Below are 121,896 nucleotides of genomic sequence, written 5' to 3'. Positions count from 1 at the left end.
AAGGTAAGATCTATCCTGGAGAATGTTCCATGAGCACTTGAGGAGAAGGTGTATTCTGTTGTTTTTGGATGGAATGTCCTATAAATATCAATTAAGTCCATCTTCTTTAATGTATCATTTAAAGCTTGTGTTTCCTTATTTATTTTCATTTTGAATGATGTGTCCATTGGTGAAAGTGGGGTGTTAAAGTCCCCTACTATCATTGTGTTACTGTCGATTTCCCCTTTTATGGCTGTTAGCATTTGCCTTATGTATTGAGGTGCTCCTGTGTTGGGTGCATAAATATTTACCATTGTTATATCTTCTTCTTGGATTGATCCCTTGATCATTATGTAGTGTCCTTCTTTGTCTCTTGTAATAGTCTTTATTTTAAAGTCTATTTTGTCTGATATGAAAATTGCTATCCAGCTTTCTTTTGATTTCCATTTGCATAGAATATCTTTCTCCATCCCCTCACTTTCAGTCTGTATGTGTCCCTAGGTCTGAAATGGGTCTCTTGTAGACAGCATATATACGGGTCTTGTTTTTGTATCCATTCAGCCAGTCTGTGTCTTTTGGTGGGAACATTTAATCCTTTTACATTTAAGGTAGTTACTGATATGTATGTTCCTATTACCATTAATTGTTTTGGGTTTGTTATTGTAGGTGTTTTCCTTCTCTTGTGTTTCCTTCCTAGAGAAGTTCCTTTAGTATTTGTTATAAAGCTGGTTTGGTGGTGCTGAATTCTCTTAGCTTTTGCTTGTCTGTAAAGGTTTTAATTTCTCTGTCAAATCTGAATGAGATCGTTGTTGGGTAGAGTAAACTTGGTTGTAGGTTTTTCCCTTTCCTTACTTTAAATATGTGCTGCCAGTCCCTTCTGGCTTGCAGAGTTTCTGCTGAAAGATCAGCTGTTAACCTTATGGGGATTCCCTTGTGTGTTATTTGTTGCTTTTCCCTTGCTGCTTTTAATATTTTTTCTTTGTATTTAATTTTTGTTAGTTTGATTAATATGTTTCTTGGCGTGTTTGTCCTTGGATTTATCCTACATGGGACTCTCTGTGCTTCCTGGACTTGATTGACTACTTCCTTTCCCATATTAGGGAAGTTTTCAACTATAATCTCTTCAAATATTTTCTCAGTCCCTTTCTTTTTCTCTTCTTCTTCTGGGACCCCTATAATTCGAATGTTGGTGCATTTAGTGTTGTCCCAGAGGTCTCTGAGACTGTCCTCAATTCTTTTCATTCTTTTTTTTTTATTCTGCTCCGAGGTAGTTATTTCCACTATTTTATCTTCCAGGTCACTTATCCGTTCTTCTGCCTCAGGTATTCTGCTATTGATTCCTTCTAGAGCATTTTTAATTTCATTTATTGTGTTGTTCATCATTTTTTGTTTGCTCTTTAGTTCTTCTAGGTCCTTTTTAAATGTTTCTTGTATTTTCTCCATTCTATTTCCAAGATTTTGGATCATCTTTACTATCATTATTCTGAATTCTTTTTCAGGTAGATTGCTCATTTCCTCTTCATTTGTTTGGTCTGGTGGGTTTTTACCTTGCTCCTTCATCTGCTGCATATTTCTCTGTCTTCTCATTTTGCTTAACTTACTGTGTTTGGTGTCTCCTTTTCACAGGCTGCAGCTTCATAGTTCCCGTTTTTTTTGGTGTCTTCTCCCAGTGGCTGAGGTTGGTTCAGTGGGTTTTGTAGGCTTCCTGGTGGAGGGGACTGGTGCCTGTGTTGAGGCTGGGTCTTGTCTTTCTGGTGGGCAGGACCACGTCCAGTGGTGTGTTTGGGGTTTCTGTGACCTTATTATGATTTTAGGCAGCCTCTCTGCTACTGGGTGGGGCTGTGTTCCTGTCTTGCTAGTTGTTTGGCATAGGGTGTCTAGCACTGTAGCTTGCTGGTCGTTGAGTGGAGCTGGGTCTTAGCATTGAGATGGAAATCTCTGGGAGAGCTTTTGCTGTTTGATATTACATGGAGCTGGGAGATCTCTGGTGGACCAATGTTCTGAACTCAGCTCTCCCACCTCAGGCTTGACACCCAGCTGGAGCACTAAGACCCTGTCAGCCACACAGCTCAGAAGAAAAGGGAGAAAAAAAGAGAAAGAAGGAAAGAAAAATATAAAGTAAAATAAAATAAAGTTATTATAAAATAAAAATTAAAAAAATTATTAAATATAAAAAATAAAAAGTAATTTAAAAAAAAGAAAGAAGAGGACAACCAAACCTAAAGACAAATCCACCAATGATAACAAGTGCTAAAAACTATACCAAAAACAAAAACAATAGTGGACAGATAGAACCCTAGGACAAATGGTAAAAGCAAAGTTATACAGACAAAATCACAGAAAGAAGTGTACACATACACTGTCACAAAGAGAGATAAAGGGAAAAAAATGCATATATATAAAAAAAAGGAAGAGAGCAACCAAATCAATAAACAAATCTACCAATGGTAATAAGGTCTAAATAGTAAAGTAAGATAAACATAAAACTGGAAACAAATTAGATGCAGAAAGCAAACCCCAAGTGTACAGTTGCTCCCAAGGTCCACCGCCTCAATTTTGGGATGATTTGTTGTCTATTTTGTTATTCTACAGATGCAGGGTTCATCCAGTTGATTGTGTAGATTTAATCCGCTGCTCCTGAGGCTGCTGGGAGAAATTTCCCTTTCCCTTGTTTGTTCACAGAGCTCCTGGGGTTCAGCTTTGGATTTGGCCCTGCCTCTGTGTGTAGGTTGCCTGAGGGCATCTGTTCCCCACCCAGACAGGAGGGGGTTAAAGGAATGGCTGATTAGGGGGCTCTGGCTCACTCAGGCCAGCGAGAGAGGGGTATGGAATGCGGGGTGATCCTGTGGCAGCAGAGGCTGGCGTGAGGTTGCACCAGCCTGAGGCGTGCCGTGTGTTCTCCCGGATAAGTTGTCCTTGTATCACGGGACCCTGGCAGTGGCAGGCTGCACAGGCTCCTGGGAGGGGGGGTGTGGAGAGTGACCTGTGCTTGCACACAGGCTTCTTGGTGGCTGCAGCAGCAGCCTTAGCGTTTCATGCCCGTCGCTGGTTCCGCACTGATATCCACGGCTCGTGCCTGTCTCTGGAGCTCATTTAGGCAGTGCTCTGAATCCCCTCTTCTCGTGCACTCTGAAACAATGGTCTCTTTCCTTTTAGCCAGTTCCAGACTGTTCCCTGGACTCCCTCTCGGTTAGCTGTGGCACACTAGCCCCCTTCAGGTTGTGTTCACGCAGCCAACCCCAGTCCTTTCCCTGGGATCTGACCTCCGAAGCCAGAACCTCAGCTCCCAGCCCTGGCAGGTGAGCAGACAAGCCTCTCGGGCTGGTGAGTGCTGGTCGGCACCGATCCTCTGTGTGGGAATCTCTCCACTTTGCCCTCTGCACCCCTGTTGCTGCGTTCTCCTCCGTGGCTCTGAACCTTCCCCCCCCCCCCACCACCAGCCATTTCCACCAGTGAAGGGGCTTCCTAGTGTGTGGAAATTTTTCCTCCTACACAGCTCCCTCGCAGTGGTGCAGGTACCATCCGTATTCTTTTGTCTCTGTTTTTTCTTTTTTCTTTTGCCCTACCCAGGTACGTGGGGAGTTTCTTGCCTTTTGGGAAGTCTGAGGTCTTCTGCCAGCATTCAGTAGGTGTTCTGTAGGAGTTGTTCCACATGTAGATGTATTTTTGATGTGTTTGTTGGGTGGAAGGTGATCTCCATGTCTTACTACTCTGCCTTCTTGAAGGTCCCCCCTAAAATGTAGATTTTTAGGACACATTCTAGAGATAGAGGGTTAATTTAAGACAGTATATCAGGAAGACATATTATTCTATATTTGTATGTATCTTAATAACATATCTTTAAAGCATATGAAGCAATAACATAGAACTTACTAATTCCATAGTCTGAGATTTGGATGTGTTTCTTTGAATAAATAATAGAATAAGCAGACAAAAGATAAGTATGTAGAAGATTTCAAGTATGTAGAAGACTTCAAGAATGTAACAAACGAGTATATAATTAATACAAGTTTGTATAATATATGTAAGCTTACTTGTATATATTATACAAACATATATATTACATAAATATACACATAAACACAAAAAATGGGTGTAATGTTATATAACCAATAATTGCAAAACATGTCATCTTTTAAGGGCACTTGGAAAATTTGTCAAATTTGCCAAATTTTGGAATTTGGAAAATTCCCCAAATTTCCAGTTCCAAAATTGACCACATAATGCTTCATATGACAAGCTTTAACAAATCTTTAGGGATTGAAATATTATAAACTGTGATTTCTGGCATTGATATTAAACTAGAACTTAACAGAAAGATACACTGAAAATTTTAAATTAAGTAATAACTTTTCTAAAAAATCTGGGTAAATAAATCATAATAAATTTAATAAAATATTTTAATTTTGGGATAATCAAAAGATACCACTTCAGAACTTGTGGGATGCAGCAAATCAGGGCTAATAGAAAAACTTTACAGCCTTAAATACATTAAAAACAAGATTAAATATAATTACTGGTCCATTGATTCCATACATTAGAAAAAGAACAGTCAATTAAATCTAAAGAAATTAGAAGGAAGAAAAATAATGAGGATGTGGCAAAGATCAATAAAATAATAAGCAGACCAAGGATCAGCAAAGCCAGTAGTTAATTCTTTATAAAGATAAATAAAATTAGTACAGTTCTAGCAAGCTAGGTGGAGGGCAGTGTAGGGAGGTGGTGGGAGGGGAGATAGGGAGGGAGAGGGAAATAGGGAGGGAGAGGGAAGAGGTATAAAATTTCAACATCAGTATCAGTAATGAAAAATTAATATACTTAGAAATTCTACAGACTTTCTAATGATTATTAGGGAATATTATGAACAACATTGTGCTATTAAAACTGAAAATTTAGTAATGAGATAGCTCTTAGAAAAATAATCAAAACTAACAAAATAATAAATAGCAGATATATTAAAGAAACACTGCATAATTTTAAAACTTGCCACAAAGAAAACTTTTAAGCTCAGGTGACTTTACTGGTGAAATATTTCTTCCAATAGTTTTTAGGAAGAAATGATATAAATTCTATAATTCTCTTCCAAAAATAGAAGAGGAAACACCAACATGTCAGTATAATCTTGATAATAAAATTTGACAAGGGCTTTAAAATAAAAGGGAAAATTACATACCAAACTCTTCCTGAACATATATGCAAAAGTCTTTAACACAATATTAGCAAACTGAATGCTGGTGGCATATGAAAAGGATATTATATCCAGGAATGAAAACTTCTGACAGTTTGATGGATTCAGTATATCAAGAAAATAATAGATGCAGAACAATCACTTGATAATTTCTTTAACGAATCATGATAATAACTCTTGGAAAATTAGGAGTAGAAAAGAATTTTCTTAATCTGATAAAGAGTATACACAAAAACTAAAGCAAAGATCATATTTAGTTGTGGAATCTTGACGTTAAATCAGACTTAATTAAATGGCAGACTATAGTATGTTCTTGGATTGGAAGTCTCCATGTTATACAAATGTCAGTTCTCCTTAAAGTGATTCATAGATTTAATGCAATTCTAATCAAAACCTCAAAATCTCAACATTTTTTCTTTTGGTAAAATTGAGGAGATCAGTGTAGAGTTCATATGGTTATACATGTGAAAATAACCAAGGCAAACTGGACAAAGATCAAAGCTCTAAGACTTAAAACAAGTTATCAAGACTTGTTAAGTTCTCTTAATCAAAAATTATTTTATTCATGCAAGGAGAGAAAAATAGATCAATTTACCAGAAAGCTGTGCAGAATAAAGAACCACATGTACACAAACACTTGATTTATGACAAGGGCAGAATTTCACAGCAGCAGGCAAAGGACAGGCTTTTCCATAAGTGCTGCTGAGACAATTGAAAATCTATATGAAAAGTCTTCTAAAACTAATCACAAAAGAGCAGGCATATTCATGGCCTTTGGATATACAAATATTTATTAAATAGGACAAAAAAATACCCTAATAAACAGTACGGAAAGGAAAGCTATGTTACACTTTATAAAAATAAAATTTTTTCGCCAAAAGTCCCCATTATGTGGTAAAAAAAAAAAAAATCCAGAGATTCAAGAAGATTGTACACTATTGTATAATTGAAAAATTGAGCTCTTATCTAGAATATATAATGGTCTCTTATAAGTCAAGAAGAAAAAGAAAAATGGGCAAAATACTTGAACTAGGTACGTAACAAAAGAGGTTAGTCAAATGGTCAAAATAACATATGAAAAGAAGCTTAACTTTATTAGTTCTCAAATTAAGGTAAATTAAATCCATGAGCTCCAACTGCACATCTCGCATAATGGCTGAAACTAAAGACAGGTACTACTCAGGACTGGCAAGGTAGTGGGGGTAATAGAAAGTCTCATGCTTGCTGGTGGGAGTGCAGATTGGTACAGCCACTTTGGAGAACTGATAGTATCTTATAAAGGTGAACCTAGCCAAACCCTATGACTCAGCGTTAACATATCTGGGTAAATAACCATCAGAAAGGCATACACATACACATGTTCATTAAAATTAAAAAAAAGAATGTTCACAACATTAATAGTAATAGAAACTGGAATCTACCCCAATGTTCACCAAAGGTAAGATGGATAAATACATTGAGATATATTAATATAATGGAATACTGTATAGCAATGGATGTGAATGAATTACTTCTACACCAATAGAAAGGTCATATCTCACAAACAGAACATTTAGTGAAAGAAGGCTGAAACAAAAGTGTACAAACTGTATTATTCCATATAAATAAAATTCAAACCTTGGCAGGAGAAATCTCGTGTCAGGAATCAGGAAACAAACTACTGCAGTGGTGAAGAGGTCACGTCTGAGAGGGACACGAAGGACTTTTTGACTTGATAGTAGTGCTCTATTTCTTGGCTGAGGAGAGTTAGGTGGGTGTATTCACCCTATGTACATTCATTGAGCAGTACCTGTAAGCTGTGTGTGCTTTTCTGTATAAATGTTGTACTTGAATATAGACCTTTATTGAAATATTTTTGGAAATGCCTATAATTTGTAATATTTAGAGTTACAGAGAACTGTGGGGAAAAAACTGTTATTGTTTTAAGCAAGGAAAAAATAAAAAAGCAAGATGGTACAATAAAGGCATGGATTTTGGGAACAGGCAGTTTTGAGTTTGAATCCTAAATTTACTGCTTACTAGCGTTATGTCCTTGAATACATTAATTTATCTAATCCTGAGCTTCTAAAAAATGGCTTTAAGGAATGTATGTATCAATTGACCTAGAGCTTTTTCTTTTCCTAAAACTTTTTGTGTTTAGCACTACTTAAAGAGTAAAGCCACTGTAATCCCAGGATGGCCTACTGCCAGTAGATGTGGCTTTGGTGGTTACTATATCTCTGCTTCACTCATTTGGAAAAAGCCGATTTAGAAAAAGTATAAGGCACTTCTTATACCAAAGCCATAACTACTTTGCTTTGCAACCCTTTCTTGTTCATGGCTAGCCGCCTAGACATGCTAAAACATGGCAGCAGTAAACAGACTAATCATTTTCCTATACCAAAGCCTCACTCAGGAAACTCACTCGTCTCATCTGTGCCAAAAGCAAATATTTCACAGTCCTCCCTGCTTTGCCTTTTAGGTGACTCAGAACACCTGGTTGCCAATTGCTAGCTGATGATAATTAGCTTTCAATTATCACCAGTTACATTTTCACCTGTTCAATTTGCAAATTCCTGAATTTTTTGGCCTGTCCTATTAACAATTTCTGATCTCTTCTGTCTTCAGTACACCTGCTCTGTGAGAGTGGGGAAACAGTACTCCCACTGGGGAATTACCCCTTCATCTGCCATCCTGTCCAGTTTTATCCATCTGGTGTTAGATGGATACATGGTCCACAAAGAGACATTTGGAGAGACCCAGGTTCTTAGTCTCAGTCTCTTATGTGCTCTCCTGCTTTTCTGGAATTGTTTCTGTGGTTTTTCTCACTTTGTTCAAAAATAGCCAAGTAATCCTTTATCTCTGTAAATTAGCTTTCTTAAAAAATAAACAAAACAAGAGCCAGACAATATAAGGAAAAGCGAATTTTTAACATTGTGGGGGTCTCCTAAATTTGATAATGGATTAAGAATCAATAAACCAGGGTATAAAAATAAGTTAAAGGAGATAACAGAGTAAGATTTTCAAGAACAGAAAAGCTATCATAGTGAAATTTGTTGGTGGTTATATTTGAAGACATGTCAATTAAACAGAATGTATCCATTAAATGTCTGATAGGTAGTCTTAGAATTAACATGAATTAAAGTGGAATCCTCTAAATAATATAACATCATATACAAGGCAGTGTCACAATATAGGATATCAAACCTGGGATTAAGTGGACCCATGACATTGATTTATGCATTAAATAATGTGAACAGAGCTCATATATAAGGAATTTTAAAATGACATGAAAAATGCTGCTCATAGAAAATAATTTACTTGAATCATATAGTTTACTTTCTATTTAAAAATCATTGTTTAAATTAAAAAACAATAACAAAACTATGACATTAAAAGAAAAGTTTTAAAAAGAAAGAACACATAGCACCTTTCTGTAACATTATAGATATTTTACCTTGCATGTTTTTCGTTTTTACCAACATATATTTACATCATTTTATTTACAGATAATAATAAATATTATACTTTTAATCTACAGTGTGTTTAATGTTCTTCCATGTTTCCATAGTTTTTATTACTTTAATGAATGCAGATTAGTTCATCAAAATAATATATTACAATCTACTAAATAATTCGCTTTTTTGGGGACATTTGTTTTGCATCTATTTCTTAAATTATTTTGAGTAACACTGCAATGGACATTCTTGTCTTTTTATAACTTTTAGTATATTTGTGGGGAATTATGTGTCAAAGGGTATGATTCAACCCTTGTGTCTTGATATATTGCCAAATTGCCTTTCCAAATACTGCTTATCAATTTGTGTTTTCCACTTCCAAATTTTCATTACTCGAATAGTAATGTTTTTAACTCCTTTTACATTTTTGTCAGAAAGAATATATTTTTGCGTTTTTAATATTGGAAAAAATTCACGCTTAATGAAAAAACCTATAAAAACAGGAAATTGTAGAGAAAAACAAAACCAACATTACCATGATTCTGTTGCCCAGAAAATTCTTTAATATTTTGGAATATATTATTTCAGGCTTTTATTGGAAAATATTTTAAAAATCCATTATAATGCTGATATTTTGGAACAGTGAACAATAAGTACTTCATAGTCTAGTTTCCCCAATTACATTTTGATTTTTTTAGGTTTAAGCATCATACCTTATATTTATTTTGAATCTACACAGTACAAATCATAGTTCTATCATGTGAAAGATACCAAAATTTATGAAAAATTGTTGAGGTCCACGTTTTTCCTGGGAGTAGGAATTCACATTTATTGAAACTGTAGACTTTAATATTTTGTTTGTGTTATCTCTCAAATATGACTTATTTATATATTTATCCATTCACTCAAGGGACATTTATTAAGTAGTTAGTAAGACACAAATAAGGACCTGGTCATTCTGTGAAGATGGGCCATAGGCTAGTCAGAAAAGACTTTACTGCAAGAGAAACTTCACCTGAATATTGAATGACAAGTAGGTCTTAAAGAGGCTCAAGCAGGCAAGAGAAGGAACAGTATTTCAGAAGAAGGCACAATACGATTAAAGATTCAAACATGTAAGAGAACCATGATACTGACAGTAGCTTTATATGAGGAAGTAGTGTTAAGAAAGGAGCTGGAGAAGTAAGGACGGGCCATAGCAGAGTGGGCATGATGTGTCATGAGAAGGATAGTTACCTAAGACATTGCAAAGCAGGTATTAATGTAGTAATAGAAAAATACATAACTATATGCAATTAAATAAGTTAGATATTTATTACATCAAATACCAAATTTCCTATATTCCAAAAACATGTTTCATCTAAGCTAGTCTAAACAGGTATATATGGGAATTACTTCTTAAATACCACATAGTCATTGTTTACGTATGCTCACAATCTAAACAATGGAAGCAATATGTTTCATGGACATCTCATGGTAAATACCTGAAAAGGGAGTTTTTGGCTTCATCTCAACTAAAATGTAAGCTTCAAGTCTCTAACCATCAATAAATACTACCACATCTCTTAAACATCAGGTTCTAACTGTGAATATATAATGCTAGGTGACAACCTATTCCCATATAGACCCTTTCACCTTGAAACTAACACTCTGATTATTTTTTTAAATGGCAATAAAAATAAAGAAAATAAAAAAGATAGACTTTATTACTCAAGGATGGTAACTAACCTGAGCTACCATGGGTGGTCAGAGACTGAAAATATACTCAGTACGTGGTCAGAAATTTTAAGTGAAGTAGGTTTGTTGGACCAAAAGATGTGGCTCTGAGTACGTATCAAAATATACACAAATGATGTCATTTGACCCACAACAAGCATTAATGCTGATTCTGAATGATGAAGAGCAAATATAATGGAATTCAGTGCATTCCATTTGTATTTAAGCATTTTGTGAATATTACAAACAGCATGTCTAAGGCCTCTGTAGGGTCCCTCTATCAAGATTTCACTCATTTTAGCTGCCAGGACATGTCTTGTACCAGGCACTATATGGTAATACTACACCTTTCTCACCCCTCAGACTTCTTCAGAAAATCTGTGCAGGATAGAGAAGAATTTATAGTCACTGAAAAAAATTGATTTTGGTTTCTAAGCCTCAGATCTGAAAATCTGAGTTTGTAATTGATTTAGTTTCTTAATTCCCACTCTGTTTTTTTCCAGATTTGGGGATGTTCGTTCTCATTGCAGAATTGTAGTCTCTGGATTTTTATGCACTTGTACCCCACTAAAGTTTTTCATTATAAATACTAAGAAATGTAGTCAACAAGAAGAGTTTATAGAACCTTTAAAGATCTGACATATATCCGTGAGTTTGCTATCTCTATTTATTTGGATAGTCAGTAACTGCTCACATTGATAAGCCACTTGTATATGGACTGCTGACTTCAGTGGTTCACTGATTCTATGATTTATATTTGTGCAATTTGGCACCTATCATGTAGAAAAAGTACTCTATTGTATTCTTAAATTGTCTTGGACTTTTAAAGTGATATGATTTTTTAAATCTTTATTCACCTGATGAGAATTAAATGTACTATTTTTATTTTTATGGTTATCATACTCCTTTTGAAATGAAATTGTTATGAAAGACATATAATTTCTATCATTTACATGTGGAGATAGAGTGAGGAAACCACCCTCCCCTGGAAAATCTGGGTCTTTTCCTCACTTCCACTATGGCTTCTTATTTCCTGATAATTGATGAGTTTATATAAACCACCTGTACTTGTTGCTCTTTTAAAAAAAAAAAAACAAAAAACAAAACCCTCGAGCTGAAGTAGCATCTAAATGTTGAATAGCAAGGAATCAATGATTAAAATTATAGTATTTCCATACTATGGAATACAACCCACATATTGTAAATGTTGGAGAATATTTAATGAAGTGTGGCTTTCAGATGTTTCCTTTTAATTGAACCCAAACAGGATACACATATATCAAAATCAAATAGATTAAAACCAGTAATCAGGATAAAATGTTAAAAAGCAGAGAAAAAAGATACATGTATCACAAGGGAATAAGCATAAGGGAAATCAGATATTTTTTATCAGAAACTATACAAGACCCAAGGCAATGGAATGACATCTTTAAAGTGTTCAAAGGGAAAAAATAACTGTCAATTTAGAGTTCCATCAAAATTTCTTTCAAAAATAAAGTGTAAATAAGGACTTCGAACTCTTTTTAAGAAATTAAGACTTCTATTTTTAGAGAAGTTTTAGGTTCACAGCAAAATTGAGGGGGAGATAGAGATTTCCCATATACTCCCACCCCTTCTCCCCCAGTCTCCCCATTCCCAACCTCCCCACCAGAGTGGTACATTTGTTACAATTGATGTACCTACATTAGCACATCATAATCACCCAAAGTCCATAGTCTACTATGGTTTACTTTCAACATTGTATAGTCGGTAGGTTTGGACGAATGTGTAATAACATGTATCCATCATTATGGTATCATACAGAGTATTTTCACTGTTCTAAAAGTCCTCTTTGTTTTGCCTGTTTATCCCTATCTCCACCCCAATCTCTGGCAGCCACTGATCTTTTCATGTCTCTATAGTTTATTTTTTTTTCCTTTCTAGAATACCATATAGGTGAAAGCATACAGTATGTAACCTTTTTAGATTGGTTTCTTTCACTTAGCAATATGCATTTAAGATTCCTCCTTGTCTTTTCATGGCTTGGTCACTCATTCCTTTTTAATGCTGAATAATATTCTGTTGTCTGGATGTACCACAGTTTATCCATTCACCTACTAAAGAACATCGTGGTTGCTTCCAGGTTTTGGCAGTTCTGAATAAAGCTGCTATAAACATCTGTGTGCAGGTTTTTATGTAGACATATGTTTTCAACTCCTTTGGATAAATACCAAGGAGAGCAGTTGCTGGATTGTTTGGCAAGAGTTTGTTTATATTAGTTAGAAACCACCGAATTATCTTCTAGAGTGTCTGTATGATTTTCCATTCCCACTGGAAATGAATGGGATTTCCTGTTCCTCCACATCCTTGTCAGCGCTTGGTGTTGTCATTGTTCCAGATTTTGATAGATGTGTATCTCATTGTTTTAATTTGCATTTCCCTGATGACATATGGGGAGCATCTTTTCAGATGCTTATTTCCCTTCTGTATATCTTCTTTGGTGAGGTATCTGTTAAAGTCTTTGACCCATTTTTTTAATTGGGTTGTTTTCATACTGTTGAGTTTTAAGTGTTCTTTGTATATTTTGGATAACAGTCCTTTATCACATGAATCTTTTGCAAATATTTTCTTTTTAATAATATGTTTTCTTCTCAATATTCTTTGCATAATTTTATAAATTATTTTGACTTATAAATAGAAAACTACTAAAATAGAAAATAAACAGTTGGGTTTTCAGGGCTGAAATACACACATTAGGTTTTGACCTATTAGGTTTAACATGAGTCCAAGCTATTTCCTCTGGTCTTTTATACAGACATGATCATTTACAAAAATCAAACTTCATTCTCTTAGCCCTGACCAATCTGTTAAAACATCATCAGTTTTTGTAAAGTCTAAACGACAGCACTAGTTTTCAATGGAAATATAAATAAGCCTTGATTTGATTTAACAAAATGATAGTGTTTAGCAAAATCTTACATTTATATATCCTAAACCCAGTATCTAGTGTTTCCAGAAAATCATCTATAGAGAACATATTTTAGTTCATTTCACAGTCTGTTAATTGTGTAACACACTGTAACCATTACCTTTTACCAACTACAATTACTCTTCTAATGAAAACTGATGAATTTAACAAAAAATTATTAGATCGGTTTGATCTAAGCATGAACAAGTGGTTGATGGGAAATGCTTCCTAATGAATATTTCATTACCTTTACCCCTCCCTCCTTCAATTTCATAATTGAATTACATGCCTCAATTTAGTTAAGAAATAATAATTTAAAACATTTAGTGTACAAAATACCATAATATGTAACATTAGCTATAAGGAATTTTCTATTTCAGACCAGAGAAGTTATTGCCTGTCGTTTGGTTTTTATACATCTAGTATATGAAGGCAAATCTAGTTTTTTTTTTCCATAAAATTTTCTTCTTCCTCAGTTTTCTGCCTCCTAAATATCTTTGAAATAATGTTCTCTTCTCTCTTTGTCACTGTCAGTGAAAACCACCATTATTTCTGGCAACCCAATTTTCTGCCTCTCTTTCTTCTGTCTCATTTTTCTTCAATTTCCTATCAGAAAATTCTTTTAAAAAATGCTTAAATCTTGACTTAAATCTTTCAATGGTCTCCCATTGCCTTTAGAATAAGCTGCTAATACCTTAGAATAAGAGATCCTGTGGGGTTTGTTTCCTGGCTACTTCTCAGTGTCACCTTCCCTGTGGCATCCAGTGCTCCAGTAATACTGGACAGTTTGCTGCTCTTCAAACATTTCCTGATGTGCTTGTAGGCTTACCTCTGAATATTCAGTTTTCCCTGCTTGAATTGTTGTCCCCAGACTTTCTCTGCCCCCCACACCACTTAGTAAATTTCCATTCATCGTTCAAGAAGCAAATTTAAACTTTTTTTTTTGTCAGTAGGAGGGTAAGATGTTAAAGTGTGTCATCAGCATAAACTTTATCCTGAGAATACTGTAAAATAACCTATATTTTGAAACCATCCTCCATATCAATTTCCCATTTTTTAAATCTCTACCATGTTTACAAACAGAGCCTTCAAAGTACTTGTAATGAAGAGGACTGCTGGTTAATACCCCACCCATATCCCCTCTTCCTTATCTCTTTACTGCATACCATAAATTCAGAGAATTAATAAAAGTCTAGGAGCAGCCCTCTCAACCTGTTATGGAGGAAATTTGATGTATAAGTGTTACAGTTCCTTTGTCCCTAGGTTGGGGTCTATATGAGGTGTTCCTCAAAGAAGTTAAGATCCTGTAACTCACAGTGATAACTTGCCAGATAATTCATCCTTTATTGGTTCTCTTTCCTTCCCTCTTACATTTGCCTTGACTCATTTCTTGGGATCATCTCCAAAATAAGTTACGTGCACTAAAATCTTTGTCCAACAGTCTACTTCTGGTAGAGCACATACTAAGAAAGACACTGGTAAATACCACTTATACATTGAATTGTTTTTGCATGTCGTAATCTATTAATGTTAGGCTTTGCTAATCAGAATGTCTTAGGAGTTGCAAAGTAAATAATTATAGCTTCTATATAAGTATATAAACTTATGTATAGTTCACATGTACGGATATAAACTCAGAGCATATAAATTCCATTCAAGCTCAAGTGAGAGCAGTTTGAAGATTAAAGAATAGAACAAAATAAACCAAGGATGATGATATAAAACCCATCACAATCTATGGGTATCTGGCATTATCTGACCTATGGGATTCTTCTCTTAGCATTGGAAAAAAATTCCTGAGTCAATTTTAGCACCAAAATATTACTTAGATCTACATGTATTCTTCTTACAATCTTATAACACAGTGTTAGGCTTTGGCTAAACTTTAGATCTGGTTTTCTTATTTTTGTCATTTTATTCTAAGATAAAAATTATTATAAATTAATATAGCAAATCAAAAAGTAAAAGAAAATAAAAACTAACTCTCATTGTTTCTCCCTACGAGATATCACTATTAAAAGTCTGGCATAGCTTTCCATACAAATTTCCATGTGTATAGGATTATATAAATGTAGGCTAACACTGTTCATATCATTTTGTGAACTTCCCTTCCCAGTAAATACAGTCTGAATTTTTCAATGTCATTAAATATTTTTCTATAAAATTATTTTTGATTGCTATAGGATACTCCATTTAAGATTCTTATTTTTTGGTTTCATTTGCTATTTTAAGTGACACATTTATAAATCCTTAAGTCAAATTTTGTAAACTGATAGTTGTTACAGGGCCTACCCATGGTAACCATATCCTGGCTCATAGAATCTTGGGTAATTTTACCACCTGGCATCAGAGAATCAAGTAATTCAATGTTTTAAAACTACTTCAAATGTCTTTACCTAAATTTTATTAGAGATCCCTCTTCTATATGACTCTCATTTCAGAACTAACCCATTCCTGTTATTCTGTTTATTCGTATTCTTCTTTCCCCAAAACATGTATTACTACCTAACTTACTACATAATTGCTCATTTTTAATGTTTATTGTCCATCTCTTCAATAGACTTTAAGAACCATGAATGAGGTTCTTTCATGAGACTTGAGGTTCTTCAACAGACTTTAAGAACCATGAATGAGAAGCATGTGGTGGGTGTTTAATAAATTTTTGAGAAATAAGTACGACTTGAAAAAGGCCTTTTTCACATTGTATAATCTCTAATTCTAGTTATTTCAACTCATTATCATAAGAACCAACATCCCAAAATAATCTTTAGGTTATACTATTTCTTCACTTTGGGGATTTTTGCCCACAGGTTGCTCAGTTGCTAATTTTCTTGTGGGTTTTGGAACTATTTTGATGTATATCATCTGTTCCTCTGCACTAGAAAAATCATAAAATGAAACTGGATGCTTTCAACACAGAGGAGGAAAGGACTGACCTCCAAATGTGGGTGTAGAATCTGAGATGTAAATGAGTCATCTCAAAGCCCAGCATCAAAGTTAGATTATACATGTAGCCATTATAACCATTACAAGGGTAAATGCAAATTATCACTTGATAGGTATCTAAAATCTATTATATGTTGAACTCTATACTAAAGTCATATTTTCCTGTGGAATATCTTTCTAGTAGAAATAAGTACATGAACATTTTAAGGCTGTTACACATTTATTTTCACTTAGATTTTGGTATGTTAAAGATGTTCATATGATTTGGATTAGGGGAGTAAAAAGAAATTTTCATTTAGTCATATTTTGTCTGCTCTTTTAAAAATTTATTTCTCCTGTTTGCTATTTCTGGGGGCAATGCTAGGTGTTTGGAGACAACAAACAACAAACAAAAAACAAAGAAAAACTTTGATAATTTGTTTTATTACTAATTGAGTAATTTACATTCAAGCCAAAAAAAAGTGCATACACAAACTTCAAAGATAAGCCAGATGCTAGAAAAGAAATTTGCAATGCATGGTACCCCCCAAAACACCAAGACCCAGAATATATATAAAGATTCTTACATTCGGCGAAAGACAACCTCAAAGAAAAATGGGCAAAAGACATAAAGAGACAATCTGAAGAAAAGGAAACATGAATGTCCAACGAACATATGAGAAAGTATATATTTTTAATAGTAAAAAAGTGAAAATAAGATATCAGTGAGATACTTTTTCAACTCCAGTAAAAGTCTGAGAGTTTCATAGCTCTCATACATGATGTCAATACAAATTAGTATAACCTCATAAAAAGGAATTTGGCAATATCTAATATAATTGAGGGTGCAGATAACATGCAGTCCAGTAATTCTACACCTAGTCATATATTCTAGAGAAAATCTTTCAAAAACAGCCTGCCACCACCAACATAAGGATATATCTGACCTATGGGTTCACTTGTATCTGTCTGATATCTGAATACAGCTATCACGCAAATAAACCCAGACCAGAAGAATTGTGAGAATTAATAAGTATGGTTTCAAGTCACTAAAGTATGGAGTAATTTGTTTCACATAAAAAAAGCTAGCATATCCACTCATGTCTATGCTATATATAAATATAAATACAAACATAGTGAAAATAAAAAATAAGATTATGTTAACATTTTGCAACAATAATATAGAATAATATTTTCCTATGTGAGGCAAGATATTGAGTATTTGTTATTATCTCTACAGCTAGAGAAAACCAGAAAAATAAGTAGAGAAGTAAATTTCCCTTCTCATTCCAAAATTGTAGCCAGTTTTTGTATCCTGAATGTGGGCTCCTTTGCATCAGAGGATATTTGGGGACCTTGGTATTTTGTGATGACAATAAGAATTTGCTTTGTCTTCATCCACTGAGAGAGGCTAGTTCTTCGAGTTGAAGTGGCTGAGTGCCCAGATCTAAGGAAAAGAAAATTGTGTTAGTTTAGGTTATCCCAGAGGCAGACACTGAGAAAGGAATTTGAGTGCCAGAGGTTCATTTGGAAAGTACAGAAAATAACAATAAGGGAGAGGAGAGGTGGTACAGGGAAGGGAAGGAGACAAAAGATACATTAATCAGCCTACTCTCCCCCAAGGGCAACTGGAGCTCAGTCCTGTAAGGAAACTATAAACTGGTGTGAACACCTGACTCAGTTTCACCTCTGCAACCCTTCTCCTTTCATCTGCTACAGAAGGGTGAGAGAGCTGGAGTATTTACACACCACCTTCAACAAATTGCGGCCTGTTCCAGTGGGAGAGTGGTGTTAATTCCCTGGAATTTCCAGACTGCTATGTAGGAGGAAGCCTTTTCCTGGCTCTGGAAAAAAAAATTCCTCAGACAAAGGGAAGTTCATCAGAGAACAATAAAAGGTCCAAGACATAGGGGCAGGGTCTGATGATGTCTGCTCCAGCGATCTTTCCTGTAATTGGGCAAAGGAGAAATTTGGTTTGGAAATTTCAGAGACTGGTCTACTTGCTCAGAGATTGGAAAGTGGGGACTTGGATGGCTCGGGTTGCCATGGTTACTCTGAATGGAGACCTTAAGGGGCGAAGTAGCGGCTGATTTGAGGTTTGCTTTGCTGGCTCCTCAGTCCACTAGGCTTTCAAGGGTTCATATATTGCAGAGAGCAGGCTCTAAGGCAGCCAGGTATAGTAGAAGGAGAACCAAAATTTCAACCTCGTAAGCCCTTGGAGACTTGTGTATTGTAGGGAGTGGGAATGCCCTGCTGCCAGATATGATTATGGTAAGGTTTTTGTATCATTGGTAAGTGGGGCATAAACCTGAGTGATTTAGGAAAAAAAATCCATCTAAGGTTTCCTGCACCTAAGTGATATGGAACATATTATAACCAGTCTCCTATTGTTAGAAGTCAATACATTATGAATAAAAACAAGATGATTATCTTTGAATTTTACCTGTGTGAGGATGTCTGAGAATTTTCTCTAGGAGAAATCCCTAACTGTGGAAATCTGGATCAAAAGGTGGGCACAGTTTGAGTTTTAAAATATACTGCAAAATTGTCTTTGAAAATGGATATATTGATTTGTACATAGTTCCACCAATGTATTGATAGTTGGAGTTTTAATGATGCGTAAGTGGCATTTTTAAAACATATCTTTTAACTACATACAACAATTCCTAGCTTCCATGTCTTAATCTTCTCTTATTTCACAAAACAACAGAAAGTCATGAGTTATCAACACAAGGGTGTCAAAAGGTGCCAAGTTGTTCTTAATTAGACTAGTTGATTTTCTTCTCACTTTTGAGATATTTCTGGAAACTTTGAAAGAATTTTTTTTCTTTCAGTTATTCAAACTCATTTGCTAAATTTGCTTGCTTTTGTATAATATGAAATTCATATTTAATGTCAGGGCGTTACTAGAATTCTAGTTCTGTGACTCATTTTTTCCAGTTTTAGTCTTTACTATCTTATTTGTTTAGTATGTGTGATAGAGAACTGATAAACAGAATTCCATGTATATTATAAAAACTACTTAGTTGATTTACAGTACTTAAAAACTCCCAGTAAGTAAAATGAAAAGAAGAGAAATTACATCTTTGATAAGATTCAGCTTTTATCAGGAGGTAATATTAAAATTTGCTTTCAGAATATAATCAAGCATTTGTCCAGTTATCTTTAATTGATCTGCTATAAAAGTGAGAGTGCAAATTGTAGATGAAATTGCAATGCATTACAAATCAAAGAGGATAAAATAAAGCAATAAAATAGGATGGAGATTTTTTCATTTGAGCACTCATGGGCTACTTACTGTTTTTCAATATTGCTAGTGAGGGGAAAAAAATTCAATAGCTTAAAATCAACCTGGACTTTAAAATGAAATTAAAAAAAGTTTTTGTAATCTTGGTTACTTTTAACTCAAAATGGGAGTTCTATGACAGGCTGCTTATTACTGCCTTGTCTGACAGGCTGGAGAAACTACTCACTCAGGCAGCATGGGTGAAGGGCTAATTATGGCAATGAGGGGAGAGAGGGGATAGAAGTTAACGAGTCTGAATCTCTTCAGTGCTGTTACTCCCTTACTCTATGTTTCTAACTTAGGCTTGTAAAGATGCCCATTTCCTTTTTAGCCTGAAATGCTCAGAAAAACAGATAAGACCATGGGTTAGGGCATCGCAGTGGCTGAATCTCATCCATCTCTTACTAGCTAAATTTTAAGTTCTAATTTTTTATTGAAGTATAGTTGATTTACAATATTAGTTTCAGATATACAGCACAGTGATTCAGTATTTTTATAGGTTATACTCCATTTAAAGTTATTACAAATAGTGGCTATAATTCCTGTGCTGTATCCTTGTTTTGTATCTATTTTATACATAGTATCTCTTAATCCCATATCCCCACACCTCTGTCCTGCCACTCTCCCCATCCCTTTCCTATTATCCACTAGTTTTTCTTTTTTAAAAAATTTATTTATTTATATTTTAGTTTGACTGTGTTGGGTCTTCGTTGCCGCGTGCGGGCTCTCTCTAGTTGCAGTGTGCGGGCTACTCAGTGCAGTGGCTTCTCTTGTTGTGGAGCATGGGCTTTAGGCCGTGCAGGCTTCAGTAGTTGTGGCGCATGGGTTCAGTAGTTGTCGCTTGTGGACTCTAGAGCACAGGCTCAGTAGTTGTGGCACACGGGCTTAGTTGCTCTGCAGCATGTGGGATCTTCCCGGACCAGGGCTCGAACCCGTGTCCCCTGCATTGGCAGGCAGTGTCTTAACCAATGTGCCACCAGAGAAGTCCCTACTAGTTTGTTTTCTATATCTGTGAGTCTCTGTTTTGCTGTATACATTCATTTATTTTTTAGATTCCACATATGTGATAATAATGTACAATATTTGTCTTTCTCTGTCTAAATTATTTCACTAAGCATAATACTCTCTAGGTCCATCCATGTTGTTGCAAAAGAATTTCATTCTTTTTTATGGCTGAGTAATACTCTAGAGTGTGTGTGTGTGTGTGTGTCTGTCTCTGTGTGTCACAGCTTTATCCATTCATTGGTTGATAGACACTTGGATTATTTCTCTATTCTGGCTATTGTAAATAGTGCTTCTGTGAACATTGGGGTGCATGTATCTTTTCAAATTAATGTTTTTGTTATTTTGAATATAAACCCAGGAGCGGAATTGCTGGATCACATGGTAGTTCTATTTTCAGATTTTTGAGGAACCTCATACTGTCCTCCATAGTAACTACACCAATTTACATTCCCACCAACAGTGCACAAAAGTCCCCTGTTCTCCACATATTCATCAACATTTGTTATTTGTAGACTTTTTGATGATAGCCATTTTAATAGTTTCTCGTTGATATCTCGTTGTTTTGATTTTTATTTACCTTATAATTAGCGATGATGAGCATCTTTGCATGTGCCTGTTAACCATCTATATGTCTTTTTTAGAAGAAGTCTATTCAGGTCTTCTGCCTACTTTTTTTTTAAATTAATTAATTAATTAATTAATTTATGGCTGTGTTGGGTCTTCGTTTCTGTGCGAGGGCTTTCTCTAGTTGCGGCAAGTGGGGGCCACTCTTCATCGCGGTGCGCAGGCTCTGTCGCGGCCTCTCTTGTTGCGGAGCACAGGCTCCAGACACGCAGGCTCAGCAATTGTGGCTCACGGGCCCAGTCGCTCCGCGGCATGTGGGATCTTCCCAGACCAGGGCTTGAACCCGTGTCCCCTGCATTGGCAGGCAGATTCTCAACCACTGCGCCACCAGGGAAGCCTTTCTGCCTACTTTTTTAATTGGGTTGTTTGTTTTTTTGATATTGAGTTGTATGTGCAGTTTATATATTTTAGATATTACTCTCTTATCGGTCATATCATTTGTAAATATCTTCTCCCATCTTGTAGGTTGCTTTTTTTGTTTTGTCAATGATTTCTTTTAGTGTACAAAAGCCTTTATTAGGTCCCATTTATTTTTTTTTGCTTTTGTTTCCTTTGCCTTAGCAGACAGATCCAAAAAATATTGCTGTGTTTTACGTCAGAGTATTCTGCCTGTATTCTCTTCTACGAGTTTTATGATTTCAGGTCTTACATTTAGGTTTTTAATCCATTTTGAGTTTATTTTTGTATATGGTGTTAGGGAATGTTCTGATTTTATTCTTTTACAGGTAGCTGTCTGGTTTTCCAGCACCACTTCTTGAAGAGACTCTTTTCTCCATTGTATACTCTTGCTTCCTTTGTCATAGATTAATTGACCACAAGTGTGTGGGTTTATTTCTGGCTTTTCTATTCCATTCCATTGATCTATGTGTCTGTTTTTGTGCTAGAACCATGCTGTTTTGATTTCTGTAGATTTGTAGTATAATCTAAAATCAGGCAGCGTGATACTTCTAGCTTTGTTCTTTTTTTCTCAACGTAGCTTTGGCAATTGGGGTCTCTTGTGATTCCATATACTTTTTAGGATTAATTGTTCTAGTTCTGTGAAAACTGTCATGGTACTTTGATTGCAATTGCATTAAATCTGTAGATTGCTTTTGGTAATATGGCCATTTTAACAATATTAATTCTCCCTGTTCAGGAACATGGGATATCTTTCTGTTTCTTTGTATCGTTAATTACCTTCATCAGTGTTTTATAGTTTTCAGAGTATAGGTCTTTGACCTTCTTGATTAAGTTTATTCCTAGGTATTGTATTTATTTTTTTCATGCCCCACTTACAGATCATTGAGACAGAAAATCAATAAGGCTACAGTGGTCTTAAATGACACAATAAACGAATTGGAGTTAATAGATATCTATAGGATATTCCATCCAAAAACAGCAAGATACACATTCTTTTTACGTTCCACACGTTCCACATGGAACGTTCTCCAGGATATATCACCTGCTAGGCCTCAAAACAAGTAGGTCTCAAATTTGGGAGGATAGAAATTATATCAAGCATTTTTTTTTCTGACCACAATGATATGAAACTAGAAGTCAATAACAGGAAAAATGAACAGAGAAAAGAACAAACGTATAGAGACTAAACAATATGCTACTAAAAAACTAATGGGTCAATGAAGAAATCAAAGAGGAAATCAGAAAATACCTAGACACTAATAAACATGGAAACAAAACTTTCCAAAATCTACAGCATGCAGCAAAAGCAGTTCTAAGAGGGAAGTTGATAGTGATACAGACCTTCCTCAAAAATCTCAAATAATCAACCTAACATACTAACTGAAGGAATTAGAAAAAGAAGAAAGAGAGCCCAAAGTCAGCAGAAGGAAGGAAATAATAAATGTCAGAGAGGAAACAGAGACAAAAAAAATAATAGAAAAGATCAATGAAATCACAAGCTGGTTTTCTGAAAAGAAAAAAAAACTGATAAACCATTAACCATGCTCATCAAGAAGAAAAGATAGAGGACCCAAATAAACAAAGTAAAAAAATGAAAGAGGAGAAATCACAACTGATACCACAGATATACAAAAAAATCATAAGAGAATACTATGAACAGTTATATTCCAACAAACTGCACAACCTAGAAGAAATGTAAAAATTTCCTAGAACTGAATCAGGAAGAGACAGACAATTTGAATAGACTGATCTCTGTAGTGAAATTCAATTTGTAATAAAAAAAAAAACCAACCCCAAAACAAAAAACCTCCCAGCTAACAAAATTCCAGGACCAGATGGCTTCAAAGGGGAATTCTACCAACATATAAAGAAGAGCTAATACCTATCCACAAACTACTCCAAAAATTGAAGATGGTAGAACACTCCCAGGTTTATTCTACAGGCCACCATTACTTGATGCCAAAACCAGGCAAAGACATTACAAAAACATAAAATTACAAGCTAATATCTTTGAATATAGATGCAAAAATTCTCAACAAAATATTAACAAACTGAATTCAACAATATAAAGGATCATACACCATGGTCAAGTGGAATTTAATCCAGGGATGCAAGGATGGTTCAATATTGATTCAAAACAATCGATGTGTGATACACCACATTAACAAGAGGATGGGTAGAAATCACATGATCATCTCAATAGTCACAGAAAAAGCACTTGACAAAATTCAACATTGTTTCATATAAAAACTCTAATCAAAGTTGGTATAGAGGGAACATATCTCAACATAATGAAGGCCATCTATGATAGACGCACAGCTAACATACTCAGTGGTGAAAAGCTGAATACCTTTCCTCTCAACTTAGGAACAAGACATGGATGTCCACTCTCACCACTTCTGTTTAACATAGTAATGGAAGTCCTAGCCACAGCAATCAGATAAGAAAAATAAAATAGCATCCGAATTGGAAAGAAAGAATTAAATCTATCACTGTTTGCAGATGACATGATACTGTATATAGAAAACCCTAAAGTCTCCACAAAAAGACTATTAAAATTAATGAATTCAGTAAAGTTGAAGGATACAAGATTAATATACAAGAATCTGTTGCTTTTCTGTACACTAATAATTAACTATCAGACAGAGAAAGCAAAAAAAACCCCAACAAAACCCTGTTTAAATTGCATCAAAAAGAATAAATTGTAAATTATTTAATCTCCTTGAGTCTGTTTCTTTGTCTATAAAATGGGAAAAATAATAGCCATCTCCTGGGTAATTGTGAAGTTGAACAAAGACAACAATGTGTGCATTGTCTATGTATGTGTTATGTACTGAGACTTGAAGGCTAGTGATATTATTTTAGTTTGCTGTTGTTGGTACTGTTCTTACTACTACTTATTATTGTAATGCTTTACTTTGGTTGGGGATTAAATCATTTACTAGAAATGAAGGGAACATGCCATAGGATTCAAGTTTCCTAACAATCGCACTTAAAAGATGAATTCCAAATGATTCTTTTTACTACTGTCAGTAGAATGGGCTTTCTCTTAGGTCTGTAGAAGGATTCTTACTAAGAATTTTTGGTAAGGTTTTTATAAGTCTATGTCATTGTTCAGACAATTCACAAATGTAAGTATATAATTCATTCTTAAGAATAGCTGTAATATAAAATAGTTCAGTAGTTACTAAAACTGGATGATAATCAAAATCACATGTGGCATTTCAAGACATACAGAAACTGAGGTCCTGCCCCAGTCCTTCTCAATTAGAGTCCTGAAATGGGTTATCTGTATGATAGGGATCACTTCTGATGGTCAGACCAATGTGGCAACTGCTACTGTATTTGAAGATTAAGTTTTAGAAATGTTATGCCTTTAGTAAAATGGGGTGAATGTCCCCCCTCTTGTTGCATTTAACATTGTGCATATGGATTAATTTTCAGAAATGGTATGAGGAGTAAATGTTTTCTCCCCCTTCCCTTTTACATTGCTAACAGTGTAGACCTTTGAGTTATTCTAGTCTAATTTCCTCCATATGCAAAGATTCTGGCAATCTTGACTCATTCAGCAAATGGAGTATACATCACTGCATGAATACTTTTCATCTAGTTCACAGAAATCCCTCTTCTGGGAGCTAAAAGACACCTCTTTGTAACATTCATAAAAATTTGGGAAGATAATCCTCTGATTTGTTTCTGTGTTTACATTGAGGACTATTATTTAAAAGCCAACAATTTACGTGAAATGCTGGGAAATAAAGTGCAGCTGTGGTTTGTGGGAGAGTGATGTGAGAGAAGTTCAATGATTTTTCTAACCATTGGGTTTCTTCATCCAAACCATCATGGCTTTTTCTTCAGACCAGGTTTGCAAAATTTAATGCCTACTAGTATTAAATATGAGTGAAGTATATGGGGACTCTTGCAAAATGGTATCTATAATTGACTAAGTTGAATTTTTTCTGTATCATTTTATTTGCAGGTTATATATGTAGTGCTAGTCTTTACTTCTCAGAAGGTGTATATGTAGTCTTCCAGTTTTCTTGAAATCCATGGTCCTCTTGGTGATGTTGTATTTTATTTTTAAATTTTGATAGAAAGATGAGTCTAACAAATGTTTAATTTTTCTCTTAACTCTGCTTTAAGAAAACTGTGCAGATGTGATAAATGGCAGCTTATTGTTGCAGTGTAGGAATAAAGACTCAGTGTTTCTGAATCTGATTATTTTTTTTTCCCAAGAGGGCTCCATATTCTTAAGAGATGGAAATTAATTTGTATGAGAAATTAAAAAACATTTTTAAGAGATGGAAATTAATTTAAACAATTAACAATATATTGTTGGTCTACACAGCTTGGACCAATCAAAACACATCTATGGGATAAGATGTGGCTCATCTTGTACCTTCTAGCAGCCTCCATTCTAGACATTTATGTACTTCAAACATAATAAATAACCATGGATAGTGGCATTAACTTATAGTGATGATGTGCTCCTTTTATTACTCTTAATTTTTCTCCTAGAATTCAAAGAACGAGCTTTCCTTGTGTCTTTTCTTTGACTTTGTTCCGCACATTTATTATAACTAGTAAATTCTAGACCATTTTCCAATAGACTTCAGATCTTCTAACTCAACCATATTTAGGAAATAGCAGGTGATAATGCAACTATTTAGTTTCTGTTCAGACTCTGCTATTTCTTGGTGCAGAAAGATGCAGCCCAAATCCCATTTGCAGTGTTTATTACCTCTCAGAATCTGTGAGCAAGCATCTTTCCTGGTCCTTTTACTTGTCTGTCTTGTCTATTGGCTATCCATTTTCCATTGCTGTCCCAGGTTGGCTGCCAGCGGTACATTTCTCAGCCACTTAATAACTTTACTTAGACAGATTTATAAGAATCCAAGTGCTGTCAAGTCCCTGAGATGTATAGATTGAGGCTTTCTTCTTCTCTTCCACCCCTTCCAACTTTACAGTGTAAGTCTGTCTCCTTAATAGCACTTTGGTCTTAATAGAGTGTGTCTCTCAGGGTCCAGCATCAGCTGTATTGTTGGAGCATGGCTTATGCTCATCTTTTCTGCACTGGACTGCAGTTAAATAGGAGCAATTTATTTCTGTTGTTGTCAATATCACATTTCATGAACCTGAAACTCATTACATTTTTTTTTCAAATTACCTTCCTTGGCTTTGTAAGGGCATTTCCTATTTACTACAGATCATTCCTTTAGATTTGGAAAGAACTGAAACTTTTTGTTACACTTCTGATTGGTATAATAGGGTGCCATTAGATTAAGGATGGGCAGGAGAAGGAAAGCACACCTTTTGACTACAGAAACTACACTTGCCATACTAAATCACAAGGATAGTGGTTTTGGAGCTCCTGGCTTACAGTGCAAAGACAGGAAAAGAAAGAGCTCTCACGTTATGATGTATTACTATAAACTTCTTAAAGACTAGAAATGTTTTTTTTCAAAAGGAATTGAAGAACTGTATCCAAGGGGCAGTTAGGAGTACTGTTAAGGACAATGTCTTAGTGGAATACTGGACCCAATTAAAATAGTTTGCTTTTCTTTTTATGCAAATTTTGCATTGCAGTTGGACCCTCTGCCAATCCCTGTTCTAGAGCACAGTGCTAGGTAACTGGACATATTTTTTTCTTCTCCATGCTGGTACTTAGAGGAAACCCTGATATCAGGTGCTGCAAAGTCAGGGCTGGCTGTCTGCCCAGATGGAGTTGGGTAAATGGAATGATTTAAGGATGCAACAAAGTTTCCTGTGCTCACCAATATCTCAATCAGTGTTTTATCAAGATACAACTCTTCTATTGACTGATCAGAGTCATTCCTTGAGTTTGAGGATCCTAAGGTGACAGGGCCATTATTCGTAAAAGAATACAGAAAAAGTTGTAGCATGGAAAAAGTGCTAGACTAAGAATCAAGAAACCTGAGATCTAATTAGGATTTACCAGTGAATGACCCGGCTACATGCAGTTGAGCTAGGTGTTTGAGGTTTTTGCAGTTTTCTCATCTGCATGGATGATGAAGGTCTGTTTTAACTTGCTAGTTCCTATTTTTGTATTTCCCAATAATATTTGGACACCTCTCATTACTGTGATTGAATTTACTACCTCAATGAATTATTATGGAAAAAGTAGTTATTTTGTCCCTTAGTGCACACTATTCACTAACCTATCACCAACACCTAACACAAAGGAGATGCTTAATCATCAGTTTTGAATTAATGGATAAATGAATGCATGAATGAAATAATCTAATCATATTTAGTCTGTCTTTTTTTAAAATGGATTCTATCTTTGTGGTTTGTCTTCTTATTTATTTGTAACTTCACCTTACACTTATGAACCGGGAATGAGCATGCCCTTTTGCTATCCGTCTTACAACCATGGTCCAGAGTCTTAGACAGCCTTATCTAGGCTTTGCTTACCCAGAACAAACAAATCAGTCAATTCATCCGGTACTCTAGACCCTTGGAAGAATTTCCTTGCCAGGCAGGCTGAATTCCCACGAGTGAGAGCTAAAAACCTTAGGGGACTGAGAAGTAGCCACAGAATACTAGTTGTATGGATTAACCCAACAATTAGGCGACTGTTAGTAATGAACTTTTGTACTTCTCAAATTTTCCCGGTACCAATGCTGCATTAGATGTCAAAATACTGATGAGTGTATATTGGTTTTGCAGGTTTTTGTGTTTGGAAGCACTTTTAGCTCTAGCTTTTTCTAATTTCAGAGGGCTCCTTATTTCCAAACAGTAGCTAAGCATGCTTAATGAAGCAAAATACAGTCTCTGTCATTAAGAAGTCCATAATTTTGTTTTAAAACATAAGAAATTGGAAATACTTATAAATACTTATAAATGGACTTTGCAAACTTTCCCATGTTTGCTTTGGGAAAGGAACTATCATAAAGGAAACTTTTTTATTACAGGTTTTTTATTTTTTTTGGTCACTTCTGTAGAGTTAATACCTTTAAATATCAGTTTTCCATGATCTAGAGAGAGAAAAAGCTATTAGTACATGTTGATCTAAGAATCATGAATCATATTGATCTAAGAATCACTGAATCATGAGAATTTAATCAAGATGGTTCTTAGCCAGGCAACTGTAGCATCTCATAAATACAATGAAGTAAGTACAAATATTTGGAAGGACACTCCTATTTACCCTCATTGTCTTATGGTTGAAGAAGCAATGGCTATGAGAAGATGGCAGTTATTACAAGAGTGAATGGGAAAAAACACAAAACAAAAACAAAATTTAAAAAAAATCTATAATTACTGTCTTTCAAGCTGAATATCAATATAATCTATATGTGTATCATACTACTTAATGTCAAAAATTATTATCAATTACTGATCAGAATAAATAGCCAATTATTATTTTTATTGTCATTGTGTACCTAACAGTGTGAAATTTAATCATTGTAAAATATGAAGAACAACTTTGGGTCTCCCTATAACTAACAATCCCAGTTTCTTGAATCCATTTGGGAGGGTTGAGGTGCGGATAAAAAGGGAATAATAGTATCTCATCCAGGTTACTTCTTTACTTACTCTGGTTTTCTCTATGCAAATTGAAATAACTGCAGTATGTGCCTTCACACGTGTAAGAGCCAAGATAGGAAGACCTAGTTGCATTTCTAAGACAACCTTTGTTAGGTATCATTTTAAAGACTTCTATAGGAGAAATTTCTTAACTTTCTCCGTAACATCTCGTGTCGGCAGTCTTTAACTTCTTCTCTTTCCACATCTAAAGGTTCTGGTTCTTTACCTAATTCAAGTGTTTATAGCAAAGGTAGAGTGAACTAGTATGATGTTGTCTTTGATATTGATATTGTGTTGATATCAGCGTAATTATGTTTATTATGCACACATTGATACCATAGCGAATGATAAATAAAAGACCTTGCCAAAGAACAGCAGATTATAATAATGGCAAGTGTTTATTGAGAACTTCAATATGCCAGCAATAGTTCTATGTAATTTATATGGTATCATATCTATTTTCAAAGTAATCCTGTGGAATACTCATTTTCCCTTGTATTTATGGCTGCAGAGACTGAGTGTTTAGGCAATTTGCCAAAAGCTACGGAGTCAGAATTTGAACCCAGGTAGTCTGATGTCAAAGCCTATGTACCACCTAATTAGTTTCTTTCTAGAAAAAATTTTGAGCTTACTGTATTTGTCACAAAAATATTATTAATTTATTAGATTCAACTTTCAGAGTTGCATTTTCTAAACTATTCCCTGGAATAAAAGTCTCATGAGGTAGTAACTCATAGAGGGGGGTCCTTGACTGAATATGTTTGAGAAGTGATGGGTTAATCAAACCAGTTTCTCTTACTAGGCCCTCTCAGGGCTTTTACCATGCTAATGCACATTGTAGTGCCCCAAGACTAGGAGAGTGTACAGCGTTTTCCTCTCTTGGTCACACTGTGGGAAAGAATTACTTTCATACTGATTTTAGTCTATAGACCTGCACTGTCTGATATGATAGCTACTAGCCAAATGTGGCTATTTAAATTAAAATTAATTAAATTAAAAATTCAATGAGTTGCATTAGTCACATGTTAAGTGTTTAATAACCATATGTGGCTAATGGCTACTATATTACACAGTGCAGATACAGAACATTTCCATCTTCACAGATACTTCTGTTAGCATTTATGTTGTTCTTCTGCATTTGGGGCTAGAGGAAAATAATGCTTTGTAGGTTACTAAACTATACAGGTAGACAATTGCTGCACTAAGGTGAATCTTGAGATAGAAACAATGCTTTTTGACTGACTTCCTTTAGTTTTTCTACTACTGTAAAATGAATCTTTTGAATAAAATATAATTGTGTTTATAAATCACTAATTCCTTATATCTATGGCAAAATTCAAAAGATTTATAGGACTTGGAGTTCAGTATTTAAATAGATATAAACAGCAAAATAAAATAGAGGAAAGCAAGCATGAAGAAAGGATAGATTAATAATCTTGAGAGCTAGTAGAAAATGAGAAATATGCCGCATCGTATAGGAATTTCCCTAAATGGTTTAGTCTCTTCCTCCTAAAAGTAGTCACTCAACTTTGCTTTTGGAGAAGTCCCTGACTGGCCTGGTGCCAGTCCCAGCAGATGTTTCCAGCACCATGAAACATGAATGGCATTGCCAGGATGATCCCTTTTCCTTTCACTTAATCTGGCAGATCATGTTCTTTGGGCAGCAAATATAGACTCCAAAATGACCTCATGTACCCCTCAAGGTTTTTAGGTTCAAGACCAAAGAAAACCTAAACTCCCAAGTCCCACAATTATAATAAAGTATTAAGAGTTTCTGATAAACATTTTTCTCACTAAACTGTTCTCCCCCTCTAGCTTTTGTATGCACAAGCTTGATCCTCCAAAAATATATAAGATGTGAGCATAAAGTTGTTAGACGGACTTATCAATCTGTTAGGGAAGCTGTCTTTGTTGATGGAGTCATAACTTATATGTGTAGGTCCCAATTTATCCACTGTATTTCCATGATTCACATGAAAGATATCAACTCAACTAGCTAAAAAAAGGTTTTCTAGGCTTCTGACTTAGAAACAATGATTTTAATTTTATAACTTTCCTTTACCTTTATCAATATTATTTGTATTGTTTTAAATAAATAAATCTTTATCAATAATAAAAAAGAAAAAAAAAATCTTGAGAGCAAGAAGTTGGCTGCAGGGATTCCCCTTGCTGTGTGCTGGATACATAAAATCTAACTGTATGATGCAACTGGCATAGTTATACCTCATACTCCAGAGAAACAACAGTTGTGATACCCAGCTTGAAAAAGCTAATGATGAAAAACAGACTCTCCCATCAAAGTGGCGTTAATAGGGGAAAGGTAAAATACTAGACCTAGGGTTACTTTTTGATACTTACCTGGAATTCTAAAAGCAATGATCTTTAGGGATCAGGCAGGTTGAGGTAAATACATAAAGGGAGAGGGGAATGGTGGTAGGACAGGGATTGGGAGGGTGGGTATAACACAAATAGGGACTTTTCCCCAAATCAATACTTTTAAAAAAAAAATAAATTTATTTTTTAAATTTATTTTTGGCTGTGTTGGGTCTTCATTGCTGTGCGCAGGCTTTCTCTAGTTGCGGCAAGCAGAGACTACTCTTTGCTGTGGTGTGTAGGCTTCTCATTGTGGTGGCTTCTCTTGTTGCGGAGCGTGGGCTCTAGGCACGCAGGCTCAGTAGTTGTGGCTCACGGGCTCTAGAGTGAGGATCAGTAGCTGTGGCACACGGACTTAGTTGCTCCACGGCATGTAGAATCCTCCCGGCCCAGGGCTCGAACCCGTGTCCCCTGCATTGGCAGGTGGTTTCTTAACCACTGCACCACCAGGGAAGCTCCCCAAATCAATACTTTTGATGCTGGTTGCCAGTATGTGACATCTGAATCCTAATTGTTCTAGAATAAATGGAAATCAAAATCTCACATTCATTAAAGTAAATAGGGAAACGATTCTAAATTAGGGAACAAAGGATATATTTATATTGCCATACCTTGGATAACTAGAAAGCAAGACATCGCCACCCTCTGGAGGTAGCTGCTCTGAATTGCAAGTACACCATCTCAGATATAAACCCAGTTTGGCAAGTTTCTTAATTGAATATCTGGAAACATCTGTAATATTTGGTGTTAAATATTATTCACATTAATAAGATTTTAAAATGCTGTGAAGAGTGAGGTTTCAGAGATAGTTATAAAATTGTGGTCAACTTGAAAGTAGGGACAGTGTCTTATTTTAAAATTATTATTTGTATCAAAGTAATACATGTATATTATATTTTTAATGTACATATCTGTAAATATACACATATAATTATAGGTACATATATCTACTTTCTTTTATGGGAAAATGTAATATTTGATCCAGTCATCAATATTTCCAAGACCCCTTCCCAAATTTGCAACTTCATATGGCTAAGTAATGTGTTTCTACTCATACTACTTATTTGTCAATTTTACATGTAAAATTGACTTCCTATTAGAGAAGATAAGATAGCCCTCTTGCATCCAGTTGTTTAAATCAATATTCAACATTCATATTATTATAGCTATGTAAGTATGTTTCCTGCCCAAATGTATATTATAGATTGCATTTCTGTTTTTTGTTCAGTTTTCCTGTAATTATTGTTTTCTTTGCTCAGGTTTCTGTCATCATCACTTATTTTTACCAAATTTTCCATCAAAATTATAAATATTTTATGTTAATCCAAATTTATTAAAATTCTGCCCTCTGCCCTCTCCCTTGCCCATTTCCTTGGAGACATCTCTGTGGAATCCCTCCATCTTTCTGCTCCAGTTTGGACTGGATGTTCTCCAGTTGTCATTCTGGGACTTGCTTATTCTATTCCCCTGGTTGGAGCATGTGTGTTCTGTTTCTGGTATTCAGTTTTCCTCCTTGCTGCTATATGCCCTCATTTTGCACAAGCTGTGCATCTTTCTATAGTTTCTAGAAAAAGAGAAGATGGGATTTTGTGTGTATGATCTTCTAAACCATAAAAATCTATATTACCCCATTTATTGAGAATTTCTTTAGTTTTTCATTAATGATTTACAGTCTTACTCTGAGATCTTGCACATTCTTTATCAGATTTATTGCTTTCTTTTTAATGATATAATTAAATGGTGTGTTAATTTTTTCTAAATATTGCTTGACACTATTTAGAAATACAATTGACTTTTAAAAATTGAATCTGAATTCAGTGGGCTTTTAAAATTTATTATTATTAATACCAATAATTCAACCAGAGCTTTTGGGGGGATTTAAAATATAGTTTATATTGTCTGTAGATAATAACAATTTTATTTCTTCCTTTCCAATTCTCTAAATTTTTTTTTAACTGCCATTCTATATATACCAGTTAGCAACCAATCCTTTCATTTTTAATTCTACACCTCACCAATCCACTAAGCTTTTAGTATTTTCAACGTGAATTAACTGCCTTTTACAGTGGGGGTATGGAAAAATAGATAATGTTGAATAAAACTGATGATAGTGGAGTGGTGTATAATGTATAAAATAAATTAATGTGTTTAATAGAATAAATTTCACTGGAATTCAACTGTATCTTTTTTATTTTTGTGTTCACTGCCTAGCCCAGTGCCTGCTATGCATCAGATAATTATTTTGTTGACTAAATGACTCTTTAAAAAGCTTGCAAGGGTTATTTTTTAAAAATTTTGTGAATATTTTAAATAAGAATAACATTAAGAATTAAAATTATGTATTTGCATAAGTACTTGTAATCACCCTACATAACAAATATTCTAAGTTTAATTTTAGGGACTATTTAAGTTATAACTATTTCACTGGGTACAATATGAGTCTTCACTACCATGAACAAAAATTCATTGAGAATGTCAAAAGTTCTAGACTCTGTGAAAAAATTAATGTAGGCAAATCCTGGAATGTATTAATGTAGGCAAATATTTGGCAGTTTTAATGAATCAAAAATACATTCTACCAACAGTCATGTGAACCCTACCTAGTAGAGTTGTCAGAGGAACTACATATGGAGGAAGTGGAGCCAGGAATATAGAAAATTGGAACTCTTAACAGTGAGCAGGATAGCATCAATATTACCCTCACAGTCCAAGAGCAAACTTCACTGAGGTTTGCCACTCTGTTTACCCCTAACATACTCTTCTACCCTACAGAGTTCCAAAATTTCATCAATATTCCAAGTATGTTTTCACTTTTGGGTAGCTTTTCCCTTCCCTTGCATATAACCTTGCCTGATTAAATACTGTTATTTCTTGATGTTTCCATTTAGATACCACTTTCTCTGAGAGCTTTCCCTAAACCTCCAGGTTAGGTTCAGTGCCTCTTCTCTGTAAGTTCGCACAGAACCCAGTTGACATTTATCACACTACATTAAAACTGCCTATTTACTGTCCTTCTTACTACCCTCTAAGAGGGTGGAGACTATGTCTTTTAAAATGTTAAGTCCTCAGTGCCAATTACTAAGAGGTGACTCTATAAAACTTACTGAGTAGGTGACTGAATGTTTACTGAGTATTCATCTATAAACATGACACAACTTGTAAGTAGGCTTTTGGTTTAATGGACATAGCATTTTAGAGTTGGAAGAATACATTATACAAGTAATTACATAACGGGTCGTTGAATTACAATTTTTATAGGTGCTATAAGGGAAAATAATGACAGGAGTATACACTTAAAACAGGGAATCTTGGCCAAATTGGGATTGGAGAATTGTCAGTCTGTGATGGCTAATCCTACGTGTCAACTTGGCTGGACCACAGTACCCAGATATTTGGTCAAACACTAGTGTAGATGTTGCTTTGAAGGTATTGTTCGGATAAGATTAACATTTAAATCAGTAGACTTTGAGTAAAGCCAATTACCTCTTCCACATATGGGTGGATCCCATGTAATCAATTGAAAGCTTTAAGAGAAAAAGGCTGAGGTCCCCAAGGAAGAAAGAATTCTGCTTCCAGAATGCCTTTGAACTCAATACCACAACATCGACTCTTCTTTGAGTCTCCAGCCTGCTGGACTGCCTTGCAAATTTTGGAGTTGGCATCCCCCACTATTGTGTGAGCCAATTCCTTAAAATAAATCTTTCTTTATTCACATCCTTTTGGTTCTGCTTCTCTGCACAACCTAATATATAGCTGTAGAAAGACAACATTGAGGAAGTAATGTTTGGTTTGAGCTTTGAAAGAGGAGAAGTGATTAATACGTGAAAGAGGAGAGAGTAGAAACAACATTCTAGCAGAAATAAAAACATGTCCAAGGGCCTTCAGATGGAAAGACGCACTATATCTTCAAAGAACGAATGCAGGGGGGAAGTGAGGGGAGTGCCATGAAATGAGTTGGATAAGGCAGGTAAGGTCAGATCATGCAGAACCTGGTCATTTCATTTGAAGAAAATTCACAGAAAACCATCTTTATTTGTATTTGACTATAATTATTAAACTACTTAATAAAATTAGATCTACATAGTATTGGGATTAGCCATACTTTAAATTGTCTATGCCTTCTCTTCTCTTCATTACTACCCAAACACAAGCATATTCTGGGAAAAGTAATAGAAACAAATCCCACGTGTCTCAAATAGATGTTTGAAAATGTAAGAAAAGATAAAATATCTGCTATGTTGAATCAAAACATCAGTAAAACATTAGCAGAGCTTGAGTGAACCTGACAAAAGTTCACAAAACAATTCACTTGAGATAATGAGAAAGAAGTTCAAGTGTGAGGCAGGCAGAATGAGATTATTTAATAATCCTTAGTTATTGTATTTAAAAAATACAATTAGGCCTTCTCCTAAAATGTCAGTGAACACTTTTGTAAATTTCACTGCCCATCTATTCATTGTATAGCTTCTTTAAACCTTTTAATGCTATTGTGCCTGTTCTCAGGATTTTCAAGTATTTCTGAAGCCACAAATGTAGTAGTGTTAAAGAATTAGGAAAAAGCAAAAGCGAAAAAAAAAATTGAAATAGTTTTCTTATAGATACTTTTACAATAATCAAAGATTTAAATATGAGAATAGGTTTTAAAGGAAGGTATATGATAGCAAATGAACACATTAGGTGTTTCCTACTCTTAAGTAAGTGTTTCATAATTAAGAAGTTGGATGTGACGGTGGGAGAATGAATTTTTTAAGATATAAGGAGAACATAAGCTACTTTTAAAATTATAACGTTATTCACTAAGTTCTTGAGAGTGCATTAATTTATGCCTATTGTAGAGGAGCCTGAACAAACTGGGGTGATAGTAATGAGGACAAGGTGATGATGGCCCGGACCCACCTTTGATCAAGTGGCCAATGCCTAGGGAGCAGGTGTAGCTGACCAAATCTGAGTGGTAAATGAATTGAGTCTGTAACAAATGGGGTGTCAATTTTTACTCAATTGTACATTGAGCCGTGGAGTTAATTTAATTAAGACATTATGCATTTTTTCCTCCAGATTTATTGAGGTGTAATTGACAGATAACATTGTGTAAATTCAAGATGTAAAAGTCAAAGATTATAAATAATTACTACAATAAAGTTAGTTACCACATCCATTACCTCATAGTTACTTTATTTTTGTGATGAGAACACTTAAAATCTATTCTCTTAGCAAATTTCAAGTGTACAATGAAGTGTTCTTAATTATAATCACCATTCTGTACCATAGATCTCCAGAACTTATTAAACTTAAAATTGAAAGTTTGTGCCCTTTGACTCACATCTCCCCATTTCCCTTATTCCACAGCCCCTGGAAATGACCAATCTACTCTTTGCTTTTATGAGTTCAACTTTTTTAAGTTCCACATATAAGTGAGGTCATACAATATTTGTCTTTCTATGTCTGACTTATTTTGGTTACAATAATGCCCTCATGTTCATCCATGTTGTTGCAAATGGCAAGATTTCCTTACTTTTCATCGCTAAAAAATACTCCATTGTATATATCTATGTCTGTGTCTATATATCATATTGTCTTTATTCATCTCTCCATGGACACTTAGATTTTTTTCCATGTCTTGGCTCTTGTGAATAATCCTGCAATGAGTGTGGGGCTGCAGATATCTCTTCAAGGTGGTAATCTTTTCTCCTTTGAATATATACCCAGAAGTGGGATTGCCAAATCATATGGTAATTCTAGTACTTTTAAGTTTTTGAGGAACTTGCATATTGTTTCCTATAGTGGCTGTACCAATTTACATTTCCACCAACAGTGCACAAGGATTCTCTTTTTTCTGCATCCTCACCAACATGTATTATCTCTTGTCTTTATGATAATAATTGTTCTAAAAGGTGTGAGGTGATATCTCATTGTGTTTTTGATTTGATTTTTTCTGATGATTAGTGACATTGAGCACCTTTTCATGTACCTGTTGGCCATTTGTACGTCTTCTTTGGAAAAATGTCTATTCAGGTTCTTAGTCTGTTTTTTAATTGCATTCTTTTTTTTTCTTTTTTCTTTTGCTTTTGAATTACATGAGTTCCTTATATACTTTGGATTTTAACTCCATATCAGATATATGGTTTTCAAGTATTCTCTCCCATTCCATGTGTTACCATTTCATTTTGTTGATTATTTCTTTTGCTGTGCAGAAGCTTTCTAGTTTGATTTAGCCCTTCTTGATTTTGCTTTCATAACTTGGGCATTTGGTGTTGTATATAAAAATATCATTGTCGGGCTTCCCTTTTGGTGCAGTGGTTAAGAATCTGCCTGCCAATGCAAGGGACACAGGTCTGAGCCCTGGTCTGGGAAGATCCCACATGCTGCAGAGAAACTAAGCCCGTGTGCCACAACTACTGAGCCTGTGCTCTAGAGCCCATGAGCCCCAACTACTAAAGCCCACATGCCACATCTACTGAAGCCCGTGCGCCCTAGAGCCCATGCTCCACAACAAGAGAAGCCACCGCAGTGAGAAGCCCGTGCACCACAATGAAGAGTAACCCCTGCTCGCCACAACTAGAGAACGCCCACGCACAGCAACGAAGACCCAACGCAGCCATCAATCAATTAATCAATCAGTCAATCATTGTCAAGACTGATGTTAAAGAGCTTTTCCCCTCTGTTTCCTTTTAGGAGTTTTACAGTTTCAGGTCTTACATTTAAGTCTTTATTCAATTTCGAGTTAATTTTTCTAAGTGGTGTGTCTGATTTCATTCTTTTGCAAGTTGTGGATATCCAGTTTTCCCAGCACCATTTGTTGAAGAGAATATCATTTCACCATTGTGTATTCTTGGCTGCCTCATCAAAAAGGAGTTGAACATATATGCATGGGCTTATTTTTGGGCTTCTTATTCTCTTCCATTTGTCTATGTGTCTGTTTTTATGCCAGTACCATACTGTCTTCATTATTATAGGTTTGTAGCTTAGTTTGAGATCAGGAAGTGTGATGCCTCCAGCTTTGTTCTTTTTTTTCATGGTGGCTTTGAATATTCAAAAACTTTGCAGTTCCTTATGAATTTCAGGATAGTTTTTTCTATTTCTATGAAAAATGCCATTGAAATTTTGATAGAGATTGAATTGAATCTACAGATTGCTTTGGTAGCATGGACATTTGTCTTACTCCTGATCTTAGAGAATCAGTCTGTTCTTGCTCTTGGAGGATCGCTCTGATCATCCATTGAACATGATGCTAGTTGTGGTGTGTCATATATTGCCTTTATTCTGTTGATATGCATTTCTTCTATACCTAATTTGCTGAGTTTTTATCATGAAAGAAGGCTGAATTTTGTCAAGTACTTTTTCTTCATCTATTTGAGACATTTGTGTGATTTTTATCCTCCTTTCTATGAATGCGGTGCATCACATTTGTGGATTTGCATATGCTGAACTATTTTTACATTCCAGGCATAAATCCCACTTGGTCATGATATATGATCTTTTTAACGTGCTGTTGAATTCAGTTTGCTAGTATCAAGAATTTTTACATCTATATTCATCATGGATATTTGCCTGTAATTTTCTTTTCTTAAGCTGTTTTTATCTGGCTTTGTTATCAGGGTGATGCTGGCCTGGCAAAATAAGTTTGGGAGCATTCCCTCTTCCTTCTTTCTGAAAGAGTTTGAGAAGGATTGGTGTTAATTCTTTAAATATTTGGTAGAACTTACCAATGAAGCCATATTGTCCTGGATTTTTCTTGGTTGGGACATTTTTGACTACTGATTCAATCTCCTTACTCATTAATGGTCTGTTCAAATTTTATATTTCCTCATGATTCAATATTAGTAAAATTTATCCATTTTTTCTAGGTTATATAATTTGTTGGCATATAATTGCTTATAGTAGTCTTTTATGATCCTTTGTATTTTTTTGGTATCAGTTATAATGTCTCCTCTTTAATTTATAATTTTATTTATTTGAATCTTTTTCTTGGTCAGTCTAGCTAAAAGTTTGTCAATTTTGTTTATCTTTTCAAAAAACAACTCTTAGTTTTATTGATTCTTCTTTTCTGGTCTCTGTTTCATTTATTTCTGCTCTAATCTTTATTTCTTTCCTTCTGCTAACTTTGTACTTAGTTTGTTCTTTCTCTAGCTCTTCGAGGTGTAAAGTTAGGTTGTTTATATGAGAAATTCCTCTCTATTATGCATTTTGGAGCTAAACTGTCCATAAGTTTTCAGAAGGTGCACAAGGGTGCAGTGGTTAGTGCTGGGGAGTGCCTTAATAAAATTGAGAGTAGGCTTACCCTTACAGATACTGTTCCCCATCTTTTAGGATGGAAAATCATGGTTTTTCTCATGATAACTACTGTTTTATTAAAAGCGAAGATTCTAGAGAATATTGGAGTGTAAGTTCAAATATTGCTATTAGCATTATCACTTTAATATTCATTTTAAATTGTGGAAGCAGAATATAGATTATTGAGCAACTGCTCAATATTTAACACAAGTTATCTCGTTTAAACCTTAAAAACACCTTTGTGATGTGGACATTAAATACTTCATTTCATAAAGTTAAATAAAAGTCTCAGGGAGGAAAAATAATTTGAGAGGATGAATACAAAGGAGGACTTGAATTCAAACTCATTCTGTTCACACCTCAAACCTGTTTACTTTCCAGTACATTCATTTGAGGTAAAATAAAATGAGGATAATACCTAGCCCAGAAATATCCCATTGCCAATGTTCTACTCCAGAGGAAATCCAAACTAATATATAAATGTCATGTATTCTGACAAATTGAAAATAATGCATATGCTCCTGACACCAAATGTTCTTTGGAAATTCAGCTTCAGCTTGGTGATTTTTCTCGTGTTCCTCTTACCTGGGTCACGGACTAGTCTGGCCTTACGTTGAGGCTGAAACTTTTGTTCCCTGAATTCTCATGTTTTCACGTTCTCAAATGGCTATGTGCCTTTTTTATATTGGTTAATATTGTAATAATCAATTGTCTTTTTATCTTACTCTTTTTTTTTTATAGTTAGCTTGTTGTTGCTCTAGATGATTAAGAAGAGGATACATTAGATGAATTAGGAGATGCTGCATGCCCATGATATTGTTAGTTGTCACATCTTTTAAAATCCCGTTTGGAGCCCCTGGAACAAAGTTCACTGGAATGACCAAGGTTCTCTGAAGCCTTGGCTTTCAACAGCTGTTCACTTTATGCCAGGAGAATATAAAAACAACTTGAGGGCTTCTTGTTCTCAGAGTTGCTGTGGTGCTAATCAGATGCTAACTTTTAAACTCAGTTATCAGATGATTTATAAGTTAAAGTGTACAAGTCTTATCAGAAGCACTAACAATGACCAAAACATCACTTATGCAAATATAAGTTACGTAGCTTCTGGGCTGGTGATCAGTATTTTTCAAGGTCAGGGAATTGGCTTACTTCGGTAAGGACTGGTTGTTCTGGAGTCCCTTACTTTACTTTCATAGCTACTTCCAGGTTGCACTGCAGAAGAATTTCATTTATTAGGATGGATACTCCACAGGTATTAAGGAAATGTGAAATCAGATCACCAAAGAATTGACTAAATCAAGTGGTAGGACAAGTCCCCAGAGTTAAAGTCTTAAATCCTTAGGAAATAAAGAATCTTAGTTTCTTCAACCCTGAGACCACTTCTGGGTTTTAGTCTATTTTTGTCTAATGCTGTACACCCCTGCATCACCAGTACTATCTTGACTGTGTAGTAACCACATATCTAATTTCAACTAAAGCCAAGATTCTTAGCTTGCAGCCTGGTTTCCTGTTATTGTTTAGCACTGTCTCTCCTCATGAGGGAGAGCAAAGTTGTATAAGGACCAATTTGAATAGAACTCACCAACGTAATTGTTATCATTTTTCTTTACTTCCTTTTGTGCTGCACACCCAACGGCTTGGTAAATTAACAATATGAGGTTTAGTGGTGGATTTTCTTGCCAGAGGTGTTTGCCATGCAACTATCAATACATACAAGTACTGAACTCTTTTTCTTACTAAAATTTCCTTTTTTCATTGAGAAATAGATAAGCTGCAACTATTAAGTGTATTATAGGACAGACAATTACTGAGAAGCAATTTGATTTTTAAAATTAAGCTGTAGGGTGAGGGTCAGGCTTTGATTAGACCTCATGAAGTAATATCAGCTACAATATTCAGATGGAACAGGGGTGATTTTTGTTTTTCTTGGGCCGCCAGCCTTTGGTACTGGATATAAGATATTATACCCACAGAAGATTAGTCAATGGCAGTTTTAAAATTATAGTAGTTCTTTGCTGCATGAACAGCATTTTAAAAAATGATTTTTGTTCAAAGAGCATTGCTTCCTGAAGATGACAGAAATGAAAAAGTAGCTATCCCTTAATTTCAAGCAGTGTTATCTCAAGCAACAATAGTTCAATGATTTTGTTCTTCTTTCTAATGACCTAAGCCCAGAGTAAATGATTGATAATGTTTGCTTCACAGTTACACCAGTAAAATCTTATCGTGAAATGATCTCTTCATTTTTCATGATAGATTACTTTGAACAAAATCATATTTAGGGAATATCCAATATTTACCAGCATTTTCCAGATATATCTAAATTACAACAAACAGGAGGCACCTCTAGCTGCAAATTGGTATATTTCCATGATAGAAATTTGTTTTCCTTCTTTTTCATAGCCCTTACTCAAATTAGTAAGGGTAAATAACTCTAGAATAGTGATGTCATCATAAAATTATGTGGATTAATTTTGCATAAGCCCAACCAGTCTTTGGAAAGCAGATATGAAATAGACTTTTGCTGTAGGAATTCATAATAACTTTATTAATTTAGCCAAATGTATGCATTTATATGGGCATATTTATTATACATAAGTGTATACAGTTGAAAGTGATTTTGAAACCCTATTTATCTTATAGGCCTAGAGTACTGTAGTTTCTCTAAGTATATAAATTTTAAATATAACTTTATGAATTAAAATAAAATTTTATTTGGAGGCTTTCTTTTTGAAATCTGGAATTCATTTACTGTATAGTTTGGAAAATTTGAACTGTAATATGTTAATATAAATTAATACCAACTTAATTTTAAATAAGTTTTGTGTTCTATTAGTTGTAAGTCACTTGCAAAGATTTACAATGTATAAAATAAGATTTTTGTAGATTGAGCTTCCATGAAATTTCCTTAAAGTGATTTTTGAGAAACTTTGTTAATAAGTTGCAGTTTATTTATTATAAAACAAGGAGTTAGCTGTTTTCAGGGATTTTATTTTTGGTATTCATATTCTAGAAATAAGTTTTATGGAAACAGGACTTTGTTTCATTTTGGAAAACACATCACTTGGGCACCTTACAAAAGCTAGCAGCATTGACTCGTTGAGTGCTTTGTATAATACATTTAGTTACAGATCTGATTTATATCAGATACAGATTTATAATTACATAAAACATCACTTTGAAATACTTTGAGTGGAATGTAAAATCCTTTTCTGTAAAAAAAAAAAAAAAAAAAATGGTAGAAAACTATAGAGAGGACAATAAACAAGAACTGAGAGGACATTAAAAACAATTGAGATCATGAGGTCAAGCTCCTCAGTCAGTCCAGACTGGTTCCAGTCCAGACTGATGTGTGACAGAAGAGCATTATTATTATGCTGTAATGATACTTTGCACCTGAGAACCTCTAAACCCCTCAAAACTGCAAGCTGTTTTGCATGATGTACATGCCAGCCAATGATATGAGGTGGGGAGGGAGGGGTTGTCAACACATAAGTGTCAGAGCACTTATTTTGACATACGTATGTTTATTTTTCCTTTCTTTAAGCTTATTTCTTTTTAGAGAGGTGTCACCAAGTATGGAATGAGAAGAAGGGGAAGCAAAACAAAAAAAAGTAGGCAGAGCAAATATACATAAGCAAATTGAATTAAATAGCAGAAAACCAAAGTTTATTCCTTGCTCTAGGATTTAATATGACTTTGAGAGTACATAATCTCTGTGAGAACAATTTGGAAAATAAAAGAATGGTATTCTAGTTTGAATGTATAAAAAAGATTAAGTGTTCTGAACATAATAATAAACTCAGAAAAATAATGAATTTCACTCTGATGTTAATATGCAAGCACCAGGGGGGCTCAAGGAAAAATATAACAATAAAATCAAGTTTCACATTAATTTTGCCGTTAGACAGATTGAACATTGAGTTGCTTATGTCCAACAGCCCTTATATAGGCGAGATCACAGACATAGTCTGAGATGTTAAAATGCTGGAAATCCGTCTTCCCAGGAGGATTTTTGCCAATTAGTTTGAGACTAAAGAATCCTGCCAGGCTTGAGGCTGCCCAGCAAGGTGGAGGATCAGAAACAGGAAAAAAAGAAATATTTTATAAGAGAGAGCTGAAAAATCAGTGACTCAGCTGGCAGCACAAAACTATGCTTGAAAGCAACTTTAGGATTTGGAGGCTTTCATAGTGAATTGCATTATAATTTTAGAGGTCTGTTTGGGGAGATTTGTTATATTCTGACATTAGAAAATTGTGTAAAGATTGTATGATGTGCTTACTCATTATGGTAGCCTGCAATTAGGGAAGAATCTTATCAGCTGCTATGCATTTATTACAGAGCAATTAATGGGACCATGATGGACCAATTTCACAATTTTAAAATCTAGAAAATATTCCAGGATATTTAGACATCTGTAATAATTGATTAGATGAATCTTTGTTTTCTAAGTCTTTATTGGAGATGAAGCATCAAGATAGGTGGGGTAAAAACCTCTATCCAGTAAAAACAAAACCCAAAATATAAATATAACCTTCAAATAATTGAGCAGCTCTAACATATGGACAAGGGTATACACTTTATTTATAGGCCTGAGTTAGCTACACAACTTCTAAAGAAAAAAAAATGAAATACATTTTCTGTCCATTCTTTTTTCATCCCCTTATTTCTAAACTCTTTAGACATAATTTTTTCCCCCAAGATATCAGAAGCCCATGCTTGTTGGGTAGAGATGACAGTCTAGTTACTCTTTGAAAACCTGCAAGAATTTGCTTACCTTCATTGGATCTTTTGTCAATTTCCAATTTTTCTATCATATAATTAAAATTATTAATTATTAATGGCAGGAGTAGTAACTGAATGACAAAGCTAGGAGAATTTAGGAATCATGAATTCACTCTGCAATCATAATAAGTGAACTGAATAAGTGAACTGAATTTTCACTGATGCTTTTCACTATTTTCTTACTAAAACTCTTTACTCCCTTGGCCTAGGTGGTACTACACTCTTCTAGTTATTCTATTTCTTCTTCGGTAGAAAGCAGATAAGATCTTCAGTGTATTCCCAAAACATCCAGGATACTGCTGAAGATCCTGTAAATATGCAAATAACACCTATTGGGTGATTAACAAACTGTAGAGAGGTGGCCGGTAACTAGGACTAGACCAACACTGATCAAGCAAGAAACCACTTTTAGAATTTTTTCTGGATACAGAGATCAACTTTATGAAACAAAGGTTCAGAACATTTAACTGTTTGGGTATGTATCAGTCAGAGTCCAAGCAGAGAAACAGAATCAATAGGAGATACGTATTAACAATTTATTTAAATGATTTGCCTTACAGAATCGTGAGTGCTGGCTAGTCAAGTCCAAAATCCATAGGGCAGGTTGTCAGGAAGGGCAAGCTGGAACACTCAGGCATGGGCTGAAGCTACTGTCCACAGGTAGAATTCCTACTTCTTCAGGGAAGCCTCAGCTCTGCTTTTAATGTATTTCAACTTATTGAATCAGGCCCACGCAAATTATCTGGGTTAATCTCCCTTACTTAAAGTCAACTAGTTATAGAATTGAATCACATCTGTTAAAATATGTTCAAAACAACACCTAGATCAGTGTTTGGTTGAATAACTGAGAACTGCAACCTGGCCACACTGACACATGAAATGGACACACAGGTAATTCTCAAGAGGACTTTCTGGCATAGAAAAAGAGGAAACCTTTGGATTTAGTAAGATTTGGGCATTAACTCAAACTTTACGTGTTATTACCTGTGGGATCCTGAGTACATTACAAAACTTTACTGTGCTTCTTTATTTCTAAAATTTGTCATGTTCTTGTTAACGGATTTTATCATTACCAAAATGGAGATAGTTTAACACTTCCTGGCATATAGTCAGTACTCTTGGGTGTTCGTTCCTCCTACCCCTAGAAATCACATCTTATGGTGAGTACAGTATTGTTTCCAAATAACAGTGTTTTATACAATTTTATACAAGTAAGAAAAGAAAACAGTAGCAAAAGCAATGACACAAAGGTGGTAAAATATATCACAGTTACTATAAAGGTACATTCTCAAGGCTGTTAGAGTGAGACCTAAAATTGCTGTCTTAGTGAACAGTTTTTAAAAAAATTTTTATTTATTTATTTATTTATATTTATTTTTGGCTGTGTTGGGTCTTTGTTTCTGTGCGAGGGCTTCCTCTAGTTGAGGCGAGCGGGGTCCACTCTTCATCGCGTTGCTTGGGCCTCTCACTGTCGCGGCCTCTCGTTGCGGAGCACAAGCCCCAGACGTGCAGGCTCACTAGTTGTGGCTCATGGGCCTAGTTGCTCCGCAGCACGTGGGATCTTCCCAGACCAGGGCTCGAACCCGTGTCCCCTGCATTGGCAGGCAGATTCTCAACCACTGCACCACCAGGGAAGCCCTAGTGAACAGTTTTGACACCTTGGCACATCAATTGTTTTGAACTCGGCTTACTCACCTATAAAATGGGGAAATAAATACTTGCTCTCCTTACTTTGTTGAGTAGTTATGAAGAACAAATAAAAATGCATATGGATGGACTTTGTAAACTACAAAAATAATTATTATATTGGTCACTGATTCTTATCCTTCCTCTTTTGAGTAGATATAAGGAAACATTTTCATGCTTCTTTAAAAGATTTGGAAGATCATAGGGTTTGTTTTTTTTAAACCAATAAAGTGAGGCAGAAGAAAACCCCAAAACTTCTCAGCTATTATAAAAACTAATTTCTTAAGGCTGAGAGAGAAAATAAGAAGTAATTAAGATATTATGGTATTTTACCAGGCTTTACAAAAATTATTTTAAAACAATTTATCTTAGCAAATGGTGCAGCTAAGTAAGTTTAAAATTCTATCATCGGGCTTTCCTGGTGGCGCAGTGGTTAAGAATCCCTCTGCCAATGCAGGGCACACGGGTTCGAGCCCTGGTCTGGGAAGATCCCACAAGCCACAGTACAACTAAGCCCGTGCGCCACAACTACTGAAGCCGGCGCACCTAGAGCCCGTGCTCCACGCAGGAGAAGCCACCGCAATGAGAAGCCCACGCACCTCAACAAAGAGTAGCCCCCGCTCGCCGCAACTAGAGAAAGCCTGCGCGCAGCAAGGAAGACCCAACGCAGCCAAAAATAAATAAATTAAAAAAAAATTCTATTATGACACAGAACTCAGTCTGAACAGGTTATGAAAATTTGAAGTTATCAGCAATTTGCTTCTGTGTTAGTATAATTAAAGAGTAATTTCCCTGTGCTTTCTAAACAGGAAATTTTTATAAATATGAAGTTTGTGCATGTATATATTCCAGTTATCTATTGCTTGGTAACAAACTATCTTGGTAGTGGTGTCAGAAAAAACAATTTTTTTATGCTCATGGATTCTGTGGAACAGGAATTCAGGCAAGTCACAGTAATGATATCATGTCTCTTTTCCATAATATTTGGAACCTCAGCTGGGAAGAATAGAATGGGGGTGCCTTGAGCAACTAGGAGCTGCAAACACATGGAGGCTTGGCACACTTCTGAGATATTTCAAAGACTGGGCTCAGCTGGGACTATAATACATTACCTCTCCATGTGGCTTTGGCTTCCTTACAGTGTGATGGCCACAGAGTAGTTGAGTTTCTTATATAATGGCTTGGAGTTTCAATTAGTGATCAAGGCAGAAGCTGCTGCACTTTTTATGACCTCTTCTCAGCAGTCATGAATAAACCTTTCAGCAACATCTATGGGTCAAGAAGTCACTAGCCTACCCAGTTGAAGGAGAAGGGACTTTGAACACAAATCTTAATGCGTCTAAGATTCAGTTTTCATTTTTAAATTTAGTACTATGATATATTCCAAATCAACTTTTGCATATGGACTAAGATAGTGGTTGAGGTTCATTTTTCTTTTTTTGGGGGGGGGCATCCAATTTTTTCAACTCCATTTGTTGAGTAGATTATCATTTTCCACAGTTAAATATATATGTGTAATATTTATATAATATAAGAACACATACTGAGTATATATTATATATACATATACATATAGTTTTCTCCATGAATTAGATAAGTAGAAAAGAAAAATTGGGAATATAAGATTGTTGCTACCTTATACTATGTATCAGAAGAGATAAGGGACTATGATGTAGGATCAGAATGTGATGTATTCTCTCTCAGAATATTACATATTTTCTAATAAGCTCCTACATATCCCTTTGGTCTGGAAGACTGAGCACATATGCAAAACCAGGCCCACACTCAGGAGAGACTGGAGATAGACTTAACCATCTACTTGTTCTGGACTGAAAGTGCAACTTTGCCTACCAGAAAGCAAAAGTCAGAGTAAATTTGTCAACTGTTGAAAGTTGGAAAGCATTTCCCAGTGTATGCACATATTCATTAGCAAAGAGTTAAAACTTAACTGCCTCAAAGAGTTTAAGCATATCCTCTTACCAATTATTGGCTGACCACTAAGATATGTTGATCCAGGTGCAACTCCTAAGAAATCATGGTTAAAAATAAAAATACAACACCACAGAAGAGGTAGACATTATTGTATTAGTCCTGACAAGTAAATGAACAAATAAAATAAAGACAAGAAAAAAATAGCAACAACAGACAAATCAGAATCCAGAATTGCCATGATATAGTCTCTAATGTGTCCAGTTTTCAATATAATTATGCTACATGAAAAGAAATAGGAAAGTATAACCCATACACAGGAGAAAGGCAGAAATAATGACACATCAAGTAACAATATCAATAAGGAAATATAAATCTAAATCATAATAAAGAACTAAATGGAAATTCTGTAATTAAAAGATACGATTATTGAAATGAAAAAATTCAGAGAGGCCCAAGAGCAGATGTGAAAGAAATCTGAAAACATGAAAATAGGTCAATAGAAGAGAAAGGAAAAAAGGATAAATGAAAATGAATAGGCCTTCAGAGACCTGTGGTACATCATCAAGGGTACCAAGGGTCAGCTATTTATAGTAGCTGTTCCAGAAGATGAGAGAGAGAAATGTGCAAAAAAAAATTTGAAGAAATAATAGCTGACAGTTTCTCAAATTTGAGAAAAAAAAAATTAATTTACACATCCAAAAAGCTCAATGAGATCCAAGTAGGGAAACACATTGATCTCCACACCTAAACATATAATCAAACTTGAAATCCAAAGACAATGAGATAAATAAATCTTGAAAGCAACAAGAGAAAATCAACTCATGACACATGGAAAAAACACATTAACAGTGAACTTCTTATCAGAAGCAAAGGAGGCCAGAAGAAGATGCTACGACATATGTAAAGTCCTGAAATTATATGTTCAGAAAAACGATCATTCAAAAATGCATGTTAATAAAAGACATTCTCAGATAAACAAAAACTGAAGATTTGCTATTATTAGAACTACCTACAAGAAATACTCAAGGAAGTCCTTCAGTCTGAAAGAAAGTGATACCAGAATGTAACTTGAGTCCACAAAAATATATAGCACTGATAAAAGTAATTATGTAGGTAAATATAATCCAATATAAATATATTTTTCTCTTCTTATAACTGATTGCTTCATATAACAGTTGCATAAAGCAGTAATTATAAAACAGTATTGTTGGGTTTATAACCTATAAAAATATGTTACCACAAAGGGAGGAATGTAGCTATAACAGCAAATTTTCTATATTTTTAAGTTAATATGAATTTTGATGTAGACTTTTTCAATTAAAATACATATTGTAATCCCTAGAGCAACCACTAAGAAAACACCTTAATAGTACAAACAACAACAACAACAAAACCACAAGAGAGGAATTAAGATTGTACACTAGAGAATATCTGTTATACACAAAAAGAAGGCAATAAAAAAGGAATGGATGAAAAAAAATGAGACATATACCAAACTAATAATAAAATTCTTTTACTTTTCCTTCTATTTTTCTTCTTCCTCTCCCTTTTCCCTCTTCCTCTTACATTTCTTTCTCCCCTCCCTCTTTGTCTCCCTCTCCCCACCTCCCTCTCCTTCTCGTTTTTCTTACTTAATGCACTGTCTAGGACTTAGAGTACAATATTGAAAGAAGTGAGAGAGAGTGCACAGTTTTGCCATATTCTTGATCTTATCAAGAATCATTTGATAGTTCACCATTAAGTGTAATTCTAGTTGTAGTTTTTTCATAGATGCCTTTTATAAAGTTGAAGTTTCATTATAATTCTGGTTTTCTGAGAGTTCCTGTCATGAATGAGTTTTAAATATTGTTAGATGTTATTTTCATCTCGTTCTTTTACTTTTCTCTTTTTAATTTTTATTTATTTTTATTTTTTATTTAATTTTTATTTCATATTGGGGTATAGTTGATTTACAATGTTGTGTTAGTTTCAGGTGTACAGCAAAGTTGTGCAGTTATACATATATCCATACTTTTTCAGATTTTTTTCCATATAGGTTATCACAGAATGTTGAGTAGAGTTTTTTTATTCTGGTAATGTGGTATTTACATCGATTGACTTTCAAATGTTCTAAACTTGCAATCTGGGGACACACCTACTGGCTTGTGATATATTATCTTTTTTATATACATTGTTAATTTTTTTTGAGGATTTTTATATCTGTGGTCATAAGGGATATTAGTCTATATTTTTCATATCTTGTAAACTCTTTTGTCAAGTTTTGGTAGCATTTGTATTCTGTTTTCAAATAATGATTTAGGAAGTGTTCATTTATACTCTTTTCTAAAAATGTTTGTGTAAATTGGTATTCTTTAATAGAACTTACTAGTAAAACATTTTGCACTTAGAGTTTTCTTTGTGGGAATTTTAAAAACTTTTAATTTTGAAATAAGTTTAGATTTATAAAAGAGTTGCAAAGGTATAACAGAATTCCTGTATGTCCTTCACCCAGCTTCCCCTAATGTTAACAGTGCATACTTGGGGTACCTTTATCAAATCTCAGAAATTAACATTGGTAAAACAATTTTAATTAGATTGTAAAGTTTACTCAGATTTTACCAGTTTTTCCAGCAATGTCTTATCCTTTTCAAGGATCCATTTCTGGGTACCACATTGCATTAAACATCATGGCTCCTTAATCTCTTCTAATCTGTTACACAATTTCAGTCTTTTGTTGTTTTTAATAACCTTGGCACTTTCAAACTGTACTGGTTAGTACTGTACTGTACTTTTTGAATGCCCCTTAATTTGGGTTTGTCAGATGTTTTCTAGTAATTAGACTTGAGTTATGAGTTTTGGTGAAGGATATCACAGAGATGCATTATCTTTCTTATATCAGAAGATTCATGATATTGACATGCCTCATTACTGGTGATGCTAACCTTGATCATTTGGTTAAGGTCACATTTTCCAGATTTATCCACCATAAACTTATTAATTTTCTCCTTTTGGGGAGTCTTAAAAATTACAAATTGGATATCTTTTACAGATACAGATAATTTCTATTTTTTTCATATATTAGTTTTGGTAAGTTGTGTTTTACAAAGAATTTGTCCATTTTTATGTTGTCAAATTTACTGGTGCAAATTTATTTTAAATAATCCCTTATTTTCCTCTTAATGTCTGTAGGATCTGTAGTAATGTCCAAACTTTCTTTCTTCATGTTAGTAATTGTTTTTTATTTTCCTCTTTTTTTCCCCTTGATTAGTTTTGCTAGTGGTTTATCAATTTTGTTTGTTCGTTTGTTTAAAAAAAAAAACAACTTTTCGCTTTGTAATTTTCTCCATTGTGTGTTTCTATTTCATTCATTTCTTCTTATTAAATATTTATTTTGATATCTTGTATCAAATATTTTTCTATGTACTTTGATTTAATTTGTTCTGGTTCTTCTAGCTTCTTAAGGTGAAAATGTAGATAATTTCATAAATTTCTCTCTATGTGCTGCCCTAGTTCCATCCCACAGATTTGTGTATATTGTGTTTTTATTATCATTCAGTTTGAAAAATTTTAAATTCCTCTTGAGATTTTTTTCTTTGACCCATGGGTTATTTAGAGGTATTTTTAATAAGTATCTAAACTTTTTGGGATTTTACAAGTATCTAATATTTATTGATTTCCACTTAAAGTTCATTGCAATCAGAGAATATATTTTGTAAGGTATCAATTGTTTGACATTTTTGAGATCTACTTTGTGGAACAGCATGTGATTTATCTTGGCAAGTAGTACATGTATGCTGAAAAAAATAGATTTATTGCAGTTGGGTTTTATTTTTTTCCTAACAGTTGTTTGGTGTTGTGTTTTTTGTTTTTGCTTCATTAATTTTTGTGCTTTTCTATTAAATGCATATGCATTTAGGATGTTTGTTTTCCTGGTGATGGTTCCTTTTAATATTATATATTGCCCCTCTTACTATCTTGTAAAATTCTTTGCCTTGAAATCTACTTTGTCCGATGTTAACTTAGACATGCCAGTTTTCTTGTGGTTAATGTTTGCATGTTATAACTTTTCTATCATTTACTTTTAACCTGTCTTTGTCTTTAAAATGCATTTCTTCTAGAAAGCATATGGCTTTGCAATAAACTGATTTTCTAAGGACACTAGAGTCCAGAGTATAAGATGAAGGGCCTGCTCCAAACCCATGAAAAGTGAATTTGTTTTCAGGGATTGTTTCAAGGTTTCTTTTCATTCTTGAAATGAATCAGGAGTGGGAAAATTGTTTCAGCAGTATATTTAAGAGAAGATTGAGGAGAAGAAGATAAGTGTCAGAACATCTCTATCAAATTTACTGCAAGTAGTGATGAGTTCATGGTCAGAGATATGGAATATTTGGATAACTGAAATAATTCTCCCAACTCCCTGGAACTATTCACAATAGTTTGGAGGATTGGAAGTAGCTCAATGGCTTTATTAGTTAATTAGAATATAGTTTACTTAAAGAGGTAGAGTATATAGTGTTATTTTTGCTCTCATTTCCTGCATAAGCACTTATTTCTATTTTGATTCATTTAAATATCAATATTGTTTTCATGCTGGAAAGTCACGAGAAAGCACAGCTGTCATATTCACAAGATTTTCATCTTAGGAATTGGGGGTTATTCTAAAGTAAATTATTTTATTTATTATTTTCTTCAAGTGATCTTGGTAAACTAGGAATCTTTCAAATATTAATCCTAGTTTAATTTTTAAAGACCCATTTATTAGACATATAAATATCAAAAGTGGTATGGTTTCTGATTTGTTCTCAGTTTATTTGTCATTAATTTTTTTTTTTAATGTGTAAGGCATACACAACTCTAACTTTGTAAAAAAAAAAAAAAAAGTAGGAGGGGGAATCAATAGTTAGAAGAGGCAGGTCTTAAAGATCACTCTATTTAGCATTAAGTAAATCTGAGGTGTCGTATAAAAACTTGTTTATTTGACCAAGTTTAATATTAATTAAATAAAATGGAAAGTTTTAGTTCTTTTACAGTTTTTTTTTTAACTGTAAACACCATTTGTGCCTTATTAATCAGAGTTTTTCAGATCTAGAACATTACTTGTTACATGCTACCTTGTCATTTATCTGCAACCTGGGACCACTTATATTCAGCTGCACCTGTGAGGTTGTCTAGCACATAGTGGATGTGTGAGTTTTCATTGATGAACACACGCAAACAAGCACACATAAATTCATGACTAGTTCCCCTTGTTGCCATTAGTTGATAGGCAAATAACACCTTGGAGCAAAGTAATGACAGTTGATGTGACAGAAAGCACTTTGGATGACAGGAAGAAATTTAGAGGTATTTACCTGTGGTGGATTGAAGATCAGTGAATTGGACTACTTAATTTCTCAAAGACATTAAAAAACTACACTAGATCAAGGATTTTTTGTTTAGGAGAAATTTAAAGGCGTTTTAAATAATGTGATTCATCTATTTGCTCTATTTGGGTTATTATTTTTAATAGATTCACAGACACATTTGGATCACAGATTTGACTGAATTACGCTAACCATACATTGATATTGCTCTAATATAGCTACTTAAAATGTGAATTTTAGAAAATTCTATGTCAAGGAGAATTTTTCAATTTTTAACCACTCAGTTAATTAACTAGTGAATTGGCTAGACCCTTACCAATGCAGGATCAATCATTCTGGAGTAAGAATCTCTCATTATAATGTACAAATGCTTATACATGTAACCAAGCAAGTAAAAAAAAAATGTTATTTGTAGAATCTAGGTAGGAGATATATAGATACACAATGTATAATTCTTTCAACTTCTCTAAACATGCAAAAATTTTCATAAAATATTAAAATAATTGGGTCTCATTTCTTATAAATTCCATAAATATCACATAATAGATAAACTCTTCACAAAACTCCACTAGTCTGTATTCTAATACCTATGGAAATCTTGTATAAAAAATATAGCTATTTAATTCTTATGTCTAGTTTCTGTCATTCTGTCCAATGAGTATATGTTACCAAAAATAATTCTGTTACCAGTTCCAAAATGGAATATCCTTTCATACACTAAACCAACACAAATATGTAATTGTTGAATGGTTTTGGAAGAGGCATATACTTTATGTTACCAATTATTATGGGTAATTTTCAAGCAGGGTGTATTTCTCATAAATTAGTGACATAAGATGGGTCTCCCCCTCCCATTTCGTTGCATGCTGGATGACATTTCAGTTGAGTCCTATATTTATGTTCCTTTTTTATTTTAATTTTTTTTACCATATAATATTTTAAGTTTAATCAAAAGTCAACTTAGAAAGGCCATTCTGCCTAAGGGATATTTTTCCATTAAGTATTATGACACATTGGTGGCCTTGAGGGATTATTGGTTTTTGAAGAAATATTAACAGCTGGAAATTTGCATTTTAATACAGTTCTCCTCAGCTACTCAAGCAATTTTATTTTTAAGACGTGACAGTTTTCAAAGCTTTAGTTCTAAAGCTTTAGCTCTAGTCAAGTAGAGCTAGCATAATTTTATTACAAATAACTAAGTTTCTAATAGCTTTTTTTTTCATCTAAAAATTTTGGTTTGAGATGTCAGGGAAATCAACACCCAAATTTTATATCTTCACTAAAACAAAACTTGATAATTGAAACAAGTGAGGAGGAATTCTTTTTAAGCCTCTACTTTCAAAAATTGAGGAATAAGAAAATAGAACATCTAATTAGATTTTTCTGATTAGTAGTTAAAAATGAATGTGACACAAAGCAACCCTTCACAACAGTTGTTCAGTCTAACTAGGTGGTGTCTGTGGGGGAAATGATTCCTAGGACAGCAGAAGACGCTGTGAAATGGGAACAGAATCCATCCCCCTTGATCCTGGTATTAAATATGTACACCGAATTGCTATTGAAATTAATTGAGGATTTTGAGTCAGGATCAAGTGACTTATCGTCACATAAAATGGTGGCAGTGAATAGAAGTGAATGGTAGTCTTAACAATTACAAATGAATTTTTCTTCTAAAAATGAATAAGTGACTAAATACCTTACGATGGTGTGACAGGAACAATGATTCCTCTTTTCACTTTCAATATGAAATGAAAATTTGATTTGTTAGTCAAGTCTAGACATCTGAAATGACAGGACCACGGCATTGGACAATTGCTCATTTGCTAATGACTAAATCAAATCACCAAGGTTTTGTGTCTTCAACACATTGTAGTATATACAATGCCATTCTGGAAGAATGAGACTGGAGAAGGGAAAGTAGCAAAAGGGTACCTGCATTTCTAGCAAATGGATGTGTGCAGTTCTTACAATATTTAGTGTTATCACTATTATAAATGTTTTTCAGAGAAGTCTTACTCTGCATGTGTTGTCACCTAATAAATCACTATGTTTGCATCCAGCAACCTTTTTTAAGTTCACCCGTATTTAGTCATTTTCTTTAATATTTAACACTTTGTCAAGACAGGAAAAAAGTATGTAAACATGAGGTAGCCCTGGTAAACAAAGAGGTTTTCTTCTGTGGGTAATCTTGGTTTCTCTTAGCTTTTGTGCATATTAATTTGCATTTCTAATAAAACTATAAGCCACATGGATAGTTATAGTTCCCAGGCATGTTTTGAGTGGTGCCTACAGTATTTTTGCTAGGTGCTATTAAAAAACAATATAACAAAGAGCTAGACCCCTATTCAAAAACACAAGGTAGTTGAAATAGATCCCTTTCCCCTGGATATAGAGAAATAATTTCTTTTCCAACTTGATTCAAGTCAGAGCAAGTTTTTAGGTCTAAATTAAGTGACTATCTGGCTCTATCACCTACATTCTGATGCTAGAGGATCTGGCTAGTGATGTCTATTGATGATAGAATTTTCATGAACAGTGTCAAATATAAAAATAAAAACCAATCTATGACAAAAAATTTTATTTGCTTATGGGATATTTACTTACAATACTTTTAGAACACCACACAATCGATGGTATTATGTGTTGTACTATGACTTTGAGTACCTTAACAGAATTTTGGTGTATTTGAAAAGGCTTGTGCCTTGGAATTATATATAAATAAGTTTATATTATCTTTATGTCCTTGTAACACAGTGATATGGTTAAGTAATTTACGAGTCTCAGTTTACTCATCTCTAAAATGGTGATTACTCAGGCTTCCACTCAATGGAAGAGAATAGACTGAAGAAGATAAAGACAACATAGCACTTTGTAATTTGGCATGGAAAATATGCTCAGTAAATACTGATTACTCATCTCCCTTTGCTTCCAGGAAATATATCTTTATTTGTTTTCACAGTTCCTCAAGGAACTGTGAAAGGACAAAGGACATTTGCACAGTACTGATTTACTTGTAAAAATGCTAGGGCAAAAGTTCTGAGTCTTTGACTATTAGGAGACAAGCATTCTTTGTTTTAAGGAAATTGCAGGAATAAGAAAAATGAACTCTAAAAGTTCTTTCCAACTTAAGCTCCTGCAACTGTCCTGGCTGCCTTCTGCCCCAAGTCACAATCATACCAGCACAAAATCGTCCCATCAACCCATGGGTTTCCCATACATTTTCTTTCTTTGGTGTTTCTTCTCTTTTGTTTATCTGTGGTTGATCTTGGGGGAAGAGGAACCATAATTCTTTTTTTTTTTTTAGAAATTTCATGTAATATCTGAAACATTTATATTAATATATTTCCATAGAAATAACCCAATGAAAGTTTAGTATTAGTTGTTTTGTTTGTTTTTTTTTATACTGCAGGTTCTTATTAGTCATCAATTTTATACACATCAGTGTACACATGTCAATCCCAGTCGCCCAATTCAGCACACCACCATCCCCATCCCACCACAGTTTTCCCCCCTTGGTGTCCATATGTCTGTTCTCTACATCTGTGTCTCAACTTCTGCCCTGCAAACCGGCTCATCTGTACCATTTTTCTAGGTTCCACATACATGCATTAATATACGATATTTGTTTTTCTCTTTCTGACTTACTTCACTCTGTATGACAGTCTCTAGATCTATCCACGTCTCAGCAGATGACTCAATTTCGTTCCTTTTTATGGCTGAGTAATATTCCATTGTATATATGTACCACAACTTCTTTAACCATTCGTCTGTCGATGGGCATTTAGGTTGCTTCCATGACCTGGCTATTGTAAATAGTGCTGCAATGAGCATTGGGGTGCGTGTGTCTTTTTGAATTATGGTTTTCTCTGGGTATACACCCAGTAGTGGGATTGCTGGATCATATGGTAAATCTATTTTTAGTTTTTTAAGGAACCTCCATATTGTTCTCCATAGTGGCTGTATCAATTTACATTCCCACCAACAGTGCAGGAGGGTTCCCTTTTCTCCACACCCTCTCCAGCATTTATTGTTTGTAGATTTTCTGATGATGCCCATTCTAATTGATGTGAGGTGATACCTCATTGTAGTTTTGATTTGCATTTCTCTAATAATTAGTGATGTTGAGCATCTTTTCATGTGCTTCTTGGCCATCTGTATGTCTTCTTTGGAGAAATGTCTATTTAGGTCTTCTGCCCATTTTTGGATTGGGTTATTTGTTTTTTTAATATTGAGCTGCATGAGCTGTTTATATATTTTGGAGATTAATCCTTTGTCCGTTGATTCGTTTGCAAATATTTTCTCCCATTCTGAGGGTTGTCTTTTTGTCTTGTTTATGGTTTCCTTTGCTGTGCAAAAGCTTTGAAGTTTCATTAGGTCCCATTTGTTTATTTTTGTTTTTATTTCCATTACTCTAGGAGGTGGATCAAAAAAGATCTTGCTGTGATTGATGTCAAAGAGTGTTCTTCCTATGTTTTCCTCTAAGAGTTGTATAGTGTCCAGTCTTACATTTAGGCCTCTAATCCATTTTGAGTTTATTTTTGTGTATGGTGTTAGGGAGTGTTCTAATTTCATTCTTTTACATGTAGCTGTCCAGTTTTCCCAGCACCACTTATTGAAGAGACTGTCTTTTCTCCATTGTATATCTCTGCCTCCTTTGTCATAGATTAGTTGACCATAGGTGCGTGGGTTTATCTCTGGGCTTTCTATCTTGTTCCATTGATCTATGTTTCTGTTTTTGTGCCAGTACCATATTGTCTTGATTACTGTAGCTTTGTAGTATAGTCTGAAGTCAGGGAGTATGATTCTTCCAGCTCCGTTTTTTTCCCTCAAGACTGCTTTGGCTATTCGGGGTCTTTTGTGTCTCCATACAAGTTTTAAGATGATTTGTTCTAGTTCCGTAAAAAATGCCATTGGTAATTTGATAGGGATTGCATTGAATCTGTAGATTGCTTTGGGTAGTATAGTCATTTTCACAATATTGATTCTTCCAATCCAAGAACATGGTCTATCTCTCCATCTGTTCGTATCATCTTTAATTTCTTTCATCAGTGTCTTATAGTTTTCTGCATACAGGTCTTTTGTCTCCCTAGGTAGGTTTATTCCTAGATATTTTATTCTTTTTGTTGCAATGGTAAATGGGAGTGTTTCCATAATTTCTCTTTCAGATTTTTCACCATTGGTGTATAGGAATGCAAGAGATTTCTGTGCATTAATTTTGTATCCTGTAACTTTACCAAATTCATTGATTAGCTCTAGTAGTTTTCTGGTGGCATTTTTAGGATTCTCTATAGTATCATGTCATCTGCAAAAAGTGACGGTTTTACTTCTTCTTTTCCAATTTGTATTCCTTTTATTTCTTTTTCTTCTCTGATTGCTGTGGCTAGGACTTCCAAAACTATGTTGAATAATAGTGGTGAGAGTGGACATCCTTGTCTCGTTCCTCATCTTAGAGGAAATGCTTCCAGTTTTTCACCATTGAGAATGATGTTTGCTGTGGGTTTGTCATACATGGCCTTTATTATGTTGAGGTAGGTTCCCTCTATGCCCACTTTCTGGAGAGTTTTTATCATAAGTGGGTGTTGAATTTTGTCAAAAGCTTTTTCTGCATCTATTGAGATGATCATATGGTTTTTATTCTTCAATTTGTTAATATGGTGTATCACATTGATTTGCGTATATTGAAGAACCCTTGCATCCCTGGGATAAATCCCACTTGATCGTGGTGTATGATCCTTTTAATGTGTTGTTGGATTCTGTTTGCCAGTATTTTGTTGAGGATTTTTGCATCTATATTCGTCAGTGATACTGGTCTGTAATTTTCTTTTTTTGTAGTATCTTTGTCTGGTTTTGGTATCAGGGTGATGGTGGCCTCATAGAATGAGTTTGGGAGTGTTCCTTCCTCTGCAATTTTTTGGAAGAGTTTGAGAAGGATGAGTGTTAGCTCTTCCGTAAATGTTCGATAGAATTCACCTGTGAAGCCATCTGGTCCTGGACTTTTGTTGGAAGATTTTTAATCACAGTTTCAATTTCATTACTTGTGATTGGTCTGTTCATATTTTCTGTTTCTTCCTGCTTCGGTCTTGGAAGGTTATACCTTTCTAAGAATTTGTCCATTTCTTCCAGGTTGTCCATTTTACTGGCATAGAGTTGCTTGTATTAGTCTCTTAGGATGTTTTGTATTTCTGCGGTGTCTGTTGTAACTTCTCCTTTTTCATTTCTAATTTTATTGATTTGAGTCCTCTCCGTCTTTTTCTTGATGAGTCTGGCTAATGGTTTATCAATTTTGTTTATCTTCTCAAAGAACCAGCTTTTAGTTTTATTGATCTTTGCTATTGTTTTCTTTGTTTCTATTTCATTTATTTCCGCTCTGATCTTTATGATTTCTTTCCTTCTGCTAACTTTGGGTTTTGTTTGTTCTTCTTTCTCTGGTTGCTTTAGTTGTAAGGTTATATTGTTTACTTGAGATTTTTCTTGTTTCTTTAGGTAGGCTTGTATAGCTATAAGCTTCCCTCTTAGAACTGCTTTTGCTGCATCCCATAGGTTTTGGATCGTCGTGTTTTCATTGTCATTTGTCTCTAGGTATTTTTTGATTTCCTCTTTGATTTCTTCAGTGATTTCTTGGTTATTTAGTAACGTATTGTTTAGCCTCCATGTGTTTGTGTTTTTTTCCCTGTAATTGATTTCTAATCTCATAGCGTTGTGGTCAGAAAAGATGCTTGATATGATTTCAGTTTTCTTAAATTTACTGAGGCTTGATTTGTGACCCAAGATGTGATCTATCCTGGAGAATATTCCGTGTGCACTTGAGAAGAAAGTGTAATCTGCTGTTTTTGGATGGACTGTCCTATAAATATCAATTAAATCTATCTGGTCTATTGTGTCATTTAAAGCTTCTGTTTCCTTATTTATTTTCATTTTGGATGATCTGTCCATTGGTGTAAGTGAGGTGTTAAAGTCCCCCACTATTATTGTGTTACTGTCGATTTCCTCTTTTATAGCTGTTAGCAGTTGCCTTATGTATTGAGGTGCTCCTATGTTGGTGCATATATATTTATAATTGTTATATCTTCTTGGATTGATCCCTTGATCATTATGTAGTGTCCTTCCTTGTCTCTTGTAACATTCTTTATTTTAAAGTCTATTTTATCTGAAATGAGTTTAGCTACTCCAGCTTTCTTTTGATTTCCATTTGTATGGCATATCTTTTTCCATCCCCTCACTTTCAGTCTGTATGTGTCCCTAGGTCTGAAGTGGGTCTCTTGTAGACAGCATATATATGGGTCTTGTCTTTGTATCCATTCAGCAAGCCTGTGTCTTTTGGTTGGATCATTTAATCCATTCACGTTTAAGGTAATTATTGATATGTATGTTCCTATGACCATTTTCTTAATTGTTTTGGGTTTGTTTTTGTAGGTCCTTTTCTTCTCTTGTGTTTCCCACTTAGAGAAGTTCCTTTAGCATTTGTTGTAGAGCTGGTTTGGTGGTGCTGAATTCTCTTAGCTTTTGCTTGTCTGTAAAGGTTTTGATTTCTCCATCGAATCTGAATGAGATCCTTGCTGGGTAGAGTAATCTTGCTTGTAGGCTCTTCCCTTTCATCACTTTAAGTATATCATGCCACTCCTTTCTGGCTTGTAGAGTTTCTGCTGAGAAATCAGCTGTTAGCCTTATGGGAGTTCCCTTGTATGTTATTTGTCATTTTTCCCTTGCTGCTTTCAATAATTTTTCTTTGTCTTTAATTTTTGCCAATTTGATTACTATGTGTCTCGGTGTGTTTCTCCTTGGGTTTATCCTGTATGGGACTCGCTGTGCTTCCTGTACTTGGGTGGCTATTTCCTTTCCCATGTTAGGGAAGTTTTCGTTTATAATCTCTTCAAATATTTTCTCTGGTCCTTTCTCTCTCTCTTCTCCTTCTGGGACCCCTATAATGCGAATGTTGTTGCATTTAATGTTGTCCCAGAGGTCTCTTAGGCTGTCTTCATTTCTTTTCATTCTTTTTTCTTTAGTCTGTTCTGCAGCAGTGAATTCCACCATTCTGTCTCCCAGGTCAGTTATCCGTCCTTCTGCCTCAGTTATTCTGCTATTGATTCCGTCTAGTGTATTTTTCATTTCAGTTATTGTATTGTTCATCTCTGTTTGTTTGTTCTTTAATTCTTCTAGGTCTTTATTAAACATTTCTTGCATCTTCTCGATCTTTGCCTCCATTCTTATTCCGAGGTCCTGGATCATCTTCACTATCATTATTCTGAATTCTTTTTCTGGAAGGTTGCCTATCTCCACTTCATTTAGTTGTTTTTCTGGGGTTTTGTCTTGTTCCTTCATCTGGTATATAGCCCTCTGCCTTTTCATCTTGTCTATCTTTCTGTGAATGTGGTTTTTGTTCCACAGGTTGCAGGATTATAGTTTTTCTTGCTTCTGCTGTCTGCCCTCTGGTGGTTGAGGCTATCTAAGAGGCTTGATGGGAGGCTCTGGTGGTGGTCAGAGCTCAGTAAAACTTTAATCCACTTGACTGTTGATGGGTGGGGCTGGGTTCCCTCCCTGTTGGTTGTTTTGCCTGAGGCAACCCAACACTGGAGCCTACCTGGGCTCTTTGGTGGGGCTAATGACAGACTCTGGGAGGGCTCATGCCAAGGAGTACTTCCCAGAACTTTTGCTGCCAATGTCCTCATCCCCATGGTGAAACAAAGCCACCCCCCACCTCTGCCGGAGACCTTCCAACACTAGCAGGTAGGTCTGGTTCAGTCTCTCCCGGGGTCACTGCTCCTTCCCCTGGGTCCCGATGTGCACACTATTTTGTGTGCGCCCTCCAAGAGTGGGGTCTCTGTTTCCCCCAGTCCTCTCGAAGTCCTGCAGTCAATTCCCACTAGGCTTCAAAGTCTGATTCTCTATGAATTCCTGCTCCCGTTGCCGGACCCCCAGGTTGGCAAGCCTAACGTGGAGCTCAGAACCTTCACTCCAGTGGGCGGACTTCTGTGGTATAAGTGTTCGCCAGTCTGTGAGTCACCCACCCACCAGTTATGGGATTTGATTTTACTCTGATTGCGCCCCTCCTACCATCTCATTGTGGCTTCTCCTTTGTCTTTTGATGTGGGGTATCTTTTTTGGTGAGTTCCATTGTCTTCCTATCGATGATTGTCCAGCAGCTAGTTGTGATTCTGGTGTTCTCGCAAGAGGGAGTGAGAGCACGTCCTTCTACTCTGCCATCGGGAACCATAATTCTTGATAGTGCTGGTTCAACATTTGGTTTAAAAAAAAAAGTAACAAGAATCAAACCATGGGGGCTACCAAGCACTGTGGTAGGTGCTGGGTATAAATTGGTGAACAAAACAGGTAAGATTTTTTACTTATCAGTGAAGTAACAGACTTTAAACAAATAAATGTGCAAATAAATATGTGATTCTGATGAGGAAAAAACATATTATTTGAGAGAGAAAATGGTGTTCATGAGAATAGAGAGACAAATAAGAACTAACCAGGTAAAATGGGTTTTGTGGTTGCTTGAGCAGGTGGTATGGCAGAATATTCCAGGCAGAGGGCAAAAGCATGTGTGAAGACTTAGTGGTAGGAAAGACCTTGGTTTATTTAAAGATCAGAATGAGAACCACTCTAGCTAATGCATAAAGCACATGTATAGCCCATGAGAACACAGATTCCCCTGTCTTTTTCACTATTGAATCCAGTACCTAGAATAACACCTCTTACATACATGGCCTCCAGAATTATTTGTCGAATAAATGAATTCCTATTTAGTGGCCTTCTAACAGGTGACAGAGTATTTAGCAAGCTCTTGTTTCAGGTTTTACAATTTGATTCCAGCCTCTAATTCCATGAAGTACTCAAAGATATCTTTACGGTTTTTAACAGATATCTTGGTTGGTATTCGTTCTTCTTTAGATGCATGAGTGTGGGGGCATGTATAATTCTTTTGACAATTTGGGAAATTGTATCCCTTAGTATTAATGTTAGGACAGGCACATTGTCCATGTGTATGTGTCTAGAAGTTCCAATATAAAGTATTTTAAAGAGTCACAAATAGCATTTTTAAAAAATATGTCTTCAGTAAAATGTTGGATAAGTAGTAAGACAGAAGGACAACTTTCATCCAAGGAGCAGTAATGAGAGGCACACCAGGTTGGGAGTCAGGCAGAGCGGAGGCTGGTCTCTGCTTTGCTAGTAGTAGCTGTGTAGGCCTAGGTAAATTAGTTAACCCTTTGTGTGGCCCAGCTTCCTAATCTCTGAAATAAGTCTAAACATAATAAGAATTCAATTAAAGAGTGAATGAATTCCATCTGAGATATGTCAGAAATGGCTGGTAAGGAAGGCCAGAAGAATCCCAGATAGATGTGACAAAGTCCTTCCCCAAGAGTCATAGTCAGGCAGACTCTTAGGAAGTGACTACATAGTCTTATTTTCATCCAGGAGGAACCTATGTGGTTTCCATGTGCATATTAAACTAGACATAAGAGTAATAAGTGTTGCTACATGTACATATAACAGTAGAGATAGAAGAGAAAAAATGTCTACAAGCAAACATAAGGCCTCAGAAAATAAAGCCCAGGGATACATGAAGTAGTAAGGAAAAATGACCCACATATTTGTATAGACTCTAAAGCCAGTACTGTATAACAGTAAAATAGATGTACATTACGAAAACTTTAGTCATTCAATAACCATTCAACCTAAAAATATAAACTTCCTGCCTTCCAGGAGTTCTCAGTGCAGTGGGAGAAAGAAATGTTTTAAGAAAATTTTTAGAAAGGTGAGAGATTTTCATGTTCACACGAATGAGGAAAAAGTGCTTCCTCTTGCTTAGAGAGGTCAGGCAGGGCTTCTGGGGCAGGTGACACTTGTGCAAGATTGAATGGGTCCTGATCTGAAAAACTACTGACAGATCCTCGGTGATAAACCTCATAAACTCCTTCACAATTGTGATTTGCTTCTCCAGCTAAGCCACTTAAGTATGACCTAAAATTTCTGTCTTCATATATCCCTCTGACGCCTTTTAATCTCTGTTTGCAAAACATGCTTGGGATCTTTGGACTAAAACTCACTTGTTAAGAGCAAAATACGCCATCATAAACTTATTCATTTGTGTTTCTTATGTTCTTCTTACTTGCCTTTTAATGACCTCAACCAACTTATTTTATTATTGAGAAAAATGATGTTGCTGTCAATGTGAGGATCAAAGGGAAAACGCCATCATATATTTTTTTGTTTTCTCTTCGAAATTTTTAGGTTAAAAATAAAATGAAATGAAGTTGGCATCAAAGTACTAGCCCTTTTGCAAATTGATTTAAAAGTATTAGACCTGCTTGAAGAAGAAATGTCATTTTAAGTGTCAAACCCTTTCTATAAAATGAGCCAATAGAATTTGCCACAGAGAGATGCAACACTAATTCATCATTTATTTAACAGCAGTATGTGAGTTAGCAGATTAATGGAAAGAAATGGAGGAGAACTTGAGACATGGGACAACACTTATGGGGAAAATAAAACAAAAAAAAAACCCTCTGTAGTTCATAATATAGCCCTTAAATTGTACCCTGTGAGCCAAGGACTCAGAGGTGTTAACCAGACAGTTTCACACTGGTTCTAGGTACCACTTAGTAACGGTTAACGACTGTTTAAGTTTCATTTTATATATCACTATAGGATCAGTGTGTATTTGCAGTTTGAATTTATATGTAAATGATTTTTCTATGTATAAAATATTGTCACACATTTTACTTTCTTACGACAGTCTTGTAGAGTAAGATTTAGACTCACTCTCTAGGTGAGGACCCTGACTTTTAGAAAGAGTTAAGTAGTTCTGTGTCACACGGTGCTATAGGTAAGTGTAATACATACATACATATATGTAGGGAATGGTTGTCATTGCTCTAGTGAAGAATGTAGACAATGTCCATGTTCTTGTGGAGCTTATATTTGAGTGTGCTCCTATGGTGGAGGGAGAAAAAAGCACAAATGAATAAACAGGGTAATAGCATATAGTGATAAATGCTATAAGAGGGAGGGGGGTATATGCCTAAATAAGTGGTTGGGGAGGTTCCCTCCGAGGAGGTGATGTTTGAACTGGGAAGTTTCAGCCAACATCTGGGTGGTAGTGTTCTGGGTGAAAATCTGTATGAGGAGATACTGCAGCATTACTTTTGTACCAAGTAGATCATGACATAGTGAAAACGCTCTGTTTGAGGTCTCCATAGCGCATAACTGCTTTTGAATGTTTGTTGTGGGCACTGCCTTTCGTAACTATGTTTAATCAGTTATTTCCTATATACATGCTCTTTAGTGTTTCAGAATGTCCTTGCAACTCTGACAATAATTCTAAGGGTAAGTTTAGGTCCAGTCTGAGCTTTCTTTCTTTAGAAAAATTCTTATATTCTCTGGCAGTTATAATACACCATGAATATTAAATTAAAATCAATTGCACACTTATCCTACTCTAGGGGTAAAAAGCATAAGCTAACTTAGAATTAACTTCCACTTTAAAAAAATAACTTCATTTCAGAAGCTGAGCGTACTACCTGAGAAAGTTTGATATCCTCATGTCTCTTCATTAGAAGTCTTACGCAGATAGTTTGGGTAGAAATAGGGAAGAGGAACAGTATTAAAATGTACATCAAGCAGACATGAGATCAACTCAGCTTTTTTTCCTGGATACTTTAGTGCCTTCAGAGTGCCTAATAGGTAGGAATCAGATCTTCTCCAAACATGTGGGTTCTCTCACTCCTGATTAAGCAACCATGTGCTAAACTAGGAAGAATCTTAATACTCTCCTAGTTAATAGTGCTTTAAGAGGTGCCTGCTACAAAGAGGGTGCACTTAAGAAGTTCCAGGAGAGGCATGTATTTGAGCAAGTAAGATCCCAGAGCTCTGTCTAATGCTGAGGCCCAGGAGTTTGGGCTGACCATAGATAGGTCAAGTCAGCCCTCAGATTTGAGCACAGAGAAATGCATTTTAGGTTATTTATGGTTGTGGTAAAGTGTTATTTACAATGGTATATCCATGATTGTGTGGAAGGTTGGGGGGAAAAGAAGAGCTATAATCTGTGTCTTAGAGAAGGGCCAACTGAAAAGTGACCAAGGAAGATGGGGCAGAGAGAATTCACAACACAAAGTGGTTGGCTATTTGATTTTGTAGGTCAGAATGGATATTCAAGATAGAGATACAAGTTAAGGGGTCATTAGCAAAGGTGTGGTTTTGAAGACTATAGGATGATTGGTATTATTTAGGGAGAAGGTATGAAGACTTTAATTTGAGGAGAACCACCTATTCCTAGCTGAATTGAAAGAAAATATGGATAGAGAAGCAAGAAGGGAAAGGGCAGGGAGTTGATAATTTTCTCTTCTCTGAAATATAGTTGGTAGGGGAGGGGTGGAAAGCTATTAAGTACATGAAACTATTTTAGATGCAGCATTTAAAACTATCAGAATTCTACTACAGTGGCTTCTCCTTATGGCCTCCGCCTAAGCCTTACGTCACACTCCATTTACTGACTATATGTAGAGAATGCAGCAATTCCAAGAGGGCCAAATATACACTAAAGCAGATATTCTTTCCTTTTGCTACCCATCGCTAGGGAATGTGAAGGTTTTCAAGGCATTACAAATTGGGGCAGTTGTGAAAATGGGAGAGAAAAAACCCTACAATATATTGAATACCATCTATGGGTCAGCTGTTTTTACTTTAGTCCTCTAATTTTTCGTGATGAAAAAAATTCTACTTTAATTTAGGAAATTGAGTCATTAAGAAACAAAGTCATAGAGTCAGGAAGCAGCAGAGTAGGATTTACCCCCCTTTCCCTTCAGGAGAAGGATGATGTAAATCAACCAAAATGGCTTCTTCTCCCAAGTTATAGCAAATTGCATAATACTTCATAGCTCTGGAAACCTGAAGTTTCTGTGTTAGATTTATTTAAAACACTATTTTTGTTGACAATCATTTAACAGTGCCTCTATGCAGAGGATTGTGCTCATATTTAGAACTTCCTGTTGTAATACATGTCCCTTCTTTACAAAATATTCAGTTAAGAAACATTTAAAAATCTAAGCACTAACAAGCATAACTGAATAATAGATGAATAACAGATGAATTGTGTTGCTGTATCAGTATTGATAGAATTATATTTTAAAAACAATCTTATCCAAAATTACTAAGAAACAATAATGAAATCTCTCCTCCTCCCCCAAATACTCATAACTGCTTTCAACACCCACTTTAAATGATTGAACTGTCTAAAGAATAAATTATTGAATAGATTATTTTATATATAGACCTAACTGTTGTCTGGCATCTAGTAAACAAGTAGTTAATATTGGTTGGTTGAATAAATGAAAAATGGAAATAGGATGGAGTGCTTCAGGAACTATTGTTACTAAATAATACCCATGGCATCTCTGGGAATGATGCTCAGTTAGTGAGAAGTGTACTCTAAAAATTGGTTTTATTCTTGCTGGCTCATCATTTGATCATGACTATCATTTATTCAATTTCTGTAGCATTTAAGGACAGAATAAAATTACTGTGGTTACAGCTTAAATCAAATTGATAAAATGCATCCAAAAAAGGCAAAGGAAATTCTGTAAATGAGTCTACCATTTTTCACCTTTTACTTCAAGTATGAATGATTCATAGCAGTTATATATCTGTGACATTTTCATTATTAAAAATTTATTTAATTATCAGTATTATGTCCCTTTATATTAAGAAAATCATGTTTTACATTGACCATTCCTCGTGAATGGAGTTATCAATGTCATTCCATCAAGCTGATGGGGTTTCCTATTGACAGGTTAAATGGAATACATTTTCCCAGGGCTCTGGCAACTTTCCCACTTATTCAGTTGAACTCTTTTGTGCTAGTAATTGAATATACATAAAATGGATTTCTTGTTGTTTCCCATTTATTTCTTTTAGGTTCTGGAGTGCTGATAAATTCAACTGTAGTGCCCACTCTTTACTTTTTTAAGATTAATTTACTTTGCTGCTATTTCATTATAAATGCATGCATGACAAGAAATACAATAATCACTGCTTGTGAATTAACAACTGGACGCATAGACTAACGACATTTATTTTCTGTTAATGTTGGTTGTTTCCAGTTTGTCAAAGTACATTAAAAACATATGATATTATGTGAACAGTAAAATTAACATATTTTAATACATGCACCTATTTTTGTCTTCCATTCCAGATTGAAATCTATTATTAAGACTGATGTTTTATTCCTCTTGTGCTTGAAATTGAATTCTTCATCAGAGTAGATAGTAGCTATTTAATATGAGAAAATTAGAATTCCTCCAAACAGAAGAGGATTTCCCCTCCTAGTTAAATTGGTTGTCATGCTCTAATAGTATATTTTGCTTTGTTGTTAGTCCAGTTGTTTTTGCCTTGAAAAACACTATGGTGTCATTGTGTTACAAGTAACATAAAAAAAAAAAAAATGGAATCCTAAGATTTCTTCGCTTTGGTAAATGGCTTGCCAGGAAGTATTTTTTCTTTACCGCATTTGCATCCTTGCTACCTTCTCTGGTAACTAGTAACCTGGCACAGAATTCTACTACCAGGGAGTCGTTTTCTTAATATCCCTTGGAGCTCATATCAGATTTCTATTTAGGAATTACCAGGACAATATGTATTCTAATTGTATTCTATCAGCCACAGTAAAAAATATATTTCTACATATTTTCAAGGGAGATGCTGGTATATCCTTGTGTGAAAAAGTTTGACAGAATGAAAATCAGATAGCATCCCTAGATTATAAATATTAGCTTTTTTCTATGACACTTAAATCTATATTGTGTCAAGTTTGTTTTTTTTTTAAGATGTATCTATTTCTCTATAACAGAAGAATGGCATTTCCTTCTTTTTCATTTTAAAATTTTATTGTAGATAATTTCTCACACATGCAAGTAGAAGGAATAGGACAACGAAGCTCTTTGTATACTACCTTTAGAAACTCACTTTTCTGACATTATGTAAGTGGGTAATCTAAATGAATTAATGACTAGATTCACAAGTAACTACAAAGTTACCTGATAACCCTTATGCCTAGAAAAAGTCAAAGGTGTTTTTCCAGCCTTTTTTTCCTCAACTAACATAGCACCTGATAATAAAGTCTGAGATTTTAATAGATTTAAGCAATACCACAGTTACATTAATATAATCACATCTTTATTGAACAGCACATTTTCTTTCTATGAAAAAGTTATAGAATATAGATTAGTCTTTGTTCCTACCTTCAGGAATCATACTTATTCATTGGAGAACAGAATGTAAAGATATTGCTTAGGTATTAATCCAAGCTGACTTGAGTTAATATCCATAAATAGAGAAGAGCTATTAGCATATTAATTAATTAGTATATTTGCATTTCTATTGTCATGAAAAAATATGTGTTCTAATTTAGATCTTCCTGTTATATTACTCTCATTACTGCCTCTCAGTATTATACAAATATGTGAACAATTCTGGCTTACATTTGGCAGAAGGGACTCATTCTGGTCAGTATTTCACAGCATGACACTTCTCCAACATAATAGGGTTAGAGATTAGATTATTAGAGAGTTATGCTTTACAATATAGCTATTAATTAAAAAAAACAGCAGTGATGAACTTTGCTTATAGCTTTTTCATGTATTTGGACATTAACCCTTGTTCTTTTGTCATCCAAGAAAATGACATATAGACACACTCATGTATAAAATAAGTGTGAACTTACATTGAGAAAACAAACATAGTCTTAAAATTAAGTGTATGGATCAGTGCCTGGCTTGTGTTGACTGAAGAATATCTCACAACTAAGTGAATTTTGCAATGAGAAGTAAGGAGTAGAATGAACATATCTGGTGGTTGGAAAGATGGTGTAAGACTACTATATGCAGGGGACAACAGGAAAAATTGCTCAGAAGTGGAAAGTAATGGACATCAAAGGAGACTGCCAAGAGGCTGATATAGAAGTAACCTATGTTTTGAGTAGCTATATCCAGAGAGCACTAGAAATCTAGAATTAGATTTCATATTTTAACCATGGAACATTTGGAAGCCTTGAAATACTAGTATAGATAAAGTCCTCAAACATTAGTTAAAAAAAATGAGTAATGGGTTATAGTACAATGGCTGATTTCTCTTATGCTTTATATAGTTGAAAATGTCTATTTATGTTGAACTTGTTGGCAGTAAAACAGTAATACAGATGGGCCATATTTTTAGCTGATCAATATGTATTTAATAATTAAACCCTTATAATTTTCCAATTAAAAAGTGTTCTTGTCACAGAAACTAATCAACACTTACAAATTTTGGCCATGTAATAATTTAAAAAATATGACTGGTTTACATACAGTATTACAATAAGAATTTCATTGGTCTGATCTTTTTATCACCTAAGGAAAAAAGAAAAACTTGAGTTCAATATAGCATTCAACACATTTTATGTATCTACTTGTTGAATTGGAATATTCAGCAGAAAAGCAAGGCTGATTTGATGGTGAAACTTAGCTCCCAGAAGGGATTAGAGTCCATCATTTTGAGGAAGATCCTCTCTATTACAGCAAATGTAAAGACAGGCTTGCTTATTCAGCATTGTGTACAGTATTAACCAACTGTTTTGCTTCAATACACTTATTCTTATTAAAGTTCCAATTATTGTGGAGAGCTTTTTTTTGATTAATGTTGCTATTTCTATTTGAGGGCTTTGCCTCAAGGTTATAACTGTTTTGTGGAACATAATGCCTTTTAAGCTTGTTAGATTGATCAATTCCCCTATCAGATAGTCATAAACATTTACAAACATCTTTCAATCAAAAAGTTACATAATAGTATATTTCAGAGGCTCTTTAGTGTAACTCACGCTAGCTTCCATGTATCTGAAACTTTTTATTTTTATAAAAGTGTTTGAATATTTTCATACAATACAGCAGTGTATAGGATGTTGAAAGATTACATGATAGATGGATTAGTGTATTATTGAATTCTATATGAGGCCTTTCATTATTTTTAAGAAGACAAAAGGTACTGCATGGTAAATATCCTCGAAATATTATTATTTTGCTTACAATATTATATATAAAACACAATTTTAGGTTTCAAAGGTAAATACCAACACAATCAAATGCAGACAACTAAAGGTCATTTGCCATCTATGCATATTTATGCTGTTAATGAGTGCTTCTTTGAACCTGAAGAGGGACTAATATTTGGAGAGATACATTTTGGTGTCCACGCAGCTAAACTTTTCAGATGGATGATTTCATTTGGCTCATGGCTGGGGAAGATGTCAGAAATCCAAAGGAGAGCTTTGAGTACTATTGATACTGGCTTATATAAATCAGTATAAATACTTTGTAATTAGTGCAAAAATTGACTGATAAAAACAAAAACATAGCCAAATACGAATGATCAGCTACTCTTGCCTAGAAACTTTGTCAGCATATGCAGTACTTATTGTAACATATTAATCAAATGAGTCAGATTGCCAATAAACAAAGCATTACCATATTTCACAAAGGATATAAAAAATGGATCTAAGATTTTACATCATCTAGAAAGAAAAAGCAAGACAAAAGTTTAATATGCTCTCCGGGTGCAGAGCACTCTGTTGACTTGAGGAAATCAGTATTATTATTATTTTCTGTCAGTGTCCTATGGTTTAATTGGTAGTATATGTTAGATAGAAAGAGAAAGAGACTCTTTTGGAAGATCCACATGACTTGAAAGAACAATATTCATGTTGATTGTAAGTAATACTGGCTATTTCCTCACGCAGTGATGATTTTGAAAATATCGGGACTAAGCAATGCAGAAGAACTCAGGAGGGGCTTAATAGTGATTGTGGCTCAGATCAATCAGAACTCCATGATTCTTTGTCCATAATACACAAAATAATACTCTACAGAGAAGGAGAAGTGGTTACACTATGTAGCTAGGCTGGCGGGGAGGAGAAACATGGAGCCCCCATATCTGATAATTATGCCTTTGTGTGAAATGAAGTGCTGTAGTCAGAAAAAATTAACTATTTCTTCTCATAATGTCCACTAATAGAAAATATAACAAAGCAGTAGATATATTAAAGTGGCTTTCTAAATCTTACTAACTTGAACTAACTATGGCTCTTTCCTTGAGATAATTCATGCATAAGTATATTGTGATTAACAGTAAGGAGACACAGGCCACATTAAATGTAGGTGCTGTTTTATCACTCATTACTCATGTATCTATTCCTGGTTATACACACCTAAATTATTCATATTTCTTTTCACATTTGTGATCACATAAAATATACATAGCTATATAGCCTTAAAGTGAATGATCCTTAAATGCTGACAATGTCCAAAGCAATGATAAAAAAATTTCATAAATTTTTTTGAGATCATTTTCTGTTTATAACTATTTTCAAAATGAAGTACTGTTTTAAGCAGTTATATCATAATTTAAGTGCTTAATTTTATGCATAAACATTATATATAAATATTATATATAATTGAATTTGTATCACTGTTACATCAGAATTCTGATTCATCAAAGGTTTTCTTGCAGCAGGCAGGACTTTGGCCTGAATCTTGAGCTCTAATCCTAAATGTTCCATTAACTTGTTGGATGACCATTACAAGTGATTTAAAATCTTAAGAATTATTGTTTCACAAAATAATTTAGTTGCCTCTCTCTCCCTGCATCATTAACTTTTTCTATCACAATGATTATTCACATTAGTAGTGAAATATGCTGTTAGTTCTCCTATCATAAACAATAACAGTTGGAATGATCTTCTTTAGATTGTGCTTTTCCATTCACTTGATACTCCATTACAATACTTCCCATAATTGAAAACATCCTCTAACAATTTAAATCTGTGTTTGCAATCTTAAGTTCCTTTCTTCTTACTCACTCTTAAACCTCTGTATATCTGCCTTCCTCTCCAAGCAGTCACGGAAATTACTACTGTCAAGATCACAACTCACATTGTGAAATGGAATGCTTAATTCTCAGTTTGTGTCTTACTTGACCTATCAGTTGCATTTGACAGAACTGATCATTCCTTTGCCCTTGAAATAATTTCTGCACTTGGATTTCCATCTCCTTTTGGTCTTTTATTTTGTTGTCACCTTTTTATGAGATTCCAGTGCTTAGTCTTCCTTATTTGTTCAACCCTTAGGTGTTGGAGAGTGCAAGCCTCTTTTCTTACAGGAGGCCCTCTATTTGTTTTAGGTTCCTGGCTTTAAATACCATTGTACTAGCAAAATCAAATCAGAACACAGAACCACATAGTAACATGAACATAGAAAGTTTAATATAAATAATTATTATACGTAACAGAGAATTGCCTACTAAGGGGAAAAGAGAAGTAAAGAATATAGGAAGGCAAATATAAGGAGTAGCCACTGTATCTAAGGCTAAGACAGAGTTCCCAAGATATAAACAAATATGGAAAAGGACTTCTTTCCAGGAGTCACCAGCCCCGGCTGAAGACTCCAAAATAGAAGTAAACAATTTGAACAACTTGAACAATCATGACAGGAAGCATGCAGTTGTGGATGATGCTCAGTTTGAGATGGACATCTGACTGTCCTGCGAGGATCAGAAGAAAAGCAGCATGTGACATCCTGTTGACACATTTTGGGCATCTTGGCTAGTGAGGAAGATGGGCAAAGGCAGTTGGCCACTTCATGTGTCAGTTCCTCTCAACATGCTTTATCCAAAGTCTTCCCCATCTTATTAAATGACAACTCCATTACCCCAATTACTGAGTTCAAGAGCTTCAAAATCATCCTTAAATACTCCATTTCTCACTTTTAAAACCCAATCTTTAACATATTCTATTGACTCTACATTTATAACATTTCGAAAGTTTCACCACATCCCACTGTAATCAACGTTGCTACCAGCATGGACATGGCAAGGAACATTTTTTGCCCATGTATTTCAATGCTGTCCTAACTTGTTTCTCTGCCTCTGTCCTCGATTCTCTAACATTTATTCTCAACAGAGTTGCTATAGTAAATCTTTTAAAAATAAGTCAGGCCAAGAAGTCTCTGTTCAGAACCCTTCAGTATATTCCTCTTTTACAATATCTTCCTCTTTAAATGGCCTATAAAACCCAATAAAATTATTCCACTAGAAGCATACTAATTTCCTTTCTATTCCTTGAACACTCCAAACATGCACCCACCTCAGGACCTTTAAACTTGCTGCTCTTTTACTATTTGGTTAAAAACCACCATCTCTGGCCATCTGAAATGAAATCTCAATTTCCCTCACTGACCCTGTATCCTCCTTCCTTTTTTTGTCTTAGGTCTTGCCATATGAATCATCAATATCTAAAACACTATAATTTCTTTATTGTACTTATTGTCTGCCTCTGACACTAGGATTTATATTCCATGAAGGCAAAGTTTTTTGTTTGTTTTGTTCACTGGTGTATGACCAATGCCTACCCCAAAGGAAACATTCAACAAATATTTGGTGAATTAATAAATGAATGATTATTTGATAAGATGTTAGAAACCAAATAATATCATTTATGTTAATCTCAAAGCAATATTTAAGTTTCAGAAAATAGGTCCATTAAATATAATTAAAATTTTTTTCTTTCCATAAAATGAAGCTAATATTTTATTATGCTTAAATATAATATCCTTTTCTTTCTTCCTCCACCCAATATACGTACATATGGAGACAATTTCACTTTTTCAATGCTGCATATTGTAATGGGTGACACTTTTTTTTTTTTCCAGAATAAAACTATTTTTTCTTTCTGTGTTTCTGGCCAAGGTCAATGTTAAATAAATCATAGTCATGAGTAAATAGATGTTCTAAAGTAGAGAAACAACTATTGTGTGTATATTTAATTATTAAAAAATAGGACTGTAATAGGTATAAGTATACCATGTTCATTACATTGATTATAGGAGGTGATGAAATACACTTGTTATAAAGTATGCATAAAGAATATAAATGTAGTATTGTTTCATATACTGTATAATGAATATTAAATTTTAAATTTATCATAATTCTGTTCACCTTTATTTTAGAATAACTTTTTACAGGATAATTTAGATGCCATAAGTCTTTTTAAATGCCACAAAATTAAGAACCATTTCTCCTTTCCCTCTTGAGATGTTTTTTCAGAGAAAGCCAAGGAATTCAAGTCATTCACTGGCCACACACCAAAATTAATTGTAATACACACAAAAATTGTATTCAATGACAGTGTTATTTTTTCCATTGTTAGTAATTTTGAAAAGTAAAAGCTAAAGCATCTTTTAGCTCTTTCATCTTCTACCTCCTGAGATGACACCATACTATGGTGTGTCTATTCGCTAGCAATACTTCAAAGAACCCATAGTTCTATTCAGTTACTCGCTTCAGCTTTTACTGAGTCTGTACAACAGGAGCATTTCACACATCATTGGAAAGCCAAGGGAACTATTTCCGGATCATTATCATAAACTCTGAAGGATTGCTCACAGGATTGCTTGCTTAGCATTAATGTTATCTTCTTTGAGACAGCTTCACTGATCAGCTTATTATCAACCTTACCAACGCATGCTTGATTAGCCACCCTTCTGAGTTAGCACAGCACTGTATGTATTCCTCTTTCGACACTTTTCATATTTTCTAATAATTATAGCATAATCTCTGGTTTATAGGTACACAAGAATCCTCATTAAATATATATGAAAATTTGTTTCTAAATTTTGTTTCTATATTGTCAAATATCTTCCTAAAACACCTCAATGTTCACATTTATGTAATTTTCAGTATTATGCAACAAAATTACGTAGCCACTTTGCTTTCTTTTTAGATTCTATCGTTTCTGTCACACTAAACACAAATATTTATATTGTGAAAGAGTGAGAGAAAGATTAAATAGAGACTGTATATCTTGTGCATCTTTGATATACATGTTTTATAAAAGCAAATGCTTGCGGTTAAAAGAATATTAATACATGTTCAGCTAATGAGATAAGATAGTTATTCAAAAGTGAGATATCTATCATCAATATTTGTGTATATATATCACTGATTATAAATTTGCTTATTATAAAGCCTCATGTGTGTTTTCTTCACCAAATAAGGTATCATATCTGATGCACCTCTACAACTTTGTGACCTGTCATGATAACTGATGCAGAAGAGGTAAATGTTAATTTAATGCATTCAAAAATAGTCTATTTGGAGTTTTGTGTCTAGAAAAGGAAAACTGGCTTTTAACCAGACTATCCCTCATGGAGATAACAATTATAATCTCTGGTAAAAAATATTAAAATGTATATTTTAAGACATTGAAAACTAACTCAATCAAGCAGAAACTGGTGAGCATCTAACCCTTAAAGTAAGAAAACACCATGGGGTGAAATATGTATCAATATTTATATGACTTTCCCCCAGAGAGCATTCCCAATATTTTGTGTAAGGGGTAGCTAGAGGTCAAGAAGAAAGCTTCTGGTCTCAGAGTATGGAGTTCAGGGCTGTAAAAGCAGCTATCAATTAAGAGAGAGAATTATAAACAGTAAGGCTTCACAGAGGAGGAACCAAAGTGTCTGTGATATCCTCTCCTAAAGTCCTACACCCATGTAGAGGGGAATCCAAAAGTCCAAGTACAAACAACAGCTGAACTCTGAATAGCTCAGCATGAATTTGACTATCTTCCCACTGTAGTTTGATTTCTCCCATATCTGAAGTATTTGGTAATAAATACTGTGGGTTTTATTTTGAAACTCAAAATAAGACCACATTTTAGGATTAGTGATTAAATTTCAGGACTGAAACTTTTGCTTCAGACTAAGACCAAAACTGATACAGACGCTTTCTAAAAATGTATAAAGGAAGATAAGTCATCAGTTGAACTTGTTGCTAGAAGGAAAATCCATACACTTCAGAAAATAAGAGTCCAAAGCTCCTATAATGCTTCATCTACAATGTCTGATATACCAAAAATAGCTTGAAACAAACCAGTGTCCCATACAAAGACATGGGGGTGATCAAGGTCAAGGGAAAAAGTAGTCAGTAGAATCAGACCACAAGATGCCTCAAATATTGGAACTAGCATACAAGAACTTGAAAGCAGATATACCGAATGAATCCATTTATATGAAGTTCAAACACAGGCCAGGTTAATCAATGTTTTTTTTTTTTTTTTTTAATCAATGTTTAATAGAATGAGAACAGTGGTTATCTGTGATTGGGGATTGATTAGAAGGGAGTACAAGAGAGCTTTCTGTGGTGATGGGAATATTATGTATTTTGCTTGGGTGGTTGCAGCAGACACATCAAAGCTCAGAGTTCTATAATCAAGTGAATTTTTTTCAGTCAGAAAAAATAGAAAAACACAGAAACAAAAAAAAGCAATGGGAAAATATTTTATTCCTAGAATTCTAAATATGTTACTTTTGACCATGTAGTGTTTTTTTTAGTTTGTTTGGTTTTGTTTTTTTTCGGTCCAGTGAAATGTTAATTTTGAATACTGGTCCAAAAAAAGACGATGACTTGTCCTTCAGCAAATGACCTAAATTATTATTTTTATTTTTTGGAAAGTATCTTGCTGTTAATAGTTTTATTCACTGACTTCCTAATATATAAACTGAATGAGTAGGGCTAGTATATTATCACTCATCTGTTGGCCTATTGCATTGAATCCAACTGGATTTTGTTTTGTTTTGTTTTTCAATATACACAAACTGAATAATTCAGAAAACTGTTTCAAGATATGTATTGATTTCCTTACCAAGCATGCATTTGATCTTTGTCTCTGAATTTCTATAATACCCTTGGAAAATGTTTAAAAATTTTTGAACATTAGTGAGTTCAAAATTGTAGGATGCTATGAACTTTATAGAATTTAATGATTCCATAATAACAAGTTACTAATAAGAAATAACAAAATTATAACAATGATATACTGTGAAGAAAAAATTACTATTATAATAGAGGTTTGGAAAATGATGTGAATGAAATCAATAAAGGAAGTAGAAAAAAAATCTCAGTGTATCTGTGAGGGAGAGGGAAAGAGATATCATATATTTGGATGTCTGGACCTAAGGTAATTTCTCTGTATTAAGGATCTCCAAAAAGCTAGGAATGGCAAAACTGCTAAGTAAAATAAACAGTAGTGCCGTAAAAGAGGAATTTGTGAACCTCCTGGATTATATTTTTTAAAAACCTCATATAAAAGTCCCTATCTCTATTCAGTTTAAACTATACCTCAGTTCTCTTTCTACCAGAGCTGGTGACTTTAAGTAACTGTGGACTACGTGCAAGAGTGGGTATGTGCATTTATTTGCCTACTTCACCGTAACTTTGTACTGTTCGTCCAACTCTAGTTCTAGTTCTCCGATAAACACATCAGAATAGAAGTAGTGCTGGCAGGTAACAGAATGTGGACCTGTCATATTCCTTGTATAACTGACTCAGTGTATACATTTGCCATTCTCCTTTATGATTACATGCAGCTCTACACTATAAAAATAAAAGCAACCTACTGTTCAAAATGCATTTAGGGGGCTATGAAGGTCACAGTTGAAGTGTGAATTTATTTTAGTTGTTTTGAGTTTCAATTCTAAATGCTTTTACTTTACTGTATAAAATCTCTCTCTCTTGCTGTTTTGAAAATTGCACCTGTACAGCGAAAGGTCTCATTTAATTCAATATTACTTTACTTTTGTATATGGTCTTTCTTTTAAATCATGTTTCAACAGACTGAGTTAAATAATACTGCTTCAAAGTGAAAATTAAAAAGTAAAGCCAGGGAGAGAAAAAGCAAGTGTCCACCAAAATGGTGAAACACTAAGATGGATAATTTTAATGTCATTATCACAAAGCCATATCTTTGGAGGTAGCTTCCTTACTGTTGAGCCAGCACATGAAGAGCCATATCTAAAGAAGCACCTGCAGTATTGGTATAGATTGTTTCTTCTATCTTTTCCCCAAAACTTTCAGGCCCCTTCTCTAGAGTTGCCATATTTAGTAAATAAAAATACATAATACCAAGTTAAATTTGAATTTTAGATATACAATAAATGCTTTGTTTTGTACATTTATGTGCCATGCAATATTTGAAACATATCCATTTGATTTAACCTGATGTCCTGTATTTCATTGATATCCTATTTTTCATACACTCGAATACCCAGGTGGAAACACGGTGGTGGTATTTTCTGATGATCAATGACTAGAAATAGACCAGTGTAAAATTTTGCTTAAGACCCTAGTCTTTAAATATAACTCATGGTATCATTATGATTTGGCAAAGGGACAATGAATATATATTAGTGGGCAGTGATGGCTTTACATTATAGAACGTGTTCTACATGACAAAATTTCTAGAGGGAGGTTGCAACGACACCCATGTATGTGCATATTTGTCTTTCACTGTCTCTCAAGATTCTAAGTACTTCCAAGACCCATAGCTCCTTGGCACTGGCTTGACTCTCATTATATAGACACTTGCTTCCATTCTGCAGATTCCAAACTCCTCATCTAACCACAAGCTCCAGTTCCCAGGACCTTTAATCACCATAGAACCCCATCTATTTACTCTTTCATGAAACACAGTTACATCATTATCAACAACAATAGTGTTTTTTTTCTATAAACCTACTTTTTCAGATTTTTTTTAAATAAAAGGAGTCTCATTGCCAATAGATTTCAACTTAAAAAAATATATATTCTCTTTAGCCACTCATCAGACTAAAATTGATGATAAAGTATCATAGTTTTTCAGGCTGATGACACTTTCCATTTTCATATGGGGTGATTAATTCAGCAGAGAATGTACTTCCCTTAACAAGTAGGCTTATCATCCAAGACAGATTTATCCATCCTATTAGGGGATTAATGGTACTGTGAATATATCAGGAACTCAAAATGCAGACCTTTCTCTAGGATATTTTATCTGCTCTTGATAAACCCTACTTAATTCTACCGTCGTACCCAACACACTTTATTTATCTTACAACAGGATTTAATCTCAAAATATACTACAACATTTTATCTTGTGAATTTATTTACTATTAAGAAGGATCAAAACAATAGGTATGGTAATGACATTTAGAAACTAATATTTTCCAAAACCTAGTGTAAGCTCACAGATAGATGTGGAGAAGAAAAACTCTGAATCCCACTGAATATAATTAATACAATCAGAAACTGTATAATTAAGAATAAAAGAATGAATACATGTGTAATCGTCCTTAATATTGGTATCTGGCAAGCAAGCTTTTCAGGATTCATTAAAGAGTTTCACTGATACTCTAATAGGATGTGAGTAATAGGATTAATATAGCTATGGGCAGTGTTAGGTCAGCTGGCAATGGATCAATCCAAAAAGCAGAGCATATTAAAAGGATTATAGATTAGCAATTAGATGGCTTCACAAACAAGGAATAGTTCCTTGAGTATCTCTAAAGGTTAACAGAGATAGAATGTCAATTTTTTTTCAGTTTATAATCCAGTAGTGTCTGAAGATCAAAGAAGAGATGGGATTTAGGCTATGATTAGGATTGACATAATCAAACCAAACCATCCTTCAGTATCAGCATCTGGATTTCAGAGGGATACTTATCTTAGTATAAGGTGAAGGGAATATCTGTCATATAATAATGAAATAGTTTGAAGGACAAAGGTTTAGGTGTTAGAATTCTGAGAGACATGTCATAGTCAGTTATTCAGATCTTATATTCAGCGTTAAGCTTCCAAGCATTTGTGAGATCCCTGGTATGTGTAAGTGAATTCTCAATTTCTGTGGATGAAAATCAGTGCTATGCATTATGACTACCACGTTCTGTTGGAATTTCAGCTTGACACATACCTTAAATTTATCAATAATATATAGCTATCTTAGTTTCTCCTGTTTTATTGTTTTCTGCTGAGATATTTCCAAGTGATAATATTACACTGCTTTTGATTATACCGTATATAAAGAAAGTCTTGTGTAAGAATCTCCTCATATTTAGGATTTGATTTTTTATGGTTTACAAACTCATGTCTAAGGAATTTTCACCAAGGAGCTAATGTAACTAAACTGTTTCCAAAAAACAGTTTTTTTTGAAAGCCCTTGTAAAATGAGATAAAATTACTACTATTCAGGAGTATAGAGTATATACCACTCTTTATTTGGTTTAACAATCAGTGTGAAAGCCTGGGATATATGCCTGCTGTATCACGTGAAACAAGAGTGTGTGGAATGGGCCTCACGCCTCCAGTGTGTTAACCCCATTATTTTACCCTTCACTTCGTCTGCAGTCTTTGACCTTCTTGATTAGGCAATTTGGCATTGTAAAGAGAAAAGTTTAGTGTGTAAGAGCCAAGTTTATATTTATATCATGGTGCTTGCTTCATGCTTAAGCTTCTCCATGGCCTTCTGAGCTCTACTCATTGATTTGAACTGGTATTGAGCTCACAACTTTCCATGCACCGTTGACTTACATATTCATATGCATAGAAACTCATGTCTGATTTACTACATATAATTGGTAAAGGAATGCAGCCTGTGGGTAAGTTAGGACAACATAAAAGTTTATAGTCTTAGAGTTCTATTTCAAGTTTATTCACCAATTAATAAAGGTATGTTGAGGCAACCTTTATCAAAATTGGTGTATTTTATCTTGATATTCAGTGATGGTAACACAAACGTTATGTTAGGCAATTATCTGAGAATCTGAAATTATTTGAGAGTTACCTGCTTATTTAAAAAGAATAGAGTTTCAGATTTCTGTGGAATTTTGGCATAAGGATTTTTACTAGGAAGATGCTTGGCTTCTCAAAAAAAGGCAGAGTGACTGTGGGCTTGTTTGGCCCAAAAGGTTCAGAACTTAATCCCCTACACATCCTGTTAGATAGTTGCCATCCAGGGACTTTTCTGACACATTATTCTTTATAAGCGTTAAAATGGGGCTTTATAACGCTGTAATGCCTGGAAATAATAAGTAAGTGAATGAATGAATGAATAAACCAACAGAACAAACACCAATACAAGTTTATAACTATCTGTTATGACTCAAAATGGTTGGGTATTTTAAAGTTTGGAAACTGTTATGGAGATGGTGTGGGTTATGTAATAGTAGTGTTTGCAGATGTAGAATTTATATTTTGGAGCCCAGAAGACACCTAAAGACTTAGGCAGTCAGTCTGATCAGCACTAGCTAGGCAATTTGCCTGATAGACCCCTGCCATCCCCTAAAGGAAAGAAACCTTGCAATAACCAACTGGCTTCTTTGCCTAGAATAAGTTTCTTGTTCTCACTCCCTTCTTCCTATAAAAGTCTTTCATTTTCTGTAGCTCCTCAGAGCTCCTCTCTGCTAGATTGGATGCTGCCCGATTCAAGAATCATTGAATAAAGCCAAGGAGATCTTTAAAATTGAAAAAAAGGAAAGACTCAGGCAGTCATGCTCCAGTACAGCTGGGATTGAGGGAGGAAGTTGCCTATGTGACTGTCTGCAGGCAGAGCAAGGCCACACGTTGACGGTCCCCAAAAACTGAAAGTCAGATGTTCAAATGTGAGGCATGCGTTTGCTATTAAGCTACTTTTTATCTGGACAAAATTTTTTTGTGTATAAAAAAATCAAAGGTGATTTAGTCTATTTACACTACAGAATAGGGCTTTTCATTAATAACCTTACTTTTTTCAGAAAGTTTATGAAATATGAAAATCCGTTCCTTTTTGTGATTTCTGGAAATATTTTTGATTTCTGGAAACATTCTCAATCACTTTATAAGTTCTTGGTCTTTTTAGATATACTTTGCCTTGGTTAATTTTCTGTTAATTTTTTATATTAATGACATTGGTTTCATAGAGATTTTCAGGTTTAAGTAGAATACAATTACACTTAATATACCTTGGTGATTTTTAGAACAATTCATATTTATTGTTATTTTCTTTTAACAATTCCTAATTTTACAAATTATGTATAATTTATGTGATTTCCTTTTATCTTGTATTTTTAAAATGTTTTTGTATTGTTTATGATTTATCTGTTAGAATGAGTGCACTTAAAATTAAGATTTTTTGCTCAGTACTACTTAAAATGTAGATTCTAAATTTCAGTTATAGTTCTATGTGATTTCATATTTTATTCTGGGTTTTATTTTTGAATATTTATTTAGGGTAGTCTTTTCAAAAATATCAGTAGTTGTTTTTTTGTTCATATTCTTAATGTCTAGTTTTATTGTATTATGGTGAGAGAATAGAGACTACATAATTATATTAATTTGATTATTAAGATTTTCTTTAACAGGGTGAAAACTTGTTAACAATAAAAGGTTAATTATTTTTGCCCCTCACATTTAACATATCAGCTTTATTATCAGCTTAGTAATGCTGTAAAGGTAATTTTTACCCTAAATCAATGAGCATATTACAAAAGGAAATCCAGGGAAATGATTTAAAATTCACCAAAACTTCCACTTCTCTAATAGGACTAGAATGTCATAAAATGTTTCTCAGAGGATAAGCTTCATAATTATTGCACAGGATGAATTAATTCAGTCAGCACCAGAAGCACGGAAAGTGTAGGCCTGGCATTGGGGAACATGCAAAAGGGCACTCAGGATAGAGAACACCTAAGAGAGGAAGGGTCTAGTGAGACCCTAGGTTTCTGGACTGGGTGACTGAGTGAATGATCTCTTTATCAAGGTGCAAGTATAGGCAGATTGGGAAAAGGAAGATATCAAGTCCAATATTAGCTGTATAACCATGCAATCATACCATTATTTGTATTTTCAAAGTGATTTCAATGTATTTGAAGGATGCCAGTTTATCCTCACAGCAAAATAGTGCAAGAAATAAGACAGTTAATATCTCCATTTTACAGGTGGGAAGATTAATTAAAGTGATTAGCTGAAGGTCACAGAACAACTCAAGGATTGACTCAGGAATCAAATTCTAGTTTCTAATTTACAAATCCAAGGATTTTTCTGCTATACTACTAGATATCCCCATTGTAACCATTTAACATTCTCTTATGCACATGGGTTATATATGATTTTGAAGTGACATAGATGCTCATTCATGTCCTTTGAGATATATCTATATCTTTCTGTCAATCATCTGAGAGAAAAGAGTTGATTTCCTGATACAATATTAATTATATAACTTCATTTTATAGATTTCTAATATTAAAAATTCCTCATTTTCTGCTCCAAGAGAGACTCCAAATCATAGCAAAAGCAAAATAAAAGTTTTTATACCATGATACTAGTTCTGGAGAAAAGTTATTTCTAAAGGCAAGAATTTAGTTTAACTGGTAAAATGAAAACCATCCCTTTCATTACAAGTAGCTTAAATCTGTAGTCTCATAACTCCCCCTAGCCATGAACTTCAAAGCCCTCCCAGAGCAGTCCTGGAACAGGTTTCTTATTTTCCATTTGAACTTCTTAATCGATCTTTTCCACTACCTAATATTCATGCTTTGGAAGCAGAAGGAAAAATGAATCTGAGTTTTAGCTGAACCAGACATAAACAAAAGCTAGGAGCTAGAGTGAAATCTGCCATTCAGTCCAGCTCTGTTTTAACTGACCCTGTAAAAATTTCTGAGCTCTATCTTCTTTTTATAATAAACCAGATTGAATTAGTCACTTGCATTTGCTAAGAAGCTTGTACTTTAAAAAGATGAATTTGTGTAAATACAGTAGCAATTTAACAAGGAACAGAAGAAACTAGGTAGTGGGAAGATACACTGAATACATTAATTCCATTTTATCTAGTCTATGTGTGTATTATTTCAAAACATACTTGTGATAGAGCCCAATGTATCACAGTGGTTTGTGTTTATTTAGTTCTATGAGGAGCAATACATAAGAGCTAGGGTTGTAAAGAGGTAGAAAGTAGTACAGGGTAAAATTAGTTACTAACTTGAGATATGAGGCAGAGTATATTTTTAAAAATTGGCTACAATAATATTTCTGGTCCTACATATCCTAGAACCTCATCAAACCACAAAAGCAGTGGAGTCTTTTTTGCCTCCCTTTGAACCTGGTGGGGCTTTGTCACTGCCTTGATGAATAGGATGTCGTGCAAGTGACACTATGTGATTTTTAAGATTATGTCATAAAAGGGGGATTAAGCTTCCACCTGGCACTCTCCCTCAGGAAATGTGTCTAGGGAGCTGTAAGATTGTAAGAAACTGGGATTCCTGACTCTGCCATGCTAGAGAGACCACATTTAGAGGCCACAGAAAAATAGCTGCCTGAAGACCCCAAGCGGTTCAAGCTCCCAACTCTTTGTCTTCCCAACATCAGCTGCCAGATATATGAGTGAGCAAGCTTTTAGATGATTCCATCTCTAGTTTTCAAGCTGACACTAAATAGAATAGAGAAAAGCTGCCCCCACCAAGTCCTGCTCATACTGTGGATCTGTGAGGGGACTAAATATTGTTACTGTTTTAAGCCACTGAGTTTTGGAGTGATTTGTTACACAGCATTTGATAAAAAGAAAATGATGTCATACACACTTTAAATTGCATGGTATTGATTAATTCAGTCCTTGCTTATCTAGGAAATAGCAGTTTATGATTTCACTCTTATTCTTCTTCAGATCTCTTCTGCCCATGTCATGGATTTTACGTTCCTATTAATGTTATACTGGGAATGTGAAAAATAAAAGTAACATCAGGTAATTTAGTTGTGTTAGCCTTTTTGAAAGCAATAGTTAGGGAGAGAGGAGAGGGAGAAACATTTGCAATAGTAGGATAAAATCAGTTATCAGCAGGATTTTATGTGATTTTCCATGGGGTCACTGATACTTTAGGCAACAAAACATTTGCTGCATTGCAGTTCAGAACCACTGAGTGATTTCCACTGCACATAATCTTCAGAATTTCCACCCAAAACTATAGAATGATTTTTTAAAAAGTCAGTATCTCCCCACTTGGACTACAATCTGTCATTTTTTCTTCATTAGATTATAAATCTAATTTGACTGAACAATTCTCCATGTTCCACAAAAGTCTTAAATACAAGTTCATGCAATGAGAAGATGGGATTATTATTTAACAATATGTAACAAAGAGTGGATTGGGCATGACACACTGTACAGGTGCCACCTAAAAACCACTGAGCCACAGAAATGCTTTTACATCTCATTCATATGGGACAGGGTCCCTGCCCCTCATCAGTACTTTACTGCTGTCTCCTTCCAAAGTATAGCACTTTCTCTGGGATAGAGTTGACTGCCTTCAGAACCCTCCTTCCATACCTTGGTTAGTTAGCAAGGAGTGGGTTTCAGAACACATGTTCATTCCTTTAAAATAAAGCCTCCGTTTACTTCCTGCTAGGGCAATTATTCTATAATTATCAGGTACTTCTACTGACTTCTAATCATACGTTTCCTTGTCAAGGTTGCCTCTGTGGTTGGTCACTATCACTGTGGCACACGCACACAACTCTTTTTCTGACACCTTGGAGGAGGCATAGGTAACATTGATAAAAATGCAAAAGTACCTGGAGCAAGAATATAAGGAAAAGAGTGGGTTGAGAAAGAAGATAAAGTTCAATGTTCTCAAGTGAGATGATAGCTTAAAAAAACCATGATATTATATAATTAAGCACATTTTTATTCCATAGACCACTAAATCACTAAGAAATGTATTGTTTAGAGAAAACAAAGTTGAAATTTTATTTCTAAGACCTAGGTTATTCCAGGTTGCTAATTCTCTGAAAAAAAATACAAATGGCTATTAAATATATGATAAAGGCACTCAATCTTTTTAAAAATTAATTAATTAAATTTAGTTTTGGCTGCCTTGGGTCTTCCTTGCTGCACGCGGGCTTTCTCTAGTTGCAGCGAGCGGAGGCACTCTTTGTTGTGGTGTGTGGGCTTCTCACTGCGGTGGTTTCTCTTGTTGCGGAGCACGGGCTCTAGGCTCGTGGGCTTCTGTAGTTGTGGCACTCGGGCTCTAGAGCGCAGGCTCAGTAGTTGTGGCGCACGGGCTTAGTTGCTCCATGGCATGTGGGATCTTCCTGGACCAGGGCTCGAACCCGTGTCCCCTGCATTGGCCAGAGGATTCTTAACCACTGCACCACCAGGGAAGTCCCAAGGCACTCAATCTTACTTAAAAGAGAGGAATAGAAAAAATGCTACAAGTTTTTTTTTTACCAATCAAATTGGCAGAAATCAAAAACTGGCAAGCAAGTGGAGAAAGGGGTACACTCATGCATGTTACTAACAAACATATACATTGGTACTGTATTCATGGAGAGTGTATTTATTTTCTACAACTGCTATAGCAAAAATTTGGGTGGCTTTGGACAGAAATTAATATCTCACAATTCTGGAGGCCCAGAGTCCAAAATCAAGGCCATGGTCTCTCTGAAACCTCTAGGGAAGGATCCATTGCAGCCTTTTCTCCTAGCTTCTGGTAGTTCCCTGACACTATCAGACACCTGTGGTAGCACAACTCCAATCTTCACGTGGCATTCCTGGTGTGTGTGTGTCTGTTTCTAAACTTCCCCTTTTTATAATGACATCAGTCCTATTGGATTAGGAACCAACCCTACTCCTATATGACCTCATCTCAACAAATATATCTGCATTGACACTGTTACCAAATAAAGTCATATCCTGAGGTACTGGGGATACTGAATTTGGGGGAGATGACACATTTTAACTCATAGCAGAAAGCTATTTACAAATATGTGTCAAAATTTTAAATGCACATAGCCATTAAATCAACACTAGGTATTCTATAGGTAGGCTCATATGTGTGGAGATGCAATAAACATATAAATTAATTGCAGCATTCAGTATAATAGTAAAAGGCTGGAAACACTAATGGATGACCACTAATAGATAACTGAGAAATGAAGATCTATATGTATCCATAGAAATATTACTAAGTTATACTGTTAAGAAAAAGAGCAAGGTGTAAAACAGTTGTATGATATTTTACCATTTGTATGAATGCATTTGTGTATGTATACACACACACACATGCTTATGAAAACATATCTGCAATATTTTGCAGCTTCTTCCATAAAAAGGTGGCATCAATTCCCCCTCCCTTCAGTCTGGGCTGACTTTGTGACTAGTTTTGACCAACAGAGTGCAGATGATTTTCAAGCCTAGGGTTCACAAGTCTTTGTATCTTCTGCTCTTGCCCTCTTTTTTTTTTAACATCTTTATTGGAGTATAATTGCCTCACAGCGGCGTGCCAGCCTCTGCTTTATAACAAAGTGAATCAGCTATACACATACATATATCCTCATATCGCTTCCCTCTTGTGTCTCCCACCCACCCTCCCTATCCCACCCCTCTAGGTGGTCACAAAGCACCGAGCTGATCTCCCTGTGCTATGCAGCTGCTTCCCACTAGCTACCGGTTTTACATTTGGTAGTGTATATATGTCCATGCCACTCTCTCACTTTGTCCCAGCTTACCCTTCCTCCTCCCATATATATGGAATCTTGCCTTCTTGACATCCTGAGACCACCATATGAAGAAGCCAGGCTTGGCTCTTCTGGGATGAGAGACCATGTAGAAACAAATGTCCAGCTGGACCATCAGAACCAATTATCAGAAATGGAAGTGAGGCCATGTCTGACTTTTTGGGTGCATTTAAGCTCCTGATGATTTAAGTGACCCCAAAGGACATTCGTGGAAAAACTACACAGGTGATGTCAGCCCAGCTCAAATTACTAAAGGACGAGTAAAGAAAATGGTTGTTATTTTAAGCCACTAATTTTGGGGTGTTTAACGCTGGAGCAATAGTTAACCGATGCACACAAATATATAAAATAGGTTTATATGTATGCATTTGTGCACAAACAGGCACACACGCATGTATATGTTTGTAAATAAATAGAATATTTCTGGATGGAGATGAAGGAAATGTATAAAAGTTGTTGCCTCCAGAACAGGGAAATGAGTGTTTAGGGGACAGGGGAAGGAGGGAGACCAATCACATTATTTGTTGTAATGTGTGTACTCTAAATGTTTCGAATTTTGTGTCATGTGCATATATTATTTATTCAGAAATTAAATAATTAAATAATAAAAACTCAGCACTGTATTAAGGTATCAAGCAGTATGATACTTTGTTAGGTTATTCATACTGGTATATGTCACATCTAAGAGAAAGGAACTGGCAGAGGAAATACTGTAGAATGGCATTGCTGTGGAAATAGTAGGATTAGTTTCTGAAGTCTTTTAATCCTAAATGCTCACAAAACCTTATCAGAAAGTGAGTCAGCAGTGAGGCTTGTTAATGAGGACCCAAGCAGTTTCTGCACAATACTAAGTGATATTCTGAGGACGGACTGAAAAAGTGGATGAGAAATGTTAAAACATCTAATAGTCTTTTAAGTCTCTGTCAAAAAAACAAAAAAAAAACCCCAAAAAAGCCAATAAAATGCAAAACAGTAAAAAACAAACCTTTACTTTGTTATTTAACATTTCTTTCTGTATTATTAGAATAATACATATGTACTTCTTAGCACAGAATGAACAATTTCACACAAAAAGCACAAAGAATATGTGTGTGTGTGCCTGCCAGAGTTTCTGTTTATCAAATTATTAATTAGGAAGAATGTCTGTATCAAAGATTTTCATTGTGAAGTATTGCCTAATGGGAAGAAATAGAAAACACCACCATTGGAAAAAGTTCAAATTAGTGGAATGGGTGTAGACAATAATTCCAAGTGCAGGCAGGTAGTAAAATATATCTGTATAATTCAGCTAATTAGGGAAGTTGTATTCAAAATGACAAAAAGTGAATATTAAAAATTTTTCTCCAGAATCTTTATTACAGGGGAAAAATAAGTGGTGTTATATGTCTCTCTGTCTTACACAAAGATGCATACACACCCCTGGTTTCGATATGAAAATAGCAAATTGTTTCCTGGGAACAAAATGTTTCTAGGAGGGCATGCTTTATTATTTGAAATTTTATGCTTTTAACATATGCTTTTTATGCTTTTAACAGTCATAGATCTATAAACTGTGGTGGTCATTGAAAAACATATTTTATTAAATGGCAAGAATTACATTGTTGCAGTAGTTCTCTGTGTTAAAAACATCACAAAAATTGAAATTATATTAGAAAACAATGAATTGGGAAGTAATGAAACTAAAATTTACTGTTTTAAATACCTAATATGTGCCAGGTATTTTATATTCATTATCTTTAATCTTTAAACTACCATCCCTCCAATTGCTTTGATTCCTTTTGTGACCTCAGTAATTCGTGATATTTTTGCCTTGAGAATATTTCACAAATTTATCTCCTTCTTTCCATTTCTATTGCTTTCACTCCCTTCTAGGCCTCCAAATCTACCACAACCTCTAATTCCCTTTTTTCTCTGTATCTTGCCCTACTATTGATTCTCTATATCATTGCAAGTTGATCTCAAATCAAAACTAATGAAAACTCTTGAACGACTAACCATGACCCTTAGAATAAAATACAGACTACTTACTATGGGACATACATTTCTGCATGATCTGCATAATCCTCTTACCTCGTTTCCATCCACTCTTAGTGGCTGAGCTACAGATACCCCTGTATTCTCCCATTGCCCTAAAATGCCTACTCCAAACTCAGAGCCTTTGTAACAGTTCTTTGCTTGGTTTGTAAAGATACTTATGCTACTCTTTGCATTTTTAGCTCCTCTATACCACATCTTCTTTGTCCGTTCATTTGTTGATGGACACTTAGGTTGCTTCTATATATTGGCAATTGTAAATAATGCTGCTATAAACATTGGGGTGCATGTATCTTTTTGAATTAGTGTTTTTTTTTTTTTTTTTTTCATATGTATACCTAGGAGTGGTATTGCTGGGTCATATGGTAGTCCTTTGTTTAGTTTTTGGAGAAATCTCCATACTGTTTTCCACAGTGGCTACACCAATTTACATTCCCACCAACAATGTACAAGACTTCCTTTTTTTCCCACATCCTTGTCAACATTTGTTATTTGTGTTCTTTTTGATGGTAGCCATTCTGACAGGTGTGAAGTGACATCTCATTGTGGTTTTGATTTGCATTTCCCTGATGATTAGTGACATTTGACTATCTTTTCATGTGCCAATAGGCATATGAAAAGTATCTGCATTTCTTCTTTGGAAAAATATCTACTCAGTTCTTCTGCTCATTTTTTAATCAGGCTGTTTGTTTTTTGGATGTTGAATTGTATGAGCTGTTTATATATGTTAGATATTAACTCCTTATTGGTCATATCATTTGCAAATATCTTCTCCCATTCAGTAGGTTGTCTTTTCATTTGTTGTTGGTTTCCTTTGCTGTGCAAAAACTTTTAACTTTAATTAGGTCCCACTTGTTTATTTTTGCTTTTATTTCTTTTGCCTTAGGAGGCAGATCCAAAAAATATTGCTATGGTTTATGTCAAAGAGTGTTCTGCCTATGTTTTCTTCTAGGAGTTTTATGGTTTCTGGTCTTACATTTAGGTCCTTAATCCATTTTGAGTTTATTTTTGTATATGGTGTTAGAGAATGTTCTAATTTCATTCTTTTTCATGTAGCTGTCCAGTTTTCCCAGCACCATTTATTGTAGAGACTCTTTGCTCCACTGTGTAGTCTTGCCTCCTTTGTCATAGATTAACTGACTATAAGTGAGTGGGTTTATTTCTAGGCTCTCTATTCTGTTCCATAGATCTATGTGTCTGTTTTTGTGCCAACACCATAATGTTTGGGTTACTGTAGTTTTGTAGTATAGTCCGAAGTCAGGGAGCATGATTCTTCCAGCTCTGTTCTTCTTTCTCAAGAATGTTTTGGCTATTTGGGTTCTTTGTGTTTCCATACAGATTTTAAAAGTATTTGTTCTAGTTCTGTGACAAATGCCAATTGTATTTTGATAGGGATTGCATTGAATCTGTAGGTTGCCTTGGGTAGTATGGTCATTTTAACAATATTAATTCTCCCAATCCAAGAATGTGGTATATCTTTCCATCTGTTTGTGTGGTCTTCAATTTCTTTCATAAGTGTCTTATAGTTTTCAGACAGATTTCTTCACTTCTTCCATAAGAAATCAAAACAACAGCATTTTGATGTGGTGCAGTACAAGTTAAAAGAAGATCTTGCTAAGGCTACTGAAGCCCTGAGACGGGTGCACCACTCTCTCTATTTGCGGATGCAAGTAGAGGAATTCAGTGAAAAGAAGTAATCTTATATTTTTAAATGTCAATGAATTTTTCCATTATGTGTTCATTTTGCAACTTAGCAACTGGAACTTTTTGAGTTCCACAGTTCATTTGCATTTGACTGTTTCAATCTCTTGTTAAAAAAAAAATGCTTGCAAAAAAAGTTTCCCTTTTTAAAGGGAAACTTTTTTTTTTTTGGCTGTGTTGGGTCTTTGTTGCTGGGCACAGCCTTTCTCTAGTTGTGACGAGCGGGGGCTACTCTTTGTTGAGGTGCGTGGGCTTCTCATTGCGGTGGCTTCTCTTGTTGCGGAGTGTGGGCTCTAGGCATGTGGGCTTCAATAGTTGTGGCACACAGGTTCAATAGTTGTGGCTCATGGGCTCTAGAGTGCAGGCTCAGTAATTGTGGCACATGGGCTTAGTTGCTTTGTGGCATGTGGGATCTTCCTGGATCAGGGCTTGAACCCGTGTCCCCTGCATTGGCAGGTGGATTCTTAACCACTGCGCCACCAGGGAAATGCAGGTTTCAGGTTTTTTACCTCCTTAGGTAGGCTTATTCCCATATATTTTTTTTGATGCATATTGTATTCCATAATTAAAATTTGCTAAGAGAATAGGCTTAACTGTTCCCACCCAAAAAAAGGTAAATATGTGAGGTGATGGATGTGTTAATGAACTAGATGGGAGTATCCTTTCACAGTGTATGCATATATCAAATCACCATGATATACACTTAAAATATATTACAATTTACTTATAAATTATACCTCAAGCCTGAAAGTAAAATAAATAAATAAATAAAAATGGAATGGCCTCTATATCTTTGTCAGTTTTTTTGAAAACCCAGATGGAATGGACAATTTCCCAGGAAATTATGACTCAATAGGTAATATAAATCTAATTAGAACTTTTATAGTTATATAAGTTAAATTAACATTTAAAATATCTTCTTTCAAAAAGCTTGAAGTCAGAAATTCTTATTTTCGAACATCAAAGGAACACATGATGCATATCATATAAAAACTCTTCCAGAGAATAATATGAAAAATCTTTCCCAACTTTTCATTGGATTATTATTACCTTGACAGGAAAACATTGCAAGAACTTGATAGACTCTAGAATTACAGCTTAGCTATGAAGAAACTTAGATACAAAATTCCTAAATAAACCCCTAGCAAATTGAAATAGTATATAAAAATAAAGTATCTTGACGAAATTGAGCATTTTCCACAAATGAACAGGTGAGCCAATGTCAGAAAAATCTATTGATGGAAGCCACCATGTTAATGGATTGAAGGATAAAACCCAGTAATAACTTTAAAAGATAAACAAAAGACATTTAGTGAAATTTAACACTCATTCATAAAAAATTAAATCAACTCAGAATGGAAGAGCATGCATTTAATTGATAAAGTGTATTTACCTATAGCAAGTTAATCATGATTTTTAGAAGCATTTCAGCAAAGTCAGAAACAGGACAAGGATGACTGTTGCCACTCTTTCCATTCAATATTGTACCAAAGGTACTGGTCGAAGCTATTGAAGAAAAATGCAAGAGGGAGAGGGATATGGATGGGAGAAGAAATAAGATTGTTGATTCTTATCGATATTATGATGCCTATATAGAAAATCCAATTAGAATAAGATAATTAAGAAATTGTGATGTATAAAAGGATTAACATATAAAAATATTTCATCACCAGCATTTTCAATGAGAATATAAAGTCTATTCACAGCAGCCATAAAACTAGTAAAGTTTTCAGAAATAATTTCTCAAGGCATGTGCAGAATATTAGTGAAAAAAATTAAAATGCTATTGAAAGATATATCAGCATGAAGAATATTCAGGGATGAGAAGGCTCAATTTATGCCAAATTTTTGCTACAATTCCTGTCAAAACCCCAATATGGTTTGCATATGGAACTTGAGTAGCTGAATTTAAAGTTCAAATACAATAATAAATGTCTAAGAAAAACCAAGATGATAAAGAAAATACGCATTAAGAAAGAGGAGAGCAGTGTTGTGGTGATGCACCCATCTAGTTATCAAGACATATACTCTCATGGATAAAATAGTGTATATATTACTGATGCAGGGATAAAGAAATAGATTAGTGGAAAGAATAGAAATTCCTGAGGAAGACCCAAGCGTGCATGCATCTTGAATATAAGAAATACCACAGGTCAGTGGAAAAATAATTACCTTTTCAATAAATAGTGTTGGGATAATTGACATTTCACCATAAGAAGTTATAAAATGCACTTTTTTCATTTAGACATCTTTGAAACCATGATGTGTCCTAAAGGCAGTGGCACCTTATAATTGCCATCAACCAGGTAACGGTTGTCATCTCAACACAGTAATATCCATTTTTATTTTTACTCACGTTGATACCACTCTCCAAGAAATGCAGCTCAAGGCAGGAGAAATTGGCTCACCTTTTGGAGTAAATGAAAACGTAGTGAGTATCTGGAGTGACTAATCTGAATAGAACTATTGTTAAAGCATCAGACATTACTAGCAATTTCTTGTTTTCTTTGAAGAGAAACTGTTTAATTTATAACAATGTATGATTCAATCAAAGGGAAAAAAAACCTAGGATCAAGTCAAAAAGTAAAATGAATTAAAATTTGCACAATAGGCTTCAATTAATTGAAAGAAAATCCCAGATATGACATGCTACACACTTTTAAAGAAAGGTGTATCCCAATGCTGTGTTGGTGAGAATGAGGGGGAAAATTCTCTTAGACATCTACTAGTATTGAAAACTACTTATTGTCTCCTAGATATCCGCCAGGTACATGGTATACCTAGCAGTTGTTTTTCTAGTTACATGCTACCCTTGCAACTCAGAGTGAGGTCCTTGGACCAGTAGCAGCAGCGTCACCTGGGAATATGTTAGAAATGTAGCCTCTCAGACCCCTTAAATCAGAACCTAGAGTTTACCAAGATCCCCTGGTCATTTTTGTGAACATTAAAATTTAAGAAGCCTTGCCCTAGGGAGACTTTCACGTACCTTTCAAGGAAATATGTATAAAATTTTTGGTTTATTCTTAAAGAGACAAATAGAAAAACAACACAAATATCAATTTAAAAAAAAATGGATGAATAAAATGAGATGTACTCATACAGTGAACTATTTAGCAGTTAAAATTCATGAGCTAGAGCTACAGTCTCAATACTGATCATTTAAAAATATATGATGTTGAATAAAACACTAAGTTATAGGACAATAAGTACCATTTGACAACATTTATATAAAACAAAACCACTAAGGGTATATAACTAGAAATATGTAGATAGAAAGTATATACTCAAATATGAGTCAGTGAATTTGTGTCTGGGAAAAGAGGAGGGATGGAAACTTGGAGAAGGCAAAGAACTTCAACCTCATCAGTGCTGTTTTTTATTTCTTAAAAATAAGGAAATATTGACAGATGTCACCATTAATTCTTTTGTTTACTGGGAGCAGTATTAATGTATTTGTCATAATATCTTTTTCACTTTTCTAAATGTAGTTATAATTAAAACATAAAAATATAGAAAAATTGGACAAAGAACATAAGATAATTCATAGAAGAAGAAATGTGAAAACTGCTAAACATATAAAAGGCTGCTCAGTCTTCCTAGTTAAATAAATGTAAAATAATGAAACACTTTTTAAATTTTTTATTTATATATTTATTTATTTATTTATGGCTGTGTTGGGTCTTCGTTTCTGTGCGAGGGCTTTCTCTAGTTGCAGCAAGTGGGGGCCACTCTAAATCTCGGTGTGCGGGCCTCTCACTATCGCAGCCTCTCTTGTTGCAGAGCACAGGCTCCAGACGCACAGGCTCAGCAATTGTGGCTCATGGGCCTAGTTGCTCCGCGGCACGTGGGATCTTCCCAGACCAGGGCTCGAACCTGTGTTCCCTGCATTGGCAGGCAGATTCTCAACCACTGCGCCACCAGGGAAGTCCTGAAACACTTTTTAGAAAATCATTAACTAGCTTAGCAAAGAAAGAGAATACTTTTGATAGACAGTTTTCAGTAAATTAAAATAAGAAGAACTCTCATACACTATTTGTGGCAATGTAAATTGGTTCAGTTTTAAGTCTGGTTTATATCTATCAAGATTTCTTAACATGCAAACCTCACTGACTCAGCAACTTCAATTCCAGGGATTCAGTGTTTAGACGCTAACACTGTGTGCAAAGATTTGTGTTCAGTAATGTTGATTACCACATTGCTGAAAATAAGAAATACTAAAAAAATGTAAAAATAGAAGTGAACAAATGATTGGTATACGTCATAGGGGATTAGTTAAAATATGGTAAATACATCTTTTCTGTAAAGTGTAGGACTGGTAAAAGATCATGGGAGACTAATTTTTACTTTATGAATTTCTGCTTTATTCAACAAGAATAGTTTTATTATTTTTTAGTTTAGAAGAATTACCATTTGTCAAAATAGATATAGTCCTTTTCATTTATTCCTGTATAATATAAACAATATTTTTGTAATACACTTCCTTTAAGTTAGTGCATCATTCTCATTTCTCTTTATGTGAATGAATACAGAATATCTCATTGTTGTCTATCACAGAAGAATACCAGCAAAAAAGGAGGATGTTTGATAATAGATTCTTAAAATGTAGTTAAATTGAATTTCTACTGTGCCTTTGTAGTTCTTCTCCACTCAAAATAAAATAATTAAAATCATTGTGGATACTGCTAGTTCTCCATTGTTGACAGTGAGGGAAATGAGAACATGGCCAAGGTACAGAGTTTTATGTAGGTAGTGCATTTTGGCATTGTTTTATGAGATAGTATATTCATTGTATTAAGGAATTCAATAGATTATACATTTTCCCTCATCATTAATATTTAAGTTTTACGATTTATTTAACTTTTGAATCCTCATTAATAGTTAAGCATTATGATTTATTTAAATTGATATTTCATTAGAGTTTAAAATTTAACATTAATCAAATTAAATCTAAATCATTAAATTCAATTTTATTGGAGAAGAATCACGAGGTGCCAGGAGATGAGGAATGAGTACATTCCAGAACTTATATATATTTTTTATAAAAACAACGCTGAATGTGGTCATTAATTGTTTCATATAAGTGTACTTGAAAGCATCAGTTTCTAGAATGCAAAGGGTAGGTTTGCTTGCTTATCTGCAACTAACCTAAAATATTATAGCCTAAAATATTATACAAGTACTTAGTAAATTATTTTGATGACTAGCAAATTTAAGTAAAGTATATTATACATATCTACATACAAAGATAGATATGGTTATAAAATTACCTTTTAAAAATTGTCATGATCTGGTCCTCATATTTATGTAATCCTCTGTGTTATGTGTTGTCACTGCATTATTTTGTGTTCCTTAAATAGTACTGAATAATTGCAGCTTGCTTAAAGCCAGAATTCTTTCTTTTACAAGGTAAAGAATGAAATAAAATAATATGACTTCCTTCCCATCTTATTCTAGTTTCCTGACAAGTAAATAGAAAGTGTTATCAACTTCAGTTTCAGATTCGTAGTTATGATGATTTCTCTTCATGTAATAAACTCACAAAAATGATATTTTATCTCTTTTATTCTGTAGTCCCTGACCTGGCCCCTAAAACACACTTTTATAGAGCATTTTCTTATACAGTACTTCCAGAAATGTCATTACAGTGCTAGATAATTGGCATTTTCTGTGCCAAGATGTCATTCCTAATAATAGTGTGTCTGAGAAAGTAAAGCTGGGAGAAAGAGCTGGCAGGGTGTGGAAGTGCAAGTTTGCCTCATCTGTGAATAACAGTGATTTGTGTAACAATGATTTCACCAACAGGGCTTCTCTCCTTTCCTTCATTAGGATACTCCCCAGTGCAGGGTGAGACTGTCAGGACCCCAGTGAGACCTGGGAGTGGTGAGGGAAATCTCCCTGTTCTGTTTCACATTTTAAAGTCATTTACAAATGTACTCTAGCTCTCTCCCTTGCGTAAGGTAGAGATCAGATGGTGATGGACCTTTTCTCTCCTTGCTGCTAAGTATAATTTTTATCTGTGACAGAGTTGTTCTTAACTCCGTAATTCAATCTAAAACTATTTAATCAGACATGGTTAGGTAATGGTGGAAGAGTCAGGGCGCATATTCAGGTGAGGATGTAATAACTTACACTGTGGTTGCAATTGCCAAACTCTGGGGAGAATTTCTTCAACCATTGAACCAGAAAGGAACTAATGAGGTCATTTAAGTTTTTCCTAGGCAAAATTGTCAAAAGGATAGTGTCTATGCTCCTTTGAATCACATTGCATAGAACCTGCAATACCACCACACTCCTGATCACATAACATTTTCAACATTTTCTGAAGAGGTAGAACTGAATATAAGAATATATGTGTGTGTGTGTGTGTGTGTGTATAAAATCAGATAATATAATTTAAAAGAGAGATTCCCTATAGACCAAGGACAGGGACCTGCTTCAATAAAAGCAGTTCCTATCAGGGACCAAAATATCTAATTTGAGGGGAGTCGGGGATGGATAGGAAAATAGAACTAATATAGTTATTTCTGTAGTTCTGATTAGAATGTCAATGTTACATACAAGCTGTTTGCCAAGGTACATGTGACCCCTCCCACGCCAAAAGGCAATTTTCTATATTTCTGTCTCCATCTCAGCCAATTCAGATGTTTTTTTTTTCTTTAGAAAAATGTCACTCCATGTGTTCTGTTTAGAACCAATGACAATCCTTTGAAATTCTCTGTTTTTGTTTTTTTTTTTTAATGAAGAAATTAGGAAGGTTAAATAATTTGCTCTTAAATGGCAGATCCAGGATTTGAATTCAGCTCCATTTGATGCCAAGCCCATGTTTTATGTTAACACTGCTATATGGCCCCTCACTCTTTTTTAGTTGTAAGTACCTTAAAATCCAAGTTAAACTAACTTAAACAACAAGGGTTGTTTCCTAGTTAAAAAAATGAAAACTACAGAGGCAGTGTATTAGACATTAATACTAGTCCAATATCCAATTTCCTCCTGCTTCTAGCTGTGTCAGAAACCTAGAGTGAGCACAGATCATGCTTTACCTGAAACTCCCATTGTAACAGAGTCCAAAGTCTTTCATAATTTCACTGGTTTCAATGGACCTTTTACGAATTATCTTTCTCTAATCAATCATTTGTCTTTTCTGTTTCAACTAGGCAGGCTATGTGATGGTCTACAAGCACACACCGTTTCCAACTTCCCCTACTTAGAAAGGATCCTGACATTGCTCTGTCCAAACTTAATTCTATTCTAGTACCTGCTTCAAGACCAACTTCTTCATCAAAGCCTTAGGTGCTTAACCTTTGTCCATTTTCATGAATTCTTAGAGATTTAATGAGTTATATGTTATTTACGTATCAAAAGTCAAATCAGAGCTTAGCCCATGTTAAAGAAGATTAGTGAAGAATGAGTGTAGTGACCGTCCTGTCTCACCTAACGCTTCTAGGAGTATATCAGGGATAATGATGATGGTAGCAAACATTTAATGAGCACTATCTGCCAGCCACTGTTTAGATTCTTTACATGTATGAACACATTTAATCCACATGAAAACCTTATGAGATATGTACTTGTGTCGTCAGTATTCCACTAATGAAGAAATTGAGGCAATACAAGGGTGGACTACTTGCAAAAGCCATGGAGTTAGTAAGTGCCAGAGCCAAGATTTGAATCCATACTTAACCCACACTACATTTACCAGAGGATACGGTTCTTTAAAACGATTACAGTCTAATGGTTGCTTACCCAACAGGTAAAAATCAGGATGGAAAAAAACTTACAATAACGCTAAAGCCATATGAGAATAGAGTGGGACAAGACATGATGAAGAGAAATTTTAGGGTGGCTATGTTTACTGTCTTCAACTATTATGCAGGCTGTCACATAAGAGAGGGATTAACTTATCTTGAATAGCCCCAAGGATTAGAATTAGAAGCATCTGGCACATATTTTCACCTCAATATAAAAAGTTATTTCTACCTGTCAGAGCTGTCTAAAAATAATTTCAAAAATGCTTTTGTGAGAGAACAAATTTTCCATATCTGGAAATTTCCCCACATTGTGTTTGTTGACATATTCTGGCAAGAGTTTTGTTGGTGGAATTCAAAAATCAGGAACTAGTTAAAACACACATGTTAAAGGGCCTAAACATTACATGACTTGACAGAAGATTGTTCCTTCTTGCTGCTGGGACTGGGAGGTATTGTAATACCACGGGTGTAGCAGGGATGGAAAGCAAAAATTAAATGAAGTAGGAAAATTAAAAATAAAAAGGGAAACGAGGGTAGGTGGGCAATGCCTAGGAAATGAGGGAAAGGAATCAACCAGGTCATCTAGGTCTGTGCCCTGTGGGGCTCTGCTGAGCAGAGTAGCCAAGACAGAGCTGAGCCACCAGACAGCCCTTTCCTGACCTTTCAGATGTTCACATGTTTAATGGTGGCTTAGAGTTGGCTTAACTTGTTGTTATTTTTCCCTCTGAGACAGCTTTTTCCTCTTTAGTTAGAAAGGCAGAGCTCTGACTCTGTTGTGGAGAAAAAGCTATTAAAGGGAGATTGTGGTATATAAAATGGAGACACTTTTTTGATCATATTTCAAAGGATTTGAAGGGAAAGACAAGAAAATCAATAAATGCATGGATTCCTTTACACTTTAAAAAGACAATTCTTTCCTTTTTAAAGGCTGTTTCTGGGTGTTTCTGCTGTGAAATCAGCCCATAAAACCCAGATTTAATGGAAATTTACTCAGTAAAAGGATAAAATAGTAAACAGAATAGTGAAGAGTTCAGCTGTTTCTCTCCCTTTCTACCTTTGACAAGTGATAATACCTGCAATGGAAACCATGTAATTTTCTATCTGATTACTCTTTTATTTATTATTTATTTCATTAGAGGAAGATTGGCATTCAATTTCATTTGTGAAGTGTAGAATCAAGTCCTTTTTATTTATCATAATACCACAGAATGTTTTGCAGTTTTTTGTCTATGACACAGGAATTTCTTTCTCATTGATACCTTGGCTAACAAAACCCATAAGGCAAATGTTGTTATATGAAATACTTTAGCAAAGAGAACATTGAGCTAACAATAAAATTCCTGGCAATTTGTAAGGGCAGATGACCATTTTGGATGCTTGATGGGTTATTCTAAAAAGCAATGCTTCTTGAAAATAAAGAATATTCTTTGCTTGAGGGGATTTTCTCCAAACCAAATCCCTTCTAAATTCTACTGTCTTTAGTAAGTATGAAAAGGAGGCAGAGTCTCCTTTATTACAGTAGGAATTTTATCCTGATTCATCTATATCTTTTGATTCTTGCTGGGAATACTAGACCCTATTATTTTCTCTCCCTTCTCCTTTCTCTGAGATTCATATCCAGTTTTAATTAAACTTTTTAAAATTTTGAGATATTGTAGATTCACATGTATTACTTATAAGGCATAATACAGCGAGATCTTATGTACCCTTTACTCTGTTTGCTCCAATAGCAGCACTTTTCTAAGCTATAATACAATAACCAGGATATTAACATTGAGAGAGTGTAGAAGCAAAACGTTTTCCCCACCATAACAATCCCTCATATTGTTATTTTTTAGCCACACTTTTTCTCCTGCCCCTACCCATTCCTTAACCCCTGGCAACCAATAATCAGTTTTCTAGTCCCATAATTTTGTTTCAAAAATGTCGTATAAATGGAATCATACAGTGTCTTAGTCTGCTTATGCTGCCATAACAAAATATAGTAGATTTGATGGCTTAAACAACAGCAATTTATTTTCTCACAGTTCTGGAGGCTGGAAAGTCCAAGATGAAGGTGTTGGCCGATTCAGTTGCTAATGAGAGCTCTCTTCTTGGAGAAGAGTGCCTTCTAATTGTGTTCTCACATTATGGAGAGAGAGAGTCAGCAAGCTCTCTAGTATCTCTTCTTATAGGGCACTATTCCCATCATGAAGTCTTCACCCTCATGACCCCATCTAACCCTGTAAATACCATCACATTGCGGGGTTAGGGCTTCAACATAGGAATTTTGGAGGGACACAGAACATTCAGTCTATAATATATAATATCGAACCTTTGGGGATTGATTTTTTTCACTCATCATAATTTTCTGATTTATCCAAGTTTTTGTGTGTATCAATACTTCTTTTTTTTTTTATTACTGAGTAGTAGTCTCTGCTATGGATTTACTGTGGTTTGTTTAATCATTTACCTGTTGAAGGACATCTGGGCTGTTTCCTGTTATTAGCTATTACAAATAAACTGCTATAAACATTTGTGTACTGTTTTTTTATGGGTGTGAGTGTAACTGTCCTTTCCTCTGGGATAAATGCCCAGAAGTACAACTGCAGGGTCATATGGTAATTGCATGCTTAGTTTTTAAAGAGACTGTCAAACTGTTTACCAGAGGGCCCTACCTTTTTACATTCACACCTGTGATTTTCCCATTTCTAATTGGGTTTTTTTTAATTGTTGAGTTTTGGGAGTTATATATTCTATAGCCTCATCGTTTGTTGGATATGTGATTTGCAAACACGTATTCTGTCCTGTCTGTAGCTTGTATTTTCATCCTTTAACAGGGCCTCTAGCAAAGCAAGTTGATACTGTTATCGATGTCCAATTTATCAAAATTTCATTTTGCTTTCAGTGTCAGGTTTAAGAACTCTTTGCCTAGCTCTAAATCCCAAAGATTTTTCTGTTTTTTTCTTAAAGTTTTATAGTTTTAATTTTACATTTAGGTTTGTGATTCATTTTGAGTTATGTTTGTATAAAATGTGATTCTGAGGTTAAGTTTAATTTGTTTTGCCTTTGGATATCCAATTGCTTCATCACTACTTGTTGAAAAGTTTTTTGGTTTTAAATTTTTATTTATTTATTTATTTATTTATTTATGTCTGGCTGTGTTGGGTCTTCTTTTCTGTGCGAGGGCTTTCTCTAGTTGCGGCAAGTGGGGGCCACTCTTCATCGCGGTGCGCGGGCCTCTCACTATCGCGGCCTCTCTTGTTGCGGAGCACAGGCTCCAGACACGCAGGCTCAGTAATTGTGGCTCACGGGCTTAGTTGCTCCGCGGCACATGGGATCTTCCCAGACCAGGGCTCGAACCCATGTCCCCTGCATTGGAAGGCAGATTCCCAACCAGTGCGCCACCAGGGAAGCCCCTGTTGAAAAGTTTTGATTGATTTGTGCAGCCTTTTTTTAAAAAAAAAATGACAGAGAATTTTAAATGAAGCACAGAGTTTAGCTCCCCTTTCCAAACTAAAGTGTTTTTTGTTTTTCTGGAGGGGTGGGCACTTTGGTCAGACTCCTCCCACACTCTACATGCCATCATATGACTTTGTACCCAGACAAAAACAACACGGGATTGATGACCATTCTTTTATTTTTTCAATCAGTTACCTAAATTCTCACTTATCTCATTAACAGGAATATCAGCAACTCTACCCTTTAAACTTGCTTATGTATTTTATATTTTATATCTTTTATTGTCAAAAATAATTTACATAGTTCAAATGGGGTCTTTTGGATTCTTTGAAGTCAATTGGCTTGTGATTGGTCTATTATTATTATTTTATCTTACTGCCAAACAAAATTATGTTTGGAGATTGGTCTGACAGATGAAGCCTATGCCTGGCAGTAATGGGTAATGAGTCCTTGCAGCTTCAGATCCTTGCAGAGTCTGTAGTGGTCTTTTAACCAAGGAGTTGGTAAATTATCTTTTAAATTCTGAAAACACAAAAGTCTTTAGAACTTCTTTTCTAGGTATTGAGCTACTAACTCTCAATCCATTCTTCCAAGAAAGGCTTCTCATAGATACCAAGATGATTTGTTCTTATTCAGTAAGGTGCAGTTCACGGCGTTCCTCAAATTAAAACAGATCTTTGTCATATACTTCAAATGAAAGATGCTTTAATTGCTGAGAAGGGGATGAAGTAGATATGGTTCCCATACTTATGTGACCTTAAAATCAGTATCTCTTGGGGATAGTATATTTTTAATATCCATATAATGTTTTGTTTTTCTAAAGCTTAAATTAAAGAAGAAGGGGGAAGAAACCCTGCTTTTGAAAGCAAAGGAATGTGGAATTAGGAAGGTAAAACGACTCTCTCAAGGTCATATCAAAAGTTCTGGTCCAGGTCTTTCTACAATTTATCTTTAAATGTCTCACAGACAGGCACCTGCAAAATGCTAACTACATTCCAGAAATGCATAAATGTATCTTCTCTTAGATTTTATGTTCAAAAACTTTTTATTTGCAGAATAGTGAAAGAAAAAAGGAAATTGTATTTCACAAGTGTGAAATTGTGTACTTGTATTTCACAAATATACAATATATACAATCTCAGGTCCCTGAAGTTTATCTTTATTTGTAAGATCACTTGCTTGCTTTGTGAGTTATCTATGCCTCTTCTTCTCAATAACTGGAATGAATGTCTCTGTAGAAACCCAATAATCTTGAGACTGAAAGGAGTAACATATTGTCCTAAGGATAGGCAAGTTATAAGAACTAAAATGCTACATTTTTCACGGCAGGCAACTGAGGTGGCGCTTGGTGGGAAAAAAATGGCTTTTGCTCCTTAGAATGGCAAGTTAATGTCATAATAGTATTACCAACTTTGTGAGTTGCTCCTTTTTCAAAGTCACATCTTCAAAAAAAATCTCAAGAAAGGGTAAAGCAAAACTATTTTGCGGGCAAAAATATATTAATTTTCTAGTCTGAATTTCTGGCTGTTATCTGTATAATTACTGGTTTGACTTCACATCAGTATACAGGAAATTCTTTAAAATAGTTTTCTTTATGTTAAATTGTGACAGCTGCTTTGATTTTGACAGACATCCAGTGAAGTGTTTCCGATGCAGTATGACAGTGCCAGCCATGACGTTAATTGCATCTTTTGTGGGAAAATGCCACATGTAACATTACAAACAGAATCCAAACACCAGGATAACTCTTCATTTATTTCACTCTGCAATAGAACTCTGAAATATTGGCCTTCATTTTGTCTTCCTCAGTTTCATAATTGACTGCATTTCAGCTATATGCACTGATCACATTAGCCAGCACTATCAGTTAACTAGGCTGTCTAATCAAGTATGTCTGTTTTGAACAACATATGTTATCCAGTCCATTTAAGGAGAATATGTTAAGAGTTGTAAACTGTATTTTATTTTAAGGATAAAATTAATTTGAGAAGCAAACAAGTCAGTATTATTTTCCCCAGAAAGCCATAAAACAGGAAACATCACTTTCAGTTAGAGGCATTGATATGAATGTGTACAAAAAATGTAAATTAACCTCTTCAACTGGAATTAGAGATTCTTGGGTTCTCTGTTGCTTCCTTTTTTTTTTTTTTTGATAGGAACATCTTTCTTACCATGAATTTAGTGTTATGGTTAAGTTACTGTATTGTATACATGCATGTATTCATTCATATATTGATTTAATACATACTTTAAAAATTTATTCAGTTCCAGGCACAGTGGTGAGCAAAACAATAACTGGTTATTGTTGTCTTCATAAGGGTCACGTTATATTGCTTTAAAATAATGCATAATTAGTATTATCAAGTGACCCAAGTTTTCTTGTACCTACAGTCAGCTTTACCATTTAGGATATAATAACTTTACCTAGAATCAGAAGGTCCAAATTTTACCCTAGAAGCACTGAAATAATTTTTATCATAATTCCATTTCTTACAGCTTCGATTTGTACTCCTCACCCACGTGTTGCTTGAGAGCTTTTTTAAAAATCCATATTGATTTACAAGACCCCCAATGCCAACCTCAGGAAATTAAAACATTCCTGTTTATTTTCTGAGTTGTTATTGTCATGGCAGTGCAGAGAAAATAAATAATGCACATGGCAATAATTTAGTCTGACCATAGGAAACACTTTCCCTGAACCAACCATGGTCTTTCGGGTTCAGTAGTGATGATCAGTTGCTATTCCATAATAGCTATTTCCGCATTGATAATGTCAGTGTATTTAACAGATTTGTGTTCATGCTGTTGCAGTTTTAAAAAATTTGCTACCAGCAACTGGTGCTATCTTATGTCTTTGAGAACATTAGCCAAAATATAAAAGTTCAATATCCATTAATGATGAGGACACTGGAGAGACATTTAGAAATAGTTAAGAGTATATTGATTATCAGATGTTATTAAGATATTAAGATAGGGACTAAATGTCCTCAGTTTGCTATTTAGAATCGTGGGGCATTAATTAGCACTAAATCACATGATGCATTATTCACTTGATTACAGAAGATATTATCATAGGCTGTTTAGAGAGACCTGGTATATGCTTTCAGCCTTGACCCATTACTTACATATAATTGATCTTCAAGGTTCTATCACCATCTCTCTTTTTTTTTTGTGTGTGTGTTATTTATTTATTTATTTTTTTAAACATCTTTATTGAAGTATAATTGCCTTACAATGGTGTGTTAGCTTCTGCTTTATAACAAAGTTAATCAGTTATACATATACAATATGTTCCCATATCTCTTCCCTCTTGCATCTCCCTTCCTCCCACCCTCCCCATCCCACCCCTCTAGGTGGTCACAAAGCACCGAGCTGATCTCCCTGTGCTATGCGGCTGCTTCCCACTAGCTATCTATTTTACATTTGGTAGTGTATATATGTCCATGACACTCTCACCCTGTCACATCTCACCCCACCCCCTCCCCATATCCTCAAGTCCATTCTCTAGTAGGTCTGTCTTTATTCCCGTCTTGCCACTAGGTTCTTCATGGCTTTTTTTCCCCTTAGATTCCGTATATATGTGTTAGCATACTGTATTTGTTTTTCTCTTTCTGACTTACTTCACTCTGTATGACAGACTCTTAACTCCATCCACCTCATTACAAATACCTCCATTTCATTTCTTTTTATGGCTGAGTAATATTCCATTGTATATATGCACCACATCTTCTTTATCCATTCATCTGTCGATGGACATTTAGGTTGCTTCCATGTCCTGGCTATTGTAAATAGAGCTGCAATGAACATTTTGGTACATGACTCTTTTTGAACTATGGTTTTCTCAGGGTATATGCCCAGTAGTGGGATTGCTGGATCGTACGGTAGTTCTATTTGTAGTTTTTTAAGGAACCTCCATACTGTTCTCCATAGTGGCTCTATCAATTTACATTCCCACCAATAGTGCAAGAGAGTTCCCTTTCCTCCACACCCTCTCCAGCATTTATTGTTTCTAGATTTTTTGATGATGGCCATTCTGACCGGTGTGAGATGATATCTCATTGTAGTTTTGATTTGCATTTCTCTAATGATTAATGATGTTGAGCATTCTTTCATGTGTCTGTAGGCCATCTGTATATCTTCTTTGGAGAAATGTCTGTTTAGGTCTTCTGCCCATTTTTGGATTGGGTTGTTCGTTTTTTTGTTATTGAGCTGCATGAGCTGCTTGTAAATCTTGGAGATTAATCCTTTGTCAGTTGCTTCATTTGCAAATATTTTCTCCCATTCTGATGGTTGTCTTTTGGTCTTGTTTATGGTTTCCTTTGCTGTGCAAAAGCTTTTAAGTTTCATTAGGTCCCATTTGTTTATTTGTGTTCTTATTTCCATTTCTCTGGGAGCTGGGTCAAAAAGGATCTTGCTGTGATGTATGTCATAGAGTGTTCTGCCTATGTTTTCCTCTAAGAGTTTGATAGTGTCTGGTCTTACACTTAGGTCTTTAATCCATTTTGAGTTTATTTTTGTGCATGGTGTCAGGGAGTGTTCTAATTTCACCATCTCTCTTTTTATCTTTATACTTGCCTTGAGTGAATTTGTGTATTCTTATGACTTTTAACTATCTTAATGGCTGTCAAATCTAGACTTCTTTACTAAAGGTAATTTTCAACAGTTTGTTCTATGTCTTCATGTCCTTTATTTTTTATTACAACATCTTCAAACTTTGAGATGCTCCCCCAAATTCTGTTCAACATCTTATGTTTCTTAAATTGTTGTCCCTTTCAGATTGCTAGCATAAGATATTGGTAATGGCTTTATTTGTCCTCTCATCCTAACCTCCATGTCTAAGTTACCAAAATAGGCAAATTTTTCTATTTTCTCTCATGTAGGTGTTGTATTTTTCACTCCTACTGCCATTTCTCTACTGCAGGCCATATTGTTTCCACACACATTTGCCTATTTACAATAGCTTTCCAACATATACTTTCTCAGAATTCTCTTTAGAAAATGTATAGAATTGGTCCTATTCCTCTACTGTTAGCAATTATCTCATTAATCCAGACACGTTAGCCTGACATGCAAGGCTTCTACTCATGCCCACTTCCAAACCATTCTCCACATATACCAGAGGGACATATTCAAAATGTAAATCAGAGCATGTTCCAACACTGCTTATAAAAACAATGCTGTTAGCTTCCTATTGCTTCTAAAATACAATCTAACCTCCATTCCCCAGCTGAAGGGCTGTGCAGGATCTGGCCCTGACTACCTACCTACCTTCCCACACCCTATTTGTGCCACTCTATTCTTTGCTTGGTATGTTCTGGAAACACTGTCTTCGATAATCAAAAGTACATAGTTAATAAGGTATTTTTTAAGTACTAACTGGGATAGCAGAGAAGATAATGTGTCTTGCCAACTTAAAGGGAAAGGAGAGAATTATATGGAGAATAATTGCTGTAATTCAGTTCCCATTACCGCTAATAAAGAAAACCAAAGCAGTCATATTCACTAGAAATGTTCATTGGTATGCTTTTATTTTATCATGAAAGTCTGAAAATGGTTGAGTTGTGATTCTTGACATAATTCATGAGTTTGTATGGGTATACAGATAAAAATGTGTAACTTCACTCATAGGAAAACAGTCAAGATGCAAATATAATTACACACAGGTTGTCCCTATACTTAAAGTGAGTTGTGTTTCTGGAAAAAATACAGATGTTTCACAATTTTAGCAGATTTTAAAGTAGTCGCTTTAACTTTTCCACAATCTTAGTTGACTTTAAAATAGTTACCTACTCAAGTCATTTTTAGTATTTTTTTCTTGGTTTTACTTTTGGTCTGGTTACCATCATCAGGATACCTCTTATTACATTATATTCATAGACACAATTCCTATTTTGTAATTTAATATTTACTGAATACTTTTTCACGTGTGAATAACTGCATGTGTGCAAGGCAGGGAGTTAAACAAGGAAGGTTCAGTTGCTGCAGTCTGGTTAGGAGATGCCAAGAACACTAATAACTGTGTTACCTGTATATTCCTATTGCTTCCTTAACATAATTCCTTTATTTCCTTCTCTTGCCAAGATGAGAAGACTCTTGTGAGGTCTTCTAATGAGCTAACATAGAATTGAAAAATAATAGGTTCTGGAGATGCACTAAGTAGGGGGCTTTGAAGAAAATCTTTATGCAGGAAGTAGTTTGACCCTTAAGAAGTTTTTGTTGCATCATTTCTTTGTGTGTTGGTTTTATTAGCTGTCAGCTGTTATAAGAACTCTGTGTCTTAAAAAGATCTAGTGAGAATTTATCATTTTTATGTGGGACAAAAACTGAAACTGAAGGCCTGGCTGTTTATGTCCTGATGTATTAACAAAGATCATACACAACAATATCCATATATACACAGATCTGTGAGTTGTCATATCATGATATAATATTTTTTTAACATCTTTATTGGAGTATAATTGCTTTACAATGGTGTGTTAGTTTCTGCCTTATGACAAGGTGAATCAGTTATACATATACATATGTCCCCATATCTCTTCACTCTTGCATCTCCCTTGCTCCCACCCTCCCTATCCCACCCCTCTAGGTGGTCACAAAGCACCGAGCTGATCTCCCTGTGCTATGCGGCTGCTTCCCACTAGCTCTCTATTTTACATTTGGTAGTGTATATATGCCCATGCCGCTCTCTCACTTTGTCCCAGCTTACCCTTCCCCCTCCCCATATCCTCAAGTCCATTCTCTAGTAGGTCTGCGTCTTTATTCCCGTCTTGCCACTAGGTTCTTCATGACCATTTTTTTTTTTTTTTTTTAGATTCCATATATATGTGTTACCATATGGTATTTGATTTTCTCTTTCTGACTTACTTCACTCTGTATGACAGACTCTAGGTCCATCCACCTCACTACAAATAACTCAATTTTGTTTCTTTTTATGGCTGAGTAGTATTCCATTGTATATATGTGCCACATCTTCTTTCTCCATTCATCTGTTGATGGACACTTAGGTTGCTTCCACGTCCTGGCTATTGTAAATAGAGCTGCAATGAACATTGTGGTACATGACTCTTTTTGAATTATGATTTTCTCAGGGTATATGCCCAGTAGTGGGATTGCTGGGTTGTATGGTAGTTCTATTTTTAGTTTGTTGAGGAACCTCCATACTGTTCTCCATAGTGGCTGTATCAATTTACATTCCCACCAACAGTGAAGAGGGTTCCCTTTTCTCCACACCCTCTCCAGCATTTATTGTTTGTAGATTTTTTGATGATGCCCATTCTGACCAGTGTGAGGTGATACCTCATTGTAGTTTTCATTTGCATTTCCCTAATGATTAGTGATGTTGAGCATCCTTTCATGTGTTTGTTGGCAATCTGTATATCTTCTTTGGAAAAATGTCTATTTAGGTCTTCTGCCCATTTTTGGATTGGGTTGTTTGTTTTTTTGTTATTGAGCTGCATGAGCTGCTTGTAAATTTTGGAGATTAATCCTTTGTCAGTTGCTTCATTTGCAAATATTTTCTCCCATTGTGAGGGTTGTCTTTTCATCTTGTTTATGGTTTCCTTTGCTGTGCAAAAGCTTTTAAGTTTCATTAGGTCCCATTTGTTCATTTTTGTTTTTATTTCCATTTCTCTAGGAGGTGGGTCAAAAAGGATCTTGCTGTGATTTATGTCATGGATTTTTCTGCCTATGTTTTCCTCTAAGAATTTAATAGTGTCTGGCCTTACATTTAGGTCTTTAATCCATTTTGAGTTTATTTTTGTGTATGGTGTTAGGGAGTGTTCTAATTTCATTCTTTTACATGTAGCTGTCCAGTTTTCCCAGCACCACTTATTGAAGAGGCTGTCTTTTCTCCACTGTATATGCTTGCCTCCTTTATCAAAGATAAGGTGACCATATGTGTGAGGGTTTATCTCTGGGCTTTCTGTTCTGTTCCATTGATCTATATTTCTGTTTTTGTGCCAGTATCATACTGTCTGGATTACTGCAGCTTTGTAGTATAGTCTGAAGTCAGGGGGCCTGATTCCTCCAGCTCCGTTTTTCTTTCTCAAGATTGCTTTGGCTATTCGGGGTCTTTTGTGTTTCCATGCAACTTGTGAGATTTTTTGCTCTAGTTCTGTGAAAAATTCCATTGGTAGTTTTATAGGGATTGCATTAAATCTGTAGATTGCTTTGGGTAGTATAGTCATTTTCACTATGTTGATTCTTCCAATCCAGGAACATGGTATATCACTCCATCTATTTGTATCATCTTTAATTTCTTTCATCAGTGTCTTATACTCTTCTGCATACAGGTCTTTTGTCTCCTTAGGTAGGTTTATTCCTAGATATTTTATTCTTTTTGCTGCAGTAGTAAATGTGAGTGTTTTCTTAATTTCACTTTCAGATTTTTCATCATTAGTGTATAGGAATGCAAGAGATTTCTGTGCATTAATTTTGTATCCTGCTACTTTACCAAATTCATTGATTAGCTCTAGTAGTTTTCTGGTAGCATCTTTAGGATTCTCTATGTATAGTATCATGTCATCTGCAAACAGTGACAGCTTTACTTCTTCTTTTCCAATTTGGATTCCTTTTATTTCTTTTTCTTCTCTGATTGCTGTGGCCAAAACTTCCAAAACTATGTTGAATAGTAGTGGTGAGAGTGGGCAACTTTGTCTTTTTCCTGATCTTAGTGGAAGTGGTATCAGTTTTTCACCATTGAGGACGATGTTGGCTGTGGGTTTGTCATATATGGCCTTTATTATGTTGAGGTAAGTTCCCTCTATGCCTACTTTCTGGAGGGTTTTTATCATAAATGGGTGTTGAATTTTGTCGAAAGCTTTCTCTGCATCTATTGAGATGATCATATGGTTTTTCTCCTTCAATTTGTTAATATGGTGTATCACGTTGATTGATTTGCATATATTGAGGAATCCTTGCATTCCTGGGATAAACCCCACTTGATCATGGTGTATGATCCTTTTAATGTGCTGTTGGATTCTGTTTGCCAGTATTTTGTTGAGGATTTTTGCATCTATGCTCATCAGTGGTATTGACCTGTAGTTTTCTTTGTGACATCTTTTTCTGGTTTTGGTATCAGGGTGATGGTGGCCTCGTAGAATGAGTTTGGGAGTGTTCCTCCCTCTGCTATATTTTGGAAGAGTTTGAGAAGGATAGGTGTTAGCTCTTCTCTAAATGTTTGATGGAATTCGCCGGTGAAGCCATCTGGTCCTGGGCTTTTGTTTGTTGGAAGATTTTTAATCACAGTTTCAATTTCAGTGCTTGTGATTTGTCTGTTCATATTTTCTATTTCTTCCTGGTTCAGTTTCAGAAGGTTGTGCATTTCTAAGAATTTGTCCATTTCTTCCAGGTTGTCCATTTTATTGGCATATAGTTGCTTGTAGTAATCTCTCATGATCCTTTGTATTTCTGCAGTGTCAGTTGTTACTTCTCCTTTTTCATTTCTAATTCTATTGATTTGAGTCTTCTCCCTTTTTTATGATATAATATTTTTAAAATGTATTTAAAAATTAACTGAAAATCTTTTTTACATCAATAATCAAACTAGATTTTGTAAGCTGTTGTCAGATGACAGTTTGTGTTACTTGTGGAAAAATTGGCAATTTGTACCAAAATTAAATTAGAAATTTGCCAATGGGGAATTGTATTTGATTTGAAATGTTTTTTAATCTAAATTCATATTTTTGAATAGTTTTCTTCAAGAGAATATATGATTATTCCTCTAATTTTTATAAGAGCAAATTCTCTTTCAAAATTCTCTTCACCTGTTCATTCATTTTTATAATTAGAGTACTGAAAATTCTACAGAAAGCTGTCTGTTTTTATACTCATGTGAGCTGTGCTTGTGGATGGTTTAGGGACAGAGAATTAAATCTGCATGAAATCATCACATTTCCTTAGATGTCACCATGAAATTGGTACTTTCCCCTGAAAATTTCCATGAAATTACAAAAATTATTGCATCTTTGTCTCTGGATGTCTTGCTTTGAAAAATAAAGGAGGCTGAGTCAATCTTTCTTGTATCTCAGTTCCTGGTATAGCTAATTATTCAAGAAGCTAATATCATAAATTAAGCAGTAGGAGGAAAAAAGTGTACAGTTTATATTGGAAAATTTTAGAAGAAGTTGAGTCTTACTAAATGTCTAAATTCATTAACCAAAGAGCCCTAACTTCTGTTTCCAGTGAATGACAGACTATGGCATAACACAAATTGTCCTTTTTTGCCAGTTTCATAATTAATTTTAATAACTGTAGGCAAATAATGTAATAATATGTATTATCATTATGACTGGTTAAATTGATGAATTAACTATAATGAAAGCTACTCTCTTTTATTGTTTATGAAAATGGCCTTTCAAGAATGATTTAAAGTATATATTTAGATTACATGTGTGCCCCCACCCACCTCCTTCTAATGTTGGTATGGGAGATCTTTAAGATTATACATCCCTACACTTTTTTTTTTTTTTTAATTTATTTATTTATTTATGTATTTATGGCTGTGTTGGGTCTTCGTTTCTGTGTGAGGGCTTTCTCCAGTTGCGGCAAGTGGGGGCCATTCTTCATCGCGATGCACGGGCCTCTCACTATCGCGGCCTCTCTTGTTGCGGAGCACAGGCTCCAGATGCGCAGGCTCAGTAATTGTGGCTCACGGGCCCAGTCGCTCTGCGGCATGTGGGATCTTCCCAGACCAGGGCTCGAACCCGTATCCCCTGCATTGGCAGGCAGATTCTCAACCACTGTGCCACCAGGGAAGCCCCCCTACACTTTTAATATCATGTTTGGACATGTGACTTGCATTGCCCCTCTTCACAAGACGATTATGGCTTCCTGCTTCACTGACACCACTCTTGATATATGATTTGCCTGGGCCATAAATGTGAGGAAAGGGGTTTTGTGCCAACATCTAAGTATGTACCTTGGAGCCACTGTATGGTTCTGCCATAGTGTCTTTTCCTTCTGTCATAAAACACAATTCTGTAGCTAGGGGCTGCTCCTTTAGTCCAGACTGCCTGAGTCCCAAAATGAGGAGGAAAGAAGCTACATTGCAGCCAACCCACAATGATTATGTGACATGAAGTGAGAATCCTTTACCCTTGTAAGGTAAACTCATTGAGAATGTGGATTTGCTACTGCAGCAAAACTTACCTGAAGTTGACTAATACAGTGAGCAAGTCAAATTTAAAAGTATTTCAACTTGCTGAAGTAGACGAAGACCATTCGCTGATATTTATTTTCTTATTTTTTGAATAAAAATAAAAGACAGAAATGTTATCATGCTCTTCACCCACTTATTTCTGATTATTTGACAATAACTCTTGCCACACAATATCAAAATTAAATGTAACTGATCAAATGTGACATAGAATCAATGGTAAAAATCTCTGTTAACATTTTTATTTAAAATATTTACAGAAACCCTAGTTTATGATTCTGAAGTAAGCATGCCCATAATTAACTCCTTAGTGGTATACCTTTTTATTTTTGGTATATCCTCTTTTTATAGAGTGTTTTCTCATAGAGGAAAAGAAAATAGATCTAATACCAGCTATTCTATCTTAAAAATAACGAGCTCCTCAGTTTTTAATTTATTTAATTTAATTATCACATAGATAATTCAACAAACATTTATTTGCTGCCTGCTACTACAATAGCATGTTGATATTTATTGAGTGTTAGCTTTATGCCAGGAACTGCTCTAGCACTTTCATTGACTCAATTTAGTCCTAAGGTGGATACTATTATTATGTCCATTTTACAGTTAAGTAACATTTTACAGTAAGTTATGGGAAGATTTGGTAAGTTGTTTGTAGCACACAGTAGAATGAAGATTTGAGCCCAGCCTGGCCCTAGAGTCCCCACTGTCCTTAAACACTAGCTAAGCTGCTTTTCACACTGGTGCACTATTTTTTTGTGTGTCAGACATTATTTTAGGTTTTGAGAATATAGCAATAAACAAGATGGTTAAGAGTCTAAATGTAATGGAGCTACAACATGTAAGAAAATAACTATTATCATTTCAATTTATGATTGAATATGCTTTAAAGAATAAAGGGGGGAGGATGAAAGAGTTGACTGAGAAGGAGCAATATGTGTGAAAAGGGGAGAACCAGGCAAGTGTGATACCTGGAAACCAATGGAAAAAAGCGTTTCAAAAAGAATGAAGTGTAACAGTGTCATTTGATGATGAGTATTGAGTAACAAGTATTGAATAAAATTTGGGTTTGGCAACATGGGAATCTTTGGAGTTGAAAAGGGTGGTTTTAGTGGATTTGTGGGCATAAAATCCTGACACTGAGAGATTAAGAGAGAGATTAAGGAAAGAATGGGAACTTCTGTTTCTGCAGTTTGGAGAACTTGATAACCTGAATAAGCATTTCCCTGAAAACAGCAGTCGCAGTAACATAAACAACAAATGCTAATAAACAAACAGACAAATTTGGAAGAAAATTTAATAAATTTCTTAGAAAATGAAGAATCCTCAAAAGGCAAAGACAGCATGAATGTTGGAATCCATAAAGGTAAGGGTGCAGTCAAGCCAGTTTTGAACCTGTAGATTCCTCCTTAACTCTGGTGATAAAGGGAGTTTATTTTGATAACCATGAGGTAGGGAGAGGTCAGAAGACTAATCCTAGAACCTGCCCAAGTAGAAAACCTAATTGAAGACACTGGAATAAAGCTGAAACCCCAGATGGGTACAAACTCAATATAAGAGAGAACTAAAAATAACCTTATCCCCCAAATGGAAAATAAACAAAACGTGTCTATTTAAACTTGGTGCTAGACGGGGAGGGCGTGGGAGGGACATCACTTTGAATATTTGAAAGCAATTTCTGGAACTCAGTTGAGATTTGTTCATATCTGGTGAAAACAAAAACAAAACAAAAAACAACTGTAATCTAAAATATTTTTTAAAATGGCCCTGAATTTGTTGTGCTCTCAGAAGCCTGGCAAGCAAAAGCGTATCATCTCTGGAGGAATGCATTTTCAATACACAACTTAAAATATTAACATAAAGTACAAGAAAATGAAGCCAGAGATAAGAATCACAAAGTGTGGGAGGAACCTAGCCTCTATGACTAGAGCTGCCAAAAACAATTGATAACTGAAATAAATCTATAAAGCATTCAAATATTGCAATATGATAAATTCAATATTTTAAAGAGAAAAATATGTCAGAAATGGAAAATACAAAAATTAAAAATGGTATGGATGGATTAAACAGCAAAATGACATAGGTAAAGAAAGAATTAGTAAGCTTGCGAAATTGAGAGGGAGGAATTGCAAAACAGCACAGAAAGATAAAGAGATGGAAAATATGAAGGAGAGGTTAGAAGGCACTGAAATTAGAATGAGCATGTCTAATACATATCTAATCAACAACGAATAGGTAAAACATACGAGAGACAATATTCAAAGTAAAAATTGATGACCAAGACAACAAAACACAGATTCAGGAGACCCACTAGATTTAAATATTTCACACAAGATAAATAAAAGGATACTCCGATCCAAACATACAGTAGAACACCAGGTATAAAATTAAGTTCTTAGAAGTCAGAGAGGAATTAAAAGAAAAAAACACCCAGTTTATTTTTAAGTAAACTGGCAACCCAACTCACAGCAGAAGACCGTGAAATCATATTTTGTGTGTGCTGATAAAAAAAATAACTTGTAACCTAAAATTATATAACAAGCAAAGTTATATTTTGAGAATTAGGGCTTAAAATCAAGACAATTTCAGACAAACAGAAGTAGAAACATTTAACACTAATAGAACTTACACCAAAAATTCTTCCTGTAGAATATATTTCATGGAGAAGGAATTTGATTTAATTCGGAAAGGCTGAGAAGCAAGAATAAATGATACACACAGGAACTGGTTAATATGTATGTTATATATAAACTTTGCATGAAAAACAAAGTTTAACATTTACAGTGTTATATGCAAAAAAGATATAACTAAAATGCTGAACAACATTACCTTGTAAGTTAGGGAGGTGGTGAGAGAGAGTGATTTGTTTTCTTGTATTGCTTGAAAGGAGCATGTAGATACTGAAAAATATAACTTTTGTTAAATATAATGCCAAAATCACTGAAATAATAGAAATCGAATGTATCCAAAATGAAATGAAAAATAATAAATACATCAAAATAAACAGAGGAGGAAGAAGGGAACAAGAAAAAGAGTAGAGAAAATGCGAGGAATAAATCTAAGCGTATCAATAATCACAAAAAATTGCAATTAAAAGGCAATATTCCAGATAGGATTTAAAAATTCAGTTGTATTCTATCTTAAAGAGACTAACAAAAATATAAGGATAATTTTCCAGTTTTCAGTTCAGCACATAAGGAGCTTAGAAATTGTCACTCTGTCATAACGAGTAAATAGCTGAACAAACTGAAAAATCAACAACTCTCAGATCATTCCAAGAAGTGAGGTCACAGGGAAAAACACTGCCACCAAATTGGAGCAACAGACAGGGAAACACGAAGAATCACAACTTGCTGGAGCCTAAATTCTCAAGCAGAAATCTCCACAGGAAGCAGTACTGGGATAGGAAAATCTGAACTGTAGTTGACAAGTTGTTGGGACTCAAGGTGGAAAACTCAGAGAGGTAAAAACCACAGGGGGACCCAGTCATGGGGGTGGGAGGTGGTGGGGGTTGACTAGATATGCTCTGTTAGTTTTACCTCCAGGAGCTATACTAAGTTCTCATGGTGAATATTGGGGGGGGGGGGGGGAACCCTCATGCTTCCAGCAAGAGGGGACAGGATCCATTTTGAAATATGCCAGAGCATCCTGTCCTTCTTAACAAAGCCTTGCCTTAGAAGAAGCTATTTAAGAGTCTAGACTACTGAAGTATTATCAGAGTCAAACTGATCTAGTGAAAGGGAAATGCTCAACACCTGCTCACTATATCCTTCCACGTGGAGGAAGGGAAATAAGGAAGTTCAGCCCACTGTAACTTGCCATGTTGGGGAGGCCCACTATAGGAATAGTGTCCCACAAAATGACAAGGAAAACCTGAGAAGCAGTTGTGAAGTTCACAGTTCAGAAGCATAGGATCACTAAAAGACTAAGATTTAATTATAGCACTATAGAATGCTTCCCCTCATCCCACACTTACCACCATGTTAACTAAAGTCTTATCTACCTCAGTTCCTTTTACCCAGTACATCATGTTTGACTATAAAGAAAAAATTACAAGGCATACCACAGGTCAAAACCACAGTTTGAAGAGACAAAACATTAGAAGCAGACTCAGATAAGACAGGGATGTTAGAATTATCAGAATGTGAATTTAAACAACTATGATTATTATGCTAGGGGCTCTAATGGATAAAAGAGACAGCATGCAAGAACAGATGGGTACTGTAAGCAGAGAGTTGGAAATTCTGAGAAAGAATAAATAATTCCAGAGATTAAAAACACTGTAACAGAAATGAAGGATGCCTCTGATGGGCAAAAATATAAGGATAATTTTTCAGATGAGGAAAGAATTTGTGAATTTGAGGATGTGTCAACAGAAACTTCTAATACTGAAAGGCAAAAAGAAAAAAATACTAAAAACATATAAACAGATTACACAAGCACTGTGGGACAACTACAAAAGGTGTAACATAGGTATAATAGGAATGCCAGACGGGGAAGAAAGAAAGGAAAAGAAGATATATTTGAAACAATAATGATTGAGAATTTCCCCAAATTAATGTCAAACACCAAACCATAGATCCAGGATAAGCGATAAGATAAATGCAGGATAAATGTAAAAAAGATTTATACCTAGGCATATCAAATTCAAACTACAGAAAATCAAAGGTGAATTAAAAAATCTTGAAAGAAGCCAGAGGAGACAAAAAGTTATCTATAGAGGAGCAAAGATAACAATTGCATGTGACTTCTTTTCAGAAACTACACAAGCAGGAAGAGAGTGGAGTGAAATATTTAAGGTGTTGAGAGATAAAAGAATTAAAAAATTCTTTACCCTGTGAAATTATTCTTCAAAAGTGAAGCAATATTGTACATCAACTGCATCTCACTAAAAAAAGTGAAGGAGAAATAAAGACTTCTACAGACAAAATGTGAGGGAATTTGTTGCTAGTAGGCCTGTCTTTTCGGTGCTTTGTTACCACCTAGAGGGGTGGAATATGGAGAGTGGGAGGGAGGGAGAGACAAGAGGGAAGAGATATGGGGATATATGTGTATGTATAGCTGATTCACTTTGTTATAAAGCAGGAACTAGCACACAATTGTAAAGCAATTATACTCCAATAAAGATGTTAAAAAAAAAAAAAGAAACATTAAATAGTTCTTAAGAGAGGAGGAAAATGATATAGGTCAGAAACTTGGATTTATATAAAGGAAGAGCATTGAAGAAATAAGTATAATTTTTTATTTTCTTAAATGATCTAACAGGTAACAGTTTGTTCAAAATAATAGCAACACTGTATTCAATTATCTATACTTATGAATAGTAATAGTAAGCCTATTTAAGGTTATGTATATATGAAATGAATGACAGCAATGATATAAGAGGTAGGAGAGGGGAATTAGAATTATTATAAGGGACATGTACTACCATGAGGTGGTATAGAGTTATTTGAAAGAGGAGTTGAATTAATTGTAAATGCATATTATAAATTCTAGGGTAACCAATAAAACAGGTGGAAAAAAAGAATGATAACTGATGTGCTAAACAAGGAATGAAAATGGAATTATTTGAAATGCTCAATTAAAACCACAAAAGGCAGAAAGATAGCAGCAGACAAAAAATAGGAATGAAGGACAAGGGCAACAAATAAAGGCAGTAACAGATATGGTAGATATTAATCCAACTAGTATCCATAACCACTTTAAATGTCAATGGTCTAACTACACTAATTAAAATACAATGGATGTTGGAGTAGATCAAAACCCCCTGGCGGTCCAGTGTTTAAGACGCCACGCTTCTGTTGCAGGATACACGGGTTCGATCCCTGGTTGGGGAGCTAAGATCCCACATAACGTGTGGCCTGGTCAAAAAATAGGAAAAAAAAAAAAAAAAAAAGACCTAATTATATGTTGTCCATAAGAAATCCAATTTAAACATAACTATACAAGTAGATTAAAATTAAAGGGGTAGAAAAATTTATGCCATGGTAACACCGAAAGTGTGAGTAGCTATATTAATTTCAGAAAAAGAAGATTCAGAGCAAGGAAAGTTATCAGGGTGAAATGGGGCCTTACATAATGATAAAGGGTTCAATTCTTCAAGAAGACATAACAGTCGTTAATATGTATGCTCCTAACAACAGAGGATCAAAACGTGTGAGGCAACAACATTGTAAATCAACTATACTTAAAAAAATATATATTTTATAAATGTAGCCACAAGGAAAAAATATCAAATTAAAAAAAAAGCGTGAGGCAAAATCTGATAGAATTACAAGGAGAAATAGATGAATTACTGTTACAATTGGAGATTCTAACATTTCTCTATCAGAAATGGACAGATTCAGCAGGCAGAAAATCAGTAAGGACATAGTTGAACTCAGTAGCAACATCAGTCAACTAGATATAATTGACATCTACTGACTACTTCAACAACAGAAGAATACATGTTCTTCTGAAGCTCACATAACACATTCCCAAGATACATAACATTCTGGGTCATAAAACACACCTTAACAAATTTAAGAGAACAAAAATTTTACAGTGTCTGCTCTCAGAACACAGTAGAATTAAACTGGAAACTAATAACAAAGAGAGCTTTAAAAAATCCCAAAATTTGTGGAGATTAAACAGCATACTTCTCAATAACACATGGGTCAAAGAAGAAATCTCAAGGGAAATTTTAAAATATTGAGACTGAATGAAAATAAAAACACAACTTATTAAATTTGTGGGATGCAGTAAAAGAACTGCTAAGAGGGAAATTTATAGCATTGAATGCATATATTAGAGAAGAAAAATCTAAAATCGAGAACTTAAATTTCCACCTTAGGAAACTAGACAAAGAATTAAAATTAAATCCAAAGTAAGCAGAAGAAAAATAATAAAAATTAGAGTATTAATCAATGAAATTGAAAACAGGAAATCACTAGAGAAAATCAACAAAACCAAAAGGTAGTTCTTTGGAAGATTAATCAATAAAATTGAAAAGCCTATA

The 121,896-nt window shown here is 34.8% G+C and overlaps 1 long non-coding RNA gene across 1 annotated transcript; it reads right to left on the bottom strand.

The window, feature by feature from the left end:
- Window positions 1–7,015: 7,015 nt before the first annotated feature.
- On the bottom strand, window positions 7,016–106,909 carry LOC309631850. Its single transcript, XR_014246611.1, has 2 exons — window positions 96,313–106,909; window positions 7,016–21,283 (listed from the first exon to the last, which is right to left on the bottom strand). It is a non-coding gene; the product is annotated as an uncharacterized lncRNA (long non-coding RNA).
- Window positions 106,910–121,896: the final 14,987 nt, after the last annotated feature.

The sequence above is a fragment of the Balaenoptera borealis genome, assembly GCF_965194805.1.
Source record: "Balaenoptera borealis genome assembly, chromosome: 7".
Classification (NCBI taxonomy): Eukaryota; Metazoa; Chordata; class Mammalia; order Artiodactyla; family Balaenopteridae; genus Balaenoptera; species Balaenoptera borealis.
The sequence above is the reverse complement of the archived record's forward strand: the minus strand, read 5'-3'. Positions and strand labels throughout refer to the sequence as shown.